The 140,692-nt window shown below is 41.2% G+C and overlaps 14 protein-coding genes across 14 annotated transcripts in view; 8 read left to right on the forward strand and 6 right to left on the reverse strand.

Moving 5' to 3' along the window:
- The window catches only part of tchp (trichoplein, keratin filament binding), a 3,616-nt gene extending 1,835 nt beyond the window's left edge, over positions 1-1,781 (forward strand). The window contains exons 6-13 of the mRNA XM_083904964.1: positions 122-295; positions 369-481; positions 564-630; positions 722-894; positions 976-1,057; positions 1,142-1,327; positions 1,414-1,557; positions 1,651-1,781. Coding sequence (XP_083761090.1) covers positions 122-295; positions 369-481; positions 564-630; positions 722-894; positions 976-1,057; positions 1,142-1,327; positions 1,414-1,557; positions 1,651-1,683 — 972 coding nt within the window. The 3' untranslated portion in view covers positions 1,684-1,781. The remainder of the gene's footprint in view (positions 1-121; positions 296-368; positions 482-563; positions 631-721; positions 895-975; positions 1,058-1,141; positions 1,328-1,413; positions 1,558-1,650) is intronic.
- Positions 1-16,978, reverse strand: part of git2a (G protein-coupled receptor kinase interacting ArfGAP 2a) — a gene marked incomplete at its 5' end in the record, with an annotated part of 114,478 nt that extends 97,500 nt beyond the window's left edge. Inside the window, 21 exons of the mRNA XM_083904965.1 lie at positions 2,263-3,322; positions 3,508-3,571; positions 4,926-5,057; positions 5,292-5,486; positions 5,566-5,648; positions 7,126-7,215; positions 8,314-8,568; positions 10,396-10,545; positions 10,634-10,776; positions 10,854-10,965; positions 11,042-11,139; positions 11,733-11,805; positions 11,890-11,941; positions 12,773-12,818; positions 13,018-13,112; positions 13,203-13,333; positions 13,426-13,512; positions 13,613-13,718; positions 13,839-13,951; positions 14,284-14,417; positions 16,927-16,978. Coding sequence (XP_083761091.1) covers positions 3,110-3,322; positions 3,508-3,571; positions 4,926-5,057; positions 5,292-5,486; positions 5,566-5,648; positions 7,126-7,215; positions 8,314-8,568; positions 10,396-10,545; positions 10,634-10,776; positions 10,854-10,965; positions 11,042-11,139; positions 11,733-11,805; positions 11,890-11,941; positions 12,773-12,818; positions 13,018-13,112; positions 13,203-13,333; positions 13,426-13,512; positions 13,613-13,718; positions 13,839-13,951; positions 14,284-14,417; positions 16,927-16,978 — 2,424 coding nt within the window. The 3' untranslated portion in view covers positions 2,263-3,109. The remainder of the gene's footprint in view (positions 1-2,262; positions 3,323-3,507; positions 3,572-4,925; positions 5,058-5,291; positions 5,487-5,565; positions 5,649-7,125; positions 7,216-8,313; positions 8,569-10,395; positions 10,546-10,633; positions 10,777-10,853; positions 10,966-11,041; positions 11,140-11,732; positions 11,806-11,889; positions 11,942-12,772; positions 12,819-13,017; positions 13,113-13,202; positions 13,334-13,425; positions 13,513-13,612; positions 13,719-13,838; positions 13,952-14,283; positions 14,418-16,926) is intronic.
- Positions 16,979-18,094: 1,116 nt separating this feature from the next.
- On the forward strand, positions 18,095-22,568 carry ankrd13a (ankyrin repeat domain 13A; the record flags this gene model as incomplete). Its single annotated transcript, XM_083905454.1, has 15 exons — positions 18,095-18,392; positions 19,435-19,570; positions 19,680-19,804; positions 19,902-19,947; positions 20,100-20,243; positions 20,329-20,518; positions 20,611-20,677; positions 20,789-20,870; positions 20,961-21,022; positions 21,292-21,422; positions 21,504-21,661; positions 21,748-21,879; positions 21,960-22,120; positions 22,213-22,277; positions 22,364-22,568. Exons 1-15 carry the CDS (start codon positions 18,285-18,287, stop codon positions 22,566-22,568), a joined length of 1,812 nt encoding a protein of 603 aa, XP_083761580.1. The 5' UTR covers positions 18,095-18,284.
- A 7,890-nt stretch (positions 22,569-30,458) lies between these two features.
- On the reverse strand, positions 30,459-37,092 carry slc6a4b (solute carrier family 6 member 4b; the record flags this gene model as incomplete). The annotated part of the gene is made up of 13 exons (XM_083904813.1): positions 30,459-30,539; positions 30,626-30,793; positions 31,937-32,037; positions 32,118-32,217; positions 32,312-32,443; positions 32,554-32,666; positions 32,780-32,907; positions 33,746-33,849; positions 34,716-34,850; positions 34,939-35,077; positions 35,193-35,412; positions 36,077-36,211; positions 36,867-37,092. 13 exons carry the CDS (start codon positions 37,090-37,092, stop codon positions 30,459-30,461), a joined length of 1,782 nt encoding a protein of 593 aa, XP_083760939.1.
- Positions 37,093-43,653: 6,561 nt separating this feature from the next.
- On the forward strand, positions 43,654-71,868 carry sgsm1a (small G protein signaling modulator 1a; the record flags this gene model as incomplete). Its single annotated transcript, XM_083905128.1, has 25 exons — positions 43,654-43,660; positions 43,791-43,834; positions 52,152-52,227; positions 57,812-57,974; positions 58,233-58,385; positions 58,486-58,553; positions 59,411-59,556; positions 60,078-60,215; positions 61,414-61,538; positions 62,080-62,147; positions 63,309-63,472; positions 63,844-63,979; positions 64,505-64,634; positions 65,089-65,153; positions 65,874-66,019; positions 66,442-66,570; positions 66,674-66,856; positions 68,251-68,316; positions 68,377-69,516; positions 69,605-69,729; positions 69,892-69,974; positions 70,110-70,219; positions 70,319-70,415; positions 70,958-71,125; positions 71,780-71,868. 25 exons carry the CDS (start codon positions 43,654-43,656, stop codon positions 71,866-71,868), a joined length of 3,819 nt encoding a protein of 1,272 aa, XP_083761254.1.
- Positions 71,869-73,878: 2,010 nt separating this feature from the next.
- gatc (glutamyl-tRNA amidotransferase subunit C) lies at positions 73,879-76,239 on the forward strand. The gene is made up of 5 exons (XM_083904823.1): positions 73,879-74,227; positions 74,307-74,357; positions 75,592-75,761; positions 75,833-75,936; positions 76,024-76,239. Exons 1-5 carry the CDS (start codon positions 74,048-74,050, stop codon positions 76,083-76,085), a joined length of 567 nt encoding a protein of 188 aa, XP_083760949.1. The 5' UTR covers positions 73,879-74,047; the 3' UTR covers positions 76,086-76,239.
- Positions 76,240-76,775: 536 nt separating this feature from the next.
- isg15 (ISG15 ubiquitin like modifier) lies at positions 76,776-78,400 on the forward strand. The gene is made up of 2 exons (XM_083904824.1): positions 76,776-76,881; positions 77,423-78,400. Exon 2 carries the CDS (start codon positions 77,435-77,437, stop codon positions 77,924-77,926), a length of 492 nt encoding a protein of 163 aa, XP_083760950.1. The 5' UTR covers positions 76,776-76,881; positions 77,423-77,434; the 3' UTR covers positions 77,927-78,400.
- Positions 78,401-82,089: 3,689 nt separating this feature from the next.
- On the reverse strand, positions 82,090-86,072 carry pxmp2 (peroxisomal membrane protein 2). Its single transcript, XM_083904822.1, has 5 exons — positions 85,907-86,072; positions 85,031-85,153; positions 84,110-84,272; positions 83,725-83,844; positions 82,090-83,625 (listed from the first exon to the last, which is right to left on the reverse strand). The coding sequence occupies exons 1-5, from the start codon at positions 86,014-86,016 to the stop codon at positions 83,557-83,559; spliced, it is 585 nt and encodes a 194-aa protein (XP_083760948.1). The 5' UTR covers positions 86,017-86,072; the 3' UTR covers positions 82,090-83,556.
- Positions 86,073-86,846: 774 nt separating this feature from the next.
- unga (uracil DNA glycosylase a) lies at positions 86,847-90,994 on the reverse strand. Its single transcript, XM_083904820.1, has 7 exons — positions 90,779-90,994; positions 89,591-89,791; positions 88,974-89,069; positions 88,787-88,884; positions 88,606-88,694; positions 88,254-88,432; positions 86,847-87,195 (listed from the first exon to the last, which is right to left on the reverse strand). The coding sequence occupies exons 1-7, from the start codon at positions 90,863-90,865 to the stop codon at positions 87,055-87,057; spliced, it is 891 nt and encodes a 296-aa protein (XP_083760946.1). The 5' UTR covers positions 90,866-90,994; the 3' UTR covers positions 86,847-87,054.
- alkbh2 (alkB homolog 2, alpha-ketoglutarate dependent dioxygenase) lies at positions 89,709-92,623 on the forward strand. The gene is made up of 4 exons (XM_083904821.1): positions 89,709-89,829; positions 91,453-91,764; positions 91,844-92,042; positions 92,151-92,623. Exons 2-4 carry the CDS (start codon positions 91,491-91,493, stop codon positions 92,467-92,469), a joined length of 792 nt encoding a protein of 263 aa, XP_083760947.1. The 5' UTR covers positions 89,709-89,829; positions 91,453-91,490; the 3' UTR covers positions 92,470-92,623.
- A 1,181-nt stretch (positions 92,624-93,804) lies between these two features.
- usp30 (ubiquitin specific peptidase 30) lies at positions 93,805-99,159 on the reverse strand. Its single transcript, XM_083904815.1, has 13 exons — positions 99,082-99,159; positions 98,122-98,231; positions 97,872-98,045; positions 97,458-97,561; positions 97,262-97,360; positions 96,836-96,881; positions 96,660-96,754; positions 96,519-96,578; positions 96,350-96,436; positions 96,158-96,238; positions 95,780-96,005; positions 95,588-95,696; positions 93,805-94,906 (listed from the first exon to the last, which is right to left on the reverse strand). The coding sequence occupies exons 1-13, from the start codon at positions 99,150-99,152 to the stop codon at positions 94,633-94,635; spliced, it is 1,536 nt and encodes a 511-aa protein (XP_083760941.1). The 5' UTR covers positions 99,153-99,159; the 3' UTR covers positions 93,805-94,632.
- A 1,409-nt stretch (positions 99,160-100,568) lies between these two features.
- Positions 100,569-109,005, forward strand: svopa (SV2 related protein a; the record flags this gene model as incomplete). The annotated part of the gene is made up of 16 exons (XM_083904817.1): positions 100,569-100,603; positions 103,620-103,780; positions 103,869-103,954; positions 104,818-104,916; positions 105,634-105,705; positions 105,797-105,921; positions 106,000-106,063; positions 106,261-106,386; positions 106,498-106,626; positions 106,712-106,785; positions 106,872-106,948; positions 107,377-107,481; positions 108,223-108,334; positions 108,416-108,497; positions 108,626-108,715; positions 108,793-109,005. 16 exons carry the CDS (start codon positions 100,569-100,571, stop codon positions 109,003-109,005), a joined length of 1,650 nt encoding a protein of 549 aa, XP_083760943.1.
- Positions 109,006-109,743: 738 nt separating this feature from the next.
- On the reverse strand, positions 109,744-115,932 carry LOC310939936 (D-amino-acid oxidase-like). The gene is made up of 11 exons (XM_083904819.1): positions 115,851-115,932; positions 113,983-114,178; positions 113,786-113,900; positions 113,502-113,578; positions 113,342-113,407; positions 112,222-112,276; positions 112,027-112,131; positions 111,851-111,933; positions 111,363-111,480; positions 110,696-110,794; positions 109,744-110,619 (listed from the first exon to the last, which is right to left on the reverse strand). Exons 2-11 carry the CDS (start codon positions 114,174-114,176, stop codon positions 110,494-110,496), a joined length of 1,038 nt encoding a protein of 345 aa, XP_083760945.1. The 5' UTR covers positions 114,177-114,178; positions 115,851-115,932; the 3' UTR covers positions 109,744-110,493.
- A 654-nt stretch (positions 115,933-116,586) lies between these two features.
- ssh1a (slingshot protein phosphatase 1a) lies at positions 116,587-137,335 on the forward strand (the record flags this gene model as incomplete). The annotated part of the gene is made up of 15 exons (XM_083904811.1): positions 116,587-116,667; positions 119,072-119,109; positions 126,111-126,211; positions 128,240-128,304; positions 129,701-129,822; positions 130,505-130,573; positions 130,752-130,817; positions 131,853-132,047; positions 132,131-132,224; positions 132,324-132,452; positions 133,441-133,487; positions 133,611-133,757; positions 133,968-134,168; positions 134,975-135,632; positions 136,277-137,335. 15 exons carry the CDS (start codon positions 116,587-116,589, stop codon positions 137,333-137,335), a joined length of 3,072 nt encoding a protein of 1,023 aa, XP_083760937.1.
- Positions 137,336-140,692: the final 3,357 nt, after the last annotated feature.

Below are 140,692 nucleotides of genomic sequence, written 5' to 3' on the forward strand. Positions count from 1 at the left end.
GTGACCACAGTATCAAGTCTGAAATCCTCTCTCAGAGTTAATCCTCTCGGCGTAGTCGCATCACATCGCGGGTGAAAGTTGAGACGCGCGCTGTAAATGACCCATCTCTTCAAACGCGCAGCAAGAAGAGGCAGAGCAGCAGGAGCAGAGGCACTTTGAAAACGAGTACGAAAGGACGCGGAGGGAGGCTCTGGAGAGGATGGAGCAGACGGAGGAGAAAAAGAAAGCTGAGGAGCGCCAGAGAGCACAGGAGCTGTGCAAACAGATGGAAGAGCTGAACCTAAGGGAAAAAGAGGTACATATTTGGGATTAAATTGTATAATCTGTGAGAAATGACATTCATTTAAAAACTCTCTTTTTTCTCGCAGGCTGCTCGTTTAAAGAAGGAGCAGGAGGATCTGTTGCTGCAGCAGTGGGAGCTTGAGAAGATAGAGGAGGAGAGAATGAAGGCGGAGGAAAGGAAACAAAAGTCTGAGATGGGGTAAAAGTAGCTCTTTCTGCTGATAATAGTGTTCTATTACATTTAGAATGATAACTTATGGAGATAATTTGTTGTATTACAGGGAAGTACTGATCCGCCAATATCGAGCCCAGTTGAAGAGAAGAACCCAGCAAGTGCAGGAAGAACTGGTTCGTCGACTAAGAGTATACTCCAGAAAGAATCCATCATTTATTTTTTAAGGTTTTTGATATGATGCTTGAATTCCTTTGTGTCGACCAGGAGGCCGACCGTAAGATTCTGGAAGCCTTGGTGGAAGGAGAGGAGGAGGACAGGTGGTTGGAGACGGCACGGAGGGAAAGGGCTGTTGCCGACGCCGCCTGGATGAAACAAGTGATTGAAGAGCAACTGGAGCTGGAGCGAGAACGCGAGGATGAGATCGACGTCTTACACAGGTGGGCGTCGAGAATATTCAAGCAGCGACTCTGCGGGATCTTCTCTCAAAATATGAAACAAACGTATCTCATCCATTTTAGAGCGGAAGCTCGGCATGTGTGGGAGAAACGAGAAGCTTTGTGGGAGAAAGAGAAAAAAGCCAGGGAGCTACTCATGCAAGAGGTAAGTTTCCTTCTGAATACTTTGATTATTCGAGTGAAATTGAAAAGATTTAATTAGTGTTTTTTTTCCTCTTTATTTGCTAAGGTTCTCGCTGGGCGACAGCAGCAGCTGGAGCAAAAGATGCAGAAGAACCGCGAGGATCAGGCGGAGTCGCTGAGGAGGCGAGAGGAGTTGATCGAGGAGCTGGAGCAGGAGAAGGAGACGAGACGGCGAGAGAAGGAGCAGGAGGAGGGGCGCAGGACTCAAAGGATACAAGAGTTAGATGCTCAGGTCAGCACATGAGCAACACAAGCTTACTTATGGGGAAAAACTAACACAAAATCAGACCTGACGCTGTTTGCGTTTACTCCCTGTAGGTGGCGCAGCAGCGTCATGTATATTGGGAGGAGCAGCGTTGGAAGAAGCAGGAAGAGGAGCAGGAAAGGGAGGCCGAGCAAATCCAAGAGGAGGAGCTGAGGTCAGAGATGCAGAGGATCGCCAAGAAAGGACACCAGGAGAAGGTAAACAGATGAATGAATAAATAATTATCCTCAGAGGTCTTATTTCAGAACGATCAATAATCAATACTAATAAAATATGCTTGAAACTTTCAGATTCACAGCAGACCTCGATCCGCCTGGACATGAGCGTTCTGCAAGAAAACATAAGCACAAGTGTTTCTTAAAAACAACTTCCACACGACGATTGCAAAAACCTCAAGGTATTCATCACCATTTGTAATTTCATCAACTTCTAAAGAGGTTTGATTCTCGAGTTGTGCCTCTTTTCTCCAGATGACATTTTTTTTCTTGTGCCAAATAGATTTTTTTAAGCTACATATTATTGTTGGTTCATTTTTACTCCCACTTTCTGCATAGAAAAGATTCTCAATGATGTACGTATAGACGCGTGTATAAAAATTACGTTCATTTTAATATATTTTATAATAGATGTTTTGTTCTACTCTTAGAGCTTTATGTTTTAATGTCCTGAATTGAGATTTTTGATGAATAAAAGACAAAAAGTGTCAATCAAATAAACTCATTGTTTTCATATCAAAGCAACACAAATGGAAAAAAACATAAAAATAAAATATGGCAAAACACAGCAGCTTGTAGTTATAAATTAAGTTTATTTAGAAAATAATTAATTTTATTCCCCCAAAAAAACAAGTTAACGAGCTGATCACCATGATCAGATTTCAAAAATGTTTGGTGAGGACGAACACTGGGAAGTACAATAACAACAACAACAACAGGGAGAGGTCCACAGCAACAGTCCCACATGTTGCAATTGAAATACAAAACCAACACATGAATGGACGCAGCACAGTCTGGCTCTGCAATAAATATCACCAAACACTGCAACGACACACACACACACACACACACGACTCCAGAGTACAATTTGAGCCTCTTTGAAATCATTACAACATCTTCGTGCTGGTGATGAATACGACTCGACATCCAAACTAGTGTTTTTTCTTACCCCTCATTAAATGGACATAAACGGCTGTAATTAATAAGTGCACTGCAGACTGGATCACACAAACCATATCAATAGCTTATTTTTTTTTTTTTTGATGCAACAAACATTAGCAATTAGCTAATAAGAGCTTCAACGTGTGCATAAATGAAGTCTCCCAACATTTAATGGTAGTTACCTAACTGGTCAATATGCAGTATTATGGTTATACAGTGTTAGTAATGAGAGGAAGTAAGTGTTCAATGGCAAAGATTTCATTCATGGCTTTTTTATATATATCTTGTATGACTTTGGACAGAAAAAATACTAAAATAAAAGACTGTACTGTGCTTAAATCTTAAGTTGGAGTAAGTTTTACTCCGATTTGTGAAGATTAAAGGAGACAGAATCGTATTTCGTCTTTGCCTGAAGAGAAATTGTGCTACTACGACAGCTGGACATCTTCAAGTAAAGCTGCCGACTTTAAATTGTGTCAATACTTTTGTCATAAATTAAAAAAAAAAAAACAAATGCATGCATATACGACAAATAGAAAAAACCCAAAAACAAAACCATTAAAAAAATAAAAGAGATGCCCTGTAAGTGCTGCTAGTTGGTATTCTCCTTTGTGGTGATGGTGACGAGCTGCTTGGCAGCCTTGGCAATGTCATAAGCACATTGGATGACCTGCTGAGTGACCAGCTGCATGTCCGGGCTCGGGCAGCCCTCTGAGGGCGCCGCCTTCCTGCACTCGCTCTGAAGTCGGTACGCGCTGGACGTCAACAAACGCAGAGAGCCTCTCACAGTCTCCGAGCGCGGCTTCTGCAGAGGAAGGGCGGGGGAAATTATAATCCAAAAATAATCTTGATGCTGTCGAGGACAACAACCTCTGCTGGTCTAACACTGAATCTGACCACACACACTACTTATTTTCTAATAAATAACAATAAGTAATAAATAAACTTGCTGATTAATCCACATTGTGAAGGATTTGGCTGTTGTCATACCTTGGGAAAGAGGGCGGCCATTTCTATCACAGCCACATGGATTCTTTCTGAGCAGGGTATGAAGCTGCGAGGAGAAGAGCTTTGTCAGCGAGTTCAACATATGGATGCAACATTAATTAAATAATTATATATTGATGAAATAACAAAAAAAACAAGTTATTACATGCAAGTCAACTAACAGACTTTGTTGTGTGTTCACAAGGCATCATGCATGCTCTAAGTCCAGCTAATAACATGTTATAGAACAGGTTATACACACATTATCTGCAATTTTACATGAAAAACACTACACTTTCAGCTACTGTTCAGTTACTTTGTAACTTTCATCTTTTCAGCAAATAAATGGAGTGAATTTAGAGTCAATTAGCAACTGCACTCAGACTGGGCTATAATTCAGTAACAATAAATATCTTGAAATCATTTTCTTCACTTTCAATATAACAAAGATTCCAGGGCATTTTGTGTATTGTATATTGTGTAATTAGGATGTCTAAACTGAACCTGCACCTTCCTACAACATCCGCAGGGAGTTGGCTCCCCGATAGCTACAGTAGACAACGAGGTGTGAAAACACAGCCTGGAAAGGCAGACCCCTTTGTCTATTGAAGGAATGCAAAAGGGGAGCTGCTTAGCTACGGCCTGGAAAGGCAGACTCCTGCAGAGCTGCTCAGGTATAAATGTGGAGGTCTCACTTTGCTCTGGGTTTTTCTCCAGCTAGGATCACTCCTGTGAACACTGACCTTTTCCTTGCAAAGAAAATAAAACCTCATTAGTCGGCAGAAGTTCTCGATTTCATTCTTCACCAGCAGCAGAGAATTTCCACAACAGAACTTCCTTTTGAAGTCTCCAAATTTGCAATAAATAAGAGTTCGGAGTTCATCACCTGCAACCAGGCTCCTTTATCCGTCTAATTTCCTCTAAATGGCGACATAATTTACAATATTTAACAACATGTTATTAAAAAAGACCTCAAACTAGCGAATAAGACTCCTCAGGACATTATATGACATTATAAATCAAGTGAGAAGTTAATTTTCCCTATACACCTCCATGTTAACTGAGTTCTTATTTGCAAACAGTGGAGGCGCCCCCTGCTGGCTACTCAATATATTCTAATTTTCTGCTCAGATGGGACCTGGAACACTCATTTTAATATACAGATTATGATATAATTGCTATATGTATGCATTGATATTATGTTTTGGTTCAGATGCATCGGTTTAACATGTCATTTTAAGAAGTTTAGTCACTTTTTGGCCATATTGGCTTCCCCGAAAAATGATTAGTTTCAAGCTTTAATCAGCACATCAGAGGTTAAAAAAAAAAAAAAAAGAAAGCTAGAGCGCTTGTTAGAAGGTGAGAGAAGAGAAAGGATGGAGCAGAAACTGTGTGTGAGGCAGGGACAGAAGCCAGAGTACCAGGAGGAGGGGTCAGGGGACCGGAGGCTGAGCGGCTGAAGGGGAGGAGAAGCTTTCTCAGCCCAGGGAACCAGAGTGCTGAAACATCCCAGACTGTGCCTGAGCCGACGCACACCTTCACGCTCACATGGTCTGGAGTCAATTTGGATGTCGGGGTTTGGGGGGGGGTGCACCGCAACAACAAAACAACATGACAACAGCAGAGTGGAAGTAGAATGAGGAGGGAAGTGACATTTGCAGAAAAAAAATGAGGAAATTATAGAGAGTAAACTCAACAGAATACACAAAAAATGAGAAAGGAACTTCATGGAAGCAAGGAAATGACAGTTTACACTTAAATAAAAAAAAAAATTTTAAGATTCTGACCTGTCATGTTTGTTTTCCTGAGCTGCTCGAAGCAGCTCCTGGATGTTCTTGGTGATCTGCTCAGTTTTGCGGATGACGTCTTCAGTGCTGGGAAGCGCAGGGTCCAACTCCATCTCCAGATTATCCAGCTCCGGGATAGAAGTTCCCTCGCCCATCCAGCCACTGCTCCTCAGTCTGCCTCTCCTGCACAAACTGCTGAAGGAAAATTAAAAAAAAAAAAATGACATCTACTGCCAAATCTCCTCAGCCTCAGTCATTTAAAATGTACTCTTACCTTGAATCATCTAACTCCGAGTCGTAGAAAGTGTTGTCATAGTCACTTTCTGGCATGCTGCTCTGCTTCTCTAACTTTGAGGCCTAGAATAAAGAGAGACAAAGACAAAAAAAAAAAAAAAAAAAAACGTGTCTCACATCACTGACCATATTTAAACGAGAAACAGCTGCAGTGAAATCATCAGTTTCGACACCGCAGATCAGGTCCACAACACAAACACACAATATGCTGCAGTCGTTGCCCTTTTTTCCGTTCGCGAAACTGTGCGACGGCGACAAACTGGAATAAAAAAGTGGTGCAGATGTTTGGCACAAGTCAATGAAGCTGTGAAGCAAGACATTTACACCATTAACAACGGGATTAGTTGGAGAGATTTGGCAGCGCTCAGATACTTTACTCATGACTCATGATCTTCATTAAACATTCAATATGTAAATTACAGTTGACTCATGGACCATAATTAAAACCGACTAGTTCTCAGCAAAGTGTGGCTACAGACATCTGAACCATGTCCCACAAGCTTTTCTCAATCACTAAAGTAAACATGAAAAGGGGGATTTTTATTTGGGAACAGGATGTGAATGAGTGAATGAAAACTAAACAAACACAATAACTAAATGTATCACAGAAAATGGGATTTACATCATTGTCCTCGACCAGATGTGATCGACGGCTACATGCAGATTAAACTACATTAGTTAACAACAACATTAGAAATATGCTTTAAAGTGAACTTTTTAAAGTGAAATCCAAGAATTTTATCTCAGATAATGTCCTGAAATGACTGTAAAGATGAAGTTGAAGTAGCAGAGCTGTGTGCGTTAGTGGGCAAGAACACATTCATAGTTATCCCAATAATGGAAACTCACCACAATCAACATGTGATTGTTGTCCCATAACCTGGATATACACACACATTACAGTCTTTTTAGTCTTTGTCCAAGTATCTTAACAAAACTCTCCACTTGTATGGAGTTCAAAATGCAACGCTGCACACATTAGCTTGCTTTACTCGTGTTTAGATAACGCTTTGTTTTGCCTGAAGAGATGATGCGTTGTAAACAACCAGTGATGACGCCATGCTGCTGGAAGCTCACAGTGCAAAATGGACAAGCAGTTGTTAGAGACTGAGTTAAAAAGGAGACTTTTCTGTGTAGCCAGTGTTTGAAATGGGAAAACTGAAAATGTAGGTCAAAAACGAACAAGAATCCTTACAATCGAACCCTTTCAACATCATCTGCTACACAGGTTTCCATGGCGTTGACAGAAAGCTATAAAATCGGAAGATGCTACATAGCAAAGCACAACTTTTTGCTCAGCGTTCAGGCAGAGGATTTTTTCCAAAACCACACAATTCCACTTGTGTGTGGCTGCAAAATGAGGACAATGCTGGTGAAGAAAAGGCTTCTTTGCCCATTCTGGCTCATGCAGCAGCGCAATATGGAGAACAGAAGAGTGTGAGAGAGGAGGAGGAGGAGGAAGAGGTAGAGATGGTAAGAGGCTCCATGGTAGCGTTTGGCGTGCCCCACAAGGCGTGGACCAAGTGAGGATGTACTTAACCTTGTGAGCACTTTCGTCCTTCGACCAAGACAGGGTTGATGGGAATGAGGGGAGGGATGAAGAGGTGGTCACGAAAGCGCCTCTTTCGCTCTGAGGACAGGGTTCAGATCACACTTTAAGGAAACTTAAAACTTTAAATTAAATAAAGTTAACACAAACTAAAGATTTTGATTTGATTACACTTCCGACGACGTCCAACAAACCTCTTCCAAGTCAGTCGGCGGTTATGAGATAGTGTGCATTGAGAATGGAACTGAAAGAAACCATTATCTGTGACTAGTGTCAGGGTTAGACAGTCCTTACATTTCAGAAATGTTAGCAGTAGTTAATAAATGTTATGTGGAAAGATCTTAGTTGTTGTCCTACATTAGCTCCCTGGGTATCAACAAAATAAAAGCAAGACTGTAGACCCTGTTGGTTCATTCGTCAAGAGAATTAATTCATAACTTAACTGCAAAGAAATACATGAACCAAAGACAGCATTTAAACTAGGGATGGGCATTTTTGTTCAAAGGTATTATTCATCGAATAGTAGAATATTCTTAACTCCAGCGCATGAGAGCTAGAGAAAGTAGTGCAGGGTTCACAGCTAACGAGATGCATTCAAAGACCCTAGTAAAACCCACCACTTCTGCAAAAACACATGCTGCCACCCTGTGATAATCGATACACCAAAAGTGAGGCAGTCATTGGATTAGAGCGAATAATCCACTCCTAATGCCCAGCCCTAATTTAAACGGGTGACGAGGAAAAGTGAGTGTGTGAATTTATCATGCATTACAAAAACACAGAGTATTTGTATGGTAGTTTTAATGCTTCATCAACATAAAACACAGTACAAACTTTCAAAATAGAACAATAACAATAACAGCATCACCTTGCTTGTACAGCAAAGTTTTGAAGTTTTCTCTTTTTTTTTATGCTAATGAACAAGCGACACTCCAGCAAACAACAGCTATATACAGACAACAGTGTTGTGTATACGGAAATGAAATATGTGACTGGCTCATCTCTGAATGTACGGCATTGTGATTTTTGAATGACTCTGGATGTTGGAGGAAAAAAATAACCCAGTGATGAATGAAAACGGCAAAAAAACAAGGTGGAAACAGGAGGGGAAAGTGATGGGAAACGAGGCAGTGGAGAGGAAAGAGCAGAGGAGAGCAGGGAACTTACATTCGTACTTACATGAGTTGGGAAGGGTTGCAGGGTGGGGATGATATTCTCCTCAGGGTAAGAAGTTTCCCCTTTAGGGAGATAGGGCTTCAGGCCCGAGCCGGTCTCATACATAGACATGGGCCGACTGGCCTGCGCAGACTGCCGGCGTTTCAGGGCAGAGGGGCTGGAGGAGGGGTCGGGGTAGTCTGAACCGCTGGGGCTCTGATAGATATTGGTTGTGACCTGCCGCTTGAGAGAGGTGTTCTCGCTTTGCAGAGTTTGCAGCTGGAAGAGACGCAGCAACACACTAAGAGGTGCACTCAGCAAAGCAAAGCTTTTTTTTCCCCCTCCCTGCCTTTAGCTCCCATTATTCCTATAAATATTTATGTTATTTATTCCCAGGGTAGAAAAGAATTCAGTCAATATCTAGAAACGTTTCTAGGTGAACAGTGCTACAATAGGTATTTACAGAAAAGGTTTCCACTATTCTTGTTTGGGCATACAATCCACTCATACTAATTCATATCAATATAGTTCTCATCTGAGCCATAGGACAAGAATTACAAAATCATTATTTTTGCCATGGTCTAAAAATAAAAATGCAAAGCAGGTGACAAGCAAGCAAAAGGGTTGTTTCACAGGTAAGCAACACAGGTGCAGTTAAAGTCAAGGTGCAGCTACAGTACAGACAGACTGAGAGGCATTCAGGAACAAACAAAATCAAGATGATTTTGTCAGAGATACACTGGCAACTAACTCTGGTTCCTATTCAACTATAAGACTGAAATTGTGTGAATATAAAGACACCTGTGTAAGAAATGTTGCGTACCTCTGTCGTTATATATGAAATGATCATCTATAAGCACTGCCTCAAAATGTCATATTCATATGTTGTTGTTGTTGTGTTCACAGTCTGCAACCAAGAGAGTCGCTCCAAAAAAAGATGAGATGCATAATCGGCATCCACCGTCCAAAACAACCAAATCAAAACAAGGAAAGAAACACCATTTTAGACTTATGTCAGCTACTGAAAAAAGGAGTATTATCACTGTCTATCAAATGTAAACAAGTAAAAAAAAAACAACAGCTAAAATAAAAACACAGCATCTGTGATGAAGCAAGGTGCACACATACAATTTAAATTAATCACTATGAACAATAAAGGGATTAAAAACCAGTCATTTTACGTCATGCTCTTAAAAACATGCTTGTTAGTAACATTAGACAGAATTACTTCAAGCTGAAGTGCGCAACGTTTTGGTGATTTTTGTGCACAGTGACACAATATTTTTTGTGAACTGACAATTGTTTGAATAAAACTTTATATTTCAAATAGTGCTGGGCACTAGGTTAAAGCACGGCGCGTTTCCATGACGACTGGTCCGGGAAAATAAGCGCGTGACGTCATGTTTACGTGTTTACGACACCCGTGTCCAGGCATTGTTTACCAGTTAGCTTCGTTAGCTGCATTAGCTCCTTTAGCGCCGTTAGCACACCTACAGTCGAACTGGAGCGGTCTGTTTATTAAACGACAAGAGCAGCGCTACAAATAACCAGCGTACCTGTGTCTCTGTTTTTAAGAGTTTAGCGCTACTTTAGAGACCCATTTTAACAATCGGGAGTCACGTAAACATGACGTCACGCGCGTCTTTTTACGGTCAGTCCTCATGGAAACGCGTTGTGCGCTTACGTGTGTTAACGTTGACGTCGTTAACCGCCGTTTTCACGTTTCAGAGTTCGCCCAGCACTAATTTGCGCACTACAGTTTGGACTAGAATTTATATATTACCAAAAAAAAGTGGAGCAAGGGTGCTTTATTTCCCCCTCAAATTAACAAAACAAACCAAAACAAACAATACTCTCCAGGTTACATTCAAGCTTTGAAATTGGACATGCTGGCCAAAACAGAGGGTGGACCAGCAGGGTGTTACAGAAGCCTTATGTTGCACCAGAGCAATCCTTATATAAGTCGCTCTGTCATCATTATAAAACCACGTGTGATCACACTGGGTAGGAAAAGAGCTCTGCTGACCGCTGTGGTCCCCCCCTGTCCCCTCAGGCTGGCCCCCCCCCCCGGTGTTAGTGATCTTACAGGTGGAGCTCAGTGGATACCTTTTTCTGCATCAGCCTCAGCTCATCGCTCAGGTTGTTGTTGGCTCTCATGAGCCGCTGGATCTTGGTTTCGGAGGCGGACAGCGCGTTTTTCACCTCCATGTATTCCTGCATAGTGATCGGGCCGTCTGAGAGGTCAGAGTCCAGACTCTGTGGTGTTCAGAACAGAACAGAAATGGCACACAAATACAGAGTCTAATGTAGTTTTAGTTTGTCAAAAAGCGGCGCTGCGAAATACCTTGGTTCTATCTCCTTTGCTCGATGGGAGCTCCTGATCTGTATCCTCGTCGGAAGCCACGCTGTCATAGTCGGGCTGGTCATTGTCCTGGCTATCACTACAATGCCTGACAGCCGCACTCTTCAGGATCAGTTCAACATTGTCTGAAAAACAAAGTTACAATCAAGAAAACCTTCAGTGTCACTAAGACCTTAGAACAAGGTAACAATCGGACACTAACCTTTGGGACTCGATACAGAGTTGCCTTGTTGTCTGCGCTTCGCGTCACTTAGTATGTCGATCACGAGCGTGGCAAATTCGTGTGCGTTAAATCTGGCGAGCTTCTGTCTTCCCTATGAATTAAAAAAAAACACCAATATGAATATGTACAGTAGACCAAGAAATGACAGTTCTGTGACGCCGACTCGCCTGGTTTCGTGTGGATGAATACTCCGGATTCACAGGGAGGAACGGCACCACCGTCGTCTCCGTCACCAAGGTGCTGTGATTCTGTGTGGCCAACCACACTACACAGGGAAACACAAGCAGCTTTAACGAATGAGGCACTGGACACTGTAGGTTTTGTGGTTTTTGCCACTATTATTACTTTGCATCAACAACTTTTTACGGTTAGAACTTAAGAATAGAGCGTTTGAACGCACTAACAAGATCAAATGTACCTTAGTGTGCAACCATGGGTATTGTTTTAGCAATTGTGGTAGACAGTAGCGCTTCCTCAGTGGATTTTTTTCCCCAGTCTCACCTGCACTTCTGTCATTGTTTCGGTCTAAAACAGTCACCTCTCATTGGCACTTCCTCTCCACTAGCCTCCGCTTCTCTTTCCTCAGTTTATCTAATCGCAAGCTAATGGTCTTTTAATGCCTATAATACAGAAACTGTACAAGTCATCATGATAAAAATGTGCAAACGTCACACAACTGTTCCCCAAAATGCAGACTCAAAGAGCGCAGGAACGGAAGAAGAAACTACTAGCGCTGCACCGTGACAGTTAATGCAGTATCATTAGAGGAGGTTCAATAAAACAGAAACAGCTCTGTATGTTGATTTTGGTCTGTAGCCCTCGTGTAAGGACACAAAGATGACACATGCAGACTTTTACCTGCATCTGTCTCTCGTCGGTCCACCTCGTCATACACGTCCATGGCTAGCTCCTCGAATAAATGATTACTGAGCTGCATTTAAATGAGAAAATTACGATTAAGACGCATTAATAGAAACACAATTCAGTACAAACAAACAAAAGTTTCACTACTTACAGACTGCAGTTTCTTCCTTGCTGCTTTGGCCAGTTCCGATATATCTAAACTGCTATAAACAGAGAAATAACTCAGATTATTCTTATAGCTGAGCTGGAAGGTGAACACAGCCCTTAATTAATTCTCATGAATACTTACATGTTCCTTATCCATCACAAGAAAGCAGTGGAAAAACACATCAAATATGACATTTCAGTTGTAAGTGGAACAGGGGTTACTTTGTCACGGTGTAATTGTTTGACATTAGAGCTGAGAGCTGAGAGTTGTTTCATTAATTAATAAGCAACGACACAGCTTTTGGGTAAATCTACCAGTTCACTGGGTTTGTTGCGATCAACTCGGAGAACAGATGGAGCAGAGACCTCGAGTCGACAGCGTGTCAGAACAGGCCTCAAAGCGAAAAATCCAAATCATGCTTCACTGCTCTTACTCTGGTAGCCCGATACAAATTATTCCTATCTATCCCTATGATGCATGCACTTCATATCAACTTATATCAAGCCGACTTAAAAAACACAGCTACAGAGCTACAATGACATTACACTGCTTATATGCTGTGTCCTTCCTGTGAAAAGAGGCTCTGTCAAGCAACAGGAGAAGAGTTTATCCCTTCAAACTGCTGAATGACTGCCTCACTTCACTGGCAAAGTGTCGCCGTCATCGCCGTCTGCCTCGGCGTAAAACAAATCACTCGCTGTGTGCAGAGCGTGAATGTCTCCGAGTGACACAAGATCTAAACACCATTTTATATTGAGAAAACACAGAGAGAACTGTGTGGAGCCGATAGCCTCAATCAGCGCTGGTGAACTCACTAATTTGACAATAGTTTGAACGTAACAGACGTTTGTTTAATGTTTAAAAGTTATCGCTTATGCTTCCTTACCTGTCGGCCATTTGTGGAACAATAAAGTGCTGGCCGTTTTTATGATCTGAAAGGAACAAGAACGTACAAGGTATTTAGAAAATAATGAAGATGTCATAAGTGGTAGTTTTAGTTTATCTGCCTGCAGTTTTACTTCACATAGATGAAATGTTCCATTCAATTTCAGTGACGTCTAACATTCAATGGGGAGTAGAGCCAAAACTACGTCTCTCCTCAACTAAGCAGCTATCTCTCTGACAACATACCTGGTTTCCTCCCACACAAGTAGAACGCCAGTCGATCAGTCAACTCGTACTGAATCTCCACCAGTCTCTCTGCCAGGTCGTGGTGGTTGGCTTCCCTACAACATTTCATATTTTTTTTTTAAAAAGGGTCAAATTCACTCAAGCATTTAGGTTTGCATCATAAAACGTGTTTGCAAATCGCTAACCTTGCATAGTCGATAGGCGTTTTGCCATTGCTGGCAGGGGCTCCAGGATCAGCCCCATAAACAGTTAATAGTTCAGCCTGAGATACTTGTCCTGCCTTTGCAGCTACATGCAAGGGTGTGTTTCCCTTTTCCTACAAAAGAAGCAGACCTCAAATCAGCAGAGGAGCCAGAGAGCACAGATGTAACGTTAGTTAGGTTTTGATATAAAGCGGATGCATCTTACTGGGTGAAAAAAATTAGCTTGTGCTCCCAGGGATAGCAACCTCAAACATGTCTCCAGGTTCCCGGTGCGGACACTCGAGTGAAGTTGCTGTGGAAATAGAAACAGAAAAAAATGACAATAAAGCTTCTTTTTTTTTATATAAATGTTTTCTTTTTTTAAATCACTGAGGGTAGCTCTTTCTCCTCACCTTACTTAAATCTTTAGCTGTCAAGCTGTCATCCTCTCGACAAGGCATACGGTGGACGAATGCCAACATTTGATATTTGGCTCTTATAAACTCGGATTTGTTTGGGCTTTACAGGGATTCAAAAAGAAAACAGAGAGACTATGATTGACAATGCAGCACATGTTGATACGGTTTATTAGGATTATTATCAAAATGATCAGTATGTATCTTTTTTTTCTTCACTCACTGCACTTTGTCCTGAGGGTTGGCCTTGCGTTTGCCACTCATCACAGACGCAGGGTCCAGAAGGGAGTGCTCCCATATTGAATTTGCACCATTGCTGTATAATGTCTGAACCATCTGAGTTGGAAAACAAACAGAAACCTTTAGAATGCATCCCATCATCGATTTAGCCTGTAAAATGCAGGCTGGCTGTTCCTGAATAAACACCTTCTATATTTGGATTCAAATCAATACAGCTTAGTGGAATCTGATGCACAACTGCTGTCAAGCGATTTATCTTGGGGGCGGAAAAAAAGCGACGGGGCGGCTGAATTTAAAACTACAGTAACATAGACTGTGTCCAAGGGTAACATGACCTCAAGGCACAACAACAGCTTCACAGCTCAAATTATACATAAATGTGTCTGAATCACACGTAAGTCTTTAGAGTCAGAGAGTGGGGATTTTACCTGCAGCTGTGTATGAGGCCATGGTGTGTGTGTCAGGTGGCGGACTTGAGAGCTATGCCGTCCCAGACTTCGATGAACGCTGCAGCATTCGTCGCAAATCAACACGCCCCTGTTCACGGAGGCCCAGCGAGGTTCTGACAGAGGAGGAAATAAATATATATATCACAAATCTGCTTCTCTTTTAACATGTAGTGCCATCATTCTAAATCACATATGTGCTCATCTAATTTAAAGTGAGTGTCACTTCTCCATTTGCTTTGAAACGGCGTCAGGAGAATCCAAAATAATGTCGCTCTCACGGTACTGAAAAGGGTTAAGAACACGGCCAACAGTCAACAGATTCTTACTACTCTTTACCATAGACCTAAACAGTTCTCCAGATTATTTTAAAAAAGCAACAGTGAGCCAATCCATTGTACATTGCCACATTACCTCATTGCAACACAGTTGATTTTGAATCCATCCCACAAACACCACCCTGGTGCCAAATAACTACTGACTCAAGAACCAAATGTGTATAAACCCATGGCTACAAGCAGTACCAAACAAAATAAGTTGAGATTTTAAACACTTGTATCTTCAATACGCCAGAAAAGATGGGATTGTTTTGATTTAAAAAAGAAAGAAAAAAAAAGTCAGAATGATTGCAAAGCTCTTAAGTTCCTGGCTACATACAACCACAAGCTACATCATTCAGGCTAATGATGCATACAAATATTACATGATGCAATGTGGGTTAGACTGACACACGCAGCATATTTAAAGAAGATAGAGAGAAACGTCACAATAGACATTTGAGGCCTTTTTGAAGCCAGGATTAGCTGCAGCCTTTCATTGTGAGAAAAGGAAGCGTAGGCTGAAGCACCTCGTCGACTGTATTGTTGAGTAATCAGGCAGCTTCCTCTTTCAAAACATTGTTAAATAAAACAGCAACACAGATATCCGTTATATAGATTTATAGGGCAGGTAATGACCAAAAATAAATGTGTGTCTCAGGATTGTGTTGTCTTTCATCTAATCTCTAGACCAAAACAACGGCAAATTCATCAGGCACTCCGGTAACCAATCAACTGTTAAGCAGACTGAAAGGGTGGCCCATTGAAGATGGTAAATATCTCAGCAGCAGCTGAGGAGTGGGAGGAACAGCTGAATGGGGTTGCTGGTCAGATTCTGGCACGTGAGTTTTCTCCAAAACATACTTACCGCCAAGACGCGTTAGCGGGCGACATGCCTCTTTTACCCTTTCCTCGACAAGTGCTTGCTAAATTTAATACCACATCTTTGAAACTCTAAAAATATTCCCAGCCAACAACTGGCAACAGTTGTCTGGAGGAGCAATCCGGTCCAGCTGCTGTGTAGACCTGGGGGTGAGTGAGTGGATGGGTGGGTGGGGGGGTTAACTAGTTTGAATGACACGATGAGAAACAAGGTAATAAAACCTGAGTGTTCCTGAATATTTGGCACGCTATTACGTTGCTTCATTTTCCTTTACAGTGCAACAAATTTGTAGTGTTATATATCGTTTTTCGATTTACTCACACTTTACACTGCATGGTGCCAATGAGGAGAAGAAAAAAAAACTTTTGCATTGAATGCTTGCGGTCAATTCACTCGGCATCCTGTTTTGCTTCCTGTGCCTGCTGAAAAACATCACGTCATTTCTATATAAACGGGACCTAGACACAATGCAGCCGTTACTTGTTCAACTTTCACAGAAACTTCACAGTTTACTGATTTTATAGCACAAGCTTAACTCAATTTTTTTTTTTTTTACCCCATCTCATTTAAAAGGAGCCGATGTAGCTCTGATGACACATGTTGAACACATTAGGTTGAGTCTATTATTTCAGATGGAGATATCAGTCGAAATCAAATCTACCACAGAGTCAAATCTGACGAAAAAGAGATTAAGGAAGTAAGAATGTACTTCTTAGTCGTCGATATCCACCAATAAATGTTATATGCAACTTATTTGGTCCCTAGTTCTCCTTGTAGAGTGAATCTGGTAGTTGAATTATTCGTAAATGTTGAATAATTCAAGACAGAAACCAGCTGAGAAGTTTTGTTCGACTTCTTGGACAGACATCAACAAACACTTGTGAAGCAAAAGCATTTGACAAATCCAAGGTAAAACTAATTTTATGTTAATGGCTGTGTTTTCAAATACATACACATTACAGTATTTCTATCCATCTACTAGTATTTGACACAATTACAGAGCTTGCAGAGCGGTTTCCTGTTGATCTGGGGTGAGATGGCATACATTACTGCATTTCAAATCTGTTGTAAAAAACAACGATAGCCACATTCTAATGTGCCACTGGAAGCAAAAGTGTCTTAAAAGCTACTGAAAGCACCGAAACTGACCACAAATCAAGCAACAGTGGATGGAAACGGTTAAAGAGACAGCTGCTGCAGGTCTGATTGCATCCAAAGCCCCTGGGAAAATCTGATCTGTCAACTACACCGACAACTTGCCCAGTCAGTAAATAAGCTGACTGAGCCAGGACCAATATTTAACTTTACAGCGAGAAAAGTGAAGAGCGCAAGAGGCTTTGGCTTATCTCGAAACACAACACCTCGGGGCACAGATAATGGCAACAGCAAAAAAAGACTTTGCACGGATTGTGTAAATTCGCTTACCTTGGACACTACAATCGGCGCAGACCTCTGTGTTTCGCAGACGTTTTGACATCCTTATTGAGCAGAAGATGCCCTCAATATGAGCAGAGTGTGTTGCGGGGCGTTAAGCTAATCATTGATTATTCTGTGCGCGTGCCTTCCGCATTAGCAACACCTAAGTTAGCTAATTAACAAACAAAAAAAAGGGAACCTGCTGCTGCTTCGTTTAACCGCGGACTAACGTTTGCGTAACGAACATTATTACGTTGCACCATTCGAACGAGGTGGCACGGCGCTGCTGCCCTTTAACTTAGCACCAGACTTGCTAACCAGTCCTACGTCTGTTTGTTGAGTTTGTGGCCAAGTCTTCAGTCCACCACGGACCCGAGCTACAACAGTGACAGACAGCCAGCTAACAGGTGCACTACCGCCACCTACTGGGCTGGAGTGTTTGGGACAAGGGAGTTGGCTCTTATTCAAAGACCATTCTCTTCATTATGTCCCTAACTCTTTTTGAAATTGTGTACACCTCTAAGGAGATTTTTTAAAAAACGACAACAAAAACTTTAAAACAAAAAATATATATTTTAATTTTGTACACAATTTCAGTTCACCTGTCGGTTCATTCTATATTCGCCCATCATTGAAACACATGCATTTTACATTGGCTCTCGTGTAACACAGTTCAATCCTAATCCACAAAATCTTTAATGTTTATTTGTAACATTAGTTAAAAAAAATATATGCTGAAAAATGGATACGTGTCTCAAACGCGATATAATATCGGCACGTAAAATGTCGCGATAGTACAACAAATGTAGACATTTCAAATTTAGCAGAATTATATATTATATTATAATATAATATATATTATTTTTAACTTTTTTCCCATGGAGAATGAATGGAATACTCGAGAAATCCCCCACACACCCCGCGGCTGTACTGAATGGTTGCGTCCAAAGCTGGCTATTCTTTCATCTTTTCTTTTTGAAAGGCGGTTTGTTTTCAAGAGTTATCTACGTACTGTGCAAAATCTTGCACACATATAAACACATGTAGATATATATTAGTAAATTGTCTCAATAATATGTAAATAATATGTTAATGATGAGGTTGTGACAGCCCCCCTGTCATTAGTGGTTTGTTCTGCTCGCACTTCCTTGTTCAAAAGTTTTGTTTAGGTGAAGGGTTTAGCAAACCGGTCACCGGTATTGGGGTGATTTTTCATGCTGTTGTTGTGTAAATATTAAGCGCATGGATCCCAGTTGTTGTATAATTTGTTAACAACAACAGCGCGTAGCTACTAGCAGTTTCTTCCCATGGCTGGAACCGCCAGAGGTTGGCTAACGTTGCTCTGATAGGGGACCGTAGAGAGGAAGATGTCCACGGCTAACATTAGCGAGGACAGCCGAGTGCAGTTTCCCCTGCACTGCGCGGTGTGGGAGAACGATTACCGGAAACTGGAAAACGAGATCACGACGACACAGGTGGGCAAACGCGCCGAATATCACGTCGCTAACATCGCAGCTGCCGTGCTGCACGGTTAGCTAGCTAAAATTAGCCGACACATCTCCGTAGCATCCAGTTAAAGAAGGCCAGTCCTGTTGACAGATGCTACTACTACTGTTTCTCACACAAACACAGTCAGCTGATGTTTGAAATAGCACCGAAGACTAAACAAACTGTCACACAATCAACAAGTTTCAATGTTAACTTGGTTTGGCAAGTTTTACAGCTGTTATATAATCTACCAACATCAAAAAAGAACAAGGTGTAGATGAACTAGATCATCTTAAAACGAAAGGATATAATTGAGAAGGAAGAAAATACCCAGAAGAAGGCAATAAAAGTGATAACACTTTGATAACGTGGTAAACAATTTTTCAGGTACAGTATACCTCAATATACAAAACACATCATTGCTGTAAAAGTTTTGCTTCACAACAAGTTCCTATATATCAAGAAGTGATCATTTCCTTGGATTTTGTGATATGACAGTTTTGTGAAATAATTGTCAGTATAGACTGACTCAAATTGTTGTTATCGTGATGTTTTTGGTCAAATTTTCCTGACCTTATTACAGATGCAAGATACCCATTACATAATATGTTGGATCTGTAACAAAAATGACTTTAAGTCTAATGGATCACCTGATCATCACATATATAATATAGCTTTATAATTAGGATTAAATCACACCTGTCAAACATGCCACTGACTAACGTGTTTTCACACGTCTAGTGTTTTAGAGGCTCTTATGTCATTGCTTTTTTCTTGTGAGGAAAGTATAATTTACTATGATCATGTAATCAGCTCTGACAATCCCACAATGATCAGTTACAGATTTACCTCAGCAGCATGACTCAATGTGGAAAAAACCTCAGTTACAACAAGTGAAGAAACAACACTGCCATTTGTTCATGTGACTACTTGCCATGTCTTTACCGCAGTATTGAGTCTGACTAGGCCTTAGATTATATTACACTACTAAAAGAAGCATGTGTTAACATTTTCCTATGATTGTCTCAGAATGATATCGAGGCAGTGGATCCCAGAGGTCGCACAGCTCTGCACTTGGCTGTGTCACTCGGGCACCTGGAGTCGGTGAGAGTCCTCCTGAGACACGGCGGTCAAGTCACCCCGGAAAATGCCAATAATTGGACAGGTTGGTTTCAAAACTTAGTACAAATAAACAGCCGTGCTGTTCTGTAAATAAGGTTTCTGGTTTAAAAAAATAAATAAAACATTTCACGACCGCGTGTGTCTGTGTGTAGTTCTGCAGGAGGCTGTCAGCACTGGGGATCCAGAGATGGTTCAGCTGGTGCTTCAACGCAGAGACTACCTCAAAGCCTCCACTGCTCTGGGAGGAGTGCCTGAGCTGCTGGCAAAAATCAGAGAGGTTTTTATTGTGTTTGTCTTATCCATTTTGTACCATTTGTATATGGAAATATTGATCAGCAAAAAAAAACAATAATGGCAATTTCTACAATCTACAGTCTCCAGACTTCTATATGGAAATGAAGTGGGAATTTACCAGTTGGAGTAAGTATATATTTCAGTTTGTAAAAAGAGATGAAAGTGGAACCTTAAATATCTACACTCGGGTGTTTCATCTGGTCATACAGGAAAAACTACATACTGTCGTTTTCCTCTTGGCATATTTACCTGTGGATTCTTTTGCTGCTGCTTCACAGTCCCTCTGCTGTCCCGGGTTTGTCCAAGCGATGTTTGTCGCATCTGGAAAAGCGGCGCCAGCCTGCGAGTGGATGCCACTCTGCTCGGCTTTGAAAACATGACCTGGATCCGAGGACGCAGAAGCTACATTTTCAGAGGAGACGGTGCGTTGTTGTTGTTGTTTTTCCTCCAAACGCGTCGCTCTCAGACTGAGTCTTGCCTCTGACTTTTACTTTGTGTTTTTTTTAGATTCACATGCAGAGCTGATGGAGGTGAACCATGACGACAAAGTCGTGGAAACGGAGCGCTTCAACATCTCCCAAGAAATGGAGGAGGTCACGCTCGAGTCCATGCAACCAGCGGAGAGAGACGTCGCCAAAAGGTTGACGACGCCAATCGTCAACACATACTTGGACACAAAGGACATCGCATTTGTCAGGTAAGGGTTGTATTTTCTACGAATTTCGGTCAGTCTGCCACACATGAAGCTGTGACTGCAGTCTGTATCTGAAAAGCTTTTACTCTTCACAGGAACAAGTCTGGGGTCTGGGGCTGGAGAAGCGACCGATGTGAAATGGTCAACGGATTCGAAGCAAAGGTTCACACAGAACTTAGTCGATTTACTCCGTTGTATAACTAACGCGTGAACATTCCAGGCTGTGTAATGATCGCATTCAACCTTATATTTGTGGGTTTTGCCCCCCCTCAGGTTTTCAGCGTGAACAATGTAAACGTGGTGATCAGGACGAGGACGGAGCATCTTACAGACGAAGAGAAAGCCAGGATAAAAAGTCAGTGCATGATAAAAAAAACGTTCTGTTTTTATAAATCACTGCTCTAAATAAATAATATTTCGACTGACTGTGTCTTTGTCTTCTAAGGTGAGAGGAACATCCTGGAGTCTCTGCTGGGGACTGTGGAGCAGCACATTAATGCACAGGGGGTAAGACACGCATTCAGTCATTATTACAGTGAAAACTAGAAAAGCACTCAGAGAGCATAGACGTCCGCCAAGGCAGCTGAGTGCCTACAAAATTGAATCACTTGTTTCTGGTGCCATTGCGAACATTTCCTGAAAATTTCATCCAAATCTGTCGGGGACTTTTCGAGTTATGTTGCTAACAGACAAACAAACTCCAGCAAAATCATATACCTCAATAATCAATAATGCATTTTGCAGCTCATTAGTAACGACTACTTAACTCATCGTAGGACCTCACGCTCGAGTACGCCACTGCCACCAATCCCACCGCCATCACTCCGGATGAATACTTCGATCCCGACTTTGACCTCGGGAACAGGGACATAGGCCGACCCATCGAGCTGAGCATTCGAACGCAGAAGTAAGTGTCGTGACGTCTTGATGGTGCGAAACTGCGGCGATTCAAAGGGTCACAGTTTTTCAGCTGTGTTTTCTTGTGTAGATTCAAAGGTACCTTGTGGATGAGCGAGGAACACCCCTTGTCCCTGGTGGAGCAGGTCACCCCCATCATCGACCTCATGGCACGAACAAGTTCCCATTTTGCACGGTTACGAGACTTTGTCACCTTGAAGTTTCCTCCCGGATTCCCTGTTAAAATAGGTCAGTGAGGTCGTTCAACGTTTTCATTCCTCTTCCGTTGTCGTCTTTTTAACACCACTTTTTGTGGTGTTGGTTTTTTTTTTTAGAAATCCCCTTGTTTCACGTACTGAATGCCAAGATCACATTTGGTAATGTGAATAAATGCAGCACTGAAGAAGAAGCGAGCACAACGCCAGCAGCCACGCCGACATCCTCGGGGGAAGACGAAGAAGCTGCAGGTAAGAGCGCGGCCAGCATCAAAATCGTACACAATCAGAGTCTGCAAAACTCATTGTTTTTACTTTAACTCCCCACCCAGCACTGCCTCCGTTCAAGGTGTGTCCCTCAGTGTTTGTGGTGCCCGTCAGTTACCAGCGTCGAGGCGGCAGCCGCCACACGCCGGTGACCAACAACGACGAGGAGCTTTTGCAGTACGCCATCCATCAGAGTATCCTGGAGTCTCAACAGGTCCCGGGCCAGGTCAGAAACACTCAGAAACACACAAGTCATTTCCTTTTCTATCCATTGTCTCGCTTATTTGCCTCCCCATCTTATATTTTTCGTCGTTGCAGGAGGGGCCGTGGGATGACGTAAACGGCGAGTTCACCGACGAAATCCCAAGAAGCCAGAGCGACAGGTAAGGTAGCACGCTAGCATCAGTCAGTTCTTTTACTCACATGTGTTTAAAGCCACAGAGCAGCGATCGATCTCGTGTCGTTCCAGGAGCGTCCCAGAGGGGGTGCTGGTGGACTACGGCGACACGTCCAGTCCGACCAGCTCCGTCTCCGTCTCCGTCTCCAGCCCGGACTCGGACCTCCGCCTGGCCATGGAGCTCTCTGCACAAGCTCAGGAGGAGGAGGAGAAAATGAGGAAGCAGGAGGAAGAGGAGCTGGAGAGGATATTGCAGTTATCGCTCACTGAGAAGTAAAAAAGGAATGAGAGGGAATAATAACAATAATAATAATGATGATGATGATGATGATAATAACAATGGGGATAGTAACACAACTTTTCTTCAGATCCACAAACAAACACCACACCTCAGTTCTCCTTCCTAACCACTGACTATGCAACGGCAGATGACTTTTCTGTAACAGATGCAATATCAAACTCTCAGTATCCACGATTTTCTAAGATGTAGTTTTTGGTAAGCGCGTATTCCTTTTTTTAAAAATATATTTCTATATCAGCATCGTCTCCATTTATGGACGTTGATGATTATACGTGGGTTCCACTTTTAATTTATTCCCATTTTAAAATAATTGCAGGACTGTTTTGATCGTATCTTCACGCGGAATAACGGTCGACACGCGTTATTAAGTGTTCTGCCGCTCGGACGCGACGCTGTTATTCCGTTTCTTGGACGCAAAGGGACAGATTTAAGTGTTTTCCTATAGAATGTCTCTGTGCAGAGTTGCTTATCGCCGGGCTTACTGAATAACTCCAAATCTCAGGGTTGTAATTTTACGCTTTCATCCCCCCCTTGGTCGTCGTCTGAAAGCGTGGGTCGTTTATCACTTCTGAAAACCTTTGGGAATTTGTTGCCTGGTCAATTTTTCCTGTGGTGTTTTTTTCCTCCACAAATGCCACTCTGTGCCATATACAAACATTTAATTAGGGAAAGTGTGTTCATTGAGCCAAAAGTTAAGAAGTAAATACACATTTTTTGTTTTTGTTTTGTGTGCTTTGCAGACGGATAAACAAAAGCATGTTGCATAGTAGTGACATAATACCTTTGTAGTCAAAAGAGGGCACAGGGTCAAAGGTCAGACACGCTCTGAGGCTGAGGCGTGGTGGCAGTTTTTTTTTTTTTTAACACGGTGCCTCTCGGACTTAACTTTCTAAACTTTTTTTAACTTAAAAAAACAGGATGGAAACATGTTGCTAAGTAACGTTAACATTAACCACTATACTTATTTCCACTGACGGAGTTAAGCCACTCTTATATAGCCACAAGACAAAGTCTGTGAACTCTTTGGAACGACCTCGATTTGATCCGATCTCGCTTCTAAGTTACGTTGGAGATGAACCAAGTGTTCTTAAGCCAATAACGCACACACACACACACACACACACACACGCAGTTCCAATGATTCTAATGTTTTCTGTAGCTTTAGATCAAAAAGTTCACATCTCAGGAGAAAGTGTTGCCTTTTCTTCTTCTCTCAGAACTGCTTCACATCACATGTTTTCTTGTGTTACAGCTCTTTTTTTTAAGTCATTTCTCTTCTCACTTGATCTCTAACATCCTCGTTTGACTTTGTGTGTTTTGATTTATTTCAATATTTAGACTCCTTACAACTTTCCTGTTGTAATACTTTCGACTGTGCTTCAGCTAAAGAGCCACCGTTGGTATTAAAGCCTGAGAATGAGTTCCCTATTTGATGATGATGCAGGTAATCGGAGGCATGGACGCAGTCAGAACTCTTAACGCTCTCTCTACTTCACTTGACTGTTGGGTTGATGTCTTCCACTGTGCTGTTACATGCAGCTGTGATTTTCGTGCGATAGACATGTTAACCAGCCCCTGAACATCCATTTCTTTGCTTTTCTGTTCGAGTACCTTGGTGCCTCTTCTCAGGAGAGTAGCCACTGAATCAAAATCGAGCATAAAATCATCTCTTTAATTGATTCCAAAGGGTTCACCCACTTCTAGCTGCTGCCTCTCAGACTTTCAGAGGCCACAGCTGGAAAACTACTATATTTATAATGATGGACTTGCCAAACTGCTGAACAGTTGCCTAAAAACACTCGCTTTGGTTAATTTAATCCAGATCTTTGTAACGCAGTGCTCATGCTGCAGGGTTGTTGTTTTTTTTGTTTTTGTTTTTGTTTTTTTTAACATGTTAAAATTTTAGGAAAATGTGTTTTTGGATTGTTTTTTAAAAAAAAAATAAAGCACTTTATTTCCATGAGAACGCAATGTGACTGTTGATTCTTATATAGTAGTTTTGCATTATGTCAAGTTTTGTCAAGTGGTTTATATATATAAATATATACATACATATACATGTATATGTGTATCGGTATATGTATATGTACATACATATACACATACGTGTATATATACATCTATATATTATTTAAAAAAACTTAAGATTTGTCAAATTTAGGAGGAGTTTCACATTTCACTCTACTACCGTTTAAATCCCTCATGCCACAGCGACTCCACACTTAAAAATAAAAAAATAGATGGTGTTTTCTTTAGTTATAACTTCATGTGTCACATAAGCGGTTCAGTAAAGAGACTAGAATGACGCTCAGCGAAGCACAACGCCCGAAAAACATCCTGTGAACTATTGTGCCATTTTAAATAAGAAATATTCAAGAAAGAATTCATCTGAGAAGCAATTAAAAGAAGTCGATTCTTTTTGTCTGGTCCAAAAAAAAAAAAAGAATAAACTTGGTGTTTCTCAAACTTCAAAATGTCAATACAAGACAATATTCACTTTATTGTGACAAAAGATGAAAAAGCATTTTTTTTATTTAAAAAAAAAAAAAAAAAAAAATGATTATCAATATAGTTGGAGCTTAATGTAGTAATCGCTCAATGATTAATTATTAGGTTTTAGATCTAATGTGTATGTGGGGTTCATTTATACAATAATTAGTACATTAAATGTGATCTTGAAGCACCAGGTTGTTCAAAAATGCCCACAATTTGCATTTGTGTGAGACTTCAGTCACGTGTGTTGATTTTTGTCCTATTAAACATTTGTATTCATGTATGGTTCATTTTGGAATGTTTGAATAAGCCTATTTTTATGGGGGGGTGTTATGCTTCAGGTGGAGGTGGAAAAGTTGTCGTTTCAATATAAAAGGTAGTGATGTAAAAAAAAAAAAAAAAAAATAGAATAGAAACAACTGCGATTAAATTCAAGAAGACGATGATGTGACGTCTTCGATTAAGAAATCGAAGACGTGACGACGATGATGACCACGAACAGCAGCAGGACGGCCATGACGTTGAACAGAGTGGCTGAGGACAAGAAAAGACAGCAATAAAAGTCGTCATCATCATCATCATCATCATCATCATCATCATCATCATCATCATCATCATCATCATCATCATCATGCATCACCTGACACATTCTTACCTAAATCCTGCTTCTCTAAAACCAGATAAGCTCTGTCCGTCAGTCTGGACTTGCTGTCTGTTTGTCCACCGACCAACACGATGACAGACACCATCACCATCATCATCATCAGAGCTGGACGTGGGACGAGATGCAGCAGCGTCATCTCTAGCGGAGGATGACGACGAGGAAGAAGAAGATGCTGTGGATTCTGAGTCCTAAAGCAACTTGGATTAAGTTGGCAGTAAAAGCCTCGTCTGAATAGTGCAAGAATATGTCGATAGATAGAAACAGATCGATAAAAAAGGCTGATAACAAACAAATTACATGCAAAATAATAATAATAATAACAATGATGGCAGAGGATTTCCTTCACGTTCTATTATTTTTCTCGTTTTGAGTCTATGGACTCACTTTGTGTTAAACATAGAGGAAATAACTTTGATCTAAAGTGACTTTGATTACATTTTTTGAGAATTCTCACGACAAAGCGATAACACACAACCTCATTTCTAATCCAATTTGGTCACAAAGACTGGTTTTATTTTATTATACAATAATCATTTTAGACGTGACTACATGTTGACTGGAACACTGCAACAGTTAACTGTGCACACGGAAAACATCCGAAATAGAAGGCGTTCCCTTAAAAAAAGACACAAAACAAAGGAGGAAAGAAAACGACAAAAGGCTAAACTTGCACAAATGATAAAAGCTATGACAACTAAGAAATAGCACTATATATACGTATATATAAGTGTGTATATATATACATACATATGTATATAAATATACATATGTACATACATACATATATACATACATATAAACGTATACACATACATATATACATATACACGTATATACATATAAACATACATATATACGTATACACATACATATATACATATATACATATATACATATACACATACATATATAGATATATATGCATATGCATACATATATATACATATACACATATATATATATACATATATATGCATATGCATACATATATATACATATACACATATACATACATATATACACATACATACATATATAAATATATACATATACAGTACATGCATATGCATACATATACATATGCAATATACATATACACATATACATACATATATATGCATATGCATACATATATATACATATACACATATACATACATATATACACATACATATATAAATATATACATATACATGCATATGCATACATATACATATGCATACATAAACACATATATATATGTGTATATATATATATATATATACACATATATATATATATATACACAGTATGGACGAGTTAGAAAACCAGGTTTGTGGAATCTTCAGGTGTTTTTTTCGATGATGTAAATACAAAGGTTGTCAAACGTCCTCCTTTACTGGAAACCATCAAACGAGTGCGAGGCGTTTCTTTAAATGTCAAAGAGCGACGAAGAAGAGCGATAAAAGGTCAAGTTCCTCCGGGATATATCCTTATGTAATTGCCGTGCATGACTGATGTATATGGCCTTTATACCTCCGTATACTTATACTTAAAGAGTACACACACCAGTGCAAACAACTTAAAGCTAATTATAAGCCAGAGAAGCTTAATGAGTGACAGGAAATGTCACTCACGGTGGCCTGGAATTAAAACTGGAGGCTTCTTTGAGGAAATTTACCACAACAGCGTTTCGTTATGGAAAATCTATATATATTGTTATAGACTCTCGGTTTGTCTTAATAACGGTATAAACTTGTTATTAGCTGCATTATGTTTGTCCTCTGTACATTTGAACACTGTCATGACAGCAGATATAAGGACACGTTACATTACATTTACAATAAGTGGTCTTTGGTGCAGGTTGAGCTTGTTTCCACTTTAAACATCAAATGTCAGATTCAATTCAATTGTCAAATTAATCCATTTTAAACTTCTTGTTCTTACTTTTAGAGCCTTAAATGATGTGCCGCGCCTCCACTCTCCCGGTCACCGTCTTAGGTCGTCGGGTCAGCAGCTACTATAGTGGTTCCCCAACCTTTAAAGTTTTAAAACAAGATCATTCCAAACTGTGGAACGTCTTACCTTTTATATTACGCCGCTTAAATTGTGAAGATTCTTTTTTTTAAAAAGGCAGCTGAAGACCACGTCATTCTGCAGTTTGACTGGATAAAAGCTTCTGCCCCAGCGATGCTTGTTTTTTTTAGTTTAGTTTAGTTTAGTTCAAAACACACACACACTTCTCACGTTTGAAAAGGAGGCAGATGACGTTTAAAACCTATTTAATCTCATCCTTTCTCCTTGAAATGTGAATGAATTCATCAACACAGCAGGAAGGTGTATATACGAGAAAATGCTCGCTCGGGCAGGTTTGATAGTATTGCTTGACAGAGCCTGACAGCATAGAAAATACTTCTTTTTTTTTTTTTTTTACAACATTTCTGTTCACAAAGACCAAACAGAGGCAGAATAATAACATTAACAACCTGCCTTTTACCTGAATATGTCCAATATTTATTTATTTTATTGACCTGGGGACCTAGTTTGGTCAGTAGGGGGTTGGTCAAGTGGAAAAAAAAAAAGTCAAAATCATAAATTTTATGATGATATTTCACAGAATTTCAAAATAAAAGTGTTTGCGTTGATACTAAATAGTTCACCATATACATACATATTTATGATATAAACATACAGAAATAACTCGTTATAACTTGATATTAAGAGGTGCCGCGTGTGGCCCGTGTTTTTGAGACCTCTATAATGATCGAATGGCTGATGAAAATTTAACTTGAAATATTGTCACATGGAAATTGACATGAATGACTATACAAAACATATAACAAATGCAAAATGCAATATTCTGTAAGTCTATTCACATTCATTCAAGCACATTCACTCATTCTATATGTCACTCCTGCATTTATACACCAATGCACGTCCTTTTGTCCATTAAGGAATTGTGGGAATTGGACAAAACATTTATCTTCCTCAGTTATGTCCCTGCATGTTTTGTCTAAAAATAAGAATTTGTAGCCTCCCGTTTTCTGCCCGTCGCTGTGCTCACGTTGGGTAAGAAGAGAAAGCCGCGTGCGTCTCTTTTATGTGTGGCCAGTGTTTGCCTGTTGTCTACTTCAATGGCAGTCAGTGACACAAAGGGCCTTTGATCTGGCCGCATACGTCTATCACCTCACCCCTCGCAGCTCAAATCACGGTGTGTTCAAATCACCGGGCTACACTATCGCATACGTTCATACCTGTCGTCCTTGAAGTGTTCGAGCCTTAAAACGGGACGAAAAAAAATAAATAAATGCAAAATAAAAACGGCTGAATAAGTAAAGATCTGAAGGGTTTTTTTTAAGCAGCATTTGAAGATGGAGGCTGCTCCATTTCCTCCCATGCTGATGGATTCTGGATATTGCAAATTAGCTTGTTAATTAGAAAATCTAATGGAGGTGAACGACGACAACGAGAGCCAACGACGTACAAAAGCATCACTGTATGGAGATTTACGGGCACATAATGCACTTTTGTGGATTTGAATGGGACGCAGAGCATTTGTAGTGTAATTATAAGTACACTACTACACGTATGCTAAGTATAAGCAAAGTAAAAACATTAATTATACTATAATCTATATGTTAATCTTTTGTCAGAGACTGAAAAACATCTGGAGAGACACAATATTATTAATAAATATCTAGATTATAATGTTTGTAGATACAGTGTTGTATTTAGGTGAGTTCAGGCAGAACAGGAGTTTAATGGAGCATAAGATAAAGAGAAAACACGTCACTAATTCACTGATTTGAATCGCCTGTTAGTTACGTATCAAAAGATATTTACACAATTTATTATTATATTATTTTGGCATTGGTCGTCGCCCGAGAGCCTCAATGACCTCCATTGCACAAAACTCTTTTTTTGCAGATATAATACTTTATTACGTGTATTTTGAATAAATATAAAATACATTACTGACAAATTTTTTTTATAAATGACGAACCAGTGAACAGATTTACTCGAATTGAGTCTAATGGAGTGAGCCGACCAAAACCACACTTAAGAAACACTTAAAGTGTGTGTAAAGCAAAGATTTCAGGATTTTTAGGCATGTTCTTTCTGTTAAAAGTGCTATATAAATAAGCTTTACTTACTTACTGATGCATTTAAATTCTGTACAAAATTCAGATTTGGCATGGTGGTAAATAAACATGATTTCCTGTGAGGGACAAACTTAAATGAGATGGGGGGTTTTTTTTAATCGCTTTACACGCACTTTAATTAATGTCAATTCATGCAAAAAGACTTATTAGTACATTTCACAATGTACAGAAAAATCATAGAGTCGATACAAACAACGCAATAGAAATTGAGGCGCTGAACACGGTTTAACATACAGAAATACATTTTGTCCTTGGCATCGCGTTAGTGTCGCATATACACAGTGGATTAAGGGAAGAGAGACGGGACACTGTCTACAAATGTGACTCCAACAATCTGGCAACACGTGGTTATTAGCGAGAAAAAAAAACTACCATCAACAAATCTGAATCCTACAGGTCGACCAAACTTTCTCAGTTGCCCGTCGCCAGTTATTACAAATTTAGCAGCGTTTACCGTTGTTTTTTTTACTTTAATGTCAGAGTCAGGTTTAAACAGTCGTGACGTCACCACACCACGTTCAGGCTCCAGTATCTATGAGTAGTACGTGTGGTTTCTTTCCTCTCTTTCTATGGCACGGTGACCATGTTGAAGCTGTCGGTGTGGCTCTCTGGTATGGTCCTCTCTGGTCTCAGACACACTGCCAACCTCTGTGGAGAATCACACGGGCATGAACGCGACGCATCATTTAAAAAGGGGAATATTCAAAAAAAGACTAACCCCTCCTCTGTCTGACCTGCTTGAGCGATCCAGGAGTCCACACCAGCTTGTAGACCATGTAGATGGGGATCCACATGAAGGACGAGAGGCCGACCATGTAGCCCACGATCATGCTCCAGTCTGGGTACTTGTAATCGAACAGTGTGAGCGGCTGCGCCTTCATCAGGGAGCTCACTATGATGTACTGAGCACAGGTGGGGATACATACGGGATAGTTCCATTTGTGTTTATTGTGTGTTTATGTAAATTATTAAAGAAATATATGAAGGAAGGTAATAATTCAAAATGTCAAGTGGAGCACAACAAGGAAGATGAATGCAAATAAGAGCCATGGATATTATACTGAATGGGGAACTGACATTTGGCCAAGCGTTTTTCAATATTAGTGCTATTTCATGTCGTAGATTTATGAGGGTTAGGTCTTAAATGACACACGGAAGATCCAGTGGTTTGGTTCTTCATTCACATCGTAGTCCAAATCTGGAGGATTTTCAGTAGATTACACTTATTCAGTGGTGTAAAGGAAACGTTTGGATAATCAAGCACAGCGCTTATTTCCCGCCAAAACTCCCACATTCGTACATCAGCAATAATGTAGCATAACGTCAAAGTAAGCAAATAACACACCTAAGTTTGACAGTTTTGTCTCAAATACAAATGAATATGCATCATTAATGATCATAAGGTCAATATTGATCAAAAAATGTGATTACCTCCCTGTCCAGCCAGCAAGTCCATGTGGGCCCTATAAGGGTTTTACACAGGCTGATAATAATGGGTCCCAAGTGGGATTGTACCTGGTTTCCATGGTGGCCCCCCCCCCAACAAGGGCCCATGTTACTGAAAGCCCATGTCCACTTAGTACCCAGGTAGCCTGGAAAGTGTATTAAGTGGGCATGGACTTGAAGTGGGTGGACACGGATGACCACCATGGACAAACCCTTTTTGAGCCCCTATAACTCTTATGAGCCCCATATGGACATGATGGCTGGGTGGCTATAGGGTGAGTAACAAAATGAGACAAATGTACAATATATTGTATATTGTATATATGTAAATATGAACCTTAAATGTAGCCCAGAAGACGTTATTTTGAGACTGTCCTCCAACAAAACGTACATATAGGTCATATGCAGGAATTATGACCTATATTACGACCTTTACCAGCAATCTTTTAGCTTGGATGTGTCGTCATCCAGTAGATTTACTTGTGGAAAGCTAAATTTAACACATTTTTACTGCCTATAACCTTGTCTTTTTTTGCTCTAACCCTAACCTCACTAGCACCTCTGCACAGTTAAAGTCTCAGTCGGAGGTTATTTCTTACCGCCAGGAACGCTGGACTGATGGCGACCCAGCACACTCTCCAGTATAAACCTGGAGCTTTTCCCAACATGGCCTGAACGTCGTTGCTAAACCGTTTGATGCCTGAAAGCAGCAAAAAAGTACAATAAGGCAGGATTTTCGCAAATACATTTAATTCCGGGCGATGATAATTTCTCGTTTACCGTAGAACCACGAAACGGCGATGGCCTCGAGAAAACCCACAGCGATAATGGAGCATCCGACTCCAAACTCCTCCAGGAGCTGCACCACGTACGCACCCCCCTGTGAAGAAAAGGTTTCAGGTTTTTAATTCACTGTTACCAGATTTCATAGACATTTTTTGGGGGGGGGGGGGGGTAAAAGTGTCTGGACTTACATGTGTAAGGGTGCCCAGAGAGCCCAGAAAGCAGACAACTACCAAGCACAGCACAAAGAGCTCACGTCTCTGTGATAACTGGTCGGGGTATTCGTCCAACACAGCGGTGATGATCGCCTCCAGACCACCGAACTGGAAACACACACACACAGTGATGAGGAAAACCAGCTGCATGAACATACATATATATATATATATATATATAGATACATGTATATATGTGTTTAAGTCACAGCTCGTACAGTGCTGTCCAGTCCCAGCGTGATCATCATGACGAAGAAGATGATCGCAAAGAAGGTGGAGCCCATCATGTTCGCGATGGCTTCTGGGTACGTGATGAAGAGTAAACTTGGTCCTGTGGAGAAGGAACACGCAAGGATCAGTATGTGATTTACGTTAAATTAGCTTTTTCCTCATCATGATTCCATTTTAATGATTTTTTTTTTTTTTTTTTTATCCCTTGCTGACCTTTATCCCTGGCTACGTCCTCCACCTCCACCTGCCTCATCTCTGCCATGTAGCCCAGCACCGTGAAGATGACGAACCCCGACATTAAGCTCGTCAGACAGTTCACCAAACTTGTCACGATGGCGTCACTGTTGGAGGAGAAATAACACTCGTTACTGGACAGGAGACATATTATATTTTCCTTTTATACAAATTGGTCCCCCCCCCCGAGTACCAATTTGCCCAATCCACAAATCTGCATGTTTTTGGACTGTGGGAGGAAACCGGAGAACCTGGAGAACATGCAAACTCCATGCAAGAAATACCCTTGTTCAGACCGTTCAGTGTTCAGTATTCACAATCGGAGATGACAGATTAATTCAATTTCACACCCAATCTATTGTTGACAGTAAAGCAGTAAATAGGAATGTCCACCATGGATAAAAAAAAGAAGAGAATCTTCTACCGTTACTTGTCAGAAAAGTACAAAACAAAGTGTTTCAACAAAGTGTGACTGGTAACATGCACATGTCGGATATATATACTATATCAGTACAGCAGCGTGGTGAGGTCTCAGCTCTGTGTTGACCCTTTTCTGAAGCTGAGGAGAGTTCATAAAGGAGCCCAAGCCTTTTAAAACCTAGTTGAAAAGGCTTGGGCTCCTTTATGAACTCTCCTCAGCTTCGTTATCACTCTGTGACATGGACGTACTCGTGACTAACAACCACAGGCTCCCTGTAACAACGCTAATGAGGCAGAATAATGTGTTTTTATAACCTTCACCGAGGAGGTTGGTGATAATGAGCAGCTTTACTCAAATAGAAACAAACATATTCGGATTAAATTGTATAGGGATGGCGTTTATGTCCCGAGGTTTTATAAAATACATAGAAAATAACATCAGTAATCAGTCATTTTCTCCTGAATAATGAACGCTCCTATCTTTTCTTTTCCTGGATTAGCGTCTGATAGATTCATGGATCTTACCGATAGCAGTTATTTGTGAAAGGGTTGTAGCTGGACAGAGCCAGGAGGACTCCGAAGCCTGGACCCAGGGAGAAGAATATCTGAGCGGCGGCATCGACCCACACCTGAAAAACACACACACAGCAACTTAACAGGTCCACTGTGTAAGAAACAGTGACTTCTAGTGGTGAGACTGCACGAGAGCGTCGGGGTAGAATATTCAATTTCTGCTCCCCAAAAAAACACTGGACCTTTTTATTGCTCTTACGTTGCAACACCAGAGAAATATGCATGTTCTTAATTTCTCCTTCCTGTAATTAAACATCATCCTTTTCCTATTTTTTGTTGTTGTTGTTGTTACATTAGTGCTCTGAACACTTGAGCCTTATTAAGCAAACAGCACTAGTTGCTGCACAGCTGTACGCATGCAGGGAAGATCTGAAGAGCACCTCGCACTTGGCATGAAAAAGACGGGGACAGCGCTGGTTTATTGGTGTGTGTGTGTGTGTGTGTGTGAGGGGGGGAGGGGGGGGTTGGTTCTTTGTTAATGGGCAGCAAATCTAAACCAATTATGCATCTTATTATGCCGCTCTGTGGCTTATTTATGCATCTCATTTCATCTCATCCATATTCCTTTCAAACTTGAGCACTCGCAGTGTCCAACAAACACGGGGGGACAATGAGGACGTTTCATTGACCGAAAATCTTCATATACATCTATATCTATATATCTATAGATAGATTATATATATATATGTAGGTCAAGAAATGAATAGAGTGATAGTAAACTAAGACATTTTGGAAGCTAAAGTTGGGCTATTTCAATAGTCATTAGAATTAGATTGACCCATAGTCAATTACCCAAGATAACAAACAACATTTTCTTTTCTTTACTTTGAAGGACCATTGAATGTCCAGATTAATCCGATTGGACCAAATAAGTGAATATAAGATTCTGTCCTGACCGACCGACCAACCAGGTCCAACTCACTCTGGTGTCCAGCAGTTTGTCCCACTGTGGTTTCAGGTAGAAGACCACGCCTCTCCAGGCTCCTGGCAGAGTGGCACCGCGGATCAGGAGGATGAAAAGCACAATGTAGGGTAAGGTCGCAGTCACCCACACCACCTGAGAAGAAAAAGAAAGTTAAAATCAGGATGAGATGATAAATACGACTGAATTAAATCGGGTTGTAAAGCAGTCCGTTGTTGTCCACCTTCCCTGACGTCTTCACTCCCTTCCACAGGCTGAAGTACACGATCGTGAAGATGAGGAAAAGGCAGAGCATCAGCTGCCAGCGGACGCCGCCGACGTCTCTCAGCCCTGACGACTTGTGGATCTCGAGAACGTTCCTCCTGTTCAGAAAACATGAAACATTCAGAAGACAAACGCAGCGGGGAAAAAAACACAGACACTATCGGTGTCGAGTCTACTGTGGGTTTCGTGTTACTCACACTTACATGCACTTACGTGTAAAACTCCTCTGCCGGAGACCTGGAGGAATTTGTCCAGGTGACGTTGTCCATACCAAAATAGTTGGTACAGTCCGGTGTGTTCCACACATTGTCGCAGTTGGTCCAGGGCAAGATGCTGGAGAAAGAGGAGTAGAAGTAGAAGAGCGCCCAGGCGATGATGGTGTTGTAGTAGAAAGAGACATACAGAGCGATGATACAAATGGCATATCCTATACCTGCAAACAGAGCAGAGAGAGTGGCACAGGAATCATTTAAAGTCATAACAATAATGAGAATAAACGTTATTTATACAGACAAGAACAGTGGAGAGAAAATATTAACGGGAATAAAGCTCTGACAGAATGTGCAGCGTCTGCCTGGACCGGTTGGGGTGAAAGGGAATAAGGGAAAGGAGGAGAGAGGAAGGGGGGTTAGGAGAGAGGGAGTAACAAGAAGAGATGAGAGATGGATCCCTGGATCTTTTTCTCCATTTTTTATAGCCTTGTCAATGTGAGATGTGTTTTTCACTTATTTTATTTCTTTAAATGTATTGTGTTTTATGTCATTTTAATGTTATTGTACAGTACTTTGGGCAACTGTGTTGTTTTCAAATGTGCTCTACAAATCAGGTGGATTGAATTGGATTGGATGGAAACAACAAATCAACATTTCAACAATCAAAGAAATACAACAAATATGTTCAAATTAAAATAGATAAAATAGGAGGAAAGGGAGAAACTAAGAGAAAGATTGAGAATGAACCAACGGCACAACACAAACAACAAGAACAAATTAGGTAACCTAGAACAGACTCACAATATGACACAAGGAAAAGATGGGCCAAAGAAAAAGAGGTGGGGGACAGAAAGAGGACAACATAGCACAGGTTGAGGCGGTTACCTTTGAAAATAGGACAGATGTGCTTCCATATAGAAATGGCTCCGGTTCTGTGGAACTGCCCCAGAGCCAGCTCCATGTAGAAGAGCGGCACGCCACCGAAGATGGCCATCAGAATGTACGGAATAAGGAAAGCACCTGCACAGAGATGCATCGGTTACACGTAATCTCAATATGTGCAAGAGTGAGGACTTGAAAGTTTGTTGTGATCTGGATTAAAGAGTGAAATTTGAAAGTGAGCGTCATCACCTGTTGATCAAATCCTACCATTATTATTTTTTGTTTAATTTTTAGATCAGTTTTAATACACCAGGGACCAAAAATATTACTCAGTATTCTTATAATATATATATAGTAAATAAAAGTATATACAATCATCTAGCTATCTTTTATTCCTTTTTTTTTTTATTCTTTTTCCAGTCGTGTTTTATAATATATAATTTTAATTCCCTTTTGTGTCCCTGAAATCTTGTCCTGTGCCTTTTTATTTTTCATGTGGATGATTTTAATTTAACTTAATCTCACATTTTCTAAAAATCATTGTTCAAACATGGTTAAAAACAAAATAGACGGGAAATGTCGAATAGAAAATGTGTAAAAAACTTTTTAGTTGCGCACTTCAGCACCATGGACAGCTGCCGCTAGAACCTTTTTTTAAAATAATAATTTAGAGCAAATTCAAAGCAGAACTTCTGAGATTTAATCGATTTGAAGTCTCTTAAAGAAAATGTTTTCGCATTATCTTAATTTCTTAAGTTACATTTAAATGCGCGTGCGAGTTTAAAGCACTTACCGCCGCCGTTTTGGTAACAAATGTACGGAAATCTCCAAACATTCCCCAGATCCACCGCAAAACCAACAACAGACAGAAGAAAGTCCATCTTTTTGGTCCATTTGTCCCTGGGCTCGGTCTGCGTGAGGACGTGCACCGGTAGCGCGTTGTTGGAGCTGTAGCCCGGATTCGGGGAGCCGTGCTGGGTCAGACTACCGGCCATGACCGCTGAGTCCCGCTGGAGCATCGGACTGAGAAAAAAAAAAGTCAGTCAGAGGAGAAGATCCTCACAGGAGGACGATGTCCTTCTCTGTGGTGATGACGGTGCTGAGGGGGAGGAGTTGGTGAGGAACAGAATCACAAACAGAACCTGAATCTGGATCAGATCCGGCACCACAAGGGGCCATGAAAGGGTCAGAACCGCTCATCAGATGTATTTGTTGGCCCTTTATTATGAAATACATGTAGTAGAATAAGTCAAAAAACTTTTAGGAAACGTGGAAGTAATGGTTTGTGTCACTAACCACCAACTAACTCGCAGAACTGTGGGTTAAAAGCATTACAAAACATTAAAAAGCCTCACTACACCTCCCAAAAACATCTAAACACTGTGTCATTATGTAAATATATTTGTTTATACGCCATTTGTGTTCCCCTAAAAGAGTTTTAAAGTTAATCACAAAAAAACATGTAATTTATATGGATTTATTGCCAGAAATTCAATACATTGTCCAGTGTGTACGTATAAGTGTTTAGCTTAAAAATTATAAATTATTATGTTGTGGTAGCCGTATCCCGGAGTTGTGCCTTTGAAAAATGTACACAAATAACTTAAAATTGTATATATTATTATTATTATTTAATGTTTATAATTTTTCAGTGCCAATCATACTTGATGTGTGATGATCATTGATCTAACTGACATGCCCGAAATAAACAAATAAATAAAATAAAATAAATAAATAAATAAATAAATACTTATTAAACATTAAGGGTTTTTTTTAACCTTATATTGCCTATATATATATTGTCATGATCAAAAAATTGTTATTTCAGGAAGACTTTAACAGAAAATCTACCTTCTGAGATATTTTAAAATCCAAGTTTGCACAGAAAAATATGGATTTCGTTGTAGAAACAGTGAGGTACATGGCATTGTTACATTAATACATACTTAAATAACCATAATCATGGACTAGATTAAATATTAAAGAGTGTAAGTTGATGAACAGGTAGATGATGAAGAAATAAAAAGTCACGCTGGTCTCAGGCCACGACCTGGTTCCAACTGCCACAAGTTTGTTCACAGCAGATTATAAATAGCACCTTGAATCATCTTGACTTCCTGTTTCTAACGGTTAATAAAGTTTGGCGAAGACAGCAGAAGAGAATCACGGCAGCTAAACTGCACTCATTAGGAAAACCTAATAGAAAGACTTTGTAATCAAATCCGTGGCTTTTAGCGCATAGCATTTTCAAAAACGGCTGCTAACTGGATCTTCAGAGGGGAGCATGCAGCCGCGCAGGCACGAGAGCGGGAAGAGCGGATCAAACCAAGTTAATCTGGGAAATGGATATGACACCGAGATGGGACAGGAGATGAAACTGTCACTTACAGCAGCCAAACTGTCTGACCTGGTGTCACATGACCTTTATTTTCTGTTTCAGAGGTGGGAACTTCTTTTACACCAGACATTTTTTTTTTTTCTTATAATACTTTGTTCCTGTAGTTGAGTTCTATGGTCATTTCAGCCTGCCAACATTTCATAGTTTTGTTTTATTAAAGACTCTTTCAGTGCATTTTCACTCGACTCATTTTCAGCTAAACAAATCAGAGAGTCAGAGATTTCCTCCTGTTAAGAGGGAGTTCCTTGTGTTTCCTAATTGTGTCAACTGTTGGGTTTCTCCTCTCTTCTCCCTATAATATTGTAGACGTCTCTGCCTTACTATGTGCAGCCTTGAGATAATGCACACTGCGATTTGGCGCTATACAAATCAAAATTAAACGAATGAAAATAGAATCAACAACATTAATAGACATTGAAACAAAAGACAAGTACATTACGTTGGGCTACAAGGGAAATGAACACAGAATATCAAGTTGGAGCAGTTCATTACATCGATTTAAGCTTAGCTCTGATGCAGTCCATGAACGGCTTCCAGATTTTCACAAGGTTACCAGAGGAATCATGTATTCAGAGTCTGAATTTGTCAAGTTTAAGGAGCCGCATCACTTCTCTCGGACACCGAGTCCAGCTCAGTTGGTGAGGATTTTTGCCAAAATGGCTTTCATGCAGTTCTGGCTGAATTACCATTTTGAAAACATGTGATAACTTGTGAGTTGAGCAGCAATAAGTGTGCACATTGGGGACAAAATAAAGCCAGAATGAGTGTGCAAAAGAGAGAGAGCATCCACAACATTCTAGAGAGTCTAACCTTGGAGGAATGAAGGTGACGTAGCCATGTCCGACTCAGATCTCCACTGCTCCGCTGTCAGAGCCACCAACAAATCTGCGCCTCCTATGCAGACTTTATAAATTCTAGTGAAAGATAAGTAAAGTTAGTATACAGATCAAAAAGCTGAAAAGAATGAAAGAGAAGGGAAAACAAATCAAAGACACATACAAACATGATACAATCTTACATCACCAGCTTCCTATACATGGTATCATGTTACATATGATGTGTGACATAATATTATGCAAATAAAGTTATCAAGAAAAGCCCCACAGCATGATGACAGACATCTTTGGATAAAAAAAAAAAAAAGTCATAATGTAAATAATTTTGTCAGATTCCTTGAGTTTCAGCAGAGTCAACAAACCGCTGCAGGGAAAAGACTGTGGTTGCTCAGCTGAGGTGCAGTGTGAGGAGGGAGGGGGGGCCCTCAGGGGCCAAAATACATGACAACATAATAACAAACCATACGGCACTGGCCTTCTCTAACACACAAGGCTGTCAGTGTGCATCGGCACACACGGGCAGAAGAACATCAGACTGACAGCGGCGTCTATCACGGGCCGCGGTGCCCGATAGAGCACGTCGACTCCAATCACACACGGACGTGTGCACGTGGTCCCTGCACAGAAACTCTGCTGACAGACCAACAGATATAGATATCACTCACTCACTCACTGACTCACTCTCTCCTGCTGCTGTTTCCAAATCACTGGCCAGTTTGACAGAAAAGGGAGCGATGTTATGTGATGGAGAGTGAAGAAAAACATCTTGAATGAGGTGTTCTGTGGTGACATATGTGCAACATAGGTTTGAAAAACTAACACTTTTGCTGTGGAGGAGTAAAAAATGCCTGAATATTATACATGTATATATATAAACCAGGGGCCTCAAACTCAAAATGACCTGGTTGCCAGTGAACTTCTAGGCTGGTCAAGTTTGGGAAAACATTAGTTTTACTGATTAGAAGTTAACATTATATCCTGATAATCCATCTTGATGTTGCAATAAAAAAATATTTAGGATGATATTGCACAGATTTTCAAAGTAAAAGTGTTTGTTTTGATACATAGTTCACACGATAAAACGTATTTTTGATGCAAAACAGAAGAGAAAAATATAACAAAACATTAAATCAAAAATAACATGTAGTCAATTGTGATTACACGTCTAATTTATATTTTAATGTGATAAAAAAAAAAGGAGAAAATAGAGAAAAAGCAATTTGTGGAAAAGATATTTTGAAATGGATCAACCTGTAGAGATACCAGAGACACTACCATACGATATTATTTGCGTATTTGCGATAAACTCACGCAACAGCTCTAATGAGCGTGAGCACTTGCCGCCATCTAGTGGACTGAAATGTCAATAGTTTTTTTTCACTCTAATCATCAAAACTTATATGTATTTATGTGTAACATCAGTTACAAAATGATATGCTAAAAAAAAAAAAAATCAATGTAAGCGAGATGCCTCACAAAATATCGCAATATATCATTTTATTCTATTCCCAGTCTGCCAATAAAGGTTAGAGAAAACAATAATATAAGGAGATTAAATCAATAAAACAAAAGTATTTATAGCAAGAAATAACATAAAAAAATGAAAGCTCAATTACGCAATTATTTTTTTGTAAGCACGGTGAAGCTGCTGATGTTCGCTGCTGCTTACTCGAGCACAAGTCCTGGTGTTTTGGGCGTTTGACACGACACGCTATTACCTCACATTATCTAAAGTGCTTTGTGACGAAGAGTGAGTCATCGCAACGAGGGGGGAATCCTGGCATCAAAAGAGCAACTGTGGGGGAAAATACAGGAGGAAAAAAACCAAAGCACAGCCATTACACTGAGGCCAAGAGCGTCTCCTCCTGTCAGACACTCACATTATCATATTATGTACATTATATATGTTGTTATACAAGTGGTGACGCAACTGATCGTCTCAACAGGCCACTGACTGCTGTTTGGTTTCTGTTACGTAACAAAAAAAAACAAAACAATGAGATTCACATGTTGATTCACTGAAGGAACCTGAGGATGTTTCATGTGTCATCTTGTGTTATCACTCCAACCCTCTCACAGCACCTGATCCACCTGACAGCTCCGTCCTCCAGGGGGAACAGCAGACTTCCTGCAGCTCATTGTCTGACTTTTTCCCTGAACATGAGCACAAAAACACACAGAAAACAAAGTACACATACTTCATTGCTGTACTTAAATACAAAATGCAAGTATCTGTACTTGTACTTGTACTTTTTTATTTATATTTCTAGCAACTTTTACTTTTACTCCACTACATTTCCTCTAACTATCTTTATTACTCGTTACTACCAAATACAATCAGAAGAAGAATACTTATTATTATGGTCTGTATATATTTTATAGTCTTGTTGAGCTGCATTACACTATAGTATTCACATGCTTCAACATGGGATTAAGTGTTTTGCTCATGGACAGCAGGGACAGGAATTGTACCCACAACCTTCCAGTTAAAGGACAACTCGCCCTACAACTGAGCTACCAGGGCTAAAACTTAAGTACATTTTATATGAAAAAAAATACTTTTCATACTTAAGTACAGTAAATGTCATATACCTTTAAGACTTTTACTTAAGTAACATTATAAAAAAAAAAATACTTGAAAGGTTATAATCACACACAGGCAAACTTGTTTTTATGGTGTGTACAGGGCAACAAATACGACACCAACGCCATCTTCTGGACAGAGGGAATCACAGCTGCATGACCGCGTTACAAGTTTATTACAAATTTGATTTATATAACTTTTATACAGACGTAAACTACAAATTAAAGGTCTAGTGTAAAAGTGAACACTCTTTCATTACTCACTCGCTCTGATGTGGCCTTTGGGTTCATGCTGGGGAAGCTTTTAGTCTCCTTCGTCCATTTCAGGTTTATTGTAGAAACGTGGCGGCCTGCGTAAAACAAGTACATGTAAAAGGATTAAAATACAATTATTTTCTTTGGCAAAGAAATTAAACACTTATACAAACACACTTATGAGTAGAATACACACTACGTGTTTGTTTTCCTTTCCCCACACAGGTGATTTCGACTATTACATAATGTTTTCTGGAATATATCAGGCAACCAGTTTAACGACTTTGGTTTTTAAAACTTAGAACAGATGTGCACTAAATGAGAAAATCTCCAACAAAAAAATAAAACCAAATGACTTAAGCTCAACACTATTTAGTTATCTAAAGATATGTAGATTTTTTTTATAATTCATGTAAAATGTTATTTTGGGGGGGTTTCACACACCCCAGCAGCTGCCTCCCTGTAGCACTTTATTTGATTTATATGATGTAACGTGCATAATAAATAAAATATACTATTCAAGTTATGAGTCATTTCTGTATTTTTGTTCCTGTATAGATTAATTTAGCACCATAAATGCGTTTATATTGTGAACTATTTATCGATTAACACTTTTATTTAAAAATATATGAAATATCATGAGAAATATCAGGTCTTTTTCTTAAAGTTTGACACTTAGTGGCCCCCAGGTCATTGGAATTTGAGACCCCCTATGCCACATGTGTCAAACTCAAGGCCCGGGGTCCAGATATGGCCCGTCACGTCATTTTATTTGGCTTGCGAGTGATTAATTGGTCTTAAAAATCTGTGTTAAAATAGGTATATGCTGCTTTAAGGCATGCATTGACCATAAACTTACATTTCCCACAACACATGGCGATTGCGTTACCCGCAAAGTGACGGCATCCCGCCACTAGATCACAGCGTATCATTGTATATGCATCATGTGACGAGTGAAATTGAATAAGTAATAAATACAGAAAATTATTTATCAATGTGTTACGGAGTAGTTATTTTCATTTTACATTATATTTGGTAACATTTAGTTATATTTACTCTGTATGACAGTTACATCTGGCCCTTTGAGGGTAACTATTATGCTGATGTGGCCCCCATGTGGAAAATGAGTGGCTCTATGCCACAACAAGTATTTCTTCATGTTGGCCACAAGATGGCGCCATGACAAAACATTTCCATGTTAGAGAAAAATTACAAAAAACGAACTTGTGAATCCTGTGTCAGACTCTCCGTTTTAAGCTCAGCAGCACAAATGTGTAGATTTGTCATTTAACTATGTCTTTTTTTTTTTTTTTTAAACTAAATATGTAAACAGGCTGTTTCTCCTCATAGATGATGAAGGCTCGTGAGATAATCAGCGCTCGGTGCGTCTTTAAGAGGCGTGCGTAAAGAGGAGGTGTTGTCCAGTGCGCGCCTCGTCTCTCACAGCTGATGGGAGGAGAGCTCAGTGTGCTGCTTACAGGCAGGAGACAGGATCCATGGCAACAATCATGGCAGGTCTGTGTTTTTGTGTTACCTAAATCCCGTTTGTGCTGTTGTTGCATCATAGTAAAGCAACAACGCAAAATAAGTCCAGTTGTGTTTCTATAATAAGTGGTTGTTGTTTTTTTGTGTGTGTGTGTTTCAGAGGCAGAGACTCGTCAGAAGCTGCTGCGCACCGTCAAGAAGGAGGTGGGTGGTTTTTTCAGCTCAGCAGTTTTTCATTTAGGGAAAAACAAACACTTTGCTTTGAATGAACCTGTCCAGAGAGAGAGAGAGAGAGAGAGAGAAAGAGAGAGAGAGAGGCTGCTCTCAGATCTCTATCACAACCATCCATAAGGAAGAAAGCTTGATTAAATATACAAGAAAGTCATATCTTATTATTTTTAGTTGATGTTCTTATAATATGCATTATATCTCATTGTTCTGTGTGTGTGTGTGAGCGTCAGTGCTGCTGCAGCTCAGTGATTCATCAGGTGGAGAAGCAGCATGAATGAAACACATCGTCTGTGTCGGTGTTTGTTTGTGCTCGAGAACAAACTGTATCTTACGCCGTTGTCTTACTGCGTCTGTGAGGACACCACAGAAAGGGGGTTGGGTCTGGAAGAGGACGCAGGTTTAGGTTTGGAGAGGTTAAATGAGGCGGAAGGTCTTGTGGTTTGACCTATTGACCTACTGCTTTGCTTTGTTTATGATTATTATATCGTTGGGTTGTCTTTTTGTTTACCTTTCCAACGTGACTTTGGGTCCAAATCTCTGTAACAATGGCAATTGTCAAGCCCACAGATAGCAATATTCCTTCATATGGTCATGAAACTGCTATTTGATCTAAAATAAATGAATGCAAACACACAAATTCAACCATTTGAAGCACATTTACCTTGAAACACTTGGGGACTCTTGCTCCTGTTCTGGTTCCACAGCTCGTCATGTCTTTCTGCAAATACTTAATAGAATGAGAGGTTAATTTTGTGGTGAAATGTCCCGTTTACATAAGGGATTTAAGGGGTGTGGTAAATATGTATACTGATGTCTTTTAGCTGAACGATTATGAAAAACTGAGCATGTTCAGGAGTTTAGACACAGGCAGGTTCACATGTAAATATAAAAAAAACCCTCCTCATGATGCAATGACCTGGACGACTGAGAACCTTCAGACCTGCTGAGATGGTTACATGTTTGGGGATTGTCTATTTTGAGCACAAAATGGCTTAGTATTATGATGTCAAATGACTGTTTTAGATGATTATCAGTATCGGCAGATACAGATTGTTGCAGTAACGGTCGAGTTCACAGAGCTCTTCATACCTGTGAAGGATCTGTCAACATGTTATTGACATGATAGAAAAACTGTGCTCAAATCAGATTCACAACTTCAAGGAGCATCTGTGTGAAGGAAGGAGAACGATGATGGGATAGTGTTTTAAAGTGTCAATTTTGCTGCTGGCAAGACTCACCGTTTGGAAGTGCACCACAAACAGCAGCTCAGAGACATTAAATCAAATATGCAGTCAGTTCACGTAACATGTACGCACTTTTTTTTAATTCACTTTCATTCTTTAACACATGCACGCTCAGTTTACCTTGAGTATTTTAGCACTGACGCGAGTCTCCCTGTAATGAATGCAGTATCGTCCCTGAACTCATTTAGGCAAAAGTGAACATCCCTGTAGCTTGCATAGAAAATATTTGTGGATTCTTTTTTTTTTCCCTGCAATGCACAAAAGAGTCCAACCTTCATGGGTTTACAAAACACACAGTTTGTGTGTTTCAGCCAATATTTCAAAACATTTCAAAAGCTTTCAATTTCAAAGAAATCAGCAAACGTGAAGACATTTTACCACAAAATGGAGTCCCTAAGTGGTTCAAAGGGTTGAATTTGTGTATTTATATTTATGGAGGAGAATTGCTAAGAGCCCATCTATGGGCTTGAAATAGAAATGGCACTGGGCTAATATTTTTAAAGGTGCCATATGTAAGAATGTGGCCAAAAACTGTTACTACACTCAAATTCAAAATACTGAGGCCTTTTAGGTTTCGTTTTCATCGCCATTGTAGCTCAGACGTAACTGGCAACCCGTGGTTGCTCGGCAACCGAGACTGACTTCAATGATTGGTAGACGGCGGTAGGTGGCGCCACATGCAAGACCATGATTTCAAAACATAAACATGATTTGCAGTCTGCAAAAGATTTTTTTAATGCAAATATTTTGGCTGTACTGTTGTTGTTGGGGAGTTCAGTTTGTTATATGAACATTATTCCTGAGTCTCTGTGACATATTAGGAGGATTTTATGGCCAGTTGCTTTAGATTTATTACATTATGCACCTTTAAGTAACTGATTTAATGATTTCGACTGTCACTAGATTGTGTCACGTATAAAATGACATCACAGCGGTTTTCATGGAGCTGTGCTATGATGACCTCACCCATGTTGAGGAGGTTCTGTAGTTACAGAAAACATTGTGCCTGATACCGAACTGAGTAGAGCAGAGCCGAGTCGTGCTAGAGCTGTGTGGTAGGAAAGTGCGAATAGTATTTTGTGGGGGAAAAAAATACAGTCTGTTGCTCTAATCAACAAGTAAAATCATATAGCTTAGTCCCACAGTGAAAGAAAACAGTCCTTTGTTTAACTTAATACTGAATGACTTATTCCTGAATATAAATGAAGCTTTTCTTCTGAAATCTCAGCATGATATTCAAATAAGAGCGGTGTTTGACACAGTCAGAAAACCACAAAAACCTCTCTAACATAAGCCGACTCCTTCACTGTTGTTGACTCAAGTGAAGCACAAGAACAATGATTGTAGTTTCGGTGGGGCGCGCACACGCACACACACACACACACACAGAGACAGAGTGTTGCTCATTCCCTTTTCACAGCCAGATTCCTCTCAGACCTCTTTCATAACCCGAGACAACTTTTTTTTTTTTTTTTATTAGTTTCATCTCTGATTGCCTCATAAATAACAAAGCTTTAATATCGCCAAACACAGATAAACATCAGTGTCTTGTGAAAAAGGAGGAATGCAGTGGCTGTTTTACCCTCAGTGGTGTTTGCAGCCTTATCAGCAGAGACCAGGCCCCTTTTTTTCCAGGACTAAACCTACTTCCTGTGCGCAGATATGGCCTCGCTGAGATTCATTCACACTGAGGCTCTTTCACTGTTTACCACAAATGCAGTCTAATGGACTCTGACGATGAAGTGTGACAGCTCTCTGGATTGAATGAAAACCAACATTTCGCTGGAAGAAAAGTTTATGTTTTCGGATATAATCTCTTTCATGAATGTATTATTATTACCAGGTTATAACATATGGTGTCCCATTCTTTGTGTTGTCACACTGCCTGTTAATGTACTTGGATGAAGGTGATTATGTGCAGAGAGCAGGAGGTCTGTGGCAGCAGAATTACCTTCTGGTGCAAAATTGGTTTGAATTAAATCTTCTCTATTTTTGCCTGAGCTTCACAGAAGCCTTCTGTCTCTGTCTCCATCTGTCTGTTCATCTTTGCTTTGATTGTGCTCCTCCCTCTGTCTTTTTTTTTTTGTACTGTTCATGCACTCAAATGCAAATACACGTCTGTGTTTGCCTAAGGAGAGGGGCAGACTGCTGGAAAACACACACAGATCAGACAGTTTCCCTGCCTTCCTCACAGTGTTTGAGGCATAGATAGGAGGTTTATGCTCCAGGGGACTGGGCTTTTTAGTGAACTTGAGCCTCTTCTCTTTGTTTACTTCACAGAAAATATGTGTCTGTATTGTCTAATGTGGCACCCAGTCGTGACATCACCCATAAGAATCTTAACTCCCATGTTATAGCCTTGAAATTCACGATTTCACTGGTGCTTCACCTGACTTCACCTGCAGCCGTTTGACAATGGACCAGCTCTCAATCCCGCTGGTGTCTACTCATAATGTGCCGTGCTTTGGTGGAGTCAACCCCTAGTGGGTATTCACTATAAATACTTACTTCTGATGATCTTCAACCGGCAAGCCATAAGGCAAGGCAGCTTTATTTGTATAGCACATACATGCATATAGTCCTGGAGATTGTAGACTGGGCGGCTCTGGCGTGGTAGTGATTCCAAGGGTCCAGTAGGATGTACAATTAGCCCAGAGCTTTCACACTGAAGCAGATGGAGAAGAGAATATCGTTTGTAGGTGGAAAAAACAGGACAAGAATACTCAGACTTAGTTCTTTAAGCAGTTTTTCCTAGTGATAACTAGATTAGATGAGCCGATGAGCCACAAAGACCCAGGTTCGAGACTTTTGGACACTCTAAATTGACCACAGGAGTGCAAGAGTGGATGGTTGTTTGTCTTTATGTGTCCTTTATGTGATGGACTGGCAAACTGTCCAGGGTGTACCCGCCTTTCGCCCTATGTCAGCTGGGATTGGCGATGTCCCCGTGACCCTCATGTGGAGCATAAAGCGGTAGAAGATGAGTGAGTGAGTGTACAGCGCATCAAACGTTTGAAACGTTTTGAAAAGTGCTTTAAAAGAGTCAGTAGATCTTAGAGACCTATTATTTCTGCATTGATAATATGTCATTAATGTATAAGACTATGTCCGCTTCTTATATGCGGTATTTAGTGGAGGCCAAAAGTTGACAAAATAGTCTCACCACAACTTAAAGCATGAACAACAATTTCCTCAGTGCACATTTGAACACCCACATTTTCATGAAAAGTGGGTTGATTGTATGTTTCAGACTGCTCATACATTATGTAAGTATAATAATAATAATGCACTTACAAACTGTATCTGTGTGTGTGTGTGTGTGTGTGTGCATGAATTAACCATGAATAACAGTGATGAATATTATTTATTTTTTCCCACTGTGTGCTCCCTCCGTTCAGCAGTGTCCACAGAGATGATGAATAATGAAGGGGGGTAGTTAATGGATGTGGCTTTCTCTCTCTCTCTCTTGCTCTTATTTCTTGCCTCTGCTGTTGCAAGATTTAATTGGAATTACTCTCCAGATCTTTTATCACTCTGGCTCTGTGTCTTCAAGCTACAGCGGTTAAATTCATCAGGCATTGCTGCTGCTGCAGCAGCACAGGCGACTAAATGACTTGTTACATCACACACGTTTATAAATCCCCCCCCTGAAAATCCATGTTGCCGTGGCATTGATGGATGAAGATTTGAGCACAAACAATCCGTAATCAACACAAACGACGCATCTAGTCTATGAGGCTGCGAGGCCCTTTTTGAAAATGATAACTGCACACTTTACCTGGATTCCGCCGCAGACGCAGTTTAAGGAGCTGTGGTGGATGTTTCGGCTTATTCCGGAGTTGATTGAGTGTTGTTGAAGCATCCTCTAAGGCAGAAGTCATCCACTGTGCAACACGTGCTATCTCCATGGAAACCTGCAGGTCATCTGTGCTTCAACACCTCACTGTATAAACTCTTCAGACGCCTGATCTGTAGCCCAAAAATAGATGAAAATGGAGGCTTTAAAGACATAAAATGTGAGGTTTTGTCTTCAAATCCATAGAAATCCATGTTTATGTACAACATAATGGACAGTTGGACAACAACTTGTACAGCATTCACGAACTCCACCCTGAATGTGGTCAAATTCCGCACGTACAGTGTTGCATTTACATTTCATTTACAAGAACGTCGTCAATAGTTCGTTCGGAAACGGATCGATTTACGAGATTTTCCTATTCCCGTAGCAGCCTCTGCATTAAAACCACTTGAGGCACAGCTTCATCTGTTCTCTATGTGACGACGCAGAATAGGTTTATGTCACTGCAGTGAGCTCGAAGGCGATTGGACAAACATGCGGCAAAAACGTCACTTCCACGGAAGCTCGGATTCTCTGGGAGTCAATGGAGGAGTGGGCGGACGTGGACGCTGAGCTTCTGCATGACAATTTGCGGGAACTGTCTGAAATGCAGAACCAGTTTTCGATCGACAACGCAGTGGACTAAAAGTAGTCACGGGCTTGGAGTTGCCGTCAAACGTTAGATATTCAGAATTTTTTTGTCAGGTGTCACCGGGGAAAACTTGGGGAACGAGTTCCAGGCGGACAGTCACTCCGAGCCTGCGATGACTTACGATCCAATGAGCTGTCGCCCACTCGCAAACAAAAAACCACAGCACAAAGAACAAATCAGGGAGCATAAAGAACAAGTGAGGGAGCTCAAAGAACAATTGAGGGAGTGCAAAGAACAAAGACCAACAACCACCACTGCGCTCCTGTATATTACATAGCACTAGATGCAGGCTCTAAGTTCCTGGACAAACGTCTCTTGTGAAACCGAGTGAGAAAGAACGTGTTCAGTTGTGTTTTCTTTTGTTTTCATTTTATTGTGTGCATTAGTCACTCGTGGATTATTACGACTACTCACTCATTTGCCATTTGCTGCGCATTCTGTTCTCTCCCGTGATTCAGCACAGCTTCACAAAAACATTGTGCGCTATTGTTTCCGATTGAAAGAGCCCTAGTGACAGAAATGACACGCTGCATGTTGAAATTGGCAAATCAGTCAGAACTCAGTATGTCGGCTGAAAGACGTCCCGTGTGTTTTCTCTGCGTGTGTGCATGGGTGTGTGTGTTCTTGTATTTTTGTGAGGACTAAAAAACATAAAAACCACAGGGAGTGAGGGACATTTTTGGCTGCTTCAGTCACGTCTTCAACCGTTTTGAGGGTTAAGACTTGGTTTTAAGGTTAGGCATTTTAGTTGTGATGGTTAATTATGCATTTTTTTTATCTCCGTGTCCTCAGTATTAATGCTGTGCAGACGTGTTTGTGTGTGCGATTATGAGCAGTGTCGAGTGCCACAGTCTCTGTCGTGATGGCAGCATGAGTCCCTTCTGTTGATGCTGAGGAGCAGGGTTTATATGCTTTATAATATAAGCCATTGCTACTAATTCCATGTTATCTACAGCTAATGAAAGCTGACAGTATATTTAAAGGTGCATTATGTAATAAATCTAAAGCAACTGGCCATAAAATCCTCCTAATATGTCACAGAGACTCAGGAATAATGTTGATATAACAAACTGAACTCACCAACAACAACAGTACAGCCAAAATATTTGCATTAAAACATTTTTTTTGCAGACTGCAAATCATGTTTTGAAATCATGTGGCGCCACCTACCGCCGTCTACCAATCATTGCAGTCAGTAGAGTCTCTGCTGCCGAGCAACCACGGGTTGCCAGTTACGTCAAAAAACTAAACCTAAAAGACCTCGGTATTTTTGAATTTGAATGTAGTAACCATTTTTGGCCACATTCTTACATATGGCACCTTTAAGTGCCCAATATTGTAAATTTCAGTGCCCAATAGTATATAGAGTAGTGGATTAATATGGGTCCATGTTGAGGAGCCTTATTAATTAAGTGATAATTTAAGAAGAAAAGAACACCCAGACATGGACTAATTTTCTTCTTGATGATTATCTACACTCAAAACACACTTCACGGCTTCTGTTATGATTGCTTTATTCATAAAAAAAAAAAAAAAAAAAAAATTTGGGAATTTTATATCGTCCGCTGGTGTTCATAAAACCAAGCCAGAGCAGTGGAAAAATTAAACCTGAAGGCACAATTTCATCTTCCCGCAAGAGTTTTATGATAAAGCTGTAAATATCAAATCCATGAAAAAGTAATACTGTTTGACAGCTGGCTCATCATGACCTCTGAGCTGCCTCGCGGGGGTGAAAAGATCTGCTTATGCTGCAGAACCAGTCAGTGAATGTGTGGATTTGGAGGGGGGGGGGGGGGTATTGATTGAAAATAAATTTATTTAAAATTGAGCAGAGGGAAAAACCACTGAGGGTGTGTGTGTGTTTATACTTATAAGGACCATTAGTCCACATGGAGACAAAAACCTGGTCCTAATGAGGCAGAACCTCATTTTTGAGGAACTGTACAGAGCTGTGTGTGTGTGTGTGTTGTGTAGATACACATCTCAGCAGGAAATTAAAGCTGTCTGCATGACTGTTCGGGCGGTTGGTATACCGTGTATATATATATATATTCCCCATGCAGATTGCAGAGCAGTTGCCCACACAAGGCGGGGGGTGTGGGGGGGGGGGGTGTCTCCACAGACACATGAGGGATTGATTGGTCCGTCATCTTTAACTATTAGTCTGTAGCTGCTGTCGGGTCAGGGGGAAGAAGCCGTGACAATCCTCCCCCCTCCTCCAATGTACCAATGTACCACCTCCATTAATTCCCTGTGGAGGTACTTGGGATGAGAGCCAGTGACTCATCCACCAACGTAACATGCACTCTTTCTCACACTTGTGCTCTTCTCCCTCTCAACTTTTTACCCCCCGACCCGTCCTCCCACCAGCCCCCGCGACACACGTGCATTCGTTTTCAGAAATAATCGTAAACGTTCTGTGAAATGCGTGTATCAATTTAACTGTGTATGTTTGTGTGTGTGTGTGTGTGAGTGAGAGAGAGAGACAGACAGGCAGACAGACAGTGGTTGCATATTAATGAGTGAGTCATGCAGCATCTGCTGTGTTGTTGACAGGTGAAACAGATTATGGAGGAAGCCGTCACCAGGAAATTTGTTCATGAAGACAGCAGCCACATCGTGTCCTTTTGTGGTAAGTAGCCTCTGTGTGTATGTGTGTGTGTGTGCGTGTGTGTATTCAGTGTTTTAATGTAACAAAGTAAAAATAAGTGTACTAAAGTACAAAATACACATATATGTTCTTTACTTTTTTTGTTAATATTACTAGCAATTTTTATTCCACTACATTTCCTCTAACTATCTTTGTTTCTCGTTACTACCAAATAAAATCAGAAGATGAAGACTTGGTATTATGGTCTGTATTTATATAGAGCTAAATACTTTACTTCTAAAATTGTAAGTACTTTTTATATCCAGAAATTACTTTTGATACTGAAGTACAGTCCTATACTTTAAGACTTTTTACTTCAGTAATATTCCTAAAATGTGAAAAACTAACAACCTTAAAGGACTTTTTTTACGGTTAAGGGTTAGATTTGGGTTTAGGTTTATGGTTAAGGTTTGGGAATGTATGGGAACAATGATGTGTCCTCACTAACCTATAAAAACAGGTTTGTATGTGTGTGTTCTTGTATGGGTCTCTTTATGAGGACCAAAAAAAAAACCTACAAACCATAGGGTCCACTCATTCCACCAACCCTTAAATTGACTTTTTGACAGTTAATACTTGGTTTTAGGGCTGGAGTTTGACTTGGGTTTAGGTTAGTGTTACGGGTTATGGTTAGGCATTTAGCTGTGATGGTTAATAGATTAAAAAGCTAAATCACAACAATATTTGGTGTGACCACAAGGAACTTGCTCGAGACATCCTGGAAAACTAACCACAGATCTCGTGTTGGATGTACACTGTCTTAAATCTTCATATAATCCACACTAAATGATGTTGAGGTCCGAGATCTGCATGTGTATGACGTACCATCACTTTCAGGAATCCTTGTTCTTCTTTACGCTGAAGACAGTTCTTAATGGCATCGTCTCCATGTTTGGGATCTGCTCCATTTGCAGAAATGCAGCCCAAAATCAACACCTGAAAGAAGAAATACAATTATCATTGTATACGATGGGAACGTTGCACATTAATGAACATTTAGTCCAGATTATAGATATTGGCTAATTTGCAACGGTAATCAATAGCAACACGATAAAACAATCAAGTCATTCATAAAATATGGGAAAAAAAATAAAAAACAGCACACTGTTATTAATTTACAGTGATCTTCATTTAACAGTAAGAATATATTATAAACTCTTTAATCTGGGAGCAAGTTAAGATTTGATCCCTGGCATTTAATCCTCTACCTTTTAATCAACATTGACATAAAGTGTACAATGAGTGGAGTGCAGTGGGATTACTGTGAGAGAAACACTGCCCACGTGCACTCATCACGTCTGGCAAGCTGTAATCAATTTTGGGAGGATTTTTCAGCGCGTGAACAAAATGACTCTCAGTTCGCACAGGGGGAAAAAAAAAAACAGTATTTTTTTTTTTTTACAAGTTGGAAGCCGTTCGCGCAGACACAGATGGGTCGTTAACTCGTACGATTATAGGAGGACAATAATGTAACTTTATCTGCGATGTAAACATGCGAGATGTCTATTGTGTTAAAGGAGTGTTCAAGAATGTGTCGTTCTCGTCACATCGCCGTGGAAACGAAAGTATGGACAAAAACTGTCTCTATAAACCAACCTGGACTGCGTGAACTGGATCACAGCTAAGATTTGAATTGCGGTTAGGTTAAGGTTAACTCATAAGACAATAGAGGATAATCTACTGTATTTATATAATGTGAGATATTCAAAATCGTGCGCGAGAATGTATAATTTTCATATACATCACCGTGGAAACTAAAGAATGGACAAACTGTTTCTATAAACCAACTTGGGTGACACCACTTTAATTGGTCAGAAAGCTTAAAAAGTAGAAAAAAATCTGTGTATAAGTGAGTCACCGTTTTACTGCGTTGTCACGGTAACAGCTAATATTGTGGCAACAGTTACATTAACCTTTAACTGAACATCATCGATTCAGACACCTACAGTAGGAGCTAAAACTAACTTGGGACGATAAAGAAAAATCCATATATATGTTGCAGCAGTCAAGAATAAAGTTTAATGTCCACCAATATCCACCTCCATTTAGAGGAATTTCATGGCTTTCTTAGTAACGTTCGGCATTTACGCGCCATGGCCTCTGTGTATGAGTAACTCTGCTGGCAAATAAGTTGGAGTGGCAGTGGGTGGTGGTGCAACAGACCCAAAAGCCAGTATTTCACTTCAATGTGCCCTTAATATCTGATGACACACCGTGCTCATTCAATGACTCAACACAGTGGTTCTCAAGGCTTTTTATACCAAGTGCGACCTAAGAAAATATAGAGTTCTTGAAGTAATTATCACCAGTGTTAAAATACAGTGGTGTAAAAAAAATATATCACTTCACTTGTTGTGATGGTTAAGGTTTGGGAATGCATAATGTTGATGATGTGTCCTCACTTGGATATAAAAACAAGATTGTGTGTGTGTTCTTGTATGGGTCTCTTTATGAAGACCAAAAAAACCCTCCAAACCATAGGGTCCTCTCATTATATCAACCCTTAAATGGACTTTTTAAGGGTTAAGAGTTGGTTTTAGGGTTAGAGTTGGAATTGGGCTTAGGTTAGTGTTAAGGTTTATGGTTAATAGATGAAAAATCTAAATCATAACTATATTTTGTGTGAATACGAGGAACTGGGCAGGTAGGTTTGCTCTAGACATCCTGGAGAACCAACCACACAGATCTTCTGTTGGATGTACGTGGTCTTAAATCCTCCAGTCTCTTCATATAATCCAAACTAACTGATGTTGATGATGTAGAGCTAAACTGTGGGGTGATGGATGTTCAGTTCCGCCCCTCTAATCAACAATATAGTTTGTATTTTTCTCATGGAGAGTCATTAAGAGAACACGTATCGAGATACTAGTCCTTCCTCAACAACCATCATACATCTCAGTGGACGACCCTCTCCTCATCGCTCTGTTGTGTCGACAGTCAGCGTCCTCCACCACCTGACTTCTGCTGCTGTGATCCCTATAGTGGCTATTGTTGCTTCCTCTTTTCAGCTGTGGTCTGTTCAGACATGAGAGTGAGTGGAGGAGGAGGAGGAGGAGGAGGAGGAGGGGAGATGAGCTCGGGCAGCTCACCAGGGACCAATTAGCCTCCACCATGCTGGATACTTTGATAAGCTGCCCAGGCAGAGCAAATGAGAAACGAGAACACGCCGTAAAGAGAATCATTTGGCCCACTGTTCGGATTCAGTTGTTGTGAAGCGACGGAAAGAGCTCCAGACCCCACGTACACTCTTAATGTTTACCGCCGCCATGGAAAAAGCTTCGTCTGTGTCCGTGTACTGTACGATGCTTTTTAGAAACGGCAGCAGCAGATCATTATTCCAGAAGTTTCTCATCAACTTCACCTCGCCCTAATACGGAAAACGCTTAGACGTCGCAATAAAGCCAGATATTAAAGTCACTAAGCGGTGGCTTCTGGGCCTGATATGGAGTGATCACTACACAAGTGGAATTTGTTGCCTGTGGGTTCCCATGGCTTCGTCCTCTGTGCTCGCTCTTAATGTTTTTTTTTTTAATGGCAGTAATTCAACCGTGTTGCCTCTCGGGATCTTTGATGATCTGGTAAATGTTCCCCCCCCCCCACACACTTTTTAGCTTGTTTTTGGCTTCCCAGGGCACAACAGCTACCAACCATCATCACGTTTTTATGAGTAAAGAGAAGAGTTACCTGTTAAATGCTAATATACATTTGAACAGCATGGCTTTCGGCTAAAATAGCATAGTTTTGATTCCGGGTGTTGCATGACGTAATGAAGTTAGAAGATCTGACCATTTTCTTTAACTGCGTTTTCACTCCTTACTCTACTCGTCCTCACGTCTTACAATCAATCAGGTCAAAACTATTCTCCTTCCATGGACAAATACTGTAGCCCTGAACCAATTTATACAATTTGAATATCATAATAGTAGATTCATGAGCTTGATAAAGACATTAAAGATATGAATCATATATATTTGGACTTTTGAAGCATTCAATTATTTAAAAAAACAAAACAAAAGGGATCTCCGAATAATCAGTAACATATTGATGTATTGATTAATCCTTTCAGAGCGACTCCACGTCCACTTTGACGGTGCCTTTTGCTAGTGTTGGTCAGCTTTGTGCGACTGTGGCTTTGTGTTAATGCACTCAGTTGCCACAGATACAGGGTGATTAGAGGCAATTTAGTGTGTTGGCTGTTTTTTTTACCAGGAGGGACTGCACAAAAGGGACTGATGCCACAGATATAATGAGTATTTTCTGCACAGAACATTTTGCTGCTGCTGTTTGTGATTGATAAATCATTAAATTATGTTGATGGTCTTTAATGTGAGCCTCTCCAGCCAATGTCTCGTACATTTTTTTTAATCCATACAAGGAGACAAACTATTTTTCCAATGCAGATTTTGATGTTATTTGTTCGTTATCTGTATCTCTGAGTATTGACCAAGCGTCTTTAAAAGTGAACTGATCTGGGATCTGCTTCCTTTGCATCATTTTGGACCATTTAAGACGAGCTAGTGGTGATAATGAGGGTGAATTATATCTGGAGACCTTTTAATAGTAGCCTTTGTCGTGACATTTAGCCTCTTGCTCTTGCACATTGAGGTGCATCGGGGGGGGGGGGAAGCAGCACAGAAAGCAGCCAAATGTAGGAAAATGGAGAAGAAAAGGCACTAAAAGATGATACAGATCTATTTTCTTTGAAAAACAAAATGTGAAAGATGATGACTCTTTAGTATAAAACCCTGCAAACAGTGTGTGTGTGTGTGTGTATGGTAGTAGAGAGCAGTGACGGGTTAACAGGGCGACAGGACGGAGACGGGGCCACAGTGTTGCGAAGGAGTAACGATGATGGAAAGACAGATATTGTGATGCCGTTTGTCGCGCCAGCCCTCCCTCCCTCCATCCCTCCCTCGGCTCATCTCTCCCAGAGCTCGTTCTCTCCATCAACAGGGGTTGCCATGGCAACCCCAACCTTCCCCCTGACCCCATGTGAACAGAGAAGAGCCACAGGATTAATCCTGAAAGAGAACTCAAATGTCAACACAGCTCCAGGGCCCTGCCACGTAGGCCTGGAGACGAGAGAGAGAGGAGAGAGCAGAGGGGTCTGTGTTTTTCTGCAAATCTGTGTCATCGGCTTATTGAATAAACATAGCTGATGCGAAAATAATGATATGAAGGCGTGACTTAATTGAAGGGGTTATTATGTACAGTGCAAGTAGAAACCAGCTACGACAATTGCCAGATTTTACTCGTATATTATCTTAATACATTAAACCTCAACCAAATCAACGCAGGAATCCTGTGAAATCCATGTATGAACATGTGAAATCGCTCTGTAATGAAAACGCTCCCTGGTCTTGTTTTGTCTCTACATGCTGAAACTGTTTAGTATTAAGAGCTGGTTTTGGTGGTGGAGACCAAAACAGACACACAACTCCAATTGAATGCTAATAAATAAGTTAAATATAAAGATAACGCTGATACAATAATTCCTGTATGAATGACAGGTTGGGCAAATGTCTTGTTGTCTTTTTCCTAAACTTGTGCGTTTGTCTCCAAACAGCTGCAGTGGAGGCCTGCGTTCTGCACGGCCTGAAGCGACGAGCAGCCGGCTTTCTGCGTAGCAACAAGATAGCGGCGCTCTTCACGAAGGTGGGGAAAAGCTTTGCCCCCGCGGAGGAGCTGTGCAGGAAGGCCCAGGAGCACGAGCAGATCATGGAGACAAAGTGAGGGGGACGCCCACACATCACAGCGGACTTCAAAAGCTTTTAATCAAAGCTGGTTCAATTGCACCGGGGCGAAAGCACTACAAACAAATGGCTCTCTCGCTTTATGTGAAGGAATATTTCTCATTTTTAAAACGCTTTGTAAATAATTCAGGCTGATAATCCCTCATGAATGATGAATCATTGATGCCAGTTAGGTTGAAACGCTTGCAGTTCTACTTGTGGGTCTTAAATTAAACAAACTCTTTCCCTCTGCAGACGGAGTCAGAGTTTACAGAGTCAGGACAGCTATCGCAAAATGCCCCGACTGCCCAGCCTCGCCCCACAGGGAGTCAAGAACCTGTGGATCCGCACGGCTCTGTTCGAGAAGGTGCTGGACAAGATCGTCCTCTACCTGGTGGAGAACAGCGGGTAAGTTGAAAAGAAGCCGGTGAAAATGTGTCACCCAGCTGTCGTGTGACGAGAACTCTATGTCCTCTCAAAATTCACCCTATTCCTATTTGTCTTCCAGTAAATACTATGAGAAAGAGGCTTTTCTCATGGACCCTGTGGATGGACATATCCTTGCCTCTTTGTTAGGTATTTATGTTTGACTTCTTAAGTATTTGTGCGATGCTGCGTTTTGGAAAAAGTCTGTTGCAAGAACACTGTACTCCTAAGAAGTAGAATTGTATAAATAATGATTATTCATTCCTCTGTTGTCTTCTAATTTACGCACATGATCAGTTCTGCCTGTAACGTAGAATTAATTGCAGTTAACTGCCACTCTTGAGGGAGATGAAGACTGAAACTCAATAGCAATAAAAATGTCATGAAGCAAACTCTTAGGCCAAGCCAGGAGCGTCACTGCTCACCAATGTGGGTCTCAGTGTTCCAGAAATCCTGCTGGTTTGCAGGACCCAGAATCAGTGTATTTAAGCTCTATGTCTCAGGATGAAGAGGGAAACAATTTAAGTTCAGCTCTGAAGGCTCTCGCAAACACATATTGAACTATTATTCATCGTAAATGACACTACTGTCTAACCTGTGTGACGAGGAGTAGAGATTTAAAGAGCTAATAATGCAGGGGGAAGAAGGTACAGTGAGCTATGTCACTTTCTTCATATATTTATGCCATAAATCCATGGTTCCCAACCAGGTCTGTGTCAAAATCAATTCAGGATTGATTGTGTTTTTTTTTTAAAGAAGACAACCAAAAACCCCAAGCACTAACGGATATCGCAACCACTCATTACTGTTTGCTGCCCGTTCTGCTGCTGGAGTTAAATCTCCATGATTCCACACTGCTTTCCGGACATCATCAAACTTTTGTTATCGTTCAGATTTGCGAGACCCCGAGCAGCGGAAATTACACGGCTGGTGTTTAAGTAATCACATCCTGATCATTGTTCAGCCGGTGTCTGCCGTTTCCGACTGTTGTCCTTTGTCCTTCACAGTTGGACCCTGTGCTCTGGAGTACACGAAGATGAAGACGGCCGACCACTTCTGGACTGACCCGTCTGCCGACGAGTTGGTGCAAAGACATCGCATCCACGGTGGCTTCTGCAGGCAGGATTCTCCCACTAAAAGGCCTGCGCTTTGTGTAAGTAACAATTTAGTTCTTCACCAAACAGGTTTTTAAGATAGTTTGTTTTTAGAGTTTTAATCGTGCATCTAACCGGTGGTTATTCGTTCTCCTGCGTCTTTCCTGCTCAGATTGTGGCATTAGGGTGAAGCACATTGTGTCCTGAGTAAAGACGCATGAAGAGAACAGAGTGTATCCGAGACTATCACATTTCTGAGTCTTCAGGTTATCTGTAAAAGTAGCAGTGTCAGCTGGGAACATCTTAAAATACTGAAGTACTCCTGACAGTACAGTTATACAGTGATTAGTGTTCACATGGGTATTTCCACAGAAAGCATTACTGGCGGTACTACTACAAGTGAAAGGCAAGGACGCAGTGGGGCATGTGATGAATAATCGTTAATTTGTTGGTTTAATTAATGTAAAATGGCTGCCCTATGAGTGGCCAGCTGTGATTCATTCTCCATAGATGGTTCATTAGTTCAGCACGTGGGGGTTTTTATGATGTTGGTTATCTGATATGATGTATTGTGTGTCAGATCCAGAAACGGAACTCCAGCAGCAGCATAGACGAGCGCCCTTCCCCCTCGCCGTCAGCTCGTGAATATGTGGAATCGCTGCATCAAAACAACAGGGCGACTCTGCTGTTCGGCAAAAACAACGTGCTCGTACAACCGGTAAACGATTCTTTAATACGTCATCGTGTAGCTATGAACAGTATCTCAATTAAAAGCTGTGCTGCATAACATCTCTTCATCTGAAATCAGGTTGTGTCAAGCAATACTATCAGACATGGCTAAGACATGACTGAAACTTGGCAGCAGACTTGCTTTACTAGCGCAATGTTATAAAACAAATCACTTCCTGTGTGCAGCACGGACATGTTGCTAGGTGACACAATGATCTAAACAAGCAACACAGAGACTAAAACTAGTGAACACTGAATGCAGACACCGAACAGAGTGGTTAGAGGTGCAAAAGTGATCTTGACTCACCTTATGGATGTGAAGGCAGATTCAAGAGTCAGGGCTGGCAGGTGAAGTTTGGACCACAATCTGGCAGGAAGTTGGTTTAAGAAGAGATGCAGCTGCTTGCTCGGCCGTGTCTCCAGCACACCTGAAGAAAAACAGATAGAGTTAATCAGTAGTGTTTGAAGTCATGTGACAATGGCTTGAATGTAGCATCCATTTGTTTATATTCAAATGTCTGTTGTAAGAAGACTGACAACATTGCTATATATTTTCTATAGTCTTTCAACTTGAAGGCTGTGGGTTTGATTCCCAGCACCACTAGCCTGTACATAATACATGTACCTAAAAGTGCCAAGTAGAACCATATAAGGTTCTTCGGCTTGTCCTCATAGGAGAACCCTTTTGGAGGGCTCCACACCAAGAACCCTTTTATAACCCTTTATTCATGAACGGGGGTTTAAAGGGTTCTCTGGATCAAAATGGTTCTTACTGGAACCAAGGGTTTTTCAGAAGCAAATGGTTCCAGGTAGAACCTCAGCCCTTGTAGAAGAACCCTTTTGGAACCCTTATTTCTAAGAGTGTACACATATATACAGACTATTTACCTTTGGATACATCTATTTGGTCAAATTGACCAAAAATCCTGTTATTAAAAGAATAAATGTATTGCTCACCAACTATTTCACTTTAACCTATCTGCCTCAGACATTTCGCATACCAACTATAATTTATGTCAAAAAACAAAAGAATACTTTCAACATTACATATACCAGATAACACCATGCTGCCCTAAAATAGCAACATTCCTTTTCTCTTGATTTTTTTTCTCTTTCATCTGCACAACTACTTTATCTACGCTGCTCTTGCATTGAATGAAAATCATCCATCCTGCCGGTTGTTTCAGCGGGACGACATGGAGGCCATACCGGGTTACCTCTCCCTGCACCAAACCGCTGACATCATGACCCTGAAGTGGACGCCCAATCAGCTCATGAACGGCTCCGTCAGCGACCTGGACTACGAACGCAGGTGCAAAATCGCCCGGGCCACAAATGGATTGTGATTGCTGTGATTGTGTCTGCCTGCAGTTCTGTCTGCATTTGATAACAATAATCCATCTCAAAGCAAGGAGAATATGTGCATCCTCTAAGAGGTTTGTCTAGCACTGTGATGTTGCTGAATAATACAGTGTTTCTTTCTGTGTGTGTGTGGCTCTGTGTATTCAGAGTAAGTGCTGCTGATCTGATGAGGCTTATTTTGAGCTCACCAGCAGTCGCCCAGATGGTTTATTGACTGAGACGCTGTCAGACATCTCTCAACCCTAGCAAACCATGTTATGTTCCTTTGTGTGGTGTGTGTGCGCCTGGATCCTCTCTCCAAAAGAGAAAAAAATTGATTACTCACTGCAGCTCTGCGCCTGCATAATCTGTATGCATGCTCTCCAATGCTTTCTTCATTAGCCGTGAAATGAATGGTCCTTGAAATCTTTATTCATGCTGATGGATTCGAATGTTACCGTTGAGTAAGAGGTTGTCATTTTTACGGACTGTTCCTGTATTTTGTTTTCCAGTGTGTACTGGGACTACGCTATGACAATCCCTCTAGAGGAGATCGTGTACCTGCACTGTCATCAACAAGGTGGGTCCACGGCAATCCCTGAAAAGTCTTGAAATTAATATTTCACGCACAACTTCAATGACTGATTATATTATTCCCGTCTTTTCATGCAACTGTGCCTCTGTCTAACAAAATTCCATCATGAATATATTCATGGTTCGCATTACAGAGGGAGCTAATTGGAGCTCGGCTTCTCTGAAAAGGACACAATTTCCCCTGAAAGCCTCCCCTGAGTCATTTAGGCAGAGCGTCACATATGTTATATTCATTTTCCATTCAGTGAAGTTCCTGAAGTCAAAAAAGTTATTAAAGTGTCAGTGATGTTTGTTGCTTTTTCAGCACAAATACTTTTTTTTGATGTAATCCAGAGACAAAAATGAAATGCCAGGGAACTAAAAGGCCAAAGAAAGCAGTTTTATTCTCCAGTGGTTATAAAGTTAGCTCAATAATGCTCAGCTTTTTTTAATTTAAGTGATTAAATGATTTTGATGATGAGTTTTTCTTGCAGGGTGTGTATGAGATGCAGATAGTTATTATGCATAAAATATTGATGTTATTAACTAGGGCTGCGAAAATTTCAACCAATCTCTCAATCTTAATTTATAAAAGTTATGATATTGAGTAATAAAATACTTGGACCGGTCTTTTACCATATGCAAATTCCTGTTTCCTCTGCACCAAATCTCGTCAGAGAGACTTTGCTGTGATAGTCTCGCATAAATTGAGTCGGCAGATTTGCCATCTATGGTGTAGCATCAGAAAAACAGTGGCTTTTCAGGTGCTTTTAGAATGAGAATTACTTATTTTTGCACAATTAATGATTGTGACTTTAACCCATCCTTATTACACACAAGCTGGAGGCAGGAGCAGTGGGCAACACATGGGAGCAATGAGGCCTTCCCAGAATTTAAATAAGAAACCTTCTGGTTACAAGCACAATCCCTTTCCCCATGTCATTTTGGTGTCATAAAAAAAGTGCGTTAATGCAACTACACTGAGGTCAATTTTTAATGATGTACCAGATTAGAGAGATTCAAATGTTTGTATAAGTTGCAGCATTAGTTCAGTGAAAATCCTCTTTCATGACACCCCAACACTTTTATTGTGTGTACGACTTAAGAGGTTGTGATGCTCACTGAATATACCTGATAAAAGCGTGACCTTCCTGTTAATCCTGTGCAGTGGACAGTGGAGGGACGGTGGTGTTGGTCAGTCAGGACGGAATTCAACGACCTCCAATTCGCTTCCCCAGAGGAGGCCATCTGCTCCAGTTCCTCTCCTGCCTGGAGAACGGCCTCCTTCCTCACGGCCAGCTGGACCCGCCGCTCTGGTCCCAGAGGGGAAAGGTCAGCGCGGGAGGTCTTTGCTATGGATTCAGATCCAGAACAATAAATAAATCAATACATTTTTGTTTAAACATATTTGCACTGCACATTTGGTGAGAGTGATACTGATGAATCGTGGCTTAGGGTTTTCTCTCTGCACCGCCACACAGAAAGTGTACACTTTAGTGGATGAACGCTTTAATTACACGGTTATCTACAGCTACACTAAATAAAGAATCCACCCACACTCGCTCAGGCACTATTAATGAGCTTAAGCACACAGACGCTCATCATCTTTAATGCACACGGACGGCTTAGCTGGGCTCTAATGGTTTAGCAATTTTTATTCTTGTTGGCATGAGTTTAATTAGATTAATATTCTCTCCGTGCAGGGAAAGGTGTTTCCTAAGCTGCGGAACAGGGTTCCTCAGGGATCGGGCTCCTCGGACTCGGTTTCAGATAAGGAGGAGGACGAGGCCACAGACTACGTCTTCCGCATCCTCTTTCCAAACAGCCAATCAGAGTTTGGTGAGTTAAGCGAATCAACACGAGTGGCTCCCGTGGGCCTTTTTCGGGATTATGTTTACGAAGATGTTGTTTGTTACAGTGACTGTAACTCGTCCTGGACAGTGCTCCTCCGCAGCAGGGATGCTTGTTGACCCGCAGAGGTCCTGCAGCTGTCCTGAAGAATCCCCCTCACTCATAGGAGGCAGCTGTAACACTGTCACATCTTACGGCTTATCTGTCCGTCTGTCAGCTTGCCTTTGCCTAAATTCCCTTTGTCTAATAACCACCTGTGGCCTCTCTAGCACCTCTGGCAAAGTTTATCGATGTGTCTCCTTATTAAATTCCCCTGCTCACTCCCTTGTGTCACGCCTTTCTTCACCGACTCGGTAGCCATGGAGATACAAACGACTGATCAAATTAACCAATTAATTCTCCATGTAATTAAGTAATTGGAGATGGTGGCGTCACACTTCCAAATATTGTGTGCATGTCTGATCTTGGCATAATTCAAGACGATAACGCTAGTTTCTTTTCTTTGTTCTGCAGTGCCACCTCCAGACTTGATGGATCAGGGAGCTACGATGTGGCATCCCACTCTCAGGAAGTCGTCGTGTTCCTCTTGTTCTCAGGGGAGCTTCTCTGACGGCGTGACACCCAGGGGGTGTAACCATGAGAGGTGAGCGATAAACACACTCCTAGTTAGAAACACACCGAGACGGATCTTGACGGGGGGGGGGGGGGGACCTTGATAAAGACACAGCCTCTCACTTTCACCATCCCTCAGTGCCACGCCATACCTTCTCAACAGTAAAAAGGGAGAAAACGAGCAAAGAAGCAAGAACAGAGCAATTACCCACAGGACAATTATGTGACATTTACATCGCTGCCATGAGAATGTGTTGAGGAAAACGAGGTGATAAGCCAGACAGATAAAAAGGTGTTAACATTTCAGAAAGGTTAGCCACAGCGGTGTAATAATAAACTCTAGATATATTTCATATAGTCAGGACACAATTAAAAAACTAGACGCTATAAATATGCACTCCATGTATTGTTAATGACCTTTTTAGAATAGAGTTGTGTATTTTTCTCTCGTTTCATCAGTAAAATGTGCTGCATCTTCCTTGCAGGGCTCCTCTGAAGCTGCTCTGCGACAACATGAAGTATCAGATCATCTCTCGGGCATTCTATGGCTGTATGTAATAATGATTTTTTTTTGCATTCACATGAAGGTCCAGTGTATGAGAAACAGTGACATCTAATGGTCAAAGTGCAGATTGTAAGAAACGGAGGACTCCACTCGTTCCTTTTCTAAGCGTGTCGGGGAACTGCAGTGGCTTTCACAAAAGGGGAAGGGATGTCAAGATCCAATCCAATCCAGCACTATATAATAAAATAAGAGCAGCAGAAACAAAGTGCTGTACACCAGGGATAAATACAATATAGAAATATAGAAACACCTAAAAACAAACAATGAAATATCTCTAGAAAAATATAAAAACATCACAGATAAAAAAAAATAACCGTACAATAAAAACTGTTAGTAATCAATGTCTCTTACCGGGTTTTAAGATACATTTTAAAAACGGGACAGTAAAGGCACAAGATAGGGATGACATTTAAAGATTTAAAAACAAATGAAAGACTTAAAATGAACTCTAAAAGGCACGGGCAGCCAGTGGAGTGAGACAAAAATGGTTGTTTTCTTTCTTACATGCTCCAATTGGCTGGATGGCTAACTGTAAACCAAGTAGATATAAAAAGTTTATTCTTCTTATTTCATAAATAAGATCTGATATTCATAGTATGGCTAGTATATTCAATTTCACACTGGACCTTTTAAATATTAGTATGCATTTCCTTTATCTCTAGCTTCTTCAGATGCATAACTTAATTCCCCGTGTTGTTGAACTAGGGTTGGCGTACTGCCGTCACCTCTCCACTGTGCGTACACATCTCTCGGCCCTCGTCAATCACGCCATCGTGTCGCCCGACGCTCCGTGCGATGCTTACAAAGGGCTCACCGCAGAAGTGTGGCAGACGTTCCTCCAGGACTGCAGAGTAAGCATCCCCTGATCTCACGCCCACACACACACACAAACACTGGAAAAACAAACACACATACACACACACACACACGTCCACTTGTAGCCTGGCTTTGCCAACTCTTCTGTCTCATCCATATTCATCATCTGCTAATCATGCGGCTCACACCATCAGTCTCACAACAGTGTGTGCATGAGACACATCTAATGGCTCCATCTGTCCCAGAGTCCACATCTACTGTTTATATGGACAGCAGACACACTGGTTTAATTAGTTTTATGAGTCAAATTTACCTGGAGTCATGTTTGACTAAGTAGTTATTACTAATTATTTTATATATATATGAAGATGAAAATCTTCTTTATCATAATTACTTTTCAATGATTGCTCCATCTTCCCCTCGAGGATAAAGTGACTGAAGTGTTTTGTTTACTCAGTCGTACGAGGAACAGGAGCTGCTTCGCCTGGTCTACTTTGGCGGCGTGGAGCCCTCTCTGCGCAAAGAGGTGTGGCCTTTCCTGCTCGGTCATTACCAATTTGGAATGTCAGAAACTGAGAGGAAGGAGGTTTGTCGTTTTTTCCACATTTCAGGTTTTTGCTTCCAAAGCATTTTTTCCACCCCGAACCACTCACCCCCCCTGACTCCTCACCTTTCACCTTTCACTCCAGGTGGATGATCGGGTCCGAGTGTGCTACCAGCAGACCATGCACGAGTGGCTCAGCTGCGAGGAGATTGTTCGCCAGCGGGAGAAGGAGCAGCACGCCGCAGCCTTGGCGAAATGCTCCTCTGTGGCGAGCACGGACAGTTCCAGTCAGAAGATGATCCATCACGACTCCACTGTGAGCAACGAGGTACAGCAGGAGCACGCGCCGACAGTCGCACTGGAATGATAATTCACAGATTAAAAGAGGGCTTTATGTTGACGTGTTGTGAATCAAATTTAAGAGAGAAGGAAGAAGCATAGACAAGCAGTATATGTACATATACATATATATTGATGAAAGGCCAGTATAGCAGAACTATTGTAGGGTTTGTGTTGGTGGTAGGTACAGTATATACACATAAGCCTGGATATTGACAATATTATAACTTTTTTTTTTTTTAAAAGCCCCCTTATTTCACTTACTACTTGAAGATTCTAAGAAAAAGAATCAATCACAAATGGACAGTCCACGCCTGACATTTGAATGCATCTTCTCTAACCACCTGGAATGCGATTTCACTTCCCTACTCCATATGCAAATATACAGTTCCACTGCCTCAATTTGATTTTTTTTTTCTTCCCCTCCCATGTGGCACAAATCAGATATATGACACATGGCAGCACATGAATTCAGATATCTTCGGATCAGTTTCAGGCCTGTATGTGGGTAATAAATGGGATATCAAGCAGACGTGTGCCTTTGCGTCTGCAGTCCAAGTGGACAGATCAGATATTATTTCTCTGCCAATGTGACTAGTGACGTAAATACACGCCTACACTACCTAGGATCACCGTCTTTGAGGCTTTCAGGCGAGGATTTCTAAAATTTGACAGTAACTCTGCTTTCACTTCCATTTTGGCCTACTAACCATTTTCAGGTCAGTTGTCTCTTCCCTGAGGAATCTAACGCAATCCAGGTGGACCTGATATCAGTGTCTAGTGGAGTAATAAAGGGCATGAAATAAGTTTAACTGAGTTTATGTATATTTTAGTGTATAGAAAACACTGAGAACTGAGAGAAATTAGACTCGAGTGCATCCTCCCCCAGGTAGCCCAGACTCTGCCAATACGCGACACTCATCTGGCCTGTGAAAAGATGGCACATGGGGCTCCCGTTTGTCAGATCTGGGCCCAAAGCATGGCTACATCTCGCCACACAACAGTGGCCCACATAAATTGCCAAGAGCACTGTGTATTTGGCATTTTATCCATGGATCCATTATCCATTTTGTTTGGGCCAGATCAAATCCTCTATCATTGCCAGAAGTGGCACCTCCTGAAGCTATCTCTGGTACATTCACACCTGTACCCAGAGCTGTCCACTTTGCGATTGGATCACTCAGAACATGTAACACCAGATCTGCACGGGGTCAGCACCTCTCAGCCTCTTCTGCTTTCTCCTTCTGCAACTTCACATGTATAAGACTAAATATCTATCAACTGTTTCTTACATATAAGGCACAGTAAGACTATTAATCAATAACATAATGTTATATTATAAACTATAACCACTGAATATATTTTATTACTTATTAGTCCCACTCCTCCCAGAGCTCAGACAGGCAGAGTCTTGCTCATCTGCACAGCAACTCCAGCAGCAGCACACAGGTAAATAAAATGTGTCTTTGCTCATGCACCATCTTTTGAAACCATTATATCTTACTACACTTCTTCACATCCTCCCAGCCCTTCCCCCGGAGTAGCCTGCTACCTTTTGGCTTGTTCTTTCAGGTGTTTGAGTCCGTAGAGGAGGTGGACCAGATTGAGACAGAGCCCAAGACGGAAGAGGCCAAACAGGTGCCAAAGATGCCCAACGGAGCCCTGCAGAACGGAACGTGCTCTCCCGACTCCGGACACCCCTCGTCCCGCAACTTCTCCGTCACCTCTGGCCTTTCTGATGGTTCGCTCAGCACAGAGGACGCCGCTGCACCTGATGCGTCACTGAGATCCGCAGCGGGTGCTCAGACGTCACAGGGCACGGTCAAAGCTGCCGAGCCAGAGGGTGAAGGTGTTGTAGAGGAAAAGCTCAGTCAGGAGAAAGATGAAGTGAAAGACAAAGAGGAGGAGGAGGAGAGAAACGCATTTGATGTAACCAAAACGGCAGAAGATACCAAGACTGAGGTGGTAGATGATGAAATGATTCAACCGCTGGAAGACAAGCAGGTGATGGCCAACAAAGAGACACGTTTGCTAGATGAAACCCAGGAAAATCAGAATGTAAATAAAACCAAGATCGAGGATAAAGGCCTGGATACAGACATTAAAAGATCTTTAGAGTCAGGAGAAACTGTAGGAGTTGAATCCAATCAGGATGCTGCGATAGCATCAGCAGCTGCTACGCCAGCCAGGGGAGAACCTGTGGAGCCAAGTCTCCACAAAGTGGTACAAGTGAGTGACTCAGCAGAGGGGAAAGAGAAAATCATCCAGCATCCTGTGGCGCCGCTGGACACAAACCTTTTCTCAGACGCCGCCCGAGCAAGAGGAGCCTGCCGCGCTTCTCAGAAAGAGGAGGCTTACGTCATGACCGAATCGGACGAGTCTCCTTCAGCCATAGAGATGGAAGAAATCCCCAAAGCCAAAGTATCCATGGTGCCTTGGAGCAGAAAGGGCCGCTGCGAAACCCCATCTTCCTTTGAGGAACACAGGCAGAGGGAGGAGCGGGAAAAGCCCAGTCCAGAGGGCACCGAGTCCATGCTGTCTGAGGAGCCGGAGATGGAGAGCCTGTACCCTCACTTTGACGATCTGCCTGGATCTGTTGAGCCCCAAAATGGAGGGGCCTCTCTACAAACTGCTGGGAGTGGCTTCTCTGTATGCTCACATTATTTATTTAAAATCAGATTCACAGACATTCATGTAAATCAGATGTATTATAAGATTGTTGTGTTCCTTGTTCTAGCAAGAGCTGTTGGACTTGTACACGTTAAATCTGCACCGCATCGAGAAAGACGTCCAACGCTGCGACAGGAACTACTGGTACTTCACTCCTGCAAACCTAGAAAAGCTGCGCAACATCATGTGCAGGTAAAACACTTAAGGACAACAAACGTTTCTATTTAAATGCCAGAGAAACTGTATTATATAAACAATTTACAGACATAAAAGTAAGACTTACCTGCGTAGAAATGACTCAGATTCACAAATAGCAACATTGAAGTTCACCTCTTTGTCTTGGTTCGTTCACAGCTATATCTGGAGGCACCTCGACATCGGATACGTACAGGGCATGTGTGATCTGCTGGCTCCACTTCTCGTCATTCTGGACGACGGTGACCCAACACACTGATTCACTTCACATTTTCCATCCTCTCTTGACATGCGGTGTATCTTTAGTTATTGATAAAAAACATTTTAGGAGTGTTCTCCCACTCACCGTCTTCTCTCTCTCTGCTTCCTTCTTTCAGAGGCCATGGCCTTCAGCTGCTTCACTGAGCTCATGAAGAGAATGAATCAAAACTTCCCACATGGAGGAGCCATGGACACTCACTTTGCCAACATGCGGTCCCTAATCCAGGTAAGACAACAGTGAACACACACAGTAGCAGTCAAGCAAACATCCAATCAAAAAATCCATGCATTATTTACATCATGTATTTTACACCTCAATCTGTAGATCCTGGATTCTGAGCTGTTTGAGCTAATGCACCAAAACGGAGACTACACCCACTTCTACTTCTGCTACCGCTGGTTTCTCCTCGACTTCAAGCGAGGTAAATTGGGGATACAGATCAGAAGACTTTGTCTCCTCTTCCTCTAATTGGCACACACTCCTTTAAGTTGGATAAAATGCCAAATCTCTCACCCGCTTGTTAACGGCTCCTGCAGTTATTTAAAACTCTGGAAGGATTTGTCCTTTATAATCTTTGGGAAAGCGGTTTCAGGGAGTCACTGATGAAATAATTGGCATATTTAAAAATAAAAAGGTAGAACTACAGAAGAGCACTGTTGACTCGCAGCAAGGCGGTTGCTAGTTTGCATTTTCTCCAGTTTCTCCTCAAAAGTCCAAAAACATGCAGAGGTTAATTGGACACAGTGAAGCCACTGTAGATGTGAGTGGTTTGTCTTTATATGTTGGCCCTGCGATGGACTGGTGACCTGTCCAGGGTGTACCCCGCCTGTCAGGTGACCCTGTGACCCTCAAGTGGCGGATAAAGCAGTAGACAACAGATGCTACTCATACTGCACATGCCTATTATCTGTTAACTTTCCTCACTTGCTTTTCTTGTAGCCCGTTTTGTTCTTTGTCTTCCAGAGCTGGTATACGAGGACGTGTTTTCAGTCTGGGAAACAATCTGGGCGGCGAAGTACGTGTCCTCCAGCCACTTTGTCCTCTTCATTGCCCTGGCGCTGGTGGAGATCTACAGGGACATCATCCTGGAGAACAACATGGACTTCACGGATATCATCAAGTTCTTTAACGGTGAAGCAGACATTTTTGGTCACGGTCCAGTCAGTGTGTATAAGCAAGTTTAAAGGAGTGTATAATTGCTTTTTTGCTGCCTTAGCATAAGCCTTCCATGTACTGGACACAAGGGCCTCGCCTTGTGGGGGCCACCATTTTGTGCCTCCATCTGATTTCATATTTTGATCTTAAAGGTGCATTATGTAATAAATCTAAAGCAAATGGTCATAAAATCCTCCTAATATGTCACAGAGACTCAGGAATAATGTTCATATAACAAACTGAACTCACCAACAACAACAGTACAGACAAAATATTTGCATTAAAAAAAATATTTTACAGACTGCAAATCATGTTTATGTTTTGAAATCATGCTTTGGCATGTGGCGCCACCAGTAGAGTCTCAGCTGCCGAGCAACCACGGGTTGCCAGTTACGTCAGAAAACGAAACCTAAAAGACCTTGGTATTTTGAATTTGAATGTAGTAACCGTTTTTTGGCCACATTCTTACATATGGCACCTTTAAATTTGAATGTACAGAAGAGGATTAGGGCAACATATGAATTGACTTAAATCTCAGAATGCTGAGAAAAAAATTACAGAATTCAGATTTTAATCTCAGAAGAAGTCAGGCTGTTTATTATTATTCTAATTCTTCTTCTTGTCTTGCAGAAATGGCAGAGCATCACAACATGAAGCAGATTTTGACCCAGGCCAGAGATCTGGTGTGCAAGGTGCAGATGCTGATCGAGAACAAGTGATGGCGCCGTTCCTCTTCTTTTGTTCGTCCAAACAAAGCGGAAGGACCGGCTGTAGCAGCACAAGAGTTAAAATCCAGAACATCTGCTTGCACCAACTCCGACACACACACACTCACACACACATCACACAAAGCCTTTTACAATCACAGTTTGCTGCTATGAGCCTTATTGACCATAACCACTTTGTTAAATGTGTTGTCAACAGGTGTCTGAGAATATTATGCTTAATATTTGTCAGTATGTTCAAGTGAAAACAAATGTAATAGGAAAAAAAAAAGTTTCATTTCTAATTATTTTTGTCAAACTTCGCCCCCCAAGTGTTGATCTTGGTCCGAGTGCACTTAATATTTTCAGATGAAGATGAAGATTTTTCGTTGCATATTTCAAAACCAAAAACAATGCAGAGCCGAATTCAACCAGAGACTTATATTTATGAGAAATACTATGTTGTGATAATAGTTTATATCAATTATTTTAATAATCAAAGCCTACAAGATTAAATATATCAGCAAGTTACATTCTAAGAACATAAACAGGAACTTATTTTTTTGAAGTGAACTCCCCCTCAAATTAAATTAAATCAACTCTCACAGATGACCCCAGATCTCATGTTGCGTTCATAATAATCCAGCTTTCAGCACCATGCCAGTGATTTTTAGCATCCAAAAGGTGTTTTAATGCTCTTGAGCTGCCTTGTCTACCAAATAGTATGTCTTAATTTGTCATGTGTGAATTGTACTGTGCTAAGAGAAAAAAATGTGTTGTTAAATGATGAAGATTATATTGTGTTATCAGCTGTTGAATCATAACCTGATTATCTAAGTGACTTAGGGATGTCTGGTCAGAGAGTTTACTGACCGTTTATTTTGTATTGTCTGGCGCCTGTTATCAAAAGTTTATTTCAGTTCGAGTACGACTAGATCGATAGTTGGATCACATACTGTGCGATCAGGTGATAGTCATGGAAATCAAATGAAAAGTTTTGTTGTTCCACACACGTTATTCTGGTTCTTCAAGGCAAGAGCAAACAAGAAAACTAAAGGTAAAGTATGACAGATAAAATAGTATGCTTTTAAACCCCTGAAATTAGTTGTAATTTTGTTCTCAGTTACCGATGTTACTGCTTGTGTGATTCATTACGACGTGTTCTTTCCTGAATGTGGTGAAGTGAAATACATTTAATATTGGTGTTCTTTTCCCTGACGTGAATGCTAACTGCTGTAGGAAACAAATCCATTGTAAAATTTATTGGCTAATTTATTTATTTATTAATTAATTCATTTATACTTTAATTCTTTTTTTTTTTCTTCCAGATGCTGCCTTGTTTGTAGCCAATATTTTTTTATTTTGTGGCCAGCTCAACATATGTATTGTTACAGAGTCAAATTCTATACTGAGAGTTAATTATATATGTATATGGGTTATATGTTCTTATAATAAAAAAATAAAAATGGAATGATTATTATTTTTCCAAAAACACAGTGTGAATTTTACTGGATTTGGTCAAAGGTATTAAATATCCAACAGGTTCGAACACATAATTATGATGCATGTGTAGTGATAGGAGCAGTGAAGTTAGCTTCAGGTTAGATGGATGCAAGATCCACTAAGGGGCCGTCAATAAATAAAAATATATATATATATCCAACTAGGGCTGTGATGAACCTATTAATGATTTATTAATAAATAATTCGTCAACTATTCTGATAATCGGTTTGAGTGATTTTTCATTAATTAAAGCAAGCATTCTTATTTTTCAGTTTATATTTTGTAAATATTTTCTTCTTCTTTTTTAATTTTGGGACAAAACAAGACATTCAAAATGTCTAGGTTTGGCACGCACTGAACAAAAATTTTACGGACCAAATAAGTCCTGGATTAATCGAGAAAATAGTCAATGGATGATTGTGAAAACAGCCTTATATCCAACACAAAACGTACTTCGCTGCGGTTGTGAACTGGCACTGACGCGAAGGCGGAAGTACGTTGGAGTCCGTCATCTCGCTTTAGTTAGCTACGTGAGCTAGCTACGTGAGTTAGCCACCACAGGTCGTTAGCTTCAGTCACGAGTAGATAAATTAAACTTAACTTTACCGGGTTGCTAATAAAGAAGAAGAAAATGTAGCACCCGTATCTGCACATGTGAAACTCTGCTGTTTTTGTGTAACTGTGGTGGGAAATGTCGGTGTTTAGCCTCGGCGCTGCGGCAGCATGTCGTAGCTTGTTATTGAAAAGTGTCAGGTCTTCTTTTGACCTGCTTATAAGCGAAGGACACTTCAACTTCACGAGGAGAAGGTTCCTCCAGAGCCGCGTCATTAACGTAACGCGTCTGTTCTGCTCGTCACCCCACAATTCTAAGGTCAGAATCTGTTGTTTTAGTGGTGGAAGTGACGCGTACACACGTACTAAGTCTTGTTGTTACCTCGTCTTTGCTGCAGGTACCTGGGGTGGCGACGTGGGAGCCAGTACCGGAACACCAACTTCCCCCGGTAATGCCCTCCTCCTCCTCCTCCTCCTCCTCCTCCAGTCCTGGCTGTGTGATTGTGACGTCACGCCACACCTGGCGTTAACGTTAGTCGCGTTGTTTACTCACAGCCACTTTATTAGGTACACCTGTTCAACCGCTCTGTAACGTAATATCTAATCAACCAATCACATGGCAGCAACGTCAAGCAGAGAGGGAGAACCATGACGTCATCAGGTCTGGCTTTTGCTGTTCCAGAGCCCATCCAAACAAATGGGATGTGGGACATATATCCTACCTGAATTGTACTAGCTCCTACTTCAAAGCGTGCCAGCAATTGAAGTCGAATGTTAGAAAACATGGACGATCATCGCGGCGCTTTAGATTTATGTTTGAAGAGGCATTTTGACTGTCAGCAATTCAGTCTACTTACATAAACAAGCAAGCCGTATATGTAAAAGCGATACATATCGATAACGTAAAAGTAGGGCTACTTTTACCGTAGCCCTACGTATCTTCATGCTATAACGGATAACAACGACGACATAATTTCACGCCATAACATGAAAAACAAGATGTGATAAAATGGCTGTGTCTAAAACAACTCTACATGCAAAAAAGTAAAGTTTATAGCCTATTCATGTGACTCCATGGGAGCCGACATTATTCTCCAACGTCATTTTGGTGAAGTCGGGGTAGGTCGATCAGCTCCGACTTCGCGAGTAGGAGGTCCCACTTCGACAGGCATTCCAGTGCACTTTTTCTCGTTGGAGGTAGGATAAGTCCCACGTCCAACCGGTTTGGATGGGCTCTGGAACGCAGCATTAGTTTGAGAACCATGGACCTTGGTCATTTACATTAACACTTAAAATGTGTACTTATTAGAGGAGCTGGTCCATGTATAATGAAACAGATAATCAAATATCAGATATGGTGGAGCATGAGTGAGGTCACCTCCAAGTTAACAGCGTTCCAGTTGAGAAACTGGGGAAGAAACATGGACTCAAATGTAGTCGACAACAACACTTTACGCACTACGACAAAAACAGGGTAGGAAAACGTCCACACATGGAACAGTACTATGTGTACAACTTGACTCATGTTGGGCCTTGTAAGGTTGCTGTTGAGTTGGAAATCTGACGTCATGGGGGTGTTCCAGCTTCCGACTTCTGATTATCTGGACATTGCTTACAGTTTGGAGTTGTTATTATTAAGTGACAGATAATCATCGTTTGTCTTATACCTCTTTGATTTGACAGCCAACGCAAATCCCCGCAGACCTGGTGGACAAACTGGAGCGACTGGCCTTGGTGGATTTCCGAACCAAACAGGGACTTGAGTGTTTGGAGAAAGCCATTCGCTTCGCAGATCAGCTTCACGTTGTCGACACGAGCGGCGTTGAACCCATGGATTCGGTTCTAGAGGACAGGTATGGCGGCTACAGCTTGCTTATAAGAAGTGTGCGAGCGCGAAACACACTGTTAAACATGTTCATTTCAGGGCGTTGTACCTGAGGGACGATGCGGTGACCGATGGGAACTGTGCCGAACAACTGCTTCACCTGTCGAAAAACACAGTAGAAGAGTATTTTGTGGCACCGCCAGGTGAGAACGGACCCTCAAACCTTTCTTTCAAAATGTTATAACATCTTTAAATGTTCAATATTATATTGTTTGTTTGTTTTTCTACAGGAAATATTCCTCTACCAAAGAGAGAAGAGAGGGCTGCCCTCCTGAAAGACTCAGAGTTCTGATATTTATGCATTTTTGTCCTTGATATTTATGAGTAAATGAATGTGTCTTAGTGCCAAGAAATACATTATGTAAAATAGTCACTTCCTGTTCATCTGTAGCCCAAAAACATGTTTGGTAAACGTTGTTTCATCATGTCCTGGAGCAGAAAAAAAAATAAAAATCTGCTGGTCAATTTTAAGTTTCAGTCTCATTTCATAGAAAAAGGTGAGTGAACAGTGTGTTATCTCCCTTAAAATCTATTTATGTCATTTACACTGCAGTCAAACATACCAATCATCATCATGTATCAACACTTTTAGTGTTTTATTACTAGAAAAACTTCTAATTAGAGTTATAAAAACTGTGAATGGCCTTCAAGATGGTGATAATGTCTCCCTGTTCATTTAAAACTCAGCACCTAGATATGAGCGGATTATTTTTATTACTTAAGATGTATTTTTTCAGTATATGCATTTTCTGTTTTTATATTGCACAAAGGCAAAACTTCCCACTAGGATAATAAAGTCTCTCCTATGACAACAACATCCTCCACTACAGCAGAGTCATGTTAGAGAGAATGGAAACCGAAAGTTAACTAAGGCAGGCAGAGAGGGGGAAAACGAAACTTACGGAAGAAAAAGGGAGGGTGCAGATCAGCTGAGGCTGAGCTTGTATATAAACAAGGATGTGGTCCCACTTTTGTCTGTGGTTCAATCCTCTGCTGTTTTTGCTGCAGTGCATCACATCATTTTTGACATTTTCGCGACTGAAATCTCGGAACGTTTTCCACAGGAATTTGCTCTCAAGTGTCATAAGGTAAGAAAGTTTTGACTTGGCTTTTTAAGCTGCAATTGTTTTATTCCTACTTTTTAAAATTAGATTTTCAGCATTAGCCTTATTTTAGACCTGAGAATAACAGAAAATGTTAATTAAAAGCAAAGTTAAGGCGTTTTTTTGACTGGTTTTGTACTACATCAATTTACATGTGTTCTTATTTAAGCCAAATCCACTAATTTTGATCAGTTTTATTTATTTACTGTATTTCTACCATTGTATATGTATTTTCTTCTTATTTCATTCACTCCTTTTCAGTGGATTTTTAGTCATTTTTTGTTGTTTCCTCCATGGAATCTAAGCTCTCAGCTCTGTTTGTGTAACTAGAAAAGCACTCGGAGAGCGCAGACCTCCGCCAAGGCAGCTCAGCCCCCCACAAAATGGCCATAAAAATAGCATCTACAGATCACGCCCAAAACTGAATCACTTCTTCCTGGCCCCATTGGGGACGTTTCCTGAAAATGTCATCATATACCTGCAGCATATGCTTAGTGGATTGAACGATTTGAATTGTCTCTTTCAGAGCTCTACGATCATGGAAATAGTCATCACGATGCTAAACGGGACTTCCCACACTTTGATTGTGCAGCCTCAGCACACTGTGGGATTCCTGAAGCAGCTCATAGAAGAGAAGCTGCACGTCCCCGTCGTGAGGCAGAGGCTGGTGTTCGTGAACGGCCAGAGGACGGACCTGAGCGACGACACCAAGACCATCGGCTCCTACGGCCTGCAGTCCGGCTCCAGGCTGTCCCTGCTGGTGACCGAGCCGGTCTCCATCCAGGTGTTCCTGAGGAACGAGAAGGGCCAGGTGACCACCTACGACATCACGCCCGACGAGACGGTGAGCGACTTCAAGCGCAGGGTGCAGTGCAGAGAGGGGGTGGCGGAGAGTCAACAGAGGCTCGTCTTCCAAAGCAAAGAGATGACTGCAGGGAAGCTGTCCGACTACCACGTCGAAGCTTTGAGCACCATTGACCTGCTGCTGCGTCTGAGAGGAGGCAGAGGAGACACCGTGGCGTCGATTTAGTCATTCGTCATTCCCAGAGACTGGGTCAACACCCACAAAACATTTAGATCATTCATTCCAGCCTTTAAGTTAAAAGTTCCAAATGATTTCCATTTATAGCAGGATCTGGGTCTTCTCCATGTTGGACCATCATGTTTTTAAACTTACCTTAAGCCCTACTGTAGGTTCTCCTACTTGCTTGAATGGGAAGAGCAACCTCACTGATTGACGTTGCAATGTCCTACATACTGTACCTTTTTGTGTTTTAAATAGCATGCATACAATAAAAGTTGGAAAACATTTGGAAAACATTGATGCTCATAATGATCAAATGACCTGTATGCATTCCTAAATGTGTAATTATGTCTTGTAATTTATTATTATTTGTTTTGGCTATAACCTACAACTTTGTCATATACACACAGCATGGTCATATTTTATTTTAGTAGGTATAGTTTGATTTATACACCTTCAGTGTTTCATTCATGCATTAAAATTAAAATGAAAAATTGAAATGTAGATTAAACTGAATTAATACCCCAGTTTCATCACTGTCTTCTTTTATTTACACAAAAATGTTTTGAACACTACATCAGTTTCAAATGACTGGAAAATGAACACGACCCCTTATTGAAGTCGCCCCCCTGTGGCCTTCAGAGTCATTACCAAAACACAATCTACACGAGCAACGTTTTGTTCCTCCGCTTTGTAGATAAAGTAAGAGAGTCAAGGTTGAGATGATTTGGTCACGTGCAGACGAGGGATTAGTGATTATATTGGACAAAGGATGATGAAGATGGAGCTGCCGGGCAGGAGGAAAAGCAGAAGATGACACAAGAGAGCGGACAATGTTGCGGCAGAGGATTCCTGTGGCAACAACTGAAGGGAAATGATATCTGTGTTTCAAAGTTGTGTTACTTGCCCAGACTTCAACCTAGAAACTTGGAGCCGAGCGGTGGCAGGAACAGCATGTTTTTGATTAAAGTGCGATAGTTTTAGTGTAGAAACTGTTGGGGGATAAAGTGTATTAATTTGGAAGAAAAACAAACTAAACTGTAAACTGAGGTTAAAAAAAGACTCAGAGCTGAGTGTGAGATTTTTTCCCTCCAGTTCTTTTCAAGAAGCCGCACAATCGCGTCCTCACAGACCCCTTCTTTTCCCGTTTGCTCTGCACCTCCTGAATCGTGCTCTCCAAACTTGCGATTCGCTCCATCATTGTCTCCGTGAACTTCTCCGCCTTCTCCTCGGTGTCTCGCAGAGCTTGGTTGTTGGTGTTCAAAGAGTCCAGGAGAGTGGACATCTCACTCTGCCACTTGAGCCTCTCCTTCCTTCCATCTTCTTTGATGTGAAGAAAAGCAGCATTCAGCTCGGACGTCTCCTTGGCGTGCTCTTCCCGCAGTTGCGACTTGTCCTGCTCCCACTGGGAACCAAACTCTTCCAGGTTGTTCTGGGCTTGGGTCAGCGTCGCCGCGAGATCGGATTTCAGTTTCATCTGAGTGGCGAGACGATCCTCCGCCACATGTTTCTTTGTCACATCTTGAAGAGCCTTCTCTAGCGCTTTGGTCTTCAGGTCGACGTCCTGCTCCAGCTTCATCATCGCAGACAGCTCGTGAACCAGGGTGGATTTCTCCTGACTCACCGCCGTGAAGTGGCTCCTCAAGCTCTCGAGCTCCGTTGTCAGGTTGTTGTACTTTTGCTCCTCAGCGTTGAGCCTCATCTGCTGCTCGTGCAGCAGCTGATTTAACTCAAACTCGGACATCTGAATTAAGGCCTGTTGAGACAGATCGGTCTCCACTGCAGCCACAGGTTTCCCCGTCTCCACCTTCAGGACGCTCCGTTCCTCCACATTGGCCGAAGACAAACGTGTCTCTGGAGTCAGGGCAGTTTGTTTCTTAGGTGTCTCCTCTTTCACAGGCGATGGAGACGGATATGTCTTTCGTGGCAGTGCAGTTTTGTCCTCAGGTAACCGTCCCTCCACATGTGCTGAAGACAAACATCTTTCTGGAGTCAGGACGGTCCGGCCTGCAGGTGTCTTCTCTTTCCCAGGCGTTGGGGACGGATGTGTCTTTATTGTAAGAACAGTTTGGTCCTCAGGTAGCTCCTTCTCCACATGTGCTGAAGACAAACACGTTTCCGTAATCAGGACAGTCTGGGCTTCAAGTGTCTCTTTCTCCTCACGAGATGGAGACAGACATCTCTCTGGTGAAAGGACATTCTGGTTCTTGGATGTCTCTTCATCCACAGGTGAAGCACCAAACTGCCCAGGAGCCTCTTCTTCCACCTCTAGAGGAGGCATACATGTCTCTAATGACAGGAACGTTTGCACCTCAGGTGTCTCTTCCTCATCAGGTGATATAGATGGACAAATCTCTGGTGACAAGACAGTCTGGCCTTTAGGTGTCTCTTGCTCCACAGGTGCTGGAGATGTGCATGTCTTTGGAGTTTGGTCAGTTTGGTCCTCAGGTGTCTTTCGCTCCACGTGTGAAGGGGACAGACATGTCTTTGGTGTCTGGTCAGTTTGGTCCTCGGGTGTCTCTTCTTCCTCTGGTGATGGGACAGTCTGGTTCTTAGGAGCCTCTTCTTCCATGTGTGGTGGAGACAAACACGTCTTTGATGAATGGACTGTGTGGTTATCAAGTGTCTCTTCCTCCGTGGGTGATGGAGATGGACACATCTCAGGTGAGAGGACAGTCTGGCCTTCACGTGTCTCTTCCTCCACAGGTGTTGGAGATGGACATGTCTTTGGTGTCAGTACAGTTTGGTCCTCAGGTGTCTCCTCCTCTGTGGGTAATGGACACATCTCTGGTGAGAGAACAGCCTGGTTCTTGGATGTCTCTTCCTCCCCAGGTGCTGGAGATGTACATGTCTTTGGAATGAGGACAGTTTGGTCCTCAGGTGTCTCTTCTTCCTCAGAAGACGGACGCTTCTCTGGTGATGGGACAGTCTGGTTCGTTGGAGCCTCTTCCTCCACATGTGGTGGAGACAAACATGTCTTTGGTGTCAGTACAGTTTGGTCCTCAGGTGTCTCCTCCTCTGTGGGTAATGGACACATCTCTGGTGAGAGAACAGCCTGGTTCTTGGATGTCTCTTCCTCCACAGATGTTGGAGATAGACATGTCTTTGGTGAGAGGACAGTCTGGCCTTCACGTGTCTCTTCCTCCACATGTGGTGGAGATGGACATGTCTTTGGTGTTGGGACAGTTTGGTCCTCGGGTGTCTCCTCCTCTGTGGGTAATGGACACATCTCTGGTGAGAGGACAGTCTGGTTCTTGGATGTCTCTTCATCCACAGGTGATGGAAACAGATGTATCTCTTGGGACAGGACAGTTTGCTCCTCAGGTGTCTCTTGCTGCACATGTGATGGAGACAGACATGTTTCTTCTTCCACAGGAGATGGACAAATCTCTGGTGACAAGACAGTCTGGCCTTTAGGTGTCTCTTCCTCCATGGGTGTTGGAGATAGGCATGTCTTTGGTGTCAGGACAGTTTGGTCCTCAGGTGTCTCTTCCTCTGAGGTTGATGGAGATGGACACATCTCTGGTGAGAGGACAGTCTGCGTCTCTTCCTCCATGGGTGTTAGGGATAGACATGTCTTTGGTGTCAGGACAGTTTGGTCCTCAGGTGTCTCCTCCTCTGAGGGTGATGGAGATGGACACATCTCTGGTGAGAGGACAGTCTGGCCTTCAGTTGTCTCCTTCTCCACATGTGTTAGAGATAGACATGTCTTTGGTATCAGGACAGTTTGGTCCCCAGGTGTCTCCTCTTCAGCGGGTAATGGACACATCTCTGGTGAGAGGACAGTCTGGCCTTCACGCGTCTCTTCCTCCACGGGTGTTGGAGATGGACATGTCTTTGGTGTCAGGACAGTTTGGTCCTCAGGTGTCTCTGGTGACAGGACAGTCTCTGCAGACTCTACAGGTGTGGGAGGTTGTGGACCCTGAGGAGACGCCCTGTTGTGCATCCTTCACTTCTGTGCTTTTACCATTGAATGAGGATCACTGACTCACACAAAGGAGAAAAAAACAAAACTACCATCATGACATCAAAGTCACAGTAAATGATGTCATCACAGAGCACAGAACAGGAGGTTGATTTTACAATTATTCGTTTTATTTTGAAGGAATGGGATCCCAACACAAACTCATTTCAACAAACTCAAATCAAAAATTAAATTCAATACACGTTTGACAGTGAGTGATCAGGGCAGGTAGGTTGGCACTAATTAAGGTCCATAAGTGAGTGAGAAAGTTCAAGCATTTGTGACCTTTGGCCCATTTTGACTGTTACAGTATGTGTTTATATAATTTACAGCAATTTCATTTGTATTTTTTAAATTAAAAACAAAGCAAATTAATGCGAGATTGTTAAAAAAAAAGAAAGAAATAACTTTGACTACATTTTAAACAAGCTACTTTTTTTTTTACATTTTTAGAACAGTACTTGAAGTAAAATTGTATCAAAACAGTGTAGTACTTTTAACTGAGTAGAATATTTCATATATTTCATATATTTCCAACAATTAATGAGTAGCTGAAATGGTCAAATTTAAAATGTTTGTGTAGATATACTTAATTGTACGTATATATACATACGTATATATGTATATACGTATATATATATATTTATTCCCTTATTTGAATGTGGTTTGACATTGAAAAAAGCATGAAGTAAGTTCGGGGATTTCCCAACACGCCTTGTTAATGACCGAAGTATTACAAACCCACACCTTAATGGAGTAATGATTGGAGAATGGAAACCAAAAGGAAAACACAAGAGAAACTCTGGTGATTCTCATCTCAGCTGCTGTTGTTGTGGTTTCATTTTCTTTCAATTTACCTGTTCCTGACTAGAGACATGGACTTTGTAACTAAGGACACTTTAACACGGTTACCAAAAAAACCAAATTGTTTATCAGTTTTATTGTTATTTCAAAAAAACTAGTGCATAGGTGATCAGTGGTTCTGTGTATGTGTGGTTCACTGTGAGATTCTGCATTTTCGCAATACAAGGAAAACTGGTTACAGCTTAAAATTGACAAATAACATACAGCTATGTTAAAGGTGCAGTGTGTAACATTTTTTCAATTTGTCAGAAACTTATTTTTTTATGTTTCATACCTGGGTCAGTCGATACGAGGCCACCATTTTGGACAGGGAACATCTTTTGAGCTTTGACACCAACTGAAGGCCACAATGGTTCTCCAGGGAAGGAAATTTACAGCTGCCAAAATGTAACTTCACAATGTACATTCGGAAAAATAAAAATAAAGGGGCAACTGTAGCGTAACATAACGGAGCTATATTTGGTAAAAAAAACAACAAACAAGAATATTTAAAACTTGCTATTTGAAGAGTGTCTGTCTTTAATTTTTAGATTTATCTTGTACAAATTTGGTTGGATAAAAAAGAAATTATACATAAACTACATGTTTAATGTTCTGTTATTACAGTCATGTTTCAATGGATCAGTGTTTCTTAGGAGTTAATCCGTAGAACTGCACGTGTATGAAAATTATAGACCAGATTACAGGTTAACGGTTGTATGTGTTAGAGTAAACAGTCATAAATCAATCATCATACGTGCGACACAAAGGCACTGTGGAGGAGCGGTTTCCTCCTGAAAGCAGAGTCTCTGAGTCTCTCCCGGAAGCGTCACTTCCTCACTGACGCGAGGTAGGCGTACCAAAACAAGGCGATCACGTTGGCAAACAGCACTCTGAACTGAGAGCACACAAAAAACAAAATAAACGGGCGAGCATGAACAACACAGGGAGGAAAAAAAAAACAGTTGTGTGACTCGGCAAACAGGAAGTTACATACCTGAACAGGCACAAAGTTGACATTGATGAACTGAAAGGGAGTCCAAACTTTCCAGTTCATCTTCAGCGCAGTCAGGTAACTTCCCCTCATCTTCTTTTCAAAGTCTTCCCATCCTTTAGCCTGGAAACAGAGGACAAGAGCACATTGTTCTGTCTAAAAAGATTTGTATTTGAATATATCATTATAATCCCTGATGGTGTAATAATCAGACATCCCAATACTTTTGTCCATATTTTGTATGTTGCATAAACAGTTGTCCAAAACATGTCACAATCCAGGGTCATATCAGCTGTTTGCCGTTTAGTCTTCTCACTTTAAGGAGGTGCACCTTTAATGAGAGAAATAAAAAAAAAATGAAGGGCTGTGTTTTATTAAGATGACTCACCTCTAATATGTTCATCACAAAGTAGAAAATGAGAAGAAAGCCGGGGGCAAAAATAAGCCGGTCCAGTAGCAGTCGTTTGACGATACAGTACGGATCGGTGGTGGGCAACCACACCTCCATCAGCTGATAGAAGTAATGACTCACTGGTCCTGTAATCAACAGTCTGCAAGAGACAACAGAAAACATTATAACCGTGACAGAACAAAAAAGAAACGTCCTTAAAGTGTCATATTGTGTTAAAGAGAGTTCAAAACAAATGAGAAGTTAATACCAAATAAGGTTTTGGCATTAAAATAATCCAGGTCAAGGCAGAAAATGTACAAATGTCATACTATGAGACTAGAAAATCCCTAAACCACGAATAAATGCTCTATTTTCTTTGTTTATATGTGTGCAAGTCAGTATTTACACCTTGAATGTACAATGTTATATATTTATTTATACCATTTTTAATATTTTATACATGTTGTATTTGTATATTGGTGATTCAGACACTTGATTTTGATCATGACCCTTACAGCAGTGACTCCCAAAGTGTGGGCCATCGCCCCCTAGTGGACAGTTACTGTACTGCTGGTGAGCAGTGAAAGGTTACTAAATAAATAAATGTTTTTAACCTTTTAACCTTTAAAAATATGACACAGAGCCTAGCTGTAGTAACCACCTACATGTGTTCTGAAATAACGTGGATGAAAACAATAATATATATCGGAATTATTGATCCTAGTCTTGTGTGTTGATGAGACTTGTGATTTAAGGTTCGAGTTATGACCTTTAAGGATTTTTCAGGTTTCAAAGTGGCCCCAGACACTCTCAAAGTTGCCTTATATATAGACTTTGCATTCTAATTTTACGTTTTGAGACCATTTTAACAAACACATGTGCTCACTTGACTTTATTCCACATGCATTAAAATCTCACCCGTATGTGGCGTAGCGTGCAGCTGCAGTCGTGTCAACCCCGTCCACTGGGACTCCATTCTTGGCCTTTTTTCTTGCCTCCAAAGTCTGAGACAAAAGATTTCCTAAAGCGGAGAGGATGCCACTGAAAAATACACACACACACACACATAAAATATGTATAAGTATAAATATTTCTCCAAGTACCACCAGGGGAAGCTTGCGTACCAAAGATTTTATTAATTAAGGTTTAAATGAGTACTTTGAGGTCATGGGGGAAATGTATTTTATCATTCCAGCTATAGGGGAAAGATCATTTACAATGATGCACCAGAAAGATGTTTTAGTGTGGGAACAAGATTAAAATTTGATGTAACATGGAGCAAAGAAACCAGAAAATATAGTAAAAGTTTATATTATTGGGGAAAAAACACTCAAACTGCCTAATATATTATAAAAAAAATAGTAATAATAATGTAGATTGTTCAAAAAAGGCAGAAATTTGGTGACATTTTGGTGATCAGATTCAGGATTGATAGTTAACTTAACCATGCAGACACTGTGTGCTGCCTTGACAAAGGTTTGTTTGCGTTCTCTGAGGGTTATTCTCTGGTTAATATGACAGTATATTGTGAGGGGAGTTACTCCAGACAGATGCTGATTGGCCGAAAAACAGTGAGCTGACAAACACACAAGTGTTTGATCAGTGCACACAAAATGGTCAAAGTACGAGCTTTAACACAACTGTACATGAACTCTTCTGCAGTAGTGAAGGAGAATTCTTAATATTCAGACACTGTCACACTGAGAGAAGAAAGGCAGCAGCAGAAGCAGCAGCAGTTTGTTGTTGTTGTTGTTGTTAAAAACAAGAGTCAGGGAACAACCAAAAGCCACTGACCTGGTCACAGACTTGGTGAGAATGGGGTATTTCTTCAGGAGAAGCAGATACTGCTGCAGTAAGCGGAAATGTATGGACGCGTCCCGGATTGGCCGACTCTCCACAGGCATCTTCACCGAGTTCTGTCACTGGTACGAGCCGCACCAGCATCACCAGGACCAGCACAGGCTCGAGCTGGGGGAAAAGAAAGGACTCCGCCAAACCACTTCCTGGTTACGTCATTGCGTCACAAGCGGAGCCACGCCCTTGCGTCAACGTCTGAACGGATCGATTTACTCCCTTTTTTCCCCGACTTTTTTGTATTTTTTCCTCAATGTTAATGTGTTGCTGTTCATTTTTTCACGTTCGTATTCTGTATAAATATAATACACATTAATCGGCTACAGAAAATACGACCAGTTTAACACACTTGGTAAATGGTTTGTATTTACTTATACGTACAACAGGATAATAATAGTAACGGGGGTGACGACATGCACGTCGCTTAAAGTAATAAAATATATTCTGTATTTTTAAATATAAGAAGTAAGAACATTAATAGTCGGGGAGAAAATGTCGTAATTTCTACCATTAAAATGTGAAAACGTGGGTCTAAGACTGTTTTAAAAGAAAAATATATTATTATTTGTAGAATTACAACGTGACTTAAGGTAACAGTTTAAAAGAAATGTAATTATTTAATTTTTTTTATCCATTGTAGAACTTCCATAGTCGAGCCACTTAATTCTGGTCACAACACTGCCACCGTGTGGTGGGTCAGAGCAATGTGATGCCACCAGTTCCTGCCTGTGAATTGTTATTTGTCACGTGACATGTGATTACAAATATCACACATTAACACTTTTAACTCACACATAAACACTTTTAACTTGAACCATGATCGTTTAATGGTTTTGGCGGGGAACATTTTTGCAAGAAATTAGCAAATTTTAGTGCAATGAGGAACTCCAGAGACATTTTCAACACAACGTCCACCTCAGAGGGTCGGACACGTCAGTAAAAACAAATAAACAAACTTTAATGGCCAAGCTTAAAAGGGCTTAGACGAACAGTAACATATTTACAACACAAAGAGCTGGTTGTTAGTGGGTTTTGGGTCAGTAGTTGATTATCCTACATGTTAAAGAGAACCTGATATTTATCGTAACTTAAAGTGTCTTCCAGTCGATGGGAGACTTTCCAGATTCCTGCAGCAGCTCGTTGGCCTTTGAGAAATGTCTGCACCCAAAGAATCCACGGTGAGCAGACAAGGGAGAGGGATGCACAGCCTGAAGCACGTGGTGGCGTTTCTAGAGAGAAAAAAAGAGTTGTTAAAACAACAGCTACTCTCACAAATTTCCTCTTTCCTGGTTTATTTATTGGGTTCATTTGAGCAAAGTAATCTGTAGCTTGTATCATCATCAGTTCACATAAACACAATACAAATATACAGTGTCAGACAACATGGACACAGGAAATAAGGGAGGGAAAAAAGGAAAGTTAATAAATTAGTTTATTAAATTAGTCAAATTGACCCCAAAGACTACAAAATTCAGTAAAAGTGTGCCCAAAGATGACAAAAATTTGTAAAATTAACCCCAAAAATGACCAAATTCAGTAAACTTGATCTCAAAGATGACTAAATTCAGTAAAATTGACCTCAAAGACTACTTAAAATTAGTCCAATTGACTTCAAAGCTGACAAAATTCAGTAAACTTTACCTCTAAGATTACTTAAAATTATTCAAATTGACCTCAAAGATGACTAAGATTAGTAAAATGAACCCCAATATGACCAAAATTTGTCAAATTGACCTCAAAGATGACTAATATTATATTAGTCAAATTGACCTCAAAGATGACTAATATTAAATTAGTCAAATTGACCCCAAAGATTAGCAAATGCAGTTAAATTCACCCAAAATCTTACTAAAATTAGTCAAATTGACCCCAAAGATGACTAAATTCAGTAAAATTGACCTCAAAGATGAATTGATTAGTCAAATCGACCAAAGATGACCAAAATTAGAATAAATTAGTAAAACTGACTCCGGTCCAAGTTCAGTTGTCTGATAGCTGAGGGTATGAAAGATTTGGAGAACCTAATTGTTCTGCTCAGGGGCAAAAGAAGAAAGATTCGCTGTATTTTACACTGCTGTATTTTAATGGTGATACATTGAGAGCTCAATATTTTCTCAGGAGGCACCACTGGACTACAACATAGAAACGTCTAAAATCCAATAACAACATTGTAAAAATGTCTCTAGTGACATTATTCGGCTGTGTAGGTGACATTTCATGCACCTTATTAAGTTCTGATTTCACTGTGACTTTTAAGTGTAATAAAACAGAAAAAATCTATACACACCCTGTTAATGGTGGCGCCCTTCTTTTGAGCGTAAGCGCCCCACAGCATGAAGACCAGACCCTCCTGGTTGTTGCTGAGCCACTGCACCACAGCGTCGGTGAACGTCTCCCAGCCTTTGTTTTTGTGGGAGTTGGCCTGGTGAGCTCTGACGGTCAACACGGCGTTGAGCAGCAACACGCCTGAGAAGGAGGTCACGGCAGGTTTGTTTTGCTTTTTTGGAATTTACCCATACCATCGCAGCTATAATTGCAACATCATTTATGCATGCTGGACAAACACGTAACTCTGAACATCATCACATCGGTCAGTATGATGTGTGGCTCTGTCATCACCTCTGTGTGTAAATACTCACCTTGTTTGGCCCACTCAGTCAGATCTCCATGTCCAGGGTGCTGAAACCCTTCAATGTCTGTAACCAGCTCTTTGTACATGTTCTCCAAACTGGAAATGAATGCACAGAACAGAGGGACGTATTAGCATCATTTAATGTTGACTATTTCACAAAACTGTACAACAATAGTGAGGCTTCACACCTGGGAGGAGGAGGCACTGGTCTTTTGACGCTGAAGCACAAACCATGAGCTTGATTCGGACCATGATATGGATCCTGGCCAAGAATCACCACTTTGACCTGGAGATGAAGATGGAGACAGAGACGATTTCTATTGAAGGAAAAGAAATGCAAAGATTTCTCAAAGACGATAAAGGTGAAGTGCTTACATCTCGAATGTCACAAATCTGTGTCCAGGTGAAGACGTCATCAGCAGGTGGATAGACGGTGTGGCTTTTTCTCTCATCGGACACAAAACTCATCAACTGTGAAAAAGGGGTGGAATAATGAAAAAAGGGTTCATAACAAGAGAAAGGCACAGTGTGTTCTTGAACGTACCAGGATGTGCTGTGATTTATTGGCCATTTTCCGCTAAATAGGAACATGTTTTTTTTTGTTTTTTTTTAAATTGACATCAGAAGCGATTAAAGAAGACCTGAAACTAGCAATGAAGACTGATCTTTTCAGAAAAATTATTTTGAGACATTAAACATTAGGGAGGGCTCATTTTCCCATAGACTTTAATTCAAACTGATTAGATTTTTTAAACCACTAGAGTCACCCCCTAGTGGCTGTTCACGTTATTCTTATTTCCTGGTTGGCTTCAGGGGGAAAACCAGAAGACAACATACATATTTCCATATGTGTATGATGATATGGACACAACTTTTTAATATATTTTGTCTTATAAATTGGTTTAGAACCTATTTAACTTAGTTGCTTTGTACATCATTTGGACCCACAAATGTTATCCTTCTGAATCAATTAAATAACTTAAACATCTCACTTTTTTGAAGTAGGGCTTTCCAAATTCTGCGCACAGTCCCTTCCTCCAACTCTCCCCGAAACCTGGCGGTGTCTGAGCGGAAGCGAGTTTCTCCAGAGCCGCTTTCTTGTTGCGGGAGATCTGCTCGAGCTGCTCCGCGGACAGAGGCGCTGCAGGCGGACTGGAAGTGCCCGAATCCCCCGCCGACGATTTCAGCTTCTTCTGCACAGTTTGAGTGTGTGGAACAGAACACAGAGCAGGTGAGAGTCGAGGATGGAAAGACACTGAAAACAACGCCACGCGGATCAGAGCTTTCATTTTTAAACAACGTCAAACAACAACACGGTGGTGTTCGTGAACGTAGCTTGGCTAACACATACTGTGACAGAGTTAAGATATATCGAGTTTAAATAGAGCAAAACATGAATTTTTTATTGTTTTTCATGTAGAAGAATATTCACGTGACAATCACCGGGTATGTCAATGAAGAGACACTGGAAACATCCCCAATCGAATCATAGCTTTCATTTTCAAACAACGTTAAACAACAACACGGTGGTGTTCGTGAACGTAGCTTGGCTAACACATACCGTGACAGAGTTAAGTTGATATTATATCGAGTTTAAATACAGCAAAACGTGACGTTGTGGCTGTTTTTAAACTCTTAAAACTGTTTCATGTAGAGGAGTATTAACGTGACACTCACCGGGTTTTTATTTTCATCCTCGGTTTCATTTAACTCTGTAGAAATGCGCTTTTTCGACACGGGCGAAAAAAATGAATTGATAGTTTTCTGACCAATCATTTTGTTGCGCAGTGCTTTAGCGGCCAGCTGCAGTGACGGCGTTAGTTTCGCTAAAGTAATGCAGTAAACACAAAAATAAAAAGGTAAAAAAGGAGACGGAATCCTCACACGAACACACGACTTCCCCCGGAACGTGTTTGGCGCCAACACACAGTGACGTCACAGAGTTATGCTAATGAGCAGGGCTGTATTCAAAACATTCGACTCATGTTCGGAAACTGTCAAAGTAGGAAAATGCTGACGCCGTGGAAAAGGATAGAGCTGTTCACCACATCTTCAGTTCATAAAACAGTAAAAGTATCATGAAGGGTGTTTGTAAAGGTACAAATGTTGTCCCGTGTTACTTTAAATACAGCAAAAGTTGACGTTTTGGTTGTTTTTTCATGTAGAGGAGTGACACTCACCGGGGCGTTGTTTTCATCCTCGCTCTCATTTAACTCCTTAGGAATCCGCCTTTTCGACAGTAAACGGGTCTTTTTCTTACTAAGCATCTTGTTGTAATTTATTTCCACTAAATTAACGCAGTAAATACAAAAAATAAAAGGTAAAACAGCGACAGAATCGTTGGTCACTACTGGTCAGTGTTGCCAGATCTCGCGAGAGAAACAAGAGGCAACCCAACCCACAGAAAACCAGCCAAAACAAGGAACTAATCTCTATTAGAAAATAAAAAAGTGTCACGAGTTTGACCACAAGAGTGAATGAAAGCATATTTTAACATTTATTCAGCATTTTAAAGCAGATGGGATATTAATATCCCAAATTCCGGGACTTTAAACTAAACTGTCAGAGCCAAACTCAGATTTTGCCTTCATTTATGTATGCAACACTTTTTACATTATCTGTTGACTTGAAATACATGGAACAAAGTACAAATACTTAAGTACAAAGTTAACTTATCTGCACTTCACTTTGTTATTTATATTTCTAGCAACTTTTACGCCACTACAATTTCTCAAACTATCTTTGATACCCATTTACTACCAAATAAAATCAGACGAAGAAGAAGGAGAGTTGGTAATGGGTCTGTATTTATAGAGCTTTTCTAGTCTTGATGAGCTGATTTTGTGTCGTCCAGGTCTCCAAAACTCAAATGAATCCCCACGAGAGCTCCTCATGGAGGAGTTTGTGAACCAGAGGCTGAGTAAACGCTCCTGCAGCAGCGATGATGCCAAAACAACAAGTCTAAGAAAGAAGGGCAAACTGTTGGAAGATGAGAGGATGAAGGAGGAGGAGGAGGAGGATGAAGCTCTGGCAGAGTTCTCACATCCCATCCCATGGCAGAAAATAGAGGCGGAGGGACTAGACTGCGATTACGCTTTACTCTTCTCCAAAGAAGAAGCAGATCTACTTCTTCGGCAGCTGGAGGAGGAGGTTGTGTACGCAACAGGTACGACACAAACTCTTATTACTGATATGACCCTGAAGTTTCATTGCTGTCAATGAATTGTGGCTGTTTTTTGTTCCAGGGGAAGAATCAAAGGTTCATGTATTTGGGAAGCTGCACAACATCCCAAGAAAACAAGCAACATACGGAGACACAGGTGTGACCTACACTTATTCTGGGGTGACTCGTTCAGCCTGTGCCTGGACTCCGACCTTAGAATCCATCCGCGATGCTGTCACCAAAGCAACAGGACATACATTTAACTTTGTCTTGGTCAACAGGTGAGACCATTCATGATTTCTGTCCCAATCTGTCCTTGCCCTTTATTGGATCGTCTAGTCTGTGCTTTCCCAAACCAGATTTGATCACAGTTTGATGTGTCACCACAGGTACAAAGACGGTCAGGACCACATGGGTGAGCATCGCGATGACGAAAGGGAGCTGGACCCTCGTTGTCCCATCGCCTCCGTCTCCCTGGGAGCAGCGCGAGACTTTATCTTCAGACACAGAGACGCTCGGGGGAAACAGAGCCATCGTCGCCTCCGACAGGTGGAACCAGTCAGGTTGGAGCTCGCTCACGGGAGCCTGCTCCTCATGAACCCGCCGACCAACACGTTCTGGTACCACGGCCTTCCAGTGCGCAAGAAGGTCCTGGTGCCTCGCGTCAACCTCACCTTTAGACGCATCGTACAGGACGGCAAGAAGTGAGTGAAAATTACAGCAGAGAATTACATACAGATAAAATAAACACATTTTATGAACTTTAAAGAGGAGCCATATGGTGATGTTGCTTCACAACAAGAAGGTCACCTTTACTGATAGTGGTTTAAGTGAGGGCCTTTCCCTGTGGAGTTTGCATGTTCTTCCCATTTCTCTCCAGGTTCTGTGGCTTCCTCCCACAGTCCAAAAACATGCAGATTAGGAATGTGAACGAATGATTGTTTGTCCTTGTGTGTGCGACTGGTGACCTGTCCAAGGTGTGACCTTTAACCTTTCATCCTATAACAGCTGGTAGTAGCGAACAAGTGGTGGAAGGAGAGTTCACCTAACTCGGCTACGTATTGGTTTAAAATAAAGAGAAAGGGGTTATTATAAAATTCAAATGCATCAAATAGAAATAGTTATATTTCCAGAGCTTTCAATTACATCTCACGCTCTTCAGAAGCTCATGGGCATTTTGAAACTTGCATATCTTTAATTAATTTTTCTGAAAACTACTAGTTACTGCTCCTTCGTTTTGGTCGAGTCATACAGAAAATGATTTTGTTAGATTCAATGTTTAAGTTGACATGTCTAATGACAGACAGTAGTGGTTGTCATTATCCTGCTTTGATAAATAAAACTCTTAAGCACTGACATGTTTTGGTTATTTCTTTTAATACCTGAAAACAATCATCTTTACAGATTGCAGCCACAAACACACATATTTATTTTACATCTGAATATCCAAAGGTAACAAGAGGCTTCGCACCGCACCACTTCTCACTTTGACTTTGATGGTTTCGGTCGGTACAAAAATGGCAGTTTATCATTTAGTTTAAAAAAAACCCACACGCATTCAGAATAAGTCGTCCAAAAAAACCTGCAGTTCTTGTTCTGGCTTTATTTGTCAAAAGGATAATCTGCAGCGATAATCATACAGATCTCACAGAGGTCGTCTGCTACGTGCAGCACACATGGGATTTACATGACGGAGACCCTGGACATTAAAAGACGACATGGCACTTTAACTTCAACCGTGCAGCTCTGCAAATCACGACAGTGGTAAGGATTATTAGATAGAAACGTACAAAAATATCAGTATTTAACAGCTTATGAACCGGGTTGATCGAGTGGAGACGAAGCACGCCGCAAACGAGTTCACAAGTGTTTTTTTTTTTTAAATAATTAAAACTCGTATTTTGATTCTTTTCAGCTTCTTAAATGTGAATATTTTCTGTTGTCTTTGCTCCATATCACAAAGAAATCATTCAATCTGAATCAGTTTGACATTTGAGAACATCACTCATTTTCTACTCGATTAATGAAGAAAATTATGGACAGATTAATTGTTTATGAAAATAATCATGAGTTGTAGCCCTACTGGGTATCGGTGACATACCTGGACTAAGAGAGACAGCTGAATATGTTTTAAATACAAATTGTATCAAATAAGTTGTATCAAACACTCATCTTCTGTGGAATGAGCTCCGTCTCTGGTCCTTTTGCATGCATAGAAACGAGCAAAGTCAGCTACAGGTTTTTCACAGGAGGCAGATTTGTTCCCAATAAGATAATTTGCCCTCTTGTCGTCCTCCTCCTCTTCCTCACATTTACTTCACACACTGACCTAGTGACATTAGATTAAGATGGAGAGGGAGATTAAGGTGAATTATTATTATTTTTTGTGTTATTCGGGTTAATTTTCTGCACACTCGGATCAAAATTCCTCCGCTCCACTCTGATCACATACCCTGGTATTATACAGTAGAACAGTATTTCTGATTTTCCTCCACCAGAGGAAGCTCACGTACCAGTTTGAGAACCATGGATTTACAACATTATGTTGTCCTAATAAGAAGTCTGAATAAGCTACTTCTGCCGAGTCGACGCTCACACTTGAACAAAAGCAGGACTATATGACCTATACATCCTCTGTGAGGGATGGTTTGTCCTGTAGAAGCCTCTATGTTACATGACAACTGTTCCACACGTCCAGGCAAAGGGTTCCTCTGCTGGAATGTAATCATTCAGAAATCATTCCATAATCTTCCGACGTGTTGTTGTGATCCATGATGGTTTTCTTCACTGGCCTCAAAGTCATAATCCACCAATTCACTGATACACGCCGCCAAAAAACGTCCCAGTCAGTCAGGCTGTCAGGCTCTCGGGTCACTCCTCTGAAGGCAAAGCGAGGTTCGGTCTCCGGACTCTCTCGTAGAAGAGCATGTAAGCGTTGGAGGACAGCACCTCGTGCAGCGCGGCCTTTCGCACCGAGTCGTCCGACACCCACAGCCACTGGGAACTGAGGGACGACGATGACGAGCCACTGCCGCCGCCATTGCGCGGCGAGGAAGGGCTGCGGCGGTACGTGACGAAATGTCCCGAGTGCATGTCGCCGTGGTGGACCAGCACCGCCGTGAGCTGGAAAAGGTACTCTGGGGAACTGCGGGAACAATTGGTGACAAATGTAGGAAAAATAAGGACAGGATTAGTGAGTTACAAGGTACAGGTTGACTGTCAGTGAATTCCTTCTATGGAGTTGTTGCGACAATGTTGAGACCATCTGTTCCGTGTAGGCCTAGTATACGTACATCAAGTAATGCTGGGCATGAAACAGTAGGTGGCGTCATAACAAACAATGGAGACATTTAGCTAAATATCAACTGAACTGCTTTTTGCACAGAATTCAAGCACTTTTAATGACCCATGTCTATTTGGGGCAATTTATAAAAACCTCAATGATGTGTGGGGGAACCCTGTTGCAATATCTTAAAATTTCAATATTTTCTGCCACTATATTTTTTGTAGACCACTCTTTTTCTGCACAGTCCATAGTCCAAATCGATGATTTTAAATCACAACATTTAAGAGTTGTTAATCCACTGTTGCCTGTGTTATCTTGTGACTTTGGTGTGCGAAATCCATATTTCCAGTTTTCCTTTGTGACACAGAGCAGCACTTCTTGTGTGCCCATATGCTAAAAACAGTGATTTTCTCTACGGACTTTGGTACATAGAGAGTCGGGTAAGGAGAGCGAGTACTTACAGAAACGTTACGATGCTAACTTTGTGTCGCTACCTCATAGAAACACACTTCAAAGTGAAATATCCCCTTGTTAAGTTACCTGAAGTCATACGTGACGTTGAGCTGTGGGTTCACACCAGGAGGGTGAAGAATAAACGATGAACAGTTTCCGTTGAAAAAGGGTTTGTTGTTGTTGTGATGCTCCGTGTCTGGAAAAACAGAAGAAGACGCATGTAGTTTTAGCGTGTGACGCAACATTAGATGACAATAACGTTCCATGTAACAAACATACCGGTGCCGTTGGCTGCGGACTTTTCAACGACGGCGTCTGTATTTTCTGCTTTCTTGTCCGGCTTCGGCGCACACGGGATCGGCGCGGTTCTCGGGGAGGAAATGTTGTGTTTGTATCGGTCCATGGACAGATACTCTGTGAACTGCACGTGCTCCTGTTTTTTGACGGGGGTTCCTTCGTTGGACCACGTCAGTCTTTGTAAGTGGATGCAGAGGCACTGGGGGAGCTTAACGCCAGTCGCAGAAAAGAAAAAAAATATATATTGATCTTCTCACTCAGCAGATATGACACAAAGACAATTTTACTAATATACTGCATCTAAAAGAGGACATAAAGAGGCTTTAGCAGTGCACATAGAGTAGTTTATTTTTCAGTTACCTTCCCAAGTTTTAGGTGTTTCACAAACGTTGTCCTCTGACTTTTCGGAAACAGGCCGTTCGATGCGTTCTCTTGTTGAAGCTGAGGAGAAATCATCACAGACAGAATCCATCTATAGTTTTCACTGAATTACTTATTATTATTATTATTATTGTTATAATAACCAGGACACTGACACTGAAGTGAATGTACCTTTGTGCAGTTCTCACACTCCACTTCTTTGATGGTTTCTGAGGAGATGAAATGCTGAAGACACTGATCGAGAGACAGAGGTTGGCCCTGAGGACGAATACAGATCAGATTATGACTGAGCAGAGCAACAAAAGGTATATTGTGCATGTATTTCATTGTTTCTGCTTACCCAATGAGGTAAAGGGATGGACAGGGAGAGACTCTCAAATGAGTCATATCGCACTGGACTCTGGTTAAAAGAAATAAATAGTGTTGGTAATCACTTACAGCAAGTCAAACATTCACTGGCTGAAAAACCAAACAAACTCACTTGTAGTCGGCAGCGCTTGCATGACATGTTGCTTGTTAAGCGGCCGTGAAAAGGATGCTGGAACTTCCAGTGATTTGGTATTGGATGGAGAGGTGCTGTGAATCAAGAGATTAACAACGTTAAAACTACTTTTCTGCAGTTTGATATTCTGCAAATTAATTCCTTTGTCAACTTACCTCGACTTCTGCAGGACATGGTTTTCTCATCTTGATCAGGAAGACTCTGGTATAAAATAAACACATACACACAGAATATGCATGACTGATGAAGGTATAGGAAGTGTGAACCCCTGGTGGGCCATGACAGTACTGCAGGTGGGCTGTGAAAGGTCATTAAATATAAATAAATACATGCTTTTAAAATGACAGTTTTGCAATTGGGATTTAAACTGCTGTAAAATATGTATGATAGGTTTTAACACATTCCTATAAGGAATAAAACAAAGCCATAGCGTTTAAATGATGTGTTAGTTTTCTTGTATCGGACCCAGTATAGCAGGTAATATATAGAGAGCAATATTGTGACATTTTACGTGCAAGTATATAAGCATACAGGCCTAATATTTGAGTATTTGCTGTAAATGTTGGGAGATGATAACTTGCCTCGAGGGAATGCATGTCAAACAAGTGAGTCACTTTGGGCTGACGATCTCGCTCCTCCTCCAGAGACGATGTAAGGACGTGGAACAGTTCATGTGCATCCTAGAGGAAATAAAGCAACAAGAACAGCTTAAACTTACATTCATAAATGCCATATAAGGCAAAAAGAAAAATACTACTCAACAACAAGATGACCAACCTGCTCCTCAAATGAGCTAATGTGCCACCGGTACAGTCTGAGAATGTCCAGGAGGCATCCAGCATCAAGAACATTTTCCTCTCCGGGTTCATCGCTGGACAGAGCTGTCAGTGGACAAACAGTCTCCATGTCAAACACATGAGTTTCAGTTTTGTCTGTTGATATGTTAAAAAAAACCCGAAATAAACAGTAAAACCTGTTTGAGTTCACAATATATAGCCTAGAGGCGGACTAGACAGTTTGAAGTAAGTTGTCCAGCAGAGGGCAATGTGACACTGTGTTGCTTTGCAGTGACAGTGGAGGTCACAAACTAAACTAAAGTGTCCCCTTGAGCTTGTGGCACTAGAGCCAACAGTGCTAGCCATGACTACAGAGTTTCCACTTAACGCCATGACAGAATGTTTTTTTATATACCTTTGAGCACCTGGAGCAGTGTGCTGGACAGTCGGTTGTCTGTGCAAGACAGGTTCGTAGGTGAACCTGAAACCCTCTGCAGCCACCCGATGAAGGACGGACATGCTGCCAGACCCTGAAGCAAAGAGTTCAGAAAGCAGGTGTTGCCCAAGTTCAAGAGACCAGGAACCATGCCTATAAGAAGACACAAGTCATTGCAGATTACTGCTGTATAACCGACACCTGGAATACAACAACGAGGGAAACCTACCTCTCTTTCTCTTCTTTCTGTCTGTAATTGGACCCCACAAGACGTAAACTCCTGCTGCAATCGCAGCAGCGATACCACCGATGACGCCCCAGTTTTTGATCATCTTGTTTCTGAGAAGACATTGAGCAGTAAACAAAAGACATGAGGTGTTGAACCACAAGAACAGCTTCAGTGTAACATGGTGTCGATTATAAACGTCTCAGCAACTCCACTGGTGAGATTCCAAGAAGTGTGGGGGACCAACTCCATTTTAAAGAACTGTATCTGTATTTGAATACGTCATTACAGTCCAGTGGTGTAACAGTCAGGAGTCCCAATACTTTTGTCCATATAGCGATTCCACTTTTGATGTGTTTTGCTGATAGTGGTGAATGGAGCTGTCTAATTTGTGAGTTGATAATATTCCACTACTGGGATATTGTTTGGGTGAAACCATGTCACTCTGGAGGATCCAGGTGACGGCACAACACACAGGTAACAACACACGGGTAACAACAACACATCCTTGTGGTCTGGTTAGGAAAGTGTAAACTTGTTTGCCAATCTTTAAAATAAAAAAATACATGAATGTATATTATTTATCGACGTTGTGACACGCGCCCCGTTATCCCAACATTGCATATAGACCCTGTAACTAGCTCACACCACCGTTAGCATTCGCTAGCATTCAGCTTCTCTTACCGAGCACAGGTCAGGGTGCCCTCGGTGAACTATGTCGCCTCCATGAACAATTATTTAAGGTATTATCTTCGAACATAGTCGCAACATGTCACTGCTGTGTTTGACCGTCAGCAGCAGCTAGAGTAAACACTGAGCCGGACTGTCTGCGCATGTTGCACTTTTTTTTGGGTCCAACGTACGTTGGCGTCGTAACCCGCGTTCACTCCTGACCCAGTGCAGCAGCAATAGCAGCAGCTCAGCCGCGTGTTGTTGTTGTTCGCCAGATGGAGAGATTTTTACCTGACTCCGGGTCCAGTTCCAAGAAACTCCCCGACGAGCTTATCAGAGGTCTCGGGTCTGTAGCGCAACATCCTGCGTTCATTGCGGAACTGTGCTACGCGCTGGTGTGTGTTTCAAGACGGACACACGGAAAAGCGGGCGGATGTGTTCACACAAGTTGACGCTCCGGGCAGTGATTGTTGTTTGTGTCGCACCTGTGAATGAGAACCACGTTCACGGCAAGATGAATGATGGAAACTCAGGAAGGGAAAAGAAAGAAAACAACAGACGACTTTGAATTAGTACCGTACTGCCATTGGGTAGGGTTATGTTGTGTTAACTATAATGAATGTATTCAATTACATTCATTATAGTTAATCATTAATTATTCAGTCTCACTCATGTTTGTTTTGTTAATCTTAGAGGGCAATAAAATCACCAACAATGGCCTAGTGACGCACTAAATGTGGGGATGTGAATGACTTTAGTTTTTCAAACTTAGAACAGTTGTACAAACGTGCACTAAATAATAATATATATATATAATAATAAAACCAAATAACTTCAGCTCAACACTATTTAGATATCTAAAGATGACTAGATTTTTTTTATACATGTAAAGTTTTTATTCTCTACACACAAATAGGAGCCCCCTGATCATTGGGCCCTTATCAAGTGAAAGAGGAAAAGGAAAAGCAAACAAATATCAGACAAAAATCAATTTAAACCAATCAGCATCAGCACTAAAAAAACGTATTGATCAACCTTTAAAAAGTGTCAAAGATTATGAAAAACAAATATACAAGATAAATCCTGTGAAAAATAAACCTCCATGAAGACTAATAACCTGTCAGATTAAAGTAGTGGTATTGTCCCATCCATTGATGGATTACTGAATGGACCAGGGGCCCATGGGCTTAGAGAGGCCCTGAAGTACAAGACTTGATGCTATTATCCCTACGTCTTTGCTACTATTTTATTTTATCCAGATATTTTTTATGTCTTTATGGGGCCCCATACAGTAGGCTATGTTATCCACCCCTTGACGGGGCCCTCAGTTAACTAACAAAGGTATATGTCTAACTGGGCCCCTCGGCTATATTATTATTATCATTGATTATCATAATTTTTAGTCAGGTGTTGCGTTACAAAAAGCACATCTAGCTTCCTTAAACGACAACAAACCGTGAGTGTGGGGGGAGGGGGGCTTTTCCAGTCTGAGCCCAGGGGCCCCACTGCCTCACCATCCGCCCCCAGGTCCGATCGCTGAGCGGGGATTGTTGACAGGTCACGTGTGGACCTCATCGCTCCCACGCGGGCTCATTCTTTATCCACGCTCCCGCTCCACGTCTCGCGCAACGGCGTCCTCCCATTGGCCGGAAACGCTCGGCGGACCCCGGAGCTGCAGGGTCGCTCTCCTCGGTGCTGAAATCGCAGCTTCTCCTCGAAGACAATGTGAACGACGATGAGGCGCAAAGGAAAGGAGCGTCACGCTAACGCACACAAACATGGACGATGATCTGTTCCAACTGAGACAGCTGCCGTGAGTAAAAAAAAAAAACAAACCTACACACACACACTCTGCATCTCAACGCCTTTTTTTCCCACCACCGTGATATTCCAGTCAATTGTCGAGCGTGTGTTTGTCCGACACGTCGTCCTCTGACAGCCTCGCGTCGTGTTTACATGATCACCTCTATGTGTGGAGCACGGAAATAAACAGCAGTCGTTTCATTTCATAACACATTAAAACAGAAACGTGCAGCTCTTTCTCCTTGATGTTACTGCAGCGTGTTTACAGCAGCATTTATTCCCAGGGAGCAGCATTACTGATGTTTATCTCTGCTGTGTTTTACATTATAAACACATGTCAATGTTTGTTGTCATGCCTCAGTGTCTATTCGTGATTTACTTCCACCTTGCTGCATACAGCACATGGAGCTCAAATCAGTGAATCCAATCCAGATTTAATTCTACAGCAGCAGACATTGACCAAAGTGTGTATAAATGACATTGTAGTTCTATAAATGTGTCATAACTGATTCAGAACTGTATTGTCTAAACTTATAACGTGGTACAATTGTTGTATATCTGCCCCTTCCCCTCTCCTCTGCCCCACATTTTTGCTTTCGCCCCAACCTAGCGAGGCAGATAAAGGAAGTGTTTTTTTCCTCTATGTTGTGATTCGGCGCTAAACAAATAACACTGAACGGAATTCAAACACATAAAACAGACAGAATAGGAAACGAACTGAAAGCAATGTAGTAAAAAAGAAAAAAAACACTAATGAAACACAGAAACAAGGTCAATAAAACAATATAAAACCCTTAAAGGTGAAGTAAGTAATTTATAGTGCCCACTAGAGGAGAGGCTGAAATTTACAACAAAGAACTGCTCCTCTGCTCACCCCCTCCCTTCCCTGAGCGCTACGGTATCCGCAGCCGGTCAAATGTCGTCCTCGTCGTCTTTCTCCGTGTCAGCTGATGAGGGCGAGCTACCGCGGCCGTAGCAGATGAAGCGGAGAGAGTGGAGGCGGGACTTCCGCTACAAGTAAAGCGACGCTTGATTTGTTCTCTCGCGTTTGTCCTTACAGGCTCCGGTAGAAACATGGCGTCTCGCCGCTAACAGTGGCAATGCAACCGCGGCCCGCGACCATGTTACCATGTTTTACATGACTTTTTGAAACGCTACGAAAATGAAACAAAAACTATTATACAGCGACTAGACAATGCAGGAGCACATAATATGTATAAAAAAGTGGATTTTGGGTCATATAAACCCATAAATACTACACAGTGTCCCTTTAAACTGCCAACCCTTATACGTGGTCAGGGAACGCCAAGTGTTTTTTTTTAGCAAGTTTAATATGATGAGGACGGTGCGTTCCACAGTTTAGGAGCCACCGCAGCAAAGGTTCCGTCTCCACGGTGTTTTAATCTCGACCTCGCCGCCACGAGAAGAGACCTTTCTGCAGACCTCAGTGATCGTGACGGTGAATACGGATGTGAAAGATCACTGAGGTAAGAGATGGGGGCAAAGGCTTTATTAGTGGAAAAGCAGAATTTTTTTAAAATAGATTGCAGAGATCCCAACACAGGTGCTTCTGGCTTGCCCGTTCCAGTGCAGCAGACGTTCTGGACTGAACTGCAAATAAAGAACAATAAAAACAAACACAGGGTGAAACAATAACCCTCTTTTTAACCCTTTAAGGTACTACTCAACCATTTGGTCGACCACACTTTAAGTCACTATATCTCATTGAAAACTCACTAACACTTAATTGATGTACTTTATGAATTATGCAAACCAGGTTTATTATGAACAGACGTCTCAACCGTTTGGTAGAGGCCTGTATCTGTACTGTACTGTAGGGTCTAATTAAAAAAAAAAAAAAAAAAATAGATATATTGATTGTCGTTATTGTTATCATAAGTAAATAAAATAAAATCATAAAAAATGCTTTTGCTTTTTTCTTGGTGCGTACCATAAAGGGTTAAGTATAGAAATGAGCAATTAGGGTGCAATTTGTAATTATTATTACACTTATTTGATGTATATATTTGCACCAGCACCTCATATTTTGATTGTATTACATTATGTTTTGAGTCTTTTAGGGGCAGCAACTAATGATTATTTTGACAATTGACTGTTATGTAGGTTATTTTCTCGATTTATCCAGTACTAGAAAAATGTTGATTGATGTTTCCCAAATTCTTATTTTGTCCACAAACGAAAAACTATTCAGTTTGAGTGATTTCTTTGATATATGGAGCAAAGAAACCAGGGAATAATCACAATTAAGAATCTGAAAACTCTCAAAGTAGTTGATGATTAATTTGGTTAATCCAGAAATAATCTAACGTTGCAGCCCTAAATCTATTACACACATATATGTGATTGAACAAAGACAAAAGCATAAATAAGTAAAGAATAAAAAGGCTGTCACTGCACCACTTGGGATTAAAAGCCATTCTGAATAAATATGTTATTTAGATATATTCTTGTGTAACCTCTTAGCATTTGGATTTCATCCTGAAGAGCTTGACAGTGAAAATAATTGCAGCTTACAGTGAAAAACAGACGTTCCTGGTTGAACTTACAAGTCGACTGTGGTGTAATAATCACAGTGATTAGACATCGCTGGCTCTCTCTCTCTCTCTCAGTCCTCTTTTCATGATTCAACTAATTATTATCCACACGTGGGAGAAGATTACATCCTCCATCACGAGGACAAACCATACATTTTGGCCTGGATAATTAGCTTTTATAAACTCGTCAGGCAGCAAAGTTAAGTGTGGCAGAGCTGCTGCTGTCACGCGGCTTAACGTCTCATCCATAGGACGGCGTCGCCGCCAACGGCCATTAACAAAATCACAGACAGGAAAAGCTCAGCACATCACCAAGGCAACACAGCCTCTGTCTCTCATCTGCACTCAGGTTTGTCCTGGCACTGAAAGATCATCCGGCCCTGGTCATTTCGCAGTATGTGAATCCTCCTCCTGCTCTCGTTGAAATCACCTGCTTATACTTTACGTTTATTTCTTCTTTTTTGTACGCAGTGTCATCCGCTTCCGGCGCACAGGTGAGAGCACGCGCTCCGAGGATGACGGCGACAACAAAGAGCAGGTCGTCAGGATCGCCGCCGAGCAGACTGACCTGGAGTCTGTGGCTCTCACAGATGGAGCTCCGGTACCTCGGGAGTTCGCCAACCCCACCGATGGTACGGTTTAGGTTTTTAATAAATCCGCGATATTGCGTCACATACTTGGATTAGACTCACATCACATCCGCTCCCTCATTCCTTTTAGACACGTTCATGGTGGAAGACGCCGTGGAAGCCATAGGCTTTGGGACATTTCAATGGAAGCTCTCCATCCTCACTGGTCTGTCCTGGGTGAGAAATGCTTTGTTATTGTCTGATCACATGGTTTGGAAACGACAGTTAGAGCAACTCAGCAAACTCTATTTTAAATGTTCATTGACCTTTGACCTTTGACCTATATCATTTTCACTTCCACAAACTTCTACTATCCCAAAATGGAAGACAAAAGTCTTACAAAAGTTGCTTTACTCCAGCAGCCACTGCATATTTGAACAATAATGCACTTTATCTCTATATTTATTTATTGTAGTATCCGTCCAATGGTTGTGTTATTTATCTATTATTTATTTTAACCCCGTTTTTTACCCCATTACTATGCTAAAACGTATATATAGAGGCTATTTAGAGTGTCTTATATCCTTTTTTACAGCACAACCTATAGGCAATCAGATTAAATTGTTTTTGTTTTTTCCTATTTTTCCCCATTATATTAACACACCTGAGCAAAAAGAACAAAAAAAAGTAAAATCATATTGAATTTGTGAAATGTGGGAATACGTCACGTTTCAAGGTTCGCTTTGGCTCATTTTTATGAGCAAATATAAAAGAAATAAAGTCTATTTTTTTTATTTCTGCACAAAGTATTGCTACTCCCAGTTTTATAAAATAATATGCAATATAAAATGAATCATAAATTTGACTCAACAACACGTAAGAAGATGAGAAAACGCATTTTGTAAAGCCTGAAGATGTGACCTATAAACACGCGCACCCAGGATGTCCATATAAGGAGTTGTGTATTATTCCCACAGCAATTTACCAAGGGTTAATGCCACTCCTTTACCACTTTGTATAATGTTTTTATTGAATGTCTGAGGATGATTGTCTTAAACCTGCAAAACAAATCCACTATAACGTCACTTGTGTGTGTTTAGATGGCAGATGCCATGGAGATGATGATCCTGAGCATCTTAGCCCCGCAGCTCCACTGTGAATGGAGACTGCCCAGCCTGGAGGTGGCGCTGCTCACATCGGTACTGAACTACTCTCTAATGTCCGTGTAAAGTGCTCGTCGTGCTTTCATCGCCTCCCTGATGGTTATCGATCCATCGAGTGCTGTTGCGGAGAACAGCGGTGCTCCTAATGATGTCTAATGTCTGTAGATGCGGCGCGTGCAACATGAGACAAACTTGTAAACAGAGGAACCGCAGTGTGGGTTTCAGTGAACGTGTTTGAATAGCTCACCGAGAGCATTCTAAAAAAGCACACAAAGCTGTTGTGAAGACCCAAAAGCAGACCCAGACAGGAGGAAGCAAACGCTAATGTCTTTACTCAGGCGAAAATCCAAGGTCGGTCGGTACACAGTCAACACAAAATGGAAGAGGCAAAAACAGGCAAAAGATCACAGACCAAACCAGTGGTTCTCAGACTTTTTAGACCAATTTATTCCAACCTGAGAAAATCTGAAGCTCTTGAAGTATCACCAACGTTAAAATATCACATATACTTATTTCACTAACCTTAACCCTAACAGGGTTAATTGCTAGCGGGGTTAGCAATTAGGTCACAGGGAAGTCAATAATCTGAAATAATGAGACAGAAAGAAAACTGAAATGAAATGAATAATTCAATCAAATAACAAAAAACACGACCTTGACCGATGACAGATGTAACAAAGGCTGTTGTGCTGTTTACAATATGTAAGTTTACAGCTCGGCCATCACATTAACTCTGTGTTTAATTGACTGCAGGCCGTGTTTATTGGGATGATGATCAGCTCGTCTCTTTGGGGAAACATCGCTGACAGATACGGCAGGAAGACGGTAAGTTCTAATGATTTGTGTCATCAGTTTGACATGGAGTTGATTTTTATGCGTCTTCGTATTCATCATATTCACACACACACACACACAGGGTCTGAAGATGAGCGTGCTGTGGACCATGTTCTACGGCGTGATGAGTGCGTTCGCGCCCGTCTACGGCTGGATCCTTGTCCTCCGTGCGCTGGTGGGCTTTGGCATCGGAGGAGCTCCACAGTCGTGAGTTGACGGAATTCATGTCATCGAATCGAGTGTTTGGATGAACGGCGTCACGAGGTCTCGTCTTGTGTTTATCAGGGTGACGCTGTACGCCGAATTTCTGCCGATGAAGTCCAGAGCCACGTGCATCCTGCTGATTGAGGTAGGAGCCAACCTGCAGAGTACTTGTTTGATGTGTAAAATGTCAGAAAATGTTGATGTTTTGATGATTTCTTTGTTACTTGGAGCAAAGAAACCAGAGCATATTCTCATATTCACAAACACTGAGACTCCCAGAGAGAGTTGTGTGGAGCCGAGAGGCTTAATCAGCGTTGTGTGAACTCATCACTGCTTTTGCAGATATTTTGGGCCTTGGGCACCGTATTTGAGGTCCTCTTAGCCATCCTGGTGATGCCCACTCTGGGCTGGCGCTGGCTGCTGGGCCTTTCCACCATTCCTCTCTTCATCTTTGCCATCCTGTGTTTCGTGAGTATGATGACGTCGTACAGATCAGTCCATCAATGTTTTACAGCGTCATTTTCAGTTGTATTAACTGACTCTTTTTTTTTTTTTTTGGTGGATTGGTTGATGGAGCAGTGGCTTCCAGAGAGCGCTCGCTACGACGTGCTGACGGGGAACCAGGAGAAGGCTCTGGCCACGCTGAAGCGCATTGCCACAGAGAACGGAGTGCCGATGCCACTGGGGAAACTGGTCGCTGCCAGACAGGTGCAGTCTGCTTTCTACAGAACACATTATTCATGCATGGCCAGCTGTCATGTGTGTGTTGAACACTGTGTCCACTCTCATTCAGGAGGATCGCGGAAAGATTCAAGACTTATTTTCGTCCAATTTCCGCTGGACCACTGTCCTGCTGTGGTTTATTTGGTAAAAGAATATTGTCTAATCTTCTCCTTGTTCCACGAACATGATGAATCTGTGTTTTATTAAGAATGAACTCTGTTTCATTATAGGTTTGCAAACGCCTTCTCCTACTATGGACTGGTGCTTCTGACCACTGAGCTGTTTCAGGAGGGAGGAGCATGTGGAGGTGAGTCACGGTGATAATGTAGTTTGCTGACTTGTGTGATTAATTATCGTCTGCATTTAACGGTAAATAGTCTGCATTTATACAGCGCTTTTCTACTCTTGCTCTTTCATTCACCTATTCACTACACCAGGGGTTTCTCACTCCTGGTCCCGAGGAGCCACTGTCCTGCATGTTTTAGATGTTTTCCTACTCAAACACATCTGATTCAAATGGTCAGCTCGTCACTGAGCTCTGCTGAAGCCTGATAATAACGACCCATTTATTTGAATCAGATGTGCTGGAGCAGGGGAAACATCTAAAACAAACATGCAGTGAGACAGTGCAGAGAAGTGAGAAACCATGCACTACTACACTGTGAAATGAGCACATCACAAGCATCACAAACCACTGTCGACTGAGTGCTGTTGTTGTTTTGTGCCGCCCTCTAGTGTCCAAAGGCAATAAGATGGAGCCCCCTTGCAGCTTGGAGTGTAAATATCTGAACTCTGACGACTATAAAGATCTACTGTGGACAACGCTGTCTGAATTCCCAGGTACATGTTTCTTAATTCTCTTCAACAGGTAAAACAATTCTGTATTTTCATGTATCTTGACTGGTTTTTTACATATACAGTAGTCTTATATGTAAAAACTCAATTATTATTACCACGTGTGCCACTGTAATGTATGAAATTGCAAATATTATACTGCTGATGGCCCTTTATGCAGAGCGTTATTGGGGGTTTGGGGTCACCTTTACAATTTGTTTTGTGTTTTCTGATAAAAGTCACGCTTTTATTAATCAAAAGAGTTGCAAAATGAATAGAAAATATAGTCAAGACATCGAGAAGATAAGAAATAATGATTTTTATTCACAATAATCATTTTGCCCTTTCGTCAAAGAACCAGCAAAACGGTTTTCAGCTGTGCTAACATCATTGCACAAGGGTTTTCAAGGGTTTTCTTATCATCCAATAGCCTTCTAACGCGATTAGCAAACACAATGTACCATTAGAACACTGGAAATGGGCCGCTATACACCTATGTACATATTCCATTAAAAAGCAGACATTTGTAGCTAGAATAGTCGTTTACCACATTAACAATGTATAGAGTGTATTTCTGATTCATTATTGTTATATTCATTGAAAAAACTGCTTTCCTTCAAAAATAAGGACATTTCTAAATGACCCCAAACTTTTGAACAGCAGGAGATCATTGATGGATCATTGTTTCACTGATAGAAAACCAAATCTCTTCCTGTGTGCAGTACTGCTCTTGTTTATGTCGCACAGGACTGCTGGTGACACTGTGGGCTATCGATCGACTGGGAAGGAGGAAGACTATGGCGTTGTGTTTCTTTGTCTTCTCGCTGTGTATCATTCCTCTCTATGGTTGTGTTGGGAGGTACTGTATTTATTTATTTAGTTTGTTATTCAAACACCTGATGGAGTCTGAGTCCGCTCTAAATGACACAATCTCTTGCAGGACGTCCATGACCGTGTTAATATTCATCGCCAGAGCCTTCATCTCAGGAGGCTTCCAGGCGGCGTATGTGTACACTCCCGAGGTTAGATCATTCAATTATTACTGCGGTGTTCGTGTAATATGCAAACAGTAATTAGTCCAGCTTACATGAAATCGATACCTGAGCAAAGAGAGACAGAATCTGAGCAGTGTTGTGTGAAACTCCTGCAGGTTTACCCAACAGCGACCAGGGCTTTGGGCCTGGGAACAAGCAGTGGAATGGCCAGAGTCGGTGCTCTCATTACACCGTTTGTTGCACAGGTAATTACCTTTCTGTTACTTTTGGAATTTAACATGAAAAAGGGGGTAAAAATATGCGTTTGTTCTTTATCGCGCAGGTGATGCTGGAGTCCTCCGTGTACCTGGCTCTCTCGGTGTACTGCTGCTGCTGCCTGCTGGCCGCCATCGCCTCCTGCGCGCTGCCGATCGAGACGACGGGCCGGGGCCTGCAGGAGTCCAGCCATCGGGAGTGGGGCCAAGAGATGGTGGGCCGGGCCTCCTCCTCCTCCCACAGCTCGGGAGGGATCCCTCACTCTGGCTCCCAGGGCTGAAGAGAACAACAGAGGACACTGCAGTGGAGAGGAGAGGCAGAGACTGAGCTACACCAGCTTCACGTTGTCCCATCTCCAGTCCCCACCCGATGACCCTGTAAAGCCAGGCAGCGCAAACCTTTTCACACGTCACCGTACTCGTAGTCTACAAACGCCATTGCTGTCACAGTTTTTTCCACAGTGTAAGCGCACACAGGGTGACTGGGGGAAAAACGACCAAAAACGTCGGGCACGTTGGGAAACCTTATTGAAGAAGCGAGTATTCAAACTAACTTTCTAATGTAATGGGGCAACAGAAAAACTATCTTTTTTAAGAGCCTTAAAACTACCTATTTAATGTGTGGTTGAGAGATCTGCTCTTACCTCAGTGGAAAAACCTGCTTTTATTTGCATTCTGCCTCTCAAAAATGCATTAATTACAAACTTTGCTTGACAGAATTCATTCCATTGCATCAAAAAATGCAGTCAGTTAAGTCTGGAGTTACGTGTGTCAAGGTAACAAAAGGACAAACTGGACACAAAGTCATCCGTATATTGTTTTTATTTTCTTAAGTCGAGTTTAAACTAGAATATTTTACATTCCAGGCCGGGCATTTATTTTCTCATAAAAGGTAAAGACTGATTAACTCCAGTTATTACTCCAATAACAAGATTCACAATAAGATGATAAAGAATCAGAGCAAAAACACAATCGACAAAGGTTCAAGATTTTTAGCACAAACTGAAGGAGTCCACAGATCCTGGACTTTATTTCAAGACAAAATTATATATATAAGTTTACACTCAAGTATTAGGACATTGCATTGTCTATACTAAAATTAAAACAGTAGTAAATGAGTATATGGTGTTAGGACCATAAAATCACTCGGTGCACAGATGGGACTCATTCCCCCTGGATGTTACTTTTTTGTCTCTCTGTGAAAAGCGCATTAATACCTGGTTTAGTTGTTGTCTTTGCTTTTGTTTGTTTAAAAAAATGATGATGTGGAAAAAGACTTTGACAAAATCTGTTTCTAGGCACTGAGTTAAAAAAACAACAACACAAACAACCACAGCATCCAGCAGCAGCAGCAGGCTGACACGTTAACCTGCCAGTGTTTGAGATAGAGTACTGCGTTGTGTGTCTGTGTGTGTGCGTGTGTGTGTGTGCACAGATTCTTGTCAATACTCTGGGTGTACTGTAAATGTGTGTAATATAGTAAAATGATCTTTCAAAAAGAGCGCTGGATTTCCTGTCATTTTTAGTCAAGAAAATCTAAGATTTGGCTTCATCGCCAAATAGTGTCAGTATCTACTTTTACTGAGGTTTTCATTGTCATGTAAACATTCTATACTTAAATTATTGCTTCATCTCGATTAACCACGATTGAACGGGAATTCCAGTAACATTTCATCTTGTTACCCGCACTGATTTCTAATACTGTACACTATAAATTAAAGGCACTGATTATAACATTTACATTTAAGTGTCTACACCGTGACTCAAATTCACAAGCGAGCTTTTGGGCCGCTGCATTTAGTGTCTACGATCTGACCGAAGAGCCTCGCCGCCTCCTCGGCGCAGCCTCTGTGGATGGTGAGTCCGAACCCTCCGTGGCCGTAGTTGTGGATCACCTAAAAGAATATGTCACAATATATTTTATTGGTAATTTTTCCTATTAAAAGTCCTGTTAAAAAAAGTATGGTTTACCTCCACGTTAGTTGCGCCGTCCTGAATGGTCTCCCGCTCCAGTCTGACTTTACTTCTGACAGGTCTGAGGCCGGACCAGTCTTCCATGATCTTGGCATGCTAGTGTTGGACAACGAGAGATTTAAGATGTCCCCACGTTAGCACCATGAAAAAGTGTCTATCATCCATCTAACTGAAAACTACAGACTGTATATTCTGGTTTGAGACGTGAAACCCAGGCGTCAATTCCTAGTTTCGGGTTTTCTTCAATAGCACAGGATGTCAATTGTGTAATCTATGTTTCAATTTATAATGGTAGAGCACATCATGAGTGTTTTGACAGCTCGTATCTTCGTGTCTGTGAATTTCCAGGTGCGCAAAACTTAGAGGTGCTCATCACAAAGCTTTAAGGGTTTGCTTTAGAATTGGAAGTCTATGAGCATTTTTATATGCAGTCTGTGTTGAAAACCAAAGTAATCTCTGTCAAAGCCAACATGATTTACAGCAGAGGTCTCAAACTCGCGGCCCCAGGGCCACATGCGGCCCGCCAATTGATTTCATTCGGCCCGCCACTTATTATCAAGTTATTGATAATAAAAAAATGCTTTTATTTTGAAATTCTGTGAAATATTGAGTTTGAGACCCCTGATTTACAGACTCAAAATCCACATTTGTAGCATCAGCTAACCTGGAGACTGGGCTCGAGCTTGCACGCCTCTTCCCAGATGTTGTGATGGTCGATGGAGCTGTTCTGTTCACTCCAGTTTCCAACTTGGCAAATCCCGCCCACAGTCACAAGACGACTCCTGCAGACAGGAGGACATTAAAACCGTACAAAATCCAAAAGCTGCCAGGTAAAACCAGCTCCCATTGGAGACACCCGAGTCCTGCACCTGTATAATAAAAATAAATATCCATAAAAAATAAAAAATCCACACCTGGTCACACCTGTGTTAAGCAGCTGGTATACCCCAGTGGTCAGGCCCACACTTTAAAGCCCTTATGTAAGAATGTGGCCAAAAACGGTTACTACACTCAAATTCAAAATACCGAGGTCTTTGAGGTTTCTCCGTCTTATTATGTGTATTTGTTTCACCATGACACAGCCTTTTTGCAGGTACCCAACCCAGTGCAGGACTCTGTAGCACTTTCAACGTGTGGTGTCACTCGCACTACCCTGGAATGATGTACGGCGAGTTGTAGAATCCCTCCTTAAGGTTGTGGGTGATGACCCAGTGCTTCAACCACGGAGCCTCCACCTGAGGGAAAAGCACGACACACACACGCGTGACTCGTCCGCTAGTTTTTCATACAAACTATAAAGAGACGATTAAAAGTCGCTTCACTCTCACCTTCACAATCTGACCGCGGCCTGGTTGCAGGTCTGAGTCCGGCTGAAGATCTCCTGATCTCACGCCAGTGCAGTTAATGATCACGTCTGCGCCGGTCTCTGCCAACTACAAGAGGCAAGAACGATAAGAGATAACGAGAGCGATTAGAGAGATGTTTTTAGAGAGCAAGTTTAAGCAACTAGGACAATGACTCACCTCCTTGAAGGACTTTATTTTCCTGTGGTAAAACTTCACCCCTCGCTTCTGCAACCTGTGAATTATAAGGTCATTTAATCACAACACGTCGCTCAGTTGATGATTTTTTAAATAATTAAAAGTGCATTATGTAATAAATCTAAAGCAACTGGCCATAAAATCCTCCTAATATGTCACAGAGACTCAATCAAAAAATCACACCCTAACACATACTCATAAATAGATAACTCTAGAAGCAATTAATAACTAATGCATGTGTAATAACTATAAAAACATTTATATTGTTTTGTTTTTGCAGCTCCACCCTCTAAACCATACTTAGTGTCCAATCTGAATTACACGTAATGAGGACTAAGTTTAAAGGTGCATTATGTAATAAATCTAAATCAACTGGCCATAAAATCCTCCTAATATGTCACAGAGACTCAGGAATAATGTTCATATAACAAACTGAACTCACCAACAACAACAGTACTGCCAAAATATTTGCATTAAAAAAAAATATTTTGCAGACTGCAAATCATGTTTATGCTTTGAAATCGTGTTTTGGCATGTGGCGCCACCTACCGCCGTCTACCAATCATTGCAGTCGGTAGAGTCTCAGCTGCCGAGCAACCACGGGTTGCGAGTTACGTCAGAAAACGAAACCTAACAGACGTCCGTATTTTGAATTTGAATGTAGTAACCGTTTTTGGCCACATTCTTACATATGGCACCTTTAAAACCATATTAGGCAATAGGCCCATATTAGGCAACACCACAAAATAGTCCTCACTGTCAGTGCTAAACCGACACTGAGACTGTCTTGACCATGTGCGATAAGATAAAACTTTATTGATCCCTGAGGCTAAATAAAGGATTTACGGGCCAGTGATTAGTCAGTGGTCGTGTGTTTAACGTCAGCCGGCATCTGCGATGCTACTTTATCGCCTTATTTATTAGACCATTGAACAAATCACAGCGGTTTTAATAGCCAGCAATCTGTGTTCTCTTTCATCTTTGTGCTGGCTGGTAAAGCTGTTTTGCGTCACACAGGTGCCACACATTACGACGACACAGAGTTCAGCGCAGAGCTTGTGGAAAGTTTTTTTTAAATGCTGACACGATGTTAAATACTCACCAATCCGTCAGCCAGGGCAAGTAGGTTTTGCCTTCCACCATGAGAGCAGTGTTGAACCATCCATAACTGGACACAGGAGGAAGACACGGATATAATCTGAGAGCTTCGTCAGGCAAAGATAGAGAGATTATTTCTGTTGTACAGCAGAGTGAGAATATACCTGTATCCAGGAAACAACTGCAGCTCCCGGTCACTGAGTTTTCTGAAACCCAGGACCGAATCTTTAAAGGAAGGATCCTGCAAACAAACAAATGCACACGATGACACAGAATCCCAACTATAGCTATATATGGTTGGATCAAGGGCAGGTCTTTAATACTTAAGACTGTTTTATGGTACATATTGTGCTGTGTATAGATGCCTTGTGGACCTTGACCTGCTTTCATAGTGTCATTTGAGGTCAGTGTGTGTGTGTGTGTGCTTAAAGAGTCAAGCACTACTCACTGGGGTTGGCTCAGTGCACACATTATAGCCAGACTGCAGGAATATACCCATTTTTATGGACTCTGGTGATTTGAGGAAGCTCAGCAAGTAGTCAAAGGTCTCTTTATTCCATTGTCTGAAGGTGAGGACAAATACCGCATTAAAAAGGACCGTTTTGAAGCCTGCGTTAAGAAGAGGAAAACGAGAGGCTCACTTACGTCTCCTGGACGTTGCCATTGTCGTACAGGTACGGCTGCCAGAAGCCGGCGGCTCCATCGCTCGTGGTCAGCGGCGTGAAGCGGTCCGCGTACACCTCGATGGTCAGAGGCCTGTCGGCGTAATAATAGTGCTCATAGATGCTCTGAGCCGTCGAGAGCCCGATGACGCCAGCTCCAATCACTGCCACGCGCATGTCTGCACAAACATTAACAAATTAAAAAGGTGCCATATGTAAGAATGTGGCCAAAAACGGTTACTACACTCAAATTCAAAATACCGAGGACTTTTAGGTTTAAGACTCTACTGACCGCAGTGATTGGTAGACGGCGGTAGGTGGCGCCACATGCCAAATCATGATTTCAAAACATAAACATGATTTGCAGTCTGCAAAAGATTTTTTTTTAATGCAAATATTTTGGTTGTACTGTTGTTGTTGGTGAGTTCAGTTTGTTATATGAACATTATTCTTGAGTCTCTGTGACATATTAGGAGGATTTTATGGCCAGTTGCTTTAGATTTATTACATAATGCACCTTTAAACTTAGTCCTCATTACGTGTAATTCAGATTGGACACTAAGTATGGTTTAGAGGGTGGAGATGCAAAAGCAAAACAATATAAATGTTTTTATAGTTATTACACATGCATTAGTTATTAATTGCTTCTAGAGTTATCTATTTATGAGTTTGTATTAGGGTGTGATTTTTTGATACCACTGGCACATTTATAACTTAGTTTTATTATGTTTGTACATGACAAACATAATCAGACGTGTAATAAAAACTTGATAAAACTAAGTTATAAATGTGCCAGTGGTATCAAAAAATCACACCCTAATACAAACTCAGAAATAGATAACTCTAGAAGCAATTAATAACTAATGCATGTGTAATAACTATAAAAACATTTATATTGTCATGTCTGTGACTGCCCGTTGTTTGGTCCATAAAATGTCAGACAATGTTGAAAAATGTCAATCAGTATTTCCCAAACTTGGAAATTATGTTCTCAAATGTCTTGGGTTTTTTTTTGTCTACAATCCAAACTTTCTGTGTCAAATGGAGCAAAGAAACCAGAGAATATTCACAATTAAGATGAGGAAAAATCAGGAAAAACTCAACTCTGATTAATGGATTATCAAAATAGTTGACCATTAATTGAGTAATTGATAAACTGAATAACTTGCAGCCCTTGTCTGCCAGTCAGATGTTTGCCAAAAGAATGACTGAGCTGACTTCACTATTATATTATAGTCTCTCTCTCGAGCAGACTAAGAAGTTAATATAAAATGAAGAACTCGCACTGGACCAATCATTCACTAGGACAGGAATTGTAAAAATGTGGTTTTACAGCTAGATTCTCGTTTTACTGGGTTTGTTCAAAAGTCTGGTATATATATATATTTTTCTGTCTTTTCAAAAATGTTTTTTTTCTCACAAAAACAAAGAATTCACTTATTCATGTCACTTGTTAAATCTAATATTCACAACTAATAAATAAAGTTAATACAAGCCATCGTTTATTATTTATCCAGACTGAAATTAAACCATATGTTATACAATTATATTGTACTTTTTGCACATTTGAGATACAAACAGACACTTGTTATTACTTTGTTGGTTATGAAATTTGAGTAGATTATAAGTCAGTAATTACATGATATACTTTTATTACATGAAGAAGAGAAGAGTGTTTTGTAATAAAAGTCCAGCTGCATATTACGTAACAGAGAGTCTTCTGCAGAGAAAAACTTACTACAAAGAAGTGCTGCATGATCTAAAACACACGTACACACACACACACACATACACACACACTGTGCAGATAAATCACTCAGCTGTATTGAATGGAATAAGTTTGAACTTTACCTCCAGTCAGGAATTCGGCTCCACGATCTGCGGAAGTTTAGTCACACAGCCGACTCATAACGCTTCTCCTGGCCCCGCCCATCAGCCAATCACTGAGGGGGCCTGGCGGCGAGGGGGCGGGGTCAGCGCGAAAGCATAAGAACGCACAACACGGTGGGCGGAGTCAACGCAGGAGTGGACGTTCATCACCTACCAGCTGTCAAGAACAGAGCAGACTGTGCACATGTATTATATATTTACAGATATATAGATGTATAGATATAGATATAGACGTTTTGTTTTCTACAGTATGACAGATGTGATGCATCGCTTTATGATTGTATTGCAATATATTGAAACTGTTCCCAGGGTCCCCCAGCTTTGTGGCCCCTGATGCCCTTCAGACCCTTTTAATAATCCATCCTCCTCCAATCTGTTTATAGCTCAAATATAGAGTGAATATTATATATATATATAATATGATATACTGAATCTTTTTTTTTTATAAAGACTTGTTACATTTATACATATAATCACTACATTATGTTGGTAATGATAACTGTGAGAGGAAATAATAATATTGGCTGAAGGGGTTTCCCTCTATCTCCCACCCTCCCGTCCTCGTTGCCTCTCTCCCTCCCACTGTATCGTTAGCCCGGCACAGCTAGCAGCAGCAGCTAGCAGCAGCAGCTCACCAGGCCATATCGGCCGGCCGGTGCATCATCATCATCATCATCATTATACTCAGCTTCCAGCCATGGCGTTGGTGACTCTGCAGCGGTCTCCGACCCCGAGCGCCGCTTCCACCGGGAGCACAGCAACCACGGCCGCGGGGGAGGTCAGTTTTGTCCAGGTTGGAGTGAACCAGTGCTGCGGTGCTGTGAGTTGGTGGTGGTGGTGGTGGTGGTGGTGGTGTTGAGGGGGGGACGTTGCTCGAGAAAGGCCCGCTGATTGAAGCTACGTTAGCACCGTTAGTTAACATGTTATGCTAGGCTGTTAGCTGACGATGGCTAGCAAGCGTCTACGTGACTGATAGATTTATGTGTATCACATGCTAGCACGTCTGACAGAGTATCTTGTTTTTTTTTTTAGTATTAAATGTTGTTTTATATTAAAAATGTCCACTCTTATTATATTTGTCGGCTGCTATTTTTTTTAATAAGCAGTAGCTAACGTTAGCTGTTTATGATGTGGCTGACATTGACCATTAAATTATCACAGAGTGTGGCTCAGATTTAGCTCCGCAGTACAACAAATCATTGCTAAATAAACTAACTGTTTTTTATGTATGTTCTGTTCTGTTATATACTTTAATTTGAGTGAACTGAACTATATTAAACAACACCCCCTCTTCTTCTGCCACCACCACCTCTGCATCATTATAATTCATCATAATCTCTCCGGAATAGACTACTTTTCTGTTTGTCTTGTATGTGCAGTCACTGAGGTCATGCTATATGGCAATAGCACTGGCACACAGGGTGCTGTACGCTGTAAAATATGTCCTGATGTTCTTTTATGATGCTGATGCTCTTAATATGATGTTATTATTTATGTAAATGTACTATTTGTAGTATATGTAGGTACAGTGTATGAATACGTGTGTGTGCGTAGTGTTTTCGGGACTGTGTTGCACAATTCACAGCACATCATAAAATTTGGTGCAACATCATAAAGTTTTTTTTTATTCCTCGCTCTTTCTCTCTGCAGACAGTAACTTATAAACAGTTAATTACACTGAATATATTTTTTAATGTTAGTTTTCTAGTTAATTCTTCCAGAAAATATGGGTGGAAAATATGAGATTTATAGACATACATGTGGAGAGGATACACTTTAAAGGCTGTTAATACTTCTCTGTTGCAGCTAGAGGCACATTTAGTTTTTTTTAGTCATTCATTCATTCATTCATTCATTCATTGTAAAAACAGGTTATTATCCACCTATGACACATGCAGCAACATTTACTCAAAGATAAGTAATTTCCTGCTTTTCTCAAGTACAGTCACTAGTTGCCAGATGGGGGCGCTAACCACAAGCAAGAAACAGTAAAGCACCTTGTTCTGCTGTGTAACCACATCAGAGAAACCAGGGCTGACATCCACCATTGCATGTATTTACAACTATAAGTGTATGAGCTCCAGCTGTGTGCAGGCAAAACAAAGTATGCTATAGTTAAAGGTCATTTCAAGATAGTTGCTTATTGCAAAGAAAATGCTTATTCTTATTCAATTCTTTGTATCATTTTTATATATTTATGAATTTTATTTGTTGCTGTTTGACTGGGTTTGCCACTGTCCCTCAGTGTCCTAGTCCAGCAATGGTGTAGTCCAGCAGCATTATAGTGAGGTGTAATGGATAAAGCTGGCAAGAAGCTACTGCAGCTATGATGTCATCTACTGAGGGGTGGGTGTGGTGAAGGAATACTATTGTAGGAAGAGGGAGAGGAGAGTGGTTGTAAACAGGGATTTACCACATGCAAACACAAGGTAGTACATTTAAGATTACTTCACCTACTACACCTAATACGTTATTGCTCCCCTTGACGTTAAACGTTTTGTTATGTTCTTTGTAGAAGTGGTACCCTCCATCTTTTTGTTGTTTCAGCTTCATGTTGGCATATGTCAAATCATCCCTGACGGTGGAAAATTTTTGGTTCCTAATTTATTGAGTCTACTCGTAAATATTAACACTTAAGCCCATACACATGAATCCCATGTCAAGAATTAAGTATTTAGGAACATTTCCAGCACTTTATGGTTTTGGATTTGACAACAATGAAGCAATCTGCAGTCTTGCAATCACTCACTCCAAACACTGTTGTTGTTATTTTCCTGCCATGTAATTGAACACAGACTGCATTAACATGAATGGAGTTAAACCTGCGTATGGTTTCTTCTATATTGTTGAAAGTTCTCACACAGCTTACAAGCTTCTCTCGTTGCTTTGACTGATATTTAATAAGTGGAATGTATCTGCTTTAAAACAAGTACACTGCCAACAGTAAGATTAAGTGTCTTGTAATTGTGCATTGACAGAATTATAATATTTACATTTGATTCTTAAACATTAACACGGTGTGGTGTCTCCTTTTTATGGAGTATCTAGTCAACTCCATTTATCAAAGTTCATCACATAGACACGCTCCCACAGAGTATGATGACAGGCTGAGAGTACTTGTTGATACTGCAATAAAATGGATGCAATGTGGTCTAATATGTTCCCTGTTATTTATATTGCAGGATTTTGGGAGTGAAGATGAACGGCGAACAAATCAGAGGTGCGTTTATTTTAAGTTTAATCCCTCAGTTGCATGGCGCAAGGTAAATCAGGTTTGATTTTATACACAGGTGTTCACTGAGTGGTTCCATCTGTCTTTGAGTCATTAACTGAAATCTGGACTCGGGGCAGACTCGCTGGCTTTAACGACTGAGTGTCAGTGTAATAAAACACCTGTCTGTCTTGTTGGCAGACTCATCAATTCCTAATAAACAACTCTAGGAATGTCCAGTAGTCTCTCATGTTATGTGCAGAGCTCTACAGTGAAGCAGCAACACAAAACAAAGTTACACATGTTCTATGTTTTCATGAGAGTCCTCTTTCAGACATGCATACAGTAAGAAAAATAATGAAATACTTAGGAAGTCTTTACATTACAAATTGTGACAGATGAATACGTTTGGAAGAGGGATATTCTCCTCTCCAAGAAAACAAACAACTACAAACTCCAGTGCATGAGAGCTAGTGAGTGACAGTAATGCAAGGTTCACATCGTGTTGAGCTAAGAAGAGCAACTGATGTGATGCATTCAATGACCCCAGCAAATTTCATCACTTCTGCAAAACACACTGCAGTTTACTAACTAAGTGATTGCTGTGCGTGCGTGCGTGCGCGCGCATCTGAGATGGATGCACTATAATGCAAGTCCTGTCTTGCATTAGATAGGTCCCATTTTTTAGGGTCTGGTAATCCAAGTTATGTCATCACATTGCTGGTTAATTCATGTTGTTTAATATTATGGCACATTAAGTCATCTTTTATTTGACAGATGATGTTTCTTTTTTTTTAATGAGGTTATCCTGATGTAGTACACCTGATAGATGGTTACATCTGTTTACAGACAGCTACATAAAATGCCAATTGGAAGTATTAGCGCTTGCTGTTCCAGGCCAGCCTTGATAACGATGACAAGCCCGGAGGGTTGAGTGTAGACAGTATAAACATCGTTCAGTGGTTGATGGCTTTAGACCAACAGTGATTTCATTTTATCAAATAGCACACATTGGGAGAAATGTGTGTGAATGGTGCACATAGATACACTGTGTGCAGTGTTTGGAATGAGGAGGCAGGATTCAGTACTGGGGTAAGATCAGTTCTTCTAAACTCACATTTAGAAACTTTGTAGTGATGTGAATGCTGGATTTGAATTTTGAATTTGTATGGATTACTCTTCCCTCAGTCATATGGTGATGTTGTGTTTGTCCTGTTCAGGTTGTCCATGTCTCCAGTGACAACTGAGGAGATTTGTTCCACCCTGTACTGCCCTCCTCCTGCTCGCTCTCTTTACCTCTTTTCAGTGGTGTAACTGACAAAATGCCAACGTTGTGCAACTGGCAGCCCCAAGAGAAGACTTTGTCTTGTTAAACACTCAGAACACATGAATAAACCACCCTGGTTTCTGGTGTATCTTTGGCCTCCTTGACACCTGGCATTAGAATGTGTTTTCTGTGATGGGATAGAGCTTTTATCACATGCATTTCCCCCTCTTCTTCTACAAAGATTTCCAATAGCATACTAAAGCGTCCCATCATGTGTGTCGCCAAATCAACAACAACGTTAGTGCACGTGAAGTGGTGGTATTGGACGGACTCCTCTTTGCTTTGCAACGGAAGAAGTCGTCTTTGAAGAGCAGAAAACTGTCAAAAGCAAAGGTGACTGCGCAGTTTTGTCACCGCTTTCACGTTAGCAGTGCTCGGACCAGCTCGATTACATAGGTGGTTGTAGGTGAAGTGGAGACGCACTGGAGACACATTGCATTTACACTTCACCGACCACCTCCCAAAGCGGTGTGGCAGATCAGATAACAATCCTTGCTCAATGCATCGCGGGTGTATTTACACCTGTACTTACATGTTGTCGGGCGCTATCCAATTGCAGGTGTGAAGGGGGGGCCTTTGTATTGAGTCCCTCTTGGTATAATCGAGTGCGCATCTCTCAAAAACTGGTAGAACCCATATTTCAGTTGTGGTTTAGAGAACATCTGGTCCTGTTTGGCCCCCAACCATCTACATCTGGCTACTGTTGCAGCAGCAAACTTAACTTTAATATGGTGTTGTGCCTCTCCCATTGTCTACCCACGGTCAATTTAGAGAGTCCAAATAACCTTGGCATTTTTTGTGGGGTAAATTGAGAACATACAAACTCTAAAAAAAGGCCCTTTTTTTCCAAACCAGGATTCTTGCTGTGAGGCAAGAAGAGCACAGTCCCCTTTGTTAGGGTGAGTGTATTGTGGACTGGGAAGTGGAAGTGTGACCTCATATCACATTAAAAAAATAATAACCAGTGTATATATATATAAGTCCATATCACCTGAGCTTTCCAAGTTTCTACCTGGAACAGAAAGGATATCAGTCAACATGTGGAGTACACTATCTGCTGGTGACCAGGTGTTGCAGACGCCTCACAGCCCAGCGCTATCGGTCATGTCTGTCAGCAAATCCACCCAGATTAACAGTGTCATGCTATTTCTTGTGGTGGGTTTCACTGCTTAGTGAGAGAGTGAGAAAGGAAGTCATTGTTTATTCTGTATCCGAAACATACCAACGTGTAGGGCTGCAGACTCAGTTACTTCTGCTGTTTTGAACGGCTTTATTATCGTTGTATTTTTCCATGGTTCATTTTTTGTTATTATCAGACCTGACTGAGAGAGCATTGGTGTGCAGACAAAAATACGTGCATTGGTATATAACAGCAGCACATGGTTTGACAATTTGTCCCATCAAACTGCTGAACTTTATCCCTAACATGTGATTGCACTCAAATAATAATTGCATTGTTATTTCTTTGAGGTCCTTGTTTGTGAGTGACAGCCAGTGCTGGCCACTTGGAGGAGAAAGAGAGAGAGACAAGATAATCCCTCTCTTATAAGCCTGGCTATAATGAGATTCTGCAGATTTGGGAGATGGCCAGTTCTCACTGCCCTTTCCACCCATGCTTGGCCCAAGTATTAAGCTCCCTGGAGGCACTACCTTGGATGCTGTTGACCCCTAAGGTGGCATGCACATGGAGACACCCTCTTAAAGGGTTTGTGCCAAAAATGTTTCTTCCAACCTCTCTTTTTTCGTTGTCGTTTCTTCCTCCCAATCGTGCAACGGGACAGAGAAAGTGGCACTCTTCTGTTGAAGAAAAGAAGGTTTCTATATAAAGACGAAACCTGTTGTTCACTATGAGTCACACCACCTGATGAGTGAGGGAATACAACAGACATGAAATCTTCTCTTTTGAGATGGGCTTAATTTTTGTGTTAAATATAAATATACCATGTTCTGGTTTCTTTGTTTAGATATTAAAACAAGTTAACTTTTAATTATGGACAAAACAAGAGATTTGAGAACATCATCATTCTGAGGTGTGGGAAACCTTGAAAGCAACTGACAATTATTTTTCAGAATCGGATTAATCTGTCGGTTATTTTCTCAATTAATTGAGTACTTTTTTGGTCTGTAAAATGTCAGAAATCATTGAACGGTGTTTATCAAACCTGTAAATGATGATGTCCTTGAATGTCTTGCTTATTCTAGATACTCCGCAAAGAAACCTGGACATATTCACATTTAAGAAGCTGAAAAATCATAAAGCTTGTTTTTATTATAAAAAATAACAATCGACACATTAATTGACTGTGAAAAGGATTGTTGGTAGCTTTATTGTGTTTCAGAGACGTCCCAGCCTTCCGTCACATTACCCAGGTGTAAGGGAACATGGTACAGTCCCCAGAAAAAATGACATCATCAATATTTTTTTAGTTTTTTACTTGTCCCGTGAAAATGAAATCAGAAAACTTCAAATTAAAGCATTACATGGAGCACAATTGCAATTTCAGCCCTGTGTCGCACAGACAAAGCAGAGTAAGGAACAAGGGGAGACGAGCACAGTTGTGTTTGCCTGAAGCAGCGGGTGGAGGCTGCACTACGTCCCTTCAGGCAGGAGTCTGGCTCTGTCTCGCACTCAGAGACGCTCCGATGAAGGAGGAGGGGGGAGGTGGCAGAGGGAGTGGCATCTTGAACAGACGGTTCTTCTTCACTGAGCAGCACAGATGAGTACAGACTGTCAGTCAGTCAGTCAGTCTGTCACTCAAAAAGTGGCAGGCCAACGCCTGAAGCTGCTCCACTTCTTACACATTCTGGTCCTGCCTGGAGGAGGAGGAGGATGAAGAGGAGGTAGCTCTTACCCGGAGAAGCCAAGGCTTTGTTCCAGTCCGCAGGATGCATCTGGTTGTAGAACCCGTCAAAGAATCCGTGATGAAGATGTTACCTTATTTTGTGGAAAACGCTGTGTTGACGCAGAGTCAGATAAACCGCATGTGAGTCTAAAAATCATCTTTTAAAAGTGAGGGTTACTTTGAACTGTGATGAAGTTTGAGTTCACCGTTCATGACGTTCATAGCGTAGTGGTGATTCTATTTGCTATTTTCTTTTATTTAGCAAGATTGTTGAATGTTGGCAGGGTGATTTTTGCAGCAGTTACCATAATGTCTGAAATTATACAGGTGATTTGAGGACAATCGGAACAAGTTAACATTCACACATGCAACTGAGATTCAGCAGTTCACACATGATGGTGTTTGTGATATCTCTGTGAACTGATGTGTCGGCATTCCTCGTCTTCTCTGTAAAGGATGTGAAGGTACTAGAGGTTGTAATCATGTTAAATGCCTGTGACCATCTGGCAGGCTTTTTCTGTCATACTTTGAGTTTGTTTCTTTGATACTAGATATATTTTTAGGCCTAGTGTTTGTGGAGAAACTGATAGCAGGGTACTGCGGGGCGAGAGATTCAGAGCTCGGGCAGTTTAATTGGGCCTGTGAAGCTGTGTGACCGCTCTTGATATACAGATAAGGACAAGTTTACACACTCTCAGTTTTCAAAAGTGTCCCATTACATCGTTTTTTTTCTCTCCCTAGGATGCTATCAGGTATCAAAGAGCTTAACGTTGGGTTGCTAGTTCAGCAGCAAGGATTTGCAGTTGTTGCTCTTGGCATTACCGCTCTTTCTTGTGTCGTACATCCACCGTTCGCTGACATTAGACCATCCTGATAGCCTCATAAATCTCAAGCCGAGTATGTACTGGAACAAAAATCCACCAAAGTGAGACAGAAGCTCTTGTTGAGAAGTGTCCACCCCCATGCTGCTGTTTCTGCAGCGCTGGGGGTGGAGAGAATTTATTGTGAGGTGCACAAACAACGTCCATTGTTCCCATAAAAATCATCTCTTTGGCCCAGCTCCGCTTTTTGTGTGTAGGTTTTTGAGAATGTGATCAGAGAGAGCTTAGTGGGAGAAGCTGCATATGTATACTATTCGTCTTTGATGTAATATAGATCAGTGGTTCTCAAACTTTTTATGCCAAGTACCACCTGAGGAAATATTGAGCTCTTGAAGTAACACCATTATCACCAACGTTAAAATACAGTGGTGTAAATAGGCTGCTCCACTCTGCTCACACCAGCTCGATCAATCTGTCGATTATTTTCTTGATTAATCCAGTACTTATTTGGTCCATTAAATATCATAAAATGTGGAAAAATGTAATGAGCAGTTGATCATACGTGCAGGGTATTTCAACAGGATTATTCGCTGAATATTGAGATATTCTGAATATGCTGCGCATGAGAGCGAGTGATAGAAATGCAGGGCTCACATTATGTTGAGCTACAGGGAGCAGCTAACGAGATGGATGCATTCAAAGACTCTGGTAAATTCCATCACTTCTAGAGGATGTACAGAATGTTGAGCTTGAATTCTTGAATTTTCATTTACTTCTGCAAACACACATGGCCAAATGCTCATGGTAAAACAGTTGTTGTGTATCATTTTAATAAAATAAAGGGATCCATGAATTTTGAAAATGGTTCGAACACCTAGTTATCAGTTGTCATATGTACCAATTTGCCATTATATGTGCATATCAGCATGATTTTAAGATAAGAGGAGAAGAATTTATTGCTCCCACTATAGGAACATATTTGCAAAGTAAATGCACTGCACTGCCTGGGAATGGAATCCCCGTCACAAGAATGGGAAACCATCATTACACCAGCAGCACCATTAGTGGCAGAGAACTGTTCCAGCTGCAGATATTGTTAGTGTTTTTTCTTGTATGCATGTTTTAGTGTATTACTCTTCAAACTGGCAACAGCTAGTGTGTGGATTTCTGTATTTAGATATCTGACTATCCTGTGCATCTGTTTGGCTGTTTTTGTTGCTGTCACTTTCTGTACTTTTTTAATGACAATGTCCTGATTCACTCGACTGCGCACACAGAGTACATTGTACATGTGTCCCGCCCCACTGTCAGGTAGATTTATGAACAGTGAATGATTTCCAGTGAAATCATCGTACGTAGCCTGAAGGAAACACCTCACCTCCTTTCCCTGGCTTATGTCATCTGTTGTTAGCTCCAAACTCTAACCTGAAGTCGTTGGGATTTTTTGCAACCAGGTGTGAACCCTGTGAACTGGTAATTGCTGCCGTTTGGTCACAGTGAAAGTCGAGCATCACAAACAAACCATAGCAGTTTGGTCAATTATTTAGGTATGTGTTTCATTACACCGAGTCAGCAGACACTTGACAAGTCAGTTCTGAGTGCAAGCCCTACAGGGGAAACAAAGACAGATAAGCATTCGGCATCAGAGCTTGATTCATGGCTGCCTCTGTAATGTTGTGCCTGGACTTTTCCACTCAGCTCTTCATCAACCTCGATTACCTCTGCCAAGGAGTTCATGTTTCTTGGACACGTTGGTCTGTCTGTCTGAGAGCAGCGTAACTCAAAAATATTGGACAGAATTGAATGGTTGATGTTGGTTATGACTCGAGGAAGAAATGATTAGACTTTGATGGTGATCCAGATTTAGACTTGCTGGTGGTTTCTTTAGTTTATGCTCATCTCATCGTCAACTGTACCCAAACGTGTCCTGTTCAGGTGAACAAGCTGGGACTAATCTGTTCGTATTGCGTCTGTGTTTCTATAATCACAACTCCTCTCTCTGTTCTGTGTGTTTCGCAGCCTGAGCGAGAGCTTCTTCATGGTGAAGGGCGCTGCTCTTTTCCTGCAGCAGGGAAGCAGTCACCAAGGCGAGAAAGCACATCCTCACCACAAACATGCAGGTGAGAGCCACACGACATCACCAGAAAACACAGCGTGCTGCTGATCCACACATCATTTACCCCAAAAAATCCCAGTCATTTCTGTCCCAGTGTTACACTGTTGCTCGCACTGCAGCAGATGTGTCTAGCTGAGGCGAGGAGGATGAAGGCTGCCTTGTTGATAAGCATGTTCCAGACATATAGCTAAGGCAGATTAGTGCTTAAATCCAATGCATGGTGCAACTGTGAACAGAACTTCTGTTGGCAATGAAATAAGGCCTTTACTGACTGAATTACCTTGTGTTCTCTGTTTTGTAACTGTAATAACATTAGTCATGGAAGGTGACGTAAAACAAACTTCCATGTAGTAACTAATGAATGCACATTACCACTTTATTTTAAAGATGAAGTGTCTGATGAATTTAAAAAAAAAAAAAAAAAAATCTTGTTAGATCGCTATGGTTTGCTTCATTTCCTTTAACAACAGCTGTTTCAAAATGTCACCGTTAAAAGAGACTATTCATTTGCTTTAAAGACATGACCTGAGCGGCCACCTGCATGATGTGAATTCAGCAGCAGCCAGTAAAACCCAAACATGCTGCCAAGTCATTTGGCCAAGTCATGGCTGTGGTTGGCAGCTTAGGTGATTTAACGAGCCACTTTGTCAGGTAACCCATATTTGCTGCTCCGGCTTTTCTTTCTCAAAAACATTTGGCTGGAGAAATAGTTGTGTCATTTCCAGGTTACTGTGGCGTTTAGGGGGGATGAAGAAATAGTCAGTGGGAGGTGCATTTTGTGTCCCAGTGCCATACTGGAAGTGATTTTAAGACGGGCAACACTTCTCACGGTAATCGTCCAAGTTTAGCAGGTTTAAAAATGTGTGCAGACCTGTGATAGTTTATGAAAATTGGATATAACCTCCTGTTTTAGAGATGTAAACCATTGAAGAAGTGGCTTAAAACTTGTTTTCTTTAGACTGGCCATAGTGGGGTCACTCGACTGATAACTGATTGCAAAAAGATGTCAGTTTGTACGTTGTTTTTTTTTAAATTGTGGTCCCATTTAGAGTAAAATAGACGATAAAGCACTGCATGTATTGGGGCATGGACATGGTGTGATTGACTGCACAGTGGGTGGCAGTGCATGTTTGCAGGTCAACTCGCTCTGGACAATGGAAATATGGTTTCTTCTGTTTTCAACAACATTCACACTCAACACGGCTCTGGCCTAAATACCAAACTCCAACAGGAGTTCACAACCCAAAGGCTAATATCAGTGGGTTAGGACTTGGTTTCTTTCATCCTTAATAAGCTTGACTTAAAATTCATGTTTTTCTTCAATGTGTTTCGGCTTCTGAATCCTGTTTTTTCAATCTGACCCATAAATGATACAAAGTAATAATGAGTGGCACGTTGTTTTAAAAGTGTATAACTTTTAAAAAATCTAAACAAATGTCTGTTACTCTTGCCTTTCGCTGCTGTTGGTCCATCTCCTCTTCACCCTGTTTTATTAATCCAGCTCCTCTCACGTCTTGGCAAAGGAAGCACGGACCATGACAAGTTCCTGAATTGTAGATCGTGCCAAGACGGAAAACAAATTCAGTTTTTTCTTTCTTTTTTTTATTTATTTTTTTTTAATAACAACCTGTCAGCTGATGAAAACCAGGTTGAATGCTCGAGTGAGCAGTGGAGCTGAATTGTACATGTTTTAGATGACAACGACGCCTTTGATTCATTAAGATAACTTTGTCTTCAGCATACGGCTGCAATGATTATTTGATTACTAAATGAATCGTCAACTATTTTCAGTTCCATATCATAATTTCCAGGTTTGATAAACAAGGATCAACATTTTATGACATTTTATGAACAAAACAAGTCCTTGATTAATCGATAAAAGAATGAATTGATGATGAAAATAATCGTTAGTTGCAACCCTAGCAGTATGCATCATACTCGGTCATATTCTCATAGGCTTTATCTCATATTTATGTCCATGTTTCCCCACCGTCTAATTCCACACAATCTTCTATATGATCTGTCTCAACAGGTGACTTACCTCAACACCTGCAGGTGATGATTAACATTCTTCGCTCAGAGGACAGAATAAAGCTGGTAAGAGAGAGAAAAAACGATAACATGAAAACAAAAATATGCACATACACACACTCGTAAAGACCACGGCTAACAACCTGGCACAGCAAACCCTTCCACAATACTATTTTATTGTGTACTTAAGATACTTATTTGTAATTATTAACTCAGGAGAGCATTACCAAATGTTTCCATGGTGTGTATGTGCTGGTGATGAGGTGCTTCATGTTTACTGGCTCTGTACGCTCTCACCCCGAGGACCTGGTTACCCTGTTACATCGAGTTTGTATCAAACCAACAAAGAAAAAAAAAAAAAAAGATCCCACATGCTGTCGTGTCCAGTTTGCATCAAATTTACTGCAGCAGCATTTTTTAGGAGTGAGAAGTCGTAGAGAGTAGTAGAAGTGGATTTTGACCTCTGATCGCTGCTACTTTGGAAACACCCAGTTATCTCAAACATGCTATCTAGGGATAGTAGTTAGTTAGCGCAGAGACAAACAGAATTAAACAAGCCATATGTTATTGCAGAAAACAGAAAAATCAACAATGGAAAAATCTCACAATTCTACAGCGAACAAAACAATAATGTGGTTAACGCTAAAGAAAAATGGGAGCAGGAACTGGGAACAATACGTTTGGAAAAGGACTGGACAGAGACATGTAAACAAATCTTTAAAACAACACGCTGAAAATACTCCAGAGAATTGTCTTGGAAAATAAATATGAGGATTTTCATAACACTTAGGGAATGCCAACTATTGGAGGGAATGCGCAGAACAGGATGCTCCATTTATAACCAGTGGTGAAAGACTTTTTGGAATAAAAATGCCAATAGAGTTAGTCAATGTACTTTTGAATGGTTAGAAATTACAGAGAAAAATGATCAATATCTTTTTTTTAATAACACACGTAGCTGCATTTAAACAAAACATGGAAAGAACTAACAAGCTTAGAAAGAAACAACATGAATTTGAGTGAGTGGGCCCTGGAGATGGATGAAGAACAATGAAACAAACTCTCATTAGAGTAATTAATGTTTTTAAGTGATAATTACAACCCTGACACATCGACAATCCCTCCACCTCCCTGTTTTTGATTTGTTATGATGGCAGGATGGATGAAGTAACGACAAAACATCCTTTTTAATGTTGAGTATGCAAGAAAATACTGAATCTGTGTACACTTGTATAAATGGTAACAAACGACAGGTCCATCCATTGACACGTGTGAGAATTTTCTGTTCAGTTTTTCCTCCTGTGTAAGAGAAGCATGTTTACTTTAATTAAGGGTGTTTTTTGAGTCCATACGTTTTGGAACCGGTTCAAACAATACAATTGTTAAAAGTCATTATATTTCAAACAAAATCCAGCAAGATTTTATGTGACATAGTGCCATAAAACGTCTGTTCCCTTTGCAGGCGGTGCGGCTGGAGAGTGCGTGGTCGGACCGTGTGCGGTACATGGTGGTGGTTTACACCAGTGGGCGACAGGACACGGAGGAGAACATCCTCCTCGGAATCGACTTTACAAGCAAAGACTGGTATGAAACGACCCGATCAGTTCAGGATTTAGAATCTGTTCTCTATGTGCTTTAAACGGCGAGGATGTTTACGTTTGTTTTTTTATCTATATTAGGGCTGTCAATAGATTAACATTTTTAATCAGATTAATCACAGGGTATTAATTACCATTCATAAATATGCCAGAAAAATTCACATTTTCTCTTTATATTGTTGTTGGAACGGAGAGATAAATAAAGTATGTGAAAATATAAATGTAAAGAATAAAATACTGTAAATAACGGCGTCTCTTTAACAATTTATGAATTATAATGAACAGATTAACACGGAGTGTAAATATGGATATATTAGGCCTGTATGCTGACTAGCTGACACTGTATACTTACTCATAAAATGTCACATTATTGCGATGTATACTGTATAATTATCTAACCTGCTATACTAGGCCACACGAAAATAAAACCTAATTTAAACCCTATGACTTGGTATTACACCTTGTATTTCTTAAAATCTATCCTACATGTATATACAGCAATTCCTCTCAAAGATCTTTATTAAGTCACCCAGTAATGAAGCCATTGTAAGACAGTGCATTTAAAACTGGAAAATCTGATTTTACACTTTACGCATTCCAGGGAGTAGTAGTTTCCGTTCTTCTGTTTTTTTTTATTATTATTTTCATTCTTGTTTTCACCCTTCCAGTAAAAGCTGTTCAATCGGCATGGTGCTACCTCTGTGGAGCGATACCAAGATCCACCTGGATGGAGATGGGTGAGTTGTTTTAGTCAGGAGAGTGTACACAGCTGCGATATTAAACCCGCAGACGCGTCTGTGCTTCTTAAACAACACTTCATCTCCACTGTTCATCACTCGGAGGGAAGTTAGTTGATACATGTGTACTGTTGCAGCTCAGTAAGTGACCATCTGTTTTGTTTTTTTTGCTCCTCAGGGGTTTTACGGTGAACACGGCTGGTCGGACTCACGTCTTCAAGCCCGTGTCGGTGCAGGCTATGTGGTGAGTAATTAACAACCTCTGGAGCCACAGTGGCTGTTTACAGCGCTGTAGCGTCATGACACGCTGTAATAAATCTCCGGGACAGACCCAAGCACTGCTGCAGTGAGGCACTGGGTTGAGGCGTTGCCAATTCATTCTGCCACCTGCTGGCATAAACATGGAACAGCATGAAACCAGATTATAAATGCAAGTCCTTTGATTGCTTTTACTTGTAATTTAGAAATGGCAAAAGTCAATCATTTGGAGGGATTGAGTTGAAGTTTTCTTCAGTAACTTCTTATAGCCCAGTTCTTATAGCACTTCCTAGAGTTATTTGAATTTAGGCTGTCCTAGTTCTATTATAGGGCTGCAACAGTTATTCAGTCCATCTTAATTTGGTAATTAAAACAAGCTCTCTGATTTTACAGCTGCTTAAATGTGAATATTTTCTGCTTTCATTGCTCCATTTTCCAAAGAAAGCATTAAAACTGAAGACTTTTGCTTTGTAGACAAACACATCATCATTTCAAAGTTTTTGGGAAATACCAATCAGCATTTTCTGACATTTTATGGATGATGTGAAAAATAAAACTGTCCCTAATCAGGTGCTTTTCAGAAGGAACGGCAGTTTGAACATTTTTCCCTTTGAGAGTGGCCTTCTTGATGCAAAATTATCATTGAATGACTGTCAAATACTGTGATCTTTGGCAATTTGAATGGAACAATGTGACTGAAAGATGGTCTTATATATTAGCAAGATTCCAATGATTTAAACTCACATTAAAATTGCATGTTTTGAGTAAATATGCCTTTATCACAGCTGACATTTCTTGACATGAATGCATACAGGTGTTACCATGTTTTCACTCTGACATTTCCTGTATTTTCTGGTTGTATTCTAATTGCAAGATTGAGAAATAACCATATAATTGCTAAAACTAACTAAGCCTAACAGTGGTTCTGTAGTACAGTAGTTCATTCAAACAAGTTTAGGTCATTCACTTGCACTTTTAACCTGTCATTTCTTTCTTTCTTCTTAAATCTACCTATCTTTAGGTCAGCTTTGCAGGTGCTGCACAAAGCCTGCGAGGTGTCCCGCAGGTGTAACTACTTCCCCGGGGGAATCGCTCTCACCTGGATGGGCTACTACGAGAGCTGCATCGCTTCGGAGCAGAGCTGCATCAACGAGTGGAACGCCATGAAGGACCTGGAAACCACTCGACCAGACTCGCCCACCATGTTTGTGGACAAGTCAGTAAACGCTTGTACGTTTCACTCTGATTATACCTGTTGTTCTAATGGTTTGCTGACGATGATATTGTGATCTTTGTTAGGCCTTCAGAGAGAGAGAGGACGGAGTGCCTTATTAAAGCCAAACTCAGAAGCATCATGGCATGCCAGGATCTTGAGAACGTCACCTGCAAACAGGTACATTTGACCTTTACCACAGCTAACCACTGAAGAATATTTAAGTAGTTATTGTGTTCATCCAAAAAAAAAAATCATCCAAATCATGTTTTTTTCCAGATTCGTACAGAGTTGGAGCAAAATATGAACTGCAACCTGAAGGAGTACAAAGAGTTCATTGACAACGAGATGCTGCTGATCCTGGGCCAGATGGACAAAGCCACTCTCATCTTCGACCACGTCTACCTGGTAAGGACAACTGATGCTGATACTGCCGACAGAAACACCTGTCAACATTTAAGTAAGACTATAATACGATTAAAATGCAATACACTTCATATTCCCTTATGGGGAAGTTCATCTGCATACATCACAATAAATAAATACACATTCTTACTGGTTTTAATAGACATAGTCACATCTGTCCAGTCCTGGCTGCTCTTCACTGGCTTCCTGGTTTTAAGATTTTACTGATTACTTTTAAAGCTCATATGGAGCATAAAGCTCTGGCTCTGAGCTACATTTCAGAGATGTTGACCCCCATATGAGCTGCCTCTGATAGTTCAATCCAGAGTTGACTGAGACCCTCGACTTAGGAATGACCTGCCTGAGGAGACGATGCTCACAGAATCAGCGGCGTCTTTGAAATCATCTTAAAAACCATTTTTATGGACTGGCGTTCGTGTGACTTTGTCTGATCCTGATCTTTATAGTGACAGCTAATTATCAAACGGCTATAAACCTTGTTTTTAATTGCGTCATTTATATTTTTATTAATACTACTTTTGTTTATTTTCTTGTCTGTTGTCTTTGTTCTTTAATCTGGTCTGTGAAAGCACTTTGTAAACTCTGTTTTTAAAAGGTGCTATATAAAAAAAGGATAACACTTAAGATTAGGGAACACATATTAGGAAACACACATGCATATAAGTAGCATACTAGCCCTTTATTAGTAAATATTAAACATGTATTAACACCTTGTGTAGGAAAAATAATAAATAAGAATAATGTGTTACGTGCTAAATGTGTTCCCTAATCTAGTGTTACCAAATAAAGTTATTTTTATTATGATGATGATGTCACTGTTATATCAAGTGCATCATTATCCAGCTGGCGACGTTTGCACACATGAGTCTTCCTTCCTGTGACATCATTGTTTTTGGAGGAAGAGCAGTTTCACACAAGTTTGAAAATAAACCACCCGGTCCAAACTGTATTCTCTTTCATTTGTTTTCAGGGCTCTGAATGGAATGCGTCTAATTTGGAGGAGCTGCAAGAGACGGGGTGATTTGTTTTCTACCGAGGAGGAGCTAAGATAAGCCCCTCTCTCGCAAAAACATATTTTTTGTTTTGATTCGAGCCAGAAAGAATGTTGTTGATGAGTTAACTTTTATCTTTCCTTCCCAGGGTGGGCTATATCCTCAACGTTACACGGGAGATAGACAACTTCTTTCCAGGGACGTTCAGTTATCACAACATACGTGTCTACGACGAGGAGGCCACTGACCTTCTGGCTCACTGGAATGACACGTACAACTTTATTGTTAAAGCAAAGTGAGTTTTAAGTGGAGTGAGCATGGATACTACAAACATATCTTATCACAGAGAGACTTGTTTGTGATTGTGGATCTTAACATGTGATCTGGGAGATCTGATTACAGCAGGCGATAACTCAATAATGGCGGGATTTATTCACGATGTGTTTGTCAAACTCTAATCTAAAAGTGAAGTGTTTTGATTGTGTTTAATTCTTCTGACCCGCAGAAAGAATCAGTCCAAATGTCTAGTTCACTGCAAGATGGGCGTGAGTCGATCCGCGTCCACCGTCATCGCTTACGCCATGAAGGAGTTCGGCTGGTCGCTGGAGAAGGCGTACAACTTTGTCAAGCAGAAAAGGAGCATCACGCGACCAAACTCGGGTTTCATGAGACAGCTGGCGGAGTACGAGGGCATCCTGGACGCCAGGTACAGGCTCCACCCTTGATGTGATATTTATTATATATACACCCCTATTCCCACTCGTCAAACACCCACTGAAACCTTGGTTTAGGTAGATTTTTGACCAGTTTGAAAGTGTCTAATCGGCATTCATGACCAGGTCCAATAACTAAGATTTTTATTGGCTTTGAGTGGGAATGGAACACCCAGATGAACACACTCATTTCTTCTTCGTCTGCTTCATTTTTGGCTGTGAGAAGTCCAACGCACACACATTAGCTGATCCTTTATCCGTTTGTGGCGAACCTTACTTTTTACAACTTGGGACAATATTTTTAATTTCATGAATAGGAACAGTTTAACTACCATTTCAAAGGGGGAGCACAGTCATCTCTCTTGGGCTGAGTGGTGTTTGAGTGGTTTTGTATTAATTAAAACAAGGTTTCTGATTTTTCAGCTTCTTAAATGTGAATATTTTCTGGTTTCTTTGCTCCACGAAAACTGAATAATTTTGGTTTGTGGACAAAACCTGACATTTGAGAACATCATCATTTCCAGATTTGAAAAACATTTTCTTACATTTTATGGACCAAGCAAGCCCTAAAATCTCTGATGTTTCTAGCACATTTGTGTTCACAATTCACCCGCAGGTGAAAAAAGAATACCACAAGACAGAATAACACTGTCAATAGAAATTTTGTTAATTACCTTTATTAATCGGGTTCGCCCAGGTTAAAAAAAAAAGTATTCAGACCTGCTATTTTTGTGTGAAAGAAGCTTTAGTTTCCCTCTTTTCTCCATCTGAGCGCTGGTGTTTCTGTGACTGATTCCAGCAAACAGCGGCACAACAAGCTGTGGCATCCCGACGCAGACTGTGAGATGTCTGAAGGCCAGCAGGCTCAGTGCTGTGAAGGGGAGGCCAGAGGCCACCTGACTCCTGAGCCGGGCATGTCTCCCTGCTGTGATGAGGCTCTGTCTGATAAAGGTGCAGCATGCCCCTCCCCATGCAGGACTGTCTCACTGGAGATTGACCCCGCCTACAACAACTACTATTTCCGCCGGCTCTCTGACTCGGCGCTCGACAGCGAACCGTCGACGCCCGTGCGCGGCCCCCCCCTCCTCGGCATGGAAAAGGTCTTTATCGAAATCGAGGACGTGGAGCGAGACGCGCTGCTGGACGACGAGTCCTTTGACGGCCGTGAAGCCCCGCCTCTCCCTCACTTCGGGCCGACGGCGGAAGGAACCGCTGCGCAGACGTGTAGCCGCTGCCCCGAGCCCCTGGAGGAGCTGCGTCTGAGGCTGGAGTTCAGCACAGTGGAGGAGGAGGACGAGGAGGAGGTGCAGAAGGAGGAGGCCGAGATGGAGGTCCTGATGCAGCCCGATGATGGAGGGGGTGGGGGAGGAGGCAGAGGAGAGGATGGCATGGACTTGGCGACCCTCAATGAAAATTCCAACAACAACAACCATTTCAGCTCTTCATATAACCACAATGTAAGTGTCAATAATCTTTATTTAAAGGGGACATATTATGCAAAATCAACTTTTTAATAATTTTAATACTTATTTAATACTACTCTGGAGGCCCTATGAGTCGGCTAACGTCACAATGAGACATTCCTGGAATTGTCTCGCGTAGCTCCGCTTTGTCCCTAAAAAACACGAGACTACAGACGAGGGCAATAGTATCCAGAAGAGTGGAAGCCGGCGAAGTGTTCTATTCTTGGCTGCACAGTGCAGCACAGAGTTCTACACGAACTTCCAGCCTCAGAGAATTTACGTGTCCAGTGGATACATTTTATATATATGACAGCAATGTGTCAAATGCTAACTGCTGTTAGCTGCTGGAGCCTCAGTGACGCTGACGTAGTTTCATGTGTCTCATTTGCAATTAAAGAGACAGACACTCAAAAGTGAGCGTTCTGAACAGGGCTGTTTTGGCAGGGTGATTGAACTGCTGTGGTGTTTCAAGGTATTTTGACCAAAGCATGTTACAGACATGTTCATTAGGACATCAGGGAACTAAGTTCTGGGTTCACTTCACAGGGTATTATATGAGTCCTTTAAAAATACAGTTTCACACAAGTCTAAATTGTAGAAACAAATCTTTCTTCTGTTATTTTTTCCCATTTATTTAGGGAAAGCCTTCCTCCATCCTCCCTGCTGCTGATTCTTCTACACTGTCACGGCCAGAAACGAAGTCCGTTCAGAAAGTAGGGTCTGCAACCCCGACTTCTACGCTTTGCCTTAAACCCGTTCCTCCTCAAGTGTCAAGTGCTTCATTCCCAAAGTCCCGTACCTCCTCTGAAGGCCTGGCGTCTTCAGTGGGACTGTTGCACTCCTGTGACCGTCTGTGTGACTGTGCCAACTGTGCCGCCTCCACACCCACAGCTCTAATCGACAGAGAGGAGCAGCCAGAAGAATCCCTGCAGCCTGATGACAGTGGTGTTCTGCTGGAAGGAAATACCGAGCCTGACGAAAGTTGGTCTGCGGAGCGGCTTCCTGAGCTGGTGAGAATGGATTTTGAGGAGGCGACGTCTGCAGTGGCTTGTTTCCTTGGCCAACCGCAGGAGACCCTGTCACAGCTGGGGAGATCGGGGCTGGTCCGCCGATGTGCAGAGAGACTGGAGAAACTTTCAGGTTCGTCACAAGATTGCCCGCACTCTCTGCAGCCTTTGCACGCATGCCAAAAGTCCAAGGAGGAGGAGGGAGAGGAGTTCTCCAGCTTCACTGGAGACTTCGTTAAATCTTCGACACCATGCCAAGTGCGGTTAGAGCCACTGGTGATGCCACCGACCAATGAAGCCTTGTTGGGGGTGGTGGGACCTGGGCTGCTCACTCCTACCTCCTCACCTCATGGCTCCACCCTGACGCGCAGCTCCAGCACTGACAGTCTGCGCAGCGTCAGGGGGAAACCGGGCCTTGTACGCCAGAGGGCGCAGGAAATCGAGACCCGCATGAGGCTGGCGGGTCTGACTGTGCCCTCGAGGCTGAAGAGGTCCAACTCTTTGGCCAAGTTGGGCAGCCTCAACTTCTCCTCTGAAGACCTGTGTTCAGTCTGCTCCTCAGAAGCAGGAACACTGCTGCTCCTCTCACTGTCCCCAGAGCCAGAGCCTGGCCGGGAGTGGAGCTCCCCCACCACCTACAAGGGACTGTCCACTCCAGAGAGAGCACGACCAGGTGAGCCCAGAAGCTGACACATCACGTGGAGGTCACCTTGTGGGAGCTGCACATAGTTGTACATATATTCTTGGGGGGGGGAAAAAAGGAAAAGAGTTGAAAAATGTTTAAAACAATGATGCCAACTGTTGTACACACTCCTTTGCCACATTGTTTCTCCAACTGCTGTTCACATTTATAAAAGTCATATTGCTGTATCTGACGAGTGTGTAAAGCCATCAGTTCACCTCTAACACGGTTTTGAGTCATGGACAAACAAAAGTGCCTTAACCTACGAGACCAGAGGCACACTGACTGTTGTTGTGCGTGTGACTGCAGGAACGAGAAGGTGCAAGAATATTAACCTTTAACTCCGACTCCACAGTCATTAGTACCTGATATATGTACTAAGTCGCAGGCAAAGTAGGATTTTAAATTTTACTATGTGATACAAAGTAGCAGCCGGCGTCGTTGAACTTGAATCCCTGAGTGGAGCTTGACAAGAAGTGTTAAATATAATGTAAAGTTGTTTACCGCACAGTTTATGTTTTAAGATGCTCAAGGGTTGTAAAAAATGAATGGTTACCTCATGTTGAAGCTCGTTCTCAGAGTTCAGCGCGGTTCATTCTGCCGACAGCGAGGTAAAGTGAGGAAACAAAGTGTAATGCAGAGGTGTGTGTGTGTGTGTGTGTGAGATTCTCTGAGTGAGTGAGGGTGAAGGGCGGGCGGGGAGGAGGGCGGCTTTGTTTTTGCCGGAGACATTCTCACTGTTTTCAACAAACACAACACAGGAAATTGTTGTTGTTTCCTTTGCACTGTTTTTTTTTTTTTTTTTTAATTGAGTGAATACTGGTACACGGCAAGAAGCTATCTTCCAAAATAACATTAAGTGTAATGTTATTGACCTCATCATCATCATCATCATCATCATCATTCCCGAAAGTGTACAGTGTTTTTTCGGAGAGCAGAGAGAGCGAGTGTGGAGTCACGCTGCATTTATGCTTGAAGGCAAAATTAGGGCTGCAACAATTATTCAATTATTAACCCTTTAACACCTAAGCCTCAAAACATTTGTCTTTTCCTTATTTTAACCATAAAAGGACCAGAAAATGTTCTGTCATTAAGTGCTTTGCCTTTTTTCCAGAATAACTCTCAGTATCTGGTCGTTACTTACAATTTACTGCATGTTAGTGAATGAATAGTGTAGTAACAATTTAAAATGAAGAAAAACAACAAGTTTTGCGCGTTAAATTTTAAATTTGAACAGTATAAGACGTATTTAAAATAACATTTGTTTGAGTCTTTGTCTCGAAGTCCAAAAACAGGCCAGCAAAGACCCTGATTCGCTGTCACAGCACAAGTGAAATTACCGTAATATTACCGTAATAACCACATGTTGACTGTGACCTGCAACAGAAAACTTTCCGATAGCAAAAACCACAGAGTAATTACGGTGTTGAAGGGTTTTAATTGATTAATTGATTAATTAATTAGTTATCGACTAAGTTGATGAATGAGTCAGTGAATCAGTTTTAGGGGTTTTCAGCTTCTTAAATGTGTCCCTGTTTCTTTGCTCCATTTAACAGAGAAATCGTTAAAATTGCATCATTTTGTTTTTTGGGACAAAAATAAGACATTTAAGAACATCATTTCAACATTTTCTGACATTTTAAGGACCAAACAAGTACTCGATTAATGGAGAAAATGATCACTCGGTTATCAAAAGAATCGTTAGATGCAGCCCTAATCATAATAAATATCACATGTGACAGGAAGTGAGGATTTATGTCATGTATGTCAGGGGTTTTCCCCCCGAAGCTCAAAGTCTTATCTAACTTGAAGAGCAGGAACACTTTAAAAAACTTTACAAACATTCTTAAATTCATTCTCGAGCGTTGCCAATTGTCATTTGTGCTTTTATTTTTATTTGTTTTATTATTTTTTTTTTGGGGAAATGTGAAAGACCAAAGTTGCTTTGCTGTCTCTTACACACACATTGGAAAAAAAAACACCATTTGAAGCTGTTGAAAACATGTGAATCGTCATCATAAGAATCGTGTTGGTGATTTTAAATGCTGTCGCACCTTTTTGCACCTTTTTTTTTTTGTGGGGAGGAAACGACAGAGACCGACTCGTCTGCTGGAGTCGTCGGGGCTCATAGCTGTTGAAGCTTTTTTTTACGCTCATATCATCCATGGGTTTTAAAGCTTTTGTCGATCACAATGGGTTACTTCACAGTTTACGTAACCATTTTCCTTTTTTTAAAAATATATATTTATGCAGTAACTTTTTTTTGTACTGTACATTGCTGTAGTTTCGATGCATATTGCACTTTTTATGTTGGTCGAAATGATGTACCGTGTGTGTGTGCGCGCGTCTGTGTGTGTGAGTCCTGAGAATAAATGTTTCTTTTACATAATATAACCTCTGATTCTGTTCTCTTCTTTGCATGTTCAAAGCGTAACCCGTGCCGCGACTAAATAGAGATTTAAAGCGACGAAAGTATGTGCTTCAGTCTGGAGCGGCGCGTTAAATGAGAAACGTCCTCGTAAATCAGGCAAGTACAGAAATGGGATTATCATCCATATTTTCCTGAATGGGTCAAACAAACACAGATTACTGTATTTTTGACTTATGACGGTGTGTGTGTGTCTGTGTGTGTTGTGTGCTGACATTACATCACCCTGTGTGTGCTTTGGCAGGACGCTGGTGTTTTTTTACTAACAGCCAGCTTATATAACATTTGGCTTCTTCCCGTCCAGCGTTTGCATGACATCAGTGAATGACTTAAGCCGCACACGCTCGTGTTCCTCCTCCCAGATTATGTGACTGTGCATGTCTGTGAGCAGGGCAGCATGTGTAAAAACCACGGTTAAACGGAAATAAACGAACTGGGGGAAATTTAAATAAAAAAAAAACAACAACACATTTTTGTTAATTGAAATGTTGCGAAAAGGTTCTTAGTTTTTCATCTTTGCAAGTTAGTTTCATACAAAATTATTTTGGGTTCATATGAAGTGTATTTATATTTTCTTTGCCGGCGATTTTGAAAGGTTGTATTTTAATAATAAAAATGTTTTCAATTTGTTTTTGTTTACAATGTGGGGACATAAATCAGGCTGTGTTAAGTTAGTTAAGTAGTTAATTGGGTTATGTTGGTTGATCTAAGTGAATCAAACCTCATTTTTTATTGTTGTTTTTTTTAATTATTGGGTTATGGGTTATTTATTATTATTTTTGTTATGTTGTCAATTGATTTTTACCTTTCACACCAACTGCATCCAAGCACTATGATGCACATTTTGCACTTAGGGTTACTCTCTTATAGACTATAATATTTGATTCAGAGATGGTTGATCACCTGTCCAGTTATTATTATTATTATTTATTTTTTA

Source organism: Microchirus variegatus, assembly GCF_963457635.1.
Source record: "Microchirus variegatus genome assembly, chromosome: 18".
Lineage (NCBI taxonomy): Eukaryota > Metazoa > Chordata > Actinopteri > Pleuronectiformes > Soleidae > Microchirus > Microchirus variegatus.

What these genes read in the sequence shown, in the direction of transcription:
- alkbh2 (XM_083904821.1), top strand. Translation starts at nt 91,491, where the DNA reads ATGGAGGAGTTTGTGAACCAGAGGCTGAGTAAACGCTCCTGCAGCAGC. An exon ending in GGAGGTTGTGTACGCAACAG is followed by an intron (nt 91,765 to 91,843) that starts GTACGACACAAA and finishes TTTTTGTTCCAG; the next exon opens with GGGAAGAATCAAAGGTTCAT. An exon ending in AACTTTGTCTTGGTCAACAG is followed by an intron (nt 92,043 to 92,150) that starts GTGAGACCATTC and finishes GTGTCACCACAG; the next exon opens with GTACAAAGACGGTCAGGACC.
- unga (XM_083904820.1), bottom strand. Translation starts at nt 90,865, where the DNA reads ATGCTTAGTAAGAAAAAGACCCGTTTACTGTCGAAAAGGCGGATTCCT. An exon ending in CCAGTGCCTCCTCCTCCCAG is followed by an intron (nt 88,695 to 88,786) that starts GTGTGAAGCCTC and finishes ATTCATTTCCAG; the next exon opens with TTTGGAGAACATGTACAAAG. An exon ending in AGGGCGCCACCATTAACAGG is followed by an intron (nt 87,196 to 88,253) that starts GTGTGTATAGAT and finishes TTTTCTCTCTAG; the next exon opens with AAACGCCACCACGTGCTTCA.
- LOC310939936 (XM_083904819.1), bottom strand. Translation starts at nt 114,176, where the DNA reads ATGCGCGTGGCAGTGATTGGAGCTGGCGTCATCGGGCTCTCGACGGCT. An exon ending in AATGGCAACGTCCAGGAGAC is followed by an intron (nt 113,901 to 113,982) that starts GTAAGTGAGCCT and finishes CCTCACCTTCAG; the next exon opens with ACAATGGAATAAAGAGACCT. An exon ending in TGTGCACTGAGCCAACCCCA is followed by an intron (nt 113,579 to 113,785) that starts GTGAGTAGTGCT and finishes GTTTGTTTGCAG; the next exon opens with GATCCTTCCTTTAAAGATTC.
- gatc (XM_083904823.1), top strand. Translation starts at nt 74,048, where the DNA reads ATGTCGGTGTTTAGCCTCGGCGCTGCGGCAGCATGTCGTAGCTTGTTA. An exon ending in CGGAACACCAACTTCCCCCG is followed by an intron (nt 74,358 to 75,591) that starts GTAATGCCCTCC and finishes TTGATTTGACAG; the next exon opens with CCAACGCAAATCCCCGCAGA. An exon ending in GTATTTTGTGGCACCGCCAG is followed by an intron (nt 75,937 to 76,023) that starts GTGAGAACGGAC and finishes GTTTTTCTACAG; the next exon opens with GAAATATTCCTCTACCAAAG.
- usp30 (XM_083904815.1), bottom strand. Translation starts at nt 99,152, where the DNA reads ATGTTGCGCTACAGACCCGAGACCTCTGATAAGCTCGTCGGGGAGTTT. An exon ending in TTGACATGCATTCCCTCGAG is followed by an intron (nt 96,882 to 97,261) that starts GCAAGTTATCAT and finishes ATTTTATACCAG; the next exon opens with AGTCTTCCTGATCAAGATGA. An exon ending in GTCCGCAGCCAACGGCACCG is followed by an intron (nt 95,697 to 95,779) that starts GTATGTTTGTTA and finishes CTGTTTTTCCAG; the next exon opens with ACACGGAGCATCACAACAAC.
- isg15 (XM_083904824.1), top strand. Translation starts at nt 77,435, where the DNA reads ATGGAAATAGTCATCACGATGCTAAACGGGACTTCCCACACTTTGATT.
- pxmp2 (XM_083904822.1), bottom strand. Translation starts at nt 86,016, where the DNA reads ATGCCTGTGGAGAGTCGGCCAATCCGGGACGCGTCCATACATTTCCGC. An exon ending in TTGTGATGAACATATTAGAG is followed by an intron (nt 83,845 to 84,109) that starts GTGAGTCATCTT and finishes CTCTGTTTCCAG; the next exon opens with GCTAAAGGATGGGAAGACTT. An exon ending in TCAACTTTGTGCCTGTTCAG is followed by an intron (nt 83,626 to 83,724) that starts GTATGTAACTTC and finishes GTGTGCTCTCAG; the next exon opens with TTCAGAGTGCTGTTTGCCAA.